The 144,179-nt window shown below is 38.8% G+C and overlaps 1 protein-coding gene and 1 pseudogene across 1 annotated transcript; both read left to right on the top strand.

Moving 5' to 3' along the window:
• The first annotated feature begins 72,030 nt into the window (after positions 1-72,030).
• On the top strand, positions 72,031-107,437 carry LOC148013967 (MADS-box transcription factor 23-like). The gene is made up of 7 exons (XM_087666864.1): positions 72,031-72,758; positions 84,095-84,173; positions 106,229-106,290; positions 106,393-106,492; positions 106,574-106,615; positions 106,807-106,848; positions 107,002-107,437. Exons 1-7 carry the CDS (start codon positions 72,316-72,318, stop codon positions 107,053-107,055), a joined length of 822 nt encoding a protein of 273 aa, XP_087522990.1. The 5' UTR covers positions 72,031-72,315; the 3' UTR covers positions 107,056-107,437.
• A 4,672-nt stretch (positions 107,438-112,109) lies between these two features.
• Positions 112,110-115,250, top strand: LOC148013966 (uncharacterized; annotated as a pseudogene).
• Positions 115,251-144,179: the final 28,929 nt, after the last annotated feature.

Below are 144,179 nucleotides of genomic sequence, written 5' to 3'. Positions count from 1 at the left end.
ATTGTGGAGCACATCTATCGATGCACTCGACTTGAAAATGTCACTAGCGTGACCACATTGCATTTTAGATTTTTTATTGTACACCAAAATGGTTAGATTAGTTATTGCATCTAAAATCTAGATATGATAGCAAATAAACCATGTGGTCATATTTGGACTACATCCCCTCAAGAATTCCCACTCCTTGGTAAAGACCTCTATTGCCTTGCGAGAAGCTTCAATCAAAGCTTCATGCAATCACTGCAAATACATAAACAACGGCATCTCCTCCATGCACTTGAGATATTGAACCACTCACTGATGGTGTGTACTGTGTCAAAATTTTGATTGTGCTCCCTCCCACTCTCTTCTAGCCTACTCGTACCTAGTGAGCCACTTCTCCATGGATGCATTATGCAACATAAAAAAATGATTCACTTTCTCCTCCATGGCACCATCCATCCTTTTTTCTACCCCATTTCCAACCACCACATCTCTGGTTAGTCTATCATTGTTCTTTAGCAACCATAGTATATTGTTGTATGAACCCACCATTGATAGCCACTCCAAAATATACACTAATGCATTTGACACTAGCTAAAACCTTCGGCCTCTAGCCAAGCTCATTGTCAAACAAAGCCCTTCAGGGTTTTCATGAAGTGTTCTAAGAAGAATATCCATCGCGTATGGATGGGTCCCACAATCTCCACTTCATCCACGAGATGTACCACGACATGACTTTATATCGTGAGTATGCTTGTGGTCAGGTGCTTCTCAAAGAGACAGAACATCTCCACTACTCCTTGCCTTATGGATTGAATAGAGGATGTGTTGATCTCCCTTCTGTGAGATCCATTACATTAAACTCGACAACTATAAATCATCAAGCATATTTTTAGAGTCAGACATCCTACGATTGTGATTGGTAGTATGAACTATCAAAAATTTGAAGCATTACAAACATTGAATAGACACTAAATAGAAAATACTGAGGTTACTTGCTATCAAGATCAAGATATTCATGGCATATCTTATACCAATCATCATGACATTTCAACCCTCATAGTTGGTCATCTTTAGAAAAAGAAGACCTAAGGGAAGGCATCATACCCATCAGGTTGCAGATGACTTGATAATTTTATTTACCATGCACTCTTCTTTAATGGATAGGACCCAAGGAGCACGAGATAGTTGGAGGCAACTATCACAACTTGATAATGACCAAATCACCTCTATCTTACCTACCTCCTTCAAATCCATCCGTGCCCTTACAATGTCTCTCTTTCTTGTGATATGGTCCCATAATAAGCTACCCACATTCTTGAAAATATGCATGGGATCCAACAAATGGATGATGTGTAAGTGGGTCCAATATTGCAATTAACATCAGTAAACATTGATATAAGTGTCACTAAGCATCATTATTAGTGTCGTAAAGCGTCACTATTAGTGTCACAAGTAATAGCAACACGTATAGTGATACTTATAGTGATGCAGATAACGAGGGTGCTATTTGCATCATAAATCATAGTTGATATTGCCCCATTCCCTTGTAGTGTAAAATGTTGAGAATTTTTTTAGCAATGTGAACAAATTCTAATTTGATGTGAGCTTGAACCTTGCATTAGTCTCCTTGTCCTTGCATATGCAAGAGTACTGTTTCTTTGTGGGAATATTGGTGAGGTTATTTGATAGATTCACTACCACTTGTAGTAATTTTTATATTATCCTTGCACTACTATTAGACTCAAGTTTCAATAAATCCCTAAATATTTTGTTCTACTCATTTAGTCTTGCTTGCTTATGAACCTCTCTTGCTCAAGTCTCACTACCTTCTCCTCTTCCCTTTTTCTTTTGTTCTTATTTCCTCTCATCTCTCCTTTTCTTCTTATTCTATTTACTTTTACTCCCCTTTCCTTTTTTGGTGGTTAAATGTGACCTTCTCCACACAAACTCTGCTTTCCCTAGATTGTACTTCAAGGGGGTGTTCAGAATTATATATGGCTTCTATCCAAATTCTAGATCAAATAAAGTGCTTGGTGAAACCTATGTGTAATGAGCCTTACGTATGTTAGTTTGTTGCTGACTATACATAGCATGTAGCTAATCATGCATAGGAAGCATCCATATCATCCAATTACTCAAAGTGCATCTATCTTGTATACCCACATAGCTTTACATCTTTCCATATGCGTCTACATCCTTTTCGCCCCTTCACCTCCACACACACCCATATATAGAACCTCGACTCTCAAATGTGCATCGAATGAAGTGTATCTTTCACTATGCAATCATCACCGTGAATCCATCCTTGTCCCACTACATTGTGCTTTCTCCATATGATGAGAACCCAATCTAGCTAAGGTAACAATAGTGCATTCATTCATCTTGTTGTTAACCCACAAATGTGTATCCACTCAAAGACTATGTGGAGTAGTCAACTACATTCACCTCAATAGAAGCAACCTCATTACCATTGAGTGCATCAAGTGATTTAGACATACAATAAAATACAATGAGACACAAGCTACTAAATGGGTGTAGCCATGCACACATGTAAAGTTTGCCACATCTAAAAACAATCACCATAGACTACATAACACATAGAGCATCCATATCTCGTTGATTAGCATTCACTACAACTTGGGTCACCTGCACCCTTAGGAGGCCCTATACTTTTCAAATTTTATGTAAGATTCCATGAGGGAAACATGCATATCAAGCATATTAGACACCTTGCATGTCACCACAGGGGTTCTAAAGATCTTGCAAACCTAATAACAATTAGACATAAGACCAAAGAACTTGCAAAAACAAAGGCCTTCAATCGATTCGTTGGAAGCACCAAGTTGTGAACAAGCTCTCTCTCTCTCTCTCTCTCTCTCTCTCTCTCTCTCTCTCTCTCTCTCTCTCTCTCTCTCTCTCTCTCTTTGCAAAACTTGAAAATAAGGTCTCTCTTTGCCTCCCATGGTCTTAAACCCTTGATGGACTCAACCTTAATCTATTCGATCACTCCGCATGTGATTCCAACACCTCCAAGCACTCCTTTTTCCTATTTTTCTCCCTGTTTGTGCCCTGTTGAGGCTTGTTCAATAGTAGAAACCCTAAATGCTTTTCCTTCAGTTTCTTGGTCCTATCCTACTCTAAATGCAACAAAAATAAAAAACAAAAAACTAAAATTCTTCCTCCTACTTGCCTAATCATCAAAAAACCAAAATACTTGTTATAGAGATTAAAAACCCAAAACCTCCTACCTATCTCAAGCTCCAGTTTGAGGATGAAACCATTATTTTATTGCTCAATTTGATGTATGCAAGTGCTCAAGCTTGAATCCATTGGTCCCAGCAACGGAACCAAAATGTACAGGTGAGCTTATGCTCAACCACCAAAACCCATGGAACACTTATTCTTTCAAACATTTCAAGTCAATACCTATGGCTATCTCTCACCTAGTTGACACACCTTCGATCCTATCGAGGTATATTGAGCTTACCTTGATGCCCAAGTGAGTTGCCTCCTCCCTCAAGCACATCGGTAGCTCCATGATTCGTGATGCGAACTCAAGCAACCTCAAGCCTCCACCTTAAGCTCCATCCTCGATAGCCACATGTAAGAGAAGAGAAGACAAGAGAAGAGAAGAAGAGAGGAGATGATGGAGAGCTTCTTCTCCTTGATCCCTCACTCTCACACACTCTTCCACTCCCTCTCTCAAGCACACACAAGCAAGCAAGAGGGAGAGAAGAAGATGAGTCCATTTTGCCACACACCAAAGAATGAGCTCCTCATTCACTTTTCAACTTTATATACAAAACCCTAAATCCCTTTTCAGGTCATCATCCCCTTATCCCCTTTTTTACATTGCTGGTTGTGACCTAGACCCTTTTTCCCATTGTCCTCCTATCTTCCTAACTTTCTTTCTACTGCCCATCTACCATTACAATTTGCACAAGAGGGAGCCTAGCACTCTTTTTAAAAAAAATTTAGGAGCGCCTTGTATTTAAAAATAAGCTTTTTCCTTTAACTTAAATTTTGAGGCCGCCTTTGCGCTTTTGGTCATTTCCCTTCGTGCTTCTTCCGTTGTGTCTGATTTCCTTCTAGGCCACCTCTTTTAGGTCCCAAATTGCACTTTTTCACTTTTTTCGCTTTCTTCTTGTGCTGAGGTTAACACAAAATAACTTAATGGCTAGCAAGAGCCCCTAAAATTGTGTCATTCATTTTAAAAAGATACTCCAGGAAGGGGATGAACAACTAAAGCTTTTAAGTTTGGTTGTATCCCTAATTGGAATGATGAGAGGAAGCTTATGCAAGTGATGAATGGCCTTCAGAAATCAAGATCTGAGAGATAGAACGAGTTCTTTGTTGAAAAATCCATGAAATAAAGAGGAGATCTTGAAGAAAGGAGAAAGAGAACCCTCACTTTGAAAAGTAACCAAGACTTACTACTCCTTTGACCCTAGTTAGGCATAGTTCTCCAAAATGCTCTTCTAAATATGCAAAAATTTGTCCACGACTTGTTATTTTAGCCATGCTTGACTAAGTCTCTCTAAGGCCTTTGCTAGAGCCTCAAGATTAGTCTTTACTCCAAGCGGAATACATGCAAGTACGTACCATGTGTCTCTTGTACTTGATTTCCAAGATTTAATTGTGAAAAATATAGAAAATATGTTTGAAAATGAGAAAACCTAATGGATCAAAGCATAAGCTCTAATACCACTTGTAAAAAAGAGGGTTGAGAGGTGAGGGAAAGAAGAGGGGAGGAGAGATAATGAGTAATGAGAAAATAGAAAGTCTATTAGAAAGATAGGAAAGAGAATAGAAAAGGCATGGAAGTTGTGAGCAAGGAGGTGAGATGAGATACAATAATTTTATTATTATCAAAAAGATAATTTGTCACTAAAATATATCTTCCCAACTTTTTACAATCATGTTCCTTTCAGGAGGAAAGGACTCAAAACTATATATGGTAGGCATTACTCCTATCCCCATGTATGAATCAAAACTATCATGATGGCATATCAATATTTTGAATGTACAATTTTCATTTTAGAAAGCACTAAACATAGATATCCATTGTTGCAAGGTTATAAGAGTGGTTTAGGTAAAATGCAAAAAATCCCATGTTATGGGAAAATTAAATTTTCCAAGGTCAACATTTGTTATAGTAAGTTTATCTAGTTTTATGAGCCAGGAAGGGATAATATGGTTGAGAAGTATCATTTTTAGTATGCGTATTATTATCTTTTGGTTCTGAGCTTGGCTAGGTAACTAGGCCATACATCTATGCTTTGAATATAATTAGCCTGCTATACTATTACTAGCTAATATTGTTATTTTATGGTGAATATCAATATTAGCAAGGTCATTGATGATAGTATATGATGAGAAGTATATTGGACTTGCAAGACTTGGAAACTCTATCTTTTAGTAATAACTCTCAAGAAAAAGTGGGTGGTGTTTTAAGACACCATTGACTAATAGGAACTCCTTCAAATTAGTCACAACAAGTACTGGTTTAGGGTTACATTGCTAAACTATGCCAAACACACAAAATATCAAATAAAACCTGTAAAAAAAACTTACATAAATTCAAATGAAAACTAGAATATATTTAATGAAATTTGAATGTTATTGACATCATTGTAGTCAAAACTCAATAGTTAACAAAATATAATTTAAGTAAACGTGATATTGAAGGCATTATTACTTACCCTTTATGTGCTCATGAACTAAAGTTTCATGTTTTGTAGGCTTGATTTTTCCTTCTCACATGCAGCCTTTGGTATCTTCACTCTTTTATGCTAAACCTATCCATTTGATTTCCATGCCGAAACAATTGAATCAACAACCTATCTTTATTACTACTTGTAATTATTTGAGATTGCTTAGGGTACTACTTAGTCAAGAGCCTACGCCACAAGAGCACCACCTCTCACCACTCTTTTTTTATCTCAATGCTGGCATAGATAACTTTGTAATGGCTAGGCTAATTATGCATGCTACCCTCCTTTTGCATAGCCCTCTTAGAGAATATGACCCATAGTCGTTTCACTAGCTACAAGCATCCCTTCATATCCACCACCCCTCTTAATGCTTGACTAGGCCTAAAAGGATACATCCAAAGTAGATAAAATCTTAGCAAATCCATTAAGCCTCCAACCCCTCTCTCTCATATCTTTGATGACGAGGATTGAATTTTTGTCTATTTGTTATTTAATTATTTTAAAAAAAGAATAAAAAGAAGAAAAGAATAGAATAGACTAGGAGAAAAAAGACAAAGAAAAGAAAAAAGCATAAGAGATCACGAAAGGAAATCACAAAAAGAGCAACCAAACAATCTCGCTCCATGTAGGCCATAGACACTACACCTAGAGGTCCTCAAGTTAGCAATGTTCAATGGCTTTGGTCAGCCCGCTATGTCCCTAACCCCCTATCCCATTTTGATTTTCCGTATCACGCTTAGGGCCCCTCAAGGGTAGGACTTCCAGACCTATCTCCCTAATCCGTGCATTGCACCTCCAATAATGCACAAACTAGGTCCTCAAGTGTGAGACAACACCTAGGCTTGTGACCCAACTCCAAGTTCCACTAGCACGAGCACAATGCACCAGATGGTAAGGTAGACACACCCCCAAGTAGTGCACATTCTTTTCTTTTCAAGTAAAAACAAAGGTTGCAACCCACCAACTTCAAAGGCCCCATCATCCATGCAATACATTCTTGGTCCCCACCACCTCAACCGGTTAATCGACCTCTCCCCAAAACCAATCCCCATGAGACCCCATCATCATTGACTCACACGATCGTCCTTTTCATTCAAAAAATCTTCATCAACTCAAAGCTGCTAGTGTCATGGAACTTGCAACCATCTAGGAGGGGGTAATGTTACATGATATATCACCATGAAGCCCACACGACGCAAAGGAAAACCAAAAAATCCCCTGTCAAAAAGTGAATGAAAAAGCTTATCTTGCTTTGGCCTCGGCACAGTGGAGGAGACGGAAATCTTTGAACAAATGTGGGGAAGTTCCGACTACTTTGGCAAGGTCCTCTCAAGGATGAGGGAGGTCATATAAAGGATGAAGGATGCCCACTCCAAGATGGAGGTAAGCCCTAAATATTCTAGCAAGGTGCTCTCAAGGATGAGGGAGAACATTTGAAGGCTCTCGCCAGAAAGGTGTAAGGCACAATGTATTTCATTTTATAAGAGGTGCAGGCTTCCTCCTGTGCAAGGGGTAAAGTCTCAAGGAACATAAGTAAAGAGATAAGGCAACTTGAAGGGATCGGGAAAACCAATGTCAAGCTCGTAGCATCGTGACCTCAGAAGTGAGAGGGGGATCTGTCCAACACCATCTTAAATTTCAAAGGACCAATCCACCCACTGTCACCGCATCAAGGAGGGATGATCCCCAACACCATAGTCAATTTCAATGGCCGATCCATCCAACACTATCCCCTGCAAGGGATTGCATTTAAACTCAAAAAATCCATCTTGCTACACCCATCCCACCTTCCAACTGCTACCCATTAGTGCCATGGGACTGACACTAGGCTAGGAGAGGGGGTTAATGTTAAGCTTAGCATAAGAAGAAAGCAAAAAATGTGGAAAAGCGCAAGTTGGTGAAGAATGTAGAAAAGCGCAAGTCAATGGACCTAAAAGAGGTGGCCGAGAAGGAAATTTAACACAACGGAAGAAGTAGGGAGAGAAACAACCAAAAGTGCAAGGGGGGTGACATCAAAAGCTAAGTCAAAGGCAAAAGCACATTTTCAAATGCAATGCACCCCTAAAACTTTTTGTAAAAGAGTGACAAGCTCCCTCCTATGCAAATTGTCAAGGTAGATGGATGGCAGAAAGAAAGGTAGGAAGATAGGAAAACAATGGGAAAAAGGGCCTAGGCCATACCATGTAAAAAAGGGGATAAGGGGATTACTGCCCAAAAAGGGATTTAGGGTTTTTCCATTCTTTGCCACTCTTTCATCCTGCCCATAATCCATAATGATAAGCTTATGACCTCTTTCACTTTTTCCATTTGTTTCAAGATTGTGGCCTAAAGTTAAAGCCATCTTAATACCCAATCGTGAAAAGAAGTCACAAGTCTCATTCACATCCAATTCTCCTATATTTGCAACTACTTTACCAACACAACCATACCTGCAAAAGACTTCTTCTAATAAGAACTTCCAAACTGCTTGAGTAGTCTTTGTACTAAGAGCTCGACTTTCCACTTGATTTGTCAAGTCTTCTCATGCAAGTACAAGATATCTCATATTCCATAAACCTGTAGGCATGATAACCAAATCAACTACCCATTTGCAATGCATAGACAATGGATAGGTCGGTTGCAACCCATCTCTATGCTTTACCATGGATTAAAAGAAAAACCCATAATATTTTCTTTTAATCCTTTTGAATTTAGCTTTAGACCACTTAGCCTTCTTTCTAATGGGGCTGAGATACTGGCCTATTTTTAGCCAATCATCCTCATACAAATATTCCAAAAATGGTGTTCTCACTGAAGCATAACATTGATGTTTATTTCTCTCTACTGCCCTTCTCTTCTCCATGGCTCTAAGTTCATTCTTACTTTTGAAATCCCTGTTACAACAATTGTACACCTATTGTGTTTGTTGTTATGATAGTTGTCATGCATTAATGATAGTTGTACTTGCTATTTTTAGATATATATTTGTAGTAACAGTAGCTACATACTCATTCTCTAGCTGCTGTCATAAAGTGGTTTCAGCACCTATCACATAGTCCTCTTCATCTTCCATTAACTCCTCTTCATCTTCAAACCTTGCTTGTGAAAGCATGTCAGCCACGAGGTTTTTTCTACTTGCAATATGTTGAAAATTAGGGTTAAGTGACTTTATATATGTAATCCACTGTAACATGGCAATATCAGAAGTTGAGCAATTTATATCATGCCCAATAGAGGTAGACAATCAGTCTCTACCACAACATGGGCTCCCATAAAATACTCCCTATCACACTTAAGGGTTGTCACTATATCCCAAAGCTCTCGTTTGACTTGAGAATACCGTCATTGCCATTCATGGAGGACATTTGCTCCAAACCAAATGGCATACCTATTCCCATCAGCATCATCATGACTAGTGCCCAACCAATGCCAATTGGGCTTGTATCCATGACGAGAATAATAGGCTACCCATTCTCATAATTTGCTCTCTTTAGTGTTGGGGCTGAAATCAATAAGCTCTTTAAACTTTGAACTGCCTTCGTATGTTGTTTACCCCACCAAAACTTTTTCCCTTTTCTCAATCTTTACTGGTGAGGGCTTTCTCCCATATGGTCCACACATGTGCCCAACAACTAATACTTCATTTAGTCCAAAAATCAACTTTTTTGACAAAGTCAAATGCACTTCTTCAAGGCAGCTCAAAATCTTGTTACAATCAGCAATATGATGAGCCACAAATCTTCTACATCCATGCTCATTCAACTCTTCATTCTTCTCATAGATATCACATCCGTTGATTGGCACATCATCAAGAAAGGGTAAGGTCAATTGAGGAATATACTCCCTCAAAACTTTATGCATAGCATTCATCATATGCGCCACTGAATTGGTTGCTCCCTATGGAAGCATACTTATCCTAACCAATCCAAGTGGTGTCTTCATGGTGATGATATCCTGGCTTTGCAATGCAAGTTGAAACTGATCATGTCCTGAATATAGATCACCCATATAGTAAATTGCATTGCTTGCAATGCTTCTGCAAATTCATCCACTATTAGGTGTGATCCAACATTCCTTATGGTGACTTTATTAACTGGTTGTAAATCTTATATAAACCTCAAAGCACCATTCTTCTTTGGAACAATAAACCATCGATTCAAATATGGAGTTGAAGAAGACTCCAAAATCAACATTCTGATATTCTCATTCAAAAGCTCGAGCAACTTTGACAAGTATGCCTAAGGCACTGGAATAGGCTCTAAATTCCATGGCACATGAGGTATTGTAAAGATCACCATAGATGCAACTATGGTCGAATCAACACATCCAATTTCATCTGGCTGAAACGAAAAGATTTTCCCATGCCTTGCCAACATCTGAAAGAAACAAGCTCTTTTTGCAAGGAAAATGAAGCTTGTATCACCAATTTTTAGCTCTTCTAAAGATTCAGCTGTAAGTTTATATCCTAGTCCATGTGGATCCCATTTACTAGGCTGCTGAGTCACTTTTTCAGTCAACTCATCACTTTCGGGTGGTAAAGGGAAAGCCACATGCTTAACCTTCTTTGCCATTGTTTTATACTTTGTATCCAACCTTGCTTCAGCCCTCCTTTTCAACCCATAACATTCATGCTCAACAGACTCTTGAATGACTTCATACATCTCTAAAGTGTCAACATAAATAACCTCTTTTTTTTCTCTGTTTTTAGCTTTAATTGTTGTAAAAATTTCAGCCACTATATCAACATCAACCAGCCCTAAAAGAAACCCTGAAATACCTTCATTTGCAGCCACCAAACCATATGTCTTCAGCTCTTTTTTAGCCCATCCTACATACTTCTTTTCAGCTGTGCACATGGCTGAAATATTCTTAAAATTACCAAGACTACATGTTGTCCATTCCTCCAATCCGGACACAACACAGTTTTCCCCTTTCTTGGAGGCATAATTATCTTCCTAAAGGCACTACCATAGCCTCCACTTACAGTAGTGCTTTTTAAAAACCCTTAAACTCTCATGCATTAGGTGGCATGGGATTATCTCGTAGCCTATCTCGATTGCGGAGATGATTCACACAAATAGTGAGAAATGGTATTGCCTTTGTATTGTATTCACTCCAAACTCGAGCATATGAAGAACCATCATCCAAGGCTTTTGTTTCTAGCCTTGATTTTGAAATATAGGGTTGTCCCAAAATCAGTGGATAACTATATGAATCTTGCACAAAAAAATGATATTCATCCCTAATATCTCAAATAGTCCCGGGCACATTCGGACAAGCCGCATAAAGATCCCTTGATGAATTGTTTGTTGCCCACATGTGCCATCCCAGATCTACATCAATCGGCCAACCTCCATTCTCATACAAGCTGCGTGCCATAACATTAATTTCAAAATCATGATCCAAGAGAGCTATGCGAGGCATCTCTCTTTCTCCCACTTTAACAGTTGTCTATATTTTAGCACAATCTTAATGCATTCCTGAATAATGACTGCTTGGAATAAAATGAGCATCTTCTTCTTTATGTACTTATTGATGGGCATCCCCATTATACATAGCCTTCTCTCTATGCTTATTGCTACCCATAAGACCAATTTTAGCATCAATCTTGCTATCTACACTCCCATTTAACCCATTTTCAACATCAACCTTCTCCAAATCAGCTTACTGCATCATCATATTCCGTTTGAAGTTGTTTCTCTATCTTTGTCAACTTGTAGCATCAATGCTTGCAAAACTTTACCATCAATTGTCTTTTTTGCTTCAACATATCAATGATTGCATCATGAAACGCTTTGCGATTCCAAGAACTTTGCCAAGTGTGAATTCCACTCTACTGCCAAGTATGCAATCTTCTAGGACCTTTTTAAGGTTTTTGGAAGACTCAAGATCCAATTATAACTTGTAACCGAGTTGCTTGCCCCTTTTCTTCCCTTCTTGTTTCTTGTCTTGAGATGCATCCTCCATAACATGCTCAGGTATGGCTTTTTCAGCCTCTTTCTGTTGCTACTCCATTCTACTTTGTATTATGCATTTAGATGGGCTTGAAGAGGAAGGACCAGAAATGTCCTCATCTCTTCTTCTATTTTCTTTCACAAAAGCTTCTTGATTATGAACCTCAGCCAAATAAGCATAGGCTAAAAATGAATCCACTAGTGCACTCCATCATATTCTTCCTCGTATAATCTGACTTGCATCAGCCAATTCAAACTTTATTGTTTTGCCCTTTTCCATGCAATCTAATGCGTGTATCCAAATGCAACATTTTTCTTCAGCCATGCCTCCTTTATGAGCTTCATCAATCCTTTCAATTCTCAACCCATATGTGGCTGCATTGATGGCAGCAAATGATTTCCTTGCAGCCACCTCTTCTGCATGCTACCATTCCCAAAATTTATCTCTATTGGAAGACCAATTTCTATTGCATGTATTTTAACATCTTTCCAAAAGACTAAACTTTTTGCTTCTACTTTACGTTAGGCTGTACAATCTCACTTTTCATGCTATAAACTATCACACTAAATGCAACTCCTCTTGTATTGTTCTCTATACAGCCTTTGGACCCTTCTATTCTACCTTGACATCCAATTTTTTGACCTTTGCATAGATTTTTGTCAAATTCAGCCTCAAATCATGCATGCCTTTGATTCATTCATCCACAACATCACCTTTAAGATCTGGACCAATAGGTATAGCCAGTCATAGCCACAAGTGCCTTCGCTGCAATTTTAGCCCCCTTGTGAATGCTGGCAGGTGTGGTGCTTGTACCCTATCCTAGTTACATCCGCTCTCTCCTTACCAACATATGCACTACCTCAGTTACATTAGTCCAATCTTATTTTAGCCCCATTTCAAAAGAGGTAGCTTCTAAATAATTAGTCAGCTTCTCATACAAGAAGGATCTTAATCCTTTTTTAAACAAATAATTTTTTGACTCTCCAATGATTATTGCTCATTGGCATCAAACTACACATATCGACTTTCAAATTCATAGAGCAAAGTTGTAGCAATCAATGCTTTATTGGGCTTTTCAATCCAATCTGTAAATGTCTCTTTAGTTACCAATCCTACATCTTCCAAGAAAAATTTTCTCTCGAAGCTTTCTTAAAAGTTTCCTAATGAGCATCTCTTCTTATGTAACTCATCAATTTGATCATGCAATGCATGCATGGCTAAATGGGAGAAATGTCGACTCCATGCATACTACAATATCCCATGAAACAACATATTTCTTCATACAACCAGATGAAGACCAAAACATTTCGACCCTTAAAATACTTCAATTCATGTCCCACTGCATGCAATGCATTCATAGCTAAGTAATCAAATTATTTATGCTTCCTACCGAGTTTACATCTGTTGTTATAATAACAACTCTTGTTGTTGTTGTTGTTGTTGCAACAAAGCAATCATCTATTGTAAAGCATCACCACTACTTGAACCTGTAGAATCCCCCATCTTTACAACACCTACTACCAACTTTTATATCGGGTTCACCACTGTTAGAGCATTTGGGATTGAAAGTTTACCATGAGGGTAAGAGACAATAGGATGGAGGGAGATTCAGGGAAAGCAATTGATGAAAGAAAAGGGGTTCAAAGAAATAGAAGATGTAGAAGAATACTCATAGAGTTGAAGAAAGTCAATTTATTTCTATATCATCCTGAGAAGATAAATCCCTTGTAGACCAAAAAGATGCATTAAATAGTAGATTTTTCTTTGCTACCCGAATCACCAATCTACTACCTATGTTGGCTATGAAAGGGGGGCAAAATACCAAGACACTTGTTTAGAATTCTCCTTGATCACTCATTCTTCTTCTCCCAGTTTGGAGTGTTGTTTGCTGCCTATAAAGTGAGATCACACATCGTGCGACTTCGCTAATTCTTCTTTTTGCATAAATCCCCCAAAAATGGCTGAAAGCCACGTCTTGTTTTTTTTATGTGTCATCCTATTCTAGAAGTTTTTTACAGCTTTTGGATATTTATAAGAAATAATATCCAAAATATAAAAAATAGGCTAAACTTGTCAAAAATCTAGTATTTTTGAACCATCCATACTAGAGACATTGACGCTAATGACTAATATGGCATTGATCCTCTAGATCAATAAGAAAGCCGAATGAGGATGCACTCTAGGATTTTTCACACTGTGTACATGTAGCGGCACGAGAACGCCTTGAAAGGAGGATGAAGTTGTGCTGATTTTCTTAGAAGACTTGATGTGGACAAAAGGAGAAAACAAGCATTGATGATCAATTACCTGATGCTAACCTCTTTGAAGTACATGTTTATAATCCTCATGCATATTATGATCAACTCGTGAAGTTTCTACACCTAGGTAGTATGTTTGATTTGTTAAGTTTCGATCAGTAGAAAATGCTAGCATTATAGAGTAAGTCTTTTCAAGTTATTTTTGGCTAGCTACATAAGAAGGGGACTTGATTATGTTTTGAGAAGATGTGTCCTAGAGAAGAATAGTGGGCAATTCTTAAAGAAGCTCATGTCAGCCTTTCAAGAGGGAATTTTTCAAGAGAAGTTAGAGGTAAAAAGATTTTGCACACCGAGTTGTGGTGGCCTACAATTCTGAAGGATCCATATCAATTTGCTAAATCACATTTGATTTATGCTAAGAAAGGCTGGTCTCAACCATGGGATTGTATGAAGGCTCGTGCTTCCAATAGAACCCTTTCAAAAATGGGGGATTTACTTTAAACGCATAATCAAACAACTTGCAAGCTATATGCCGAATATGTATGTTCTTGTTTGCATGGATTACTATACTTAGTGGGTGGAAGCAAAAGCCCTGAAGGATAATACTGCCAAAATGTTGCTAGATTTTTGTATTCTAACATAATGAAACACTTTGGATGCTCTATTGAGCTTGTTAGTGATTAGGGTAATCATTTCCTAAACAAAGTAATTGTGGAGCTAACCCATAGGCATATGATTTTGCATAAAAAGTATACTTCCTATCATATGCATAGACCAATGGATAAGTCAAAAGCTCGAATAAGAACTTTCTGTGGATCCTAAAGTAATTTTGAAGGGAATAGAATAGATTGGATCAAAAGCTACATTTTGATTAATGGGTTTTTTCCATAGCATAGAAAATTACTACAAGAATGACCCCGCTTTGCTTAGTATATGGGTTGAAAGAAGTGGTTCCCATGGAATATGTAATACTATCTCTTTGTATTTCTAGAAAGTTTAAAATGGATCCAAAAGATTCTATTCGGTGTAGAATGGAGTAGCTCCGACAACTTGATGAAGATTGAATTATTTCAACCTACATGTCCAAAGTGGTGCAATACAGGAGGTCAACTTGGGTGAATCAACACATTGAAATGAAAAACTTGGAGGAGGGTAATTGTGTCGTGATGTATAATTCCAAGTTGGGAAAACATCCTAGTAAGTTGAAACTACACTATTTTGGCCCTTATGTCATTATAAGGGTGTAGGCTAGGGTATATTTTTGTTGCAATTTTTTGTAGGTAGATACCTAAAGATAGTGGTTGATGGATTCAATTTGAAATAAACATTTCCACCCTCTATCCCATTGCATTGTGTTGCAGCACACAAATGCAAAAATATGCTCTAAATATCTAGGGAGAAATCTTTTGAAGCTCTCTTCCATGATGGTCTATCTTGCCCTTCTTCTCCAATGAAATGAAGGTTATTGTCTTCCTTGCAAAAAGAAGTACTTCCTCCTTTGTAGCATTGCAACCATTTGAGGAATTTAGCAGTAGCTATGGCATCAAACTCTCATGGTAGTAGCAGGTGAAAGGTGCAACCACCATCAGTAATGACTAGGAAAAGGAAGCTATAAGATGGAGAACAAGAAGGATGCTTATGTGACATCTTCTCATTTGTTGACAGGGGAGGAAGAAGAGTCCTAGAGCCAAGGAGGACCACCAATCATCCCATCTCCATCTAGTACACAATCCTTTCAAGATTCCTTAGTATCATCCACCTATCTAATCCCAAGACAAAGTAGTGGCTAAAAGAAATTATTCTTTGGAAATACACCAATTTTCCATGGGTAAAATGTTAGCAAAATATTTATGCAATAGCACTACAAATGGATTATCTCAAGGAATCGAAGGGCTAGTTAGGTAGTTTGGTGGAGTTGACTCCTACCCTCGTCGATGAAATTTTGAAGTTTCAATGTAATGAAAATCCTAGACAATGGAAATGCTCAATAAGAGAGATGTAAGAGGAATTTGGAGAGGCTACAAGGACAATAAAAGTTTATACCCTTAAAAGGAACTGTCACCACATAGGAAGCTTCATCTCAAATTTTTCAAGGAAAGGATTATGTAGCTCATGAAAACACATTCTATTGGTTGTGACACATACAAGATCTTGTGGTATGCTGAGAATAAATGAATCTCTAATTGGGCAAGTGTGGCTTATGAGAAAATTATGTAGGGGGTAACAAGGAAGTTTGAATACAGAAGTTGTTTGGGTATGATTTTAGGGGCTTTATGTAGGGGGTAACAAGGAAGTTTGAATACAGAAGTTGTTTGGGTATGATTTTAGGGGCTTTGTATGATTTTGTAGGAGAAATGTAACCTTAGATTTCACAAACCACCCTTGTAGCAAGAAAATGGCAGAGGAAGTTGTAGCCTTTGTCTATAGAGCAGCCTAAACATGATAGGGATGCTGTGGGAGGTAATCCTTTTATTGAAGACAACAGTCACCTTTAAGGACGAAGTGTTGATGTGGCTATTGATGCATTTGATTCAGCATTGGTGGCAAATTTTGCAATTAAGAAATCTTGAAGCTTGCCAAGATCAACTTGGACATCATGTCTACCATTATACTTAGACCAACACCAACATGTTAAATCAGTATATGGAATTTGGGGACCAGAAGATAAGTGAATCAGTTCTTTTTTTATAGTGTAGAAATTTAAAATGTCAGATATAGATATTTTAGTGATTCTAGGGAAGTTGTAGGAAGTTCACTCTTTCATTAAGTAGCTGACATGTAGGGTATCAGTGGATATGTCGATCGACAGTGAGCTTAAGTATAGTGTTTGATCATGAGTTTCCAAAGGTTTTGAAACTCTCTGCATATTTACAACAAGTAAACATGGATCATGCAAAAGAGAGGGAGTCACTGCAGAAAGCTCAAGACATGCTAGAGAAGTAGTTGGCTCAAACCAAATTAACTATGAAGTTGTTCAAGCAATGGTGGAAAGAGTTGAATTTTGACTCAAAGTAATGTTGAATTGTTGTCTAAATGTCAGATATTGAAAACATAGTTAATGCCACTGCAGTAACTTGAAAGATGCTTTTTTCATAATCTTGATGTGGAGATTGAGGGTTTGGTGATCTCATAGATAACTGATCATAAGAAATTATATATATAAGTTGTGAACACCGCCAAACAAACTTGGAACACTATTGTTGCTCGACTAGGAGTTTTCGATAATCCTTATGAAGTTTTACAAGGATAATTTATTTTTGAAGATGCTAAATATTACTTAAAGTTAATGAGGATCACTACAATCAAATTGGACAAGTACAATGACTTGGTCTTGATAAAGGAGGAACTTCAAAAAGTAGTAGATGCAAGGCTTAATACTTAGCAAAAAGTTGATACTTTATAGAAGCAATTGGTTGAGTTTGAGGCTTTGAATGAGAAATCTTTGGATGTGCCATATTCTAAATCTATGGATTATGGCTTTGATTCAAGAGTTCACAACAAGAAGTAGAGTCCAGAGGTTCACCTTGATAATCCTAAAAGTTTTCAGTTGTTGTAGAGTTCTACATTTCCCATGTAGTAGAAGATGTTTGATGTGGTTGTGGTCTAGGGAGAGTCAAATTTGTAGGATGAGAATGATGTTTTAGAATTTGTTCTTAAATGTAAAAAATGTGATGAAGTACATGGTTTTAATAATTCCAATTTTTCTTTGCACTTTACTACATGGTTTATTTAGTATCTCCAAGATGGCACTATGTAGGCATTTGTACCTTGAGAAACTCATAGAGTTTGTTGATTGTGCAATGTAGGATTAGGACCTAGATACATGAAAAAATGAGGCTAGGGAGGTAGAGGATTTTCATAATCCCTCTACCAGTTGTGCTATGGATACATCTATTCCTACTTTTGCTGAATCAGTAGCGTGTTTCTTTTGCTTCAGTCATGCATTTAATATAGTTTCCCTTACTATCTATGAATCATGCTATTTCAAAAACCATGCAAGAGGGCTTGAAGTACCCCTAGTACTCCATCTAGGCTAGACCCTTAGTATCTTGGTGTGGCTCACTTTAGGGCACAAGGTTTTGATAACAAGGTAAGAGTTATCTTATAAAAAGGAAACCTAAGTATTCAAATTATGTTTCCATAAGGTAACATGTTTATTTATTATTGTAACATCATGTTAGCATATTAACTAATGTAAGTTTTCTTGTCATTTCTCTAGATGATTTAAAATGCCCCAAATTTATAATAAGTTTATTTAAGCTAAGTTCAGAATTTATACAAAATTTCTAGTTTGATTTTTCTTAGGTGTTATCTATTCTAAGTTTGAATACTTCTAGCTAAAATGGACTTCTTATCATTTGATCCTAGATTCAAGAAAATTTCTACTATTTTTTAATTTTAGTTGTCCAAGAAAGAAAAATATTAATCTAGCATTAAAAATTTGTAACTTTTCCTTTTCCAAATGGTAATTGTCTTAATCCAATAATCCTAGATTATTACTTCATTATTTTTATAGACTAAAATATTTCCTAACTTAGGAAGCAACCTTTTAATGATGAAAGAAAGTATTATTTCATTTTCCTTTAATTAACTAAACTTAACAAAAAGAGAACTTGGGATTGTTTGACTAGTGATGGGAAATTATCCATGATTGTAGTTCCATTTGAGGCTCAAACCACTCCCAACTCCAAAGCTTTGCTTCTTTGGGGCCATAATGGATGGAGAGCTCCTTATGTAATATGATGCTCTTAATTTCAATGGTCTTGATGATGCACCATCTAGCTTTGAGTATCTAGGATAGCAATGATAGAGCCTTCATGAGATAGGGTATTTGAAGAGGGACGTTAGGGCCATTTTAACAGATGGTAGGACCTTTTGAGAGTTGTGGGATAATGGGATTTTCAGAGTGTTGGGTTCTAAGATGTTTGAGTCTATCCTTCTTTGCTCTTATTCTCTTATTCTCTATCTCTTCCTCTTCCTTACTCTCTTTATCTTTTGAGAGTTGTGGGATAATGGGATTTTTAGAATGTTGGGTTCTGAGATGTTTGAGTCTATCCTTCTTTGCTCTTATTCTCTTATTCTCTATCTCTTCCTCTTCCTTACTCTCTTTATCTTTTTTCTCTCTTTTTACCTCTTTCTTCTATCTTATTCTCTTCTTTCCCCTATGCCCTCCTTCTCTCCTCTTTTTCTCTATCTCCCTCTTCTCTATTTCCTCCTCCCTCACACACACACACACACACACACACACACACACACACACACACACACACACACACACACACACACACACACACACACACACACACACACACACACTCACACACACACACACACACACACACACACACACACACTCTCTCTCTCTCTCTCTCTCTCTCTCTCTCTCTCTCTCTCTCTCTCTCTCTCTCTCTCTCTCTCTCTCTCTCTCTCTCTCTCTCTCTCTCTCCTTATGTGTGCATGTGATACCCTTTAAAGTCACCCCCTAGCCCTAAGTCACAACATAGGGAGAGGGGTTTCTATTTTACATTACATTCTCTTTTCCTTAGATGAATCAAGATGTTCTCATCTTGAAAGAAACTAGAGATGTTATTTACATAAGGCTTTCTCATCAATCCAATTGGCATATTCTCCACAATAGTCCTTCTATGGAACGGGCATTCTGTAATGGTCCTTCTTATTAGGGTTCTCTTTGTTACATCAAGTATCCTTTCAAGCTGAATCTCAAGGACTCCTTGGCTTGGCATTACATTGTTAATCATCAAGAACATGATCAAGGTTGTACATTTCAATAGGCTAACATGAACTACATTATGAACTTTTGAATGTTTAGGGAGTTGAAACTTGTAAGCATTAAGTCCTAAATACTTGAGGATCTTGTATGGCCCACAATATCTTGGGCTTAGTTTCTTGATTTCTCCTAAATACAAGGAACTCTTCTTAGGGTGGACATGGATAGAGACCATGTCTCCTTCTTTGAATGTCCACTCTTTCCTTCCTAGATCAACATATGCTTTTTGTTGTTGATCCTTGGTTTACTCATCCATTTCTTCCAAGTCCCATGCAATGGAGGGGGATTATTTGAAACTTACATCAATATATCTTATCAATCTTGTAGTGAGTCTTTTAGTGACTTTGCCTTTATCACTATAGCCTTCATGCTTCCATTGCGCTGGTCAAATACCTTCATATGTGTAGGGATTTCCTTGTATTAATTTCCATCATCATTCATGTTGGTTTCTCTATTACCTTTATCTTGCTCTTCACAATTCTCTTTTCTCCTATTTCCTTCCTATTGTTTCTTACATTCTCATGCCATACCTTAATTGGTGCTCTGCATCCATTCTCTATCTAAGGAAAGCATGCTAGGTTATTCTTATTATGAAGTAATCAACCCAACAAACTTAAGCTCAAGAAAACAAGCTTGATACTTACCAAATTCATTTCTCCCTCACTATAGTATGGATAATGTGATTAATGAATTGATGCTTCCCAATCCTCATGTGACCTCCAATGGTTACAATCTCCTATGATTCAAACTACACAATGCCAACCTCCAAATGCTACAAATTGTAATCTCTAATGAAAGAAATAAAATAGGGTAAGCGAAGAAGAAATGACTAGATGAGGAGAGAATATCCCTTTCTCTCACACTTACTCACTCGAGCTCCTTCCATCACACACACACTCTCTCTCACACAAGTTATGGTGGATGAAGAAGTAAAGAAATAGATAGAAAATAAATTCCAAAAGCTATCATTCATAAGATTTGTATTCATCCATTATTTTTCAAACTTTCAATACGTATGGTTTCTAGATGAGTAGCCCTAAAACCGTCTTGCCTCCCGTAACTATTTATAATGCTTAGAGTCTCTAGCCACCCTTCAAACCTTTCTAGCTTTGATCATGTGGTTTTTCAATTATCCTTTGATACATTTGCATGACAAGGAGATGTTGATGCTCAAATTTTAGATAAAATAGCTCCAAAATATTGTGCCATCATTTTTTTATATCTTCTTGTCATGATTGCACTAACTGCCATGATTATTTCTTATTATTTCATTGCTTTCTACTTACCTTTGCTTCATGTTTATTTGCTTAATGTCTTTGTCATCTTCTTTTGTTGACTTTGTTGCTGCTTCAAAGTCCTAGTAGCAATACCTCCTCATTGAATCATGCTAATATTGCCTTCATTTACTATATTAAGGATTGAAGGAGTTCTATTTTTATTTTCTTTTTGGTTGGTAGATGTGATGCCCCACTCCTAAAATGGGATGTGTCTACAACATAATGGTGGGTATGTATGTATGTGCAATTTGGAGGGTATTATAATGCTAGGTTGGAAAACCTACTAGATATACACAAACATGAAGTACCTAATTGATGAGAAGTTAGAGTGCGTGGGGTGGTGTTGAGGTAAATATGTATGCACAATAAGTTAGAATCATGCCCTACACTTTAGGAATTTTGATCTTGAGTAGGGAGGGAGCTAGGATATTAACAAAGGAGGTGGCCTCCAATAGATCACCAACCATCATTAACTTAATAACCTCTAGATGTAGTGGCTAATTTTGGTCTTAGATGCTTTATTGTTTCTTTATCTATCATTTATTTTGTTTTTTGATACAAGGGGGTGGAGAACGCTAGGTTGTTAGGTAATGGAAGATTATATCCTAGGGATTTTAATGAGAAATGATGGCTAAGCATATAATCCTTTTGTAATATCCTTAGACAAAGAGGTGTGCTAAGGCGAAATGGATGAATGCAAGTCATGAACAACTACTCTATCTCATGTCACCTACGAGGGCTAGGTAAAAAGTGAGGAGAATTAGTGCTCAAAGATACAGGTGATTCATACTCCAGCATCTATATTGCCATTGTTATTTAGAAAAAGTGCAAGGATGCAGTTCTTGTAGCAAGTCCTAATCTCACTAAGTAGAAGATTACTAAGCAAAGATCATAGTGTTTATGGTGTTAAGGCTAGGTTGATCAGTGAAGGAATTCGGATGAAGATGATGAAGGAATGTATAACATTAGAAGATTGGAATATATAGGGCGTGGTGTCATTATAAATATCATAAAATTTGGGAAAGTTTTAGTGGCATTTGGAGGGGTTGTAGAATGTCTCTGAATGGTGAGGGTTATGTGCAGTAAGAAGGATTAAATTGTTGGTTGATAGATGTACTATAGTAAGCAATAGGATTGTGCCTAGAAATGTCATTGCATTTAATAAACTTTTAGGAGTATGATTGACAAAAGACTCCACTTTTGGATATTGTGACAACATACATGGTACTTTATAGAGTCGAATTGACTAATGCAACAATTGGTTAGGAGGCCACTCCTTAATATTAATGCGTTGATGTCCTTGAAAGAAAGAACCTTCATGAAGAACTTTGACATCAAAAGGTAAAAAGGAAAGGAAGTGAAGTTGACTATGAATGATTGGTATTCTTCTAATAGAATGGGTTGGTTCTTCATACTACGATGAAGACCCAAGGTGCATATTGCATAGATGAAGATAGGAGAGAAGAGTGGGTAGGGCAACATGAGGTAGATGATTCAAAAGATGTAGAGTTAGTGGTGCCAGTGAGTAGGGGGTATTGGTAATATTCTTTAGGGCATCTTGCAATTTAGCATCAAGGGGAGGGCTTGAGGAGGAGCACATTGGCATTTCTTATTCCATAAGGACATAAGGAGTTGGAACTAGCCAAAGATTAATAATACACTCCATCTATTATTCTGGCTATTAAAATAACATGCTATGGTGAAATTATGACTTAACCATAATGGGACATGGATGGAGCTTTTATTTCTTCAAGATCTTCTCTATACTCTGATGATCTCAGTACCTCTCATCTTGGATCCTTCGCATTCATTCTCTCTCAAGAAATCAAGCTAGAAGCTCTTTTGTCTCAAGCAAGAGAAAACAATATCAACCTAAGGAATAGATACTAGATGCTTAGCAAGTTTCATGGTCCCTGAATTATAATCAAGATGGTGGAATATGTGAATATAGATGATCATGGAACATGGCATCCCATTGACTTAGAATTTTTCTTAGTCCTATTCTATCTTTTGGACTAAAATAGCTTGAAATGAGCACAGTGTAGACTCAAAGGACATCATAAAAAGAGGCATTGAAGGGATGACAATTGTGGCTTCACATGTGTCTTTCTAACTCATGTGTTCATAGGCTAAATGCTAGTCTATTTTCTCTATAAATGCAAATTCTAATGTTGTGAGAATGTGTATCCAATCCTACTCATCCTTGAGAAAGGGAGATATCTAGTTAATGCTTTTATGGTTGTGGGATCCACGGAGTCTCCTTTCAACAAGACTGAGATGGCATCAAGGTCAACAAAGGTTGTTTTCCAAGTTTGCCTCCCAACACATATTGCTTCTTTTTTATTTCCTAGAAAGACTAGACCATTGACCAATCTTCAGTGAGTCGTGCATTGTGCATCCATGGACAATTAAGTGATAATCGTTATATTGAAATGAATTAGCTCTATGGGTGGCTTATCCAATGCTTGGAGGAGATTATGGTTAACTGTACTAACATCAACCCCAATATCCACTATTCCATGATGCATGGTATCCCCAAAGGTTTCCACAAGAAGTATGGCATGTCATTCAACACCCTCCTAGAATGTGTTGATCCCTAGGGCACTCAGGATTGAAAGTACATTATTGTTTGTGTTAATAGAATGGTGTGATGAGGTAGGATTTAAACCCTCTACCCAAACCTTTAATCCTTGCCAAATAGTTGGGCTACATTTTAGCAGAGTTCCGAGTGGAATCTTAACATGTGTTGATGCAAGTGAGGAAATTATTGCACATTGAATATGCTCATAGGAAACTATGATCAACTTGTATCAAGAGATAGACCCTGATCGAAGGGTGGCGGCTCACCTAATGGCTCAGTGGTGCACTGCACTTATCTGATTACCTTGTCTATTCATGGTTGCATATTTTAGATATAGGAGACAAGCTAGAGAGGTTAATCATCTCATTATCCTATGATTCCTTTAGTTCATGTTGGGTGTTTATGCATTTCTTAATTTTTTGAATAGTGGCTAATTGTTGAGCTGGGTTTAGATAAGCATAGTTTGTTGCTAGCTTCTCTTTTTCTCTAGATGGTGCCATAGTGACACTTTTGGCATTAGAGATAGCAATAATAGGTGGTAGTGAGGAGATGCCATTACCTTTTTATTTGAGTTCAATTCATCTTGTCTATTTTTTTGCACTTTTCTTGCCAATCACCAATCCATTGAGGGTTCTTGGTCCCTTATGATTAATTCCTCCAATGCTTGTTTAAGCACAAATGATGGCATGGACAGGAATGGGGATATAGTATTTTCCCTTTATCATCTCCATAGAAGATAAGGTAACCTATAGACCAGGACACACCAACATGGTAGGACATTCAAGGATATCATAGCGTACCTCAAAGAGGAGAGGAGACGAGCATGCGAAGCCTTGCAAGGCATAGTGATCTACAATCAGGAACAACAAGCAAAAAGCTTGCGATAGAACATAGAAATGTGCAAGATTAGCCCTAGCAAGCAAAAATAGGACATGACCTTACGCAGAAAGGGAAAGAATGTTGGAAGGAAATCTCACGTTGAGCGAGCTTCTTACAAAGCGACTACTAGACAACTCGTCATAGTAAAGAGTAGAGTGTTGTTGCAATGGCAACCTAATTGCTTCTAGGTTTAGGAGTCAACTAGGGCTCTAAGAGCCAATCCAGAATTCCTATAGTGGCTAAGTGATTAGACAAGTACCAGCCAAATGATGATCCAGATAGATACGTGAAGCAGTTTGAGCAAGTATACGAGGCCAATGGCCACACCAATCTTACTCTTCACTCATGAGCTTTCAGTCTAGGAGACAAGGGTAGGACCTAGTACACGAGTCTAGATGCTACATTGGGTAGACTGACTTCAACAACCTCAAGAGTCTCTTCATTAAGAGATTCTTTGAGCTTGGGTACTTCCAAAACCTTCTAGTGTGGTTGATGAAAGTCAAGCAGAAGGACAAGGAGGACATAAGAGAGTACGTCATCCACATGCAAAGTCTCTTTAAGAGGATCCCAACTAGTGAGAAACCCACCAAAAGAGGGATCTCGAGAGTCTTCATCAATGGGATAAGAAGTGAGGAACTCTACAAGGCCTTGGTGGCAGGAAATTCAAGCTTGCAGCAAGATGTGCTAGCTAGGGTCTTTGACGAGGTAATTAGAGTGGACGACCAGTTCAAAGAGAGAAGCTCCAAGAGCTCGACGTGAGGAGGAGATAAATGCTAGAAACTCTAAGAAAGTTTCAACATCAAGTAAAAGATTAGGCCCAAGTACTCAAGATATAGGGAAGGGCACAGATGCAAGTCAAGAGTTAGTGGCGATGAAGACACAGCTAGCCAAATTATAAGAAATGATGAGATGACCAACATGCCCTCATGTCCAATGCGTGTATTGTGGTGAAACCACCTACCAGCCAAGTGCCCACACTCGGGGTCTTGACCTTGCACCAACTGCGGTAGGTTTGGTCACAATGTCATGCATTGCAGACTACCAAGGGGATCCCCATACTCACAACCATACGGAAAGCCTTACCTAGCGAATTGGCCGCAAAATTTTTTTGGGAGGGGAGTCCCATTAGCTCTCCCATCACCCAGTGACGCCAAACTTGCCATTCCTAGGATAGAGATAAACCCTATAGGTATACCTAGACCACATGGACCCTACGTAACCATCCACCGAGCAACGCTCTAGTCCACTATTTGGAGGAGCTAAATGATGAAAAGCCTTATGTGCACCCTTACATCTCGTATGTGACAAAGAGGACAATGCAATCCGTATGGTTTTCCTACCTGTACCGCGGTGATGGAATTAGGTAGAGGAAAAGGTAGAGGTTTTTGAGGGCATACCCAAAAACCAATCTCGTATTGGACTTGTGGACACTGAGGACATATCTACTCATGCTGCCCTGAATGGGAGTAGGCTACTAGAATCTTAGATGTCCAGAATGCTGCCCTGAATGGGAGTAGGCTACTAGAATCTTAGATGTCCAGAATGCTGCCCTAAATGGGAGTAGGCTACTAGAATCTTAGATGTCTACAGTGTGGAATCACTCACCTGTTTGAATGCCCTAGATGAAGACCACCTCTAGTGCAACAAGTGAGCTATCTGTACCATTGGAGCACTTTGGAGTTGAGATATTTAACTAAGAGGACACACCCATTGCGTTGCATATCATGACCTGCGCGTAGACAAAGCAGGTTGGCATATCATTGCCAAGGCCCTGCAACTTGAATGCTTCCTCAATCAGAAAAAAAAGCCACAAGTAAAGGACAAAGAGAGTTGGCACTAAGGTCACACTAAAAACCAAGTGTGCCACGACTCTACCTACCAAAAAAAAGGTGACAACACAAAAGCAAAAACATTAGCTCCAAATATGACCGAGAAGGGGAGTGCAAAGGTCAATGAGTACCCCAATGAAAAGCCCAAACCTTAAGCCATCAAAAAGGTCAAAGACTGAGTGAAAGAAGCCCAAGAAAACTTAAGGGATGTTGAGCACATATTGGAAGATGAGACTGATGATCTCTCAAGCGTAAGTACACCAGTCTCCCCCCCACGACCAAAGTTGAAAGACATAGCTGTACTATAAGCAGTGCCGCTTAGACAGACCCTACACACTGTGGGCTAGCAAACTAGTCCTCACCACGCGAGTAACCACCCCGATGCCACTAAGCCTAGGAGATCTACTTAGGTAGCATCCAACACTATAGCAAGAACTAAAGCGGTGTGTTGAAGGACAAATGGAGAAATGGGCAAGTGATCTACATGATCATGACATGGTAACTCAGATACCAAGTTTGACGCTCCAATCATTCTCCAAGTCTTTTCACATCAATAATTTTTGGGATGGCATCAAAAGGCATGTAGACTTACCAGTCCTTGCTTTGAGAGACAGCATGAGAAAGGGAATTGTAGATATAGGAGCAACAGTTAGTGTGTTGAGCCATGCAGTACTTAGGATTGGGGTAACCCGCTTGTTGAGAATGCTCGGTTCAATGTCACCCTAGCCAATGGAATGAAGTGCCACCATGTGGAGTGTTAAAGAATTGGCCCTTGAAGATTGCAGGAATCCAATTTTCTATTGGCCTTATAGTCATGAAGGGGCTGGACTATGGCATCATGTTAGGCCGGCCCTGGATGCGCAATGCACAGGTCATAGAAGACTGGGGAAACGGTTTGATCTTTTTAGGAAATAGAAGAAAGGCAATAAGAGTAGAGATGAATACATGGAAGACCATACCCGTCGACTTGGATGCCATCTCAACCATGCCTAGCATCACATAAATTGAAGATGAAGACGAGGAAGTCGTGGCACTTGCCTACCTATGCTTAGCATGTATTTAATGCACTCATTGATGAGGGAGCTAACTATAACATCCTTATGCACAATAACTAGACTCTCATTGGTCAACCCCAACTGTAGCCTACCAACACTAAGCTCAATCTATTTGGAGGGTGGTCCTACTCACTACTACGAAAATGAAAAATAACAATCTTTATTGAGATTGAAAGCCTACCTGTGATCTGCTATGTGATGCCTAACTCTAAGATCATCAGTAAGGAATCGCTGCTGGGACGCGCATTCAAGAAACAAGTGCAGTACAAGGTCCAATATTACTCGCAGTGCATTTACCTTGCCATTGGCAATGTTAGGATAGTAACACCTTTCAGCAAGGGCAGCTCAACTCCATCACAATCTACCAAGCCACTGATAGAGCAACCCACTACTAAGCATAAGAAGGGAGATTGTGACTTGCCACAACCCACCAAATCTCAATCCCAGCAAACCACCAAAATCAGACTCAAGGCCCAGGAACCACAGCTCAATTGGATGCCTAAGCACAAAGGCCCACCTCCTAGAAGAAGCAGGTACACACATGACCTTGCAACACAAAAGAATCACACATGAGAGCTAGGAGGCCGTAGAGTAGGTGATCCATACAAAGAGGAATGGTCAAAAGTCATGATGGGTCCCAAAAACCTTATTGCAAGCAAAATGCTACTATGAGGATAACACCTGGATTTGGGTACCTAAAACAAGAATGGCCAAGGATCCTACTCCAACGCCGCTCCCAAATTTAATCACATAAAGCCATGTGAGAGTCAAGACACCAATGCCATAAACGGCTCAAGTTGCAAAACCCACAGAGCCTCAACCGGAGAAGTTGGCAAAGACTTAACAAGTCTATAGACCAAAGCCGCACCCTACTACTTACATTGCCTCAGCCCAATCCTACTAGTGCCTCTATGACCTCGCTTGCATCCCCGCTGACTCTAACCAAGCCCATCACACAAGGAGCCCAACCACACTCTCAGGAACAACCAAAGTTGTAGCCATTAGCTACCAAAGTATCTAGTTTGGTCAACCCTTACCCACTAGCAGGTCTTAAGCTATCCTATGATCAATCCTCACTTTGGCTAAATACTTGGCTGAGAATGCGAGAGATGACTGGATCACTTGCATCACAAACTTAGATGCCACTTTCACTCTACTTGCTAAGAGCTATGAACACTTAGACCTAGGTCTACTTGATCCATCCTTAGCATTGGAAGTTTGTGCCATGCCATGCACCTAGGAGGAATACTAATTTGTGATGGTAAAAACTCCCATAATCATAGAGAAATTGATCGGAAATGTCGAGATATCTCCAGACCAACCCCTCAAACAACGGCTGATCACCTCCTACAACAAGAACAGAGTTTTTGCCACAAGCCAAACTCCGCAAGATAGCCAATAATGACTCATCTTTCTTGAGGAAGTGGTATGCTCTCAAACTCCAATGGGAACAAGAAGGCTGTCAAATCATGACTAATGTTGAGCAATGACGTGCCATTAAGACCTTCGAGTATGATCCTACTTACGTAGCTCCTATCTCTTTTAGGGTATTGTCCATTGCTTTCAATCGATCCTTGGAAGAACATGTCATGAGCCACCCTTACCTAGATCGAGTCCTTACTAAGAAAGAGTTACACATTGCTAGCATGATCGACCTTGGTGACTTTCTCACAGATGTTCCCACCTACATCACTCAAGTAGGTATTTGTCCTTTCGACATGGACCGCTATGCTAATCTCGAATATACTCCAAACTTCTATTATTGGCTCATGCTGCAAAAGTAAACCACTGCAAGCCATTGCTAAATACCCTTGACCCTTCAAACCTTAATGCTACGAAGGATTCTAGGGCAAGGTGGAACGAAACATGTGAACATGCAAGGTGATTTAAATGCACCAATGAAACCTCCATCAATGACCACCAAGAGTGGAAGAGAGTGGATAAAAGTTAACTTGTAACTAATGAAAAGTCATAAAATCATTGGAATGAATGGACTCATTGACGAAAAAAAAGCTCTTATTTGTAGTTAAGCATGTTATTATTCCCTAGAAAGCACAATCAATTCCTGCTCACCTTTTTGCAAGAAATTACCTTGAGAACACTAATGGTGAACTATGGCATTATGATAGGTACCCACTATGGTAGGTCAAGACAAAAGCAACAATTCTTGGAGGAGAAGCAAGAAAAATATGGCCTCTTGTTGGAGACGAGGGCTTATAATGAACTCAAATTCACGTGTATCTTGAATCTGAAGACAGTCATGAAGGAACCAACCATTGAATAAATAGTGAAGCAGTGAGGCACTGGTACAGAAAGCACTCGGCTTACCAAGCAAGTGGAAGTGTATGATATATTGGGGATGGACAAAGTGATAGCCCACACAAACTATGGCATCAGCATATCGACATCCCCGACCTTGAGGTACAAATCTAGGCCAAAATGGTGCATGCCCTATTCTCCAGTCAAAGCGGTATAACAGCGGTACAATGCATTGATGAACAAAATCAACGTACTAATGTTGGAGAGCATTGTTGCTTGGTCCTTTGACAAGGTAAACCTTAATGGATTCATGAGAAAGAAAATAGAGATGTCAAAAAAAGCCTTAGCCCTAGATCATAACAGAATCACTAGGGAACGCACAAGACGACGAGGCAATTGCTAAAATTTCGGACTGGTCCCTTTCACACCAAGGATAAGAATAGTCCAATGAAAGGACCATGAGCGAGGACAAAGGAGAGTAAGAAGAACAATCTGGCCAAGGAAGGGCCACAAGGTAAAAGAAATAGACTGTGCAAAAGAAGAATGCCAGAGAAGAGAGGGAGCGGGAGGAGCAAATAGACCTACACAAAGCACAAAATGAGTCTAAACGCTTGAAAGTATGATGAAAGAAAGAAGAAAGGGATGAGGTGAAGAGAATAAAAGAGGAATCCAAAAGAGTTAAAGATGAGAGAAAGAGAAGAGCGATGAGGAAGAGGCGGTGGAGCTCAAGAAGAAGGAGAAAGAAGACATAGCTCTCACTATTTGCCTCTCAATGGAGCAACCTTTAGGGTAAGAAGTGTTGGTGGCCATGAGCCCACCTGACATGAAGGTCCAAGCACTAGCTCCAAGACACCCAAAAAACTACCACCCCTAGAGACTAAGGAAAAGGGAAAGGGTTTGATCCACCCTATCCCAACCTTCCTACTACCTACCACCCCAGTCACTGCACACCACCCCAATCACTACACCCACCCAAGACTCCTCTACCACACTAGATGCTAGCAATCTTGTGGCATGGGTGCAATACTTGGTCAACAAGGAGGCAACTCAAGGTGCGAGTGTACGAACCCTTGCCGTGGAAGGAGCAAGAAGATAGGCACCTGCAGGCATAGAATCAAGAAGGGACCTCAAATTACCAGGGATCAAAGCATCCAAAACTACTAGTCCATCAAGGGTTTAAGATCATGGGAGGCAAAGAGAGACCTTATTTTCAAGTTTTGTAACTAAAGAGAGAGAGAGAGAGAGAGGGGGGGAGAGGGAGAGAGAGAGAGAGAGAGAGAGAGAGAGAGAGAGAGCGCTTGAGAGCTTGTTCACGACTTGGTGCTTCCAACGAATCAATTCACAAGAGTTTATTGCTTAGATCAGGTGTGTAGAAATCTTTCTCAGGATCTAACCTTTGATCATGGCGAATCTTGCTCAGCTGCATGGCCAGAAATCAGTGGCACAAAGTGATTTTTGTGCACGCGGTTTACGTGCCGATGGAATCGGACATGATTCGCAGGCGTCCAATTCCCAGAATTAGACACTTCGGATTCTTGGATGCCTTGGGTTTGTCCAATTCCCAGAATTGGACGGCCTACAATTGAGACAACCAAAATCGAACCACTCAGACTCTGGACTTGGACCGGTACGATTGGTTGATCCGACCAACCAAAATCGAGCACCCCAATAATTGGATCACTACCACACATCCGATCCTAAGGACACTCTAACCTAACCTTGTTCAATTTTTGAAATTAGACATACTCAAATTGGACTAGTCTGACCTCTCTAATTGGACACACCCTGTCCGATTCCCAAAATCGCACATTTTAGAATTAGACACAAAAATTAGACCATACAGAATCACATGGACGTTTGATTCTTGAAACCAGGTACACTGTAGAATTGGACTCTGCAAAATTGAACCAGATTTTAACACATCAAAATTGAAAAAATTAGTGGGTCTAGAATGATAGAGAAACCAACCCGTAAGAGGGGAATTCACTAGAGGCCTTACATGAAAATGAAACCCTAGAAATCACAACCAAACAGCCAGGCATAGTGTTGACACTCATATTTGCATATTCAACATACTTGAAGCCATAGGCTAACCAACAAACCTCACTGAACCCTAAGCAAGTTGAATGGCATAGCATAGACCCGAGAGACGAGAGGAAATGGCCAGGAACCAAGTTTACAGCCCCATTAGGCCGAGAATTGAGATGAGAGTGTGAGAGTTGCAATTGCCACTTTGTATTTGCACCTACTGTGTTTTCCAACACTTGAAGTGTACTTAAGAAAAGCTAAAAGCTTGATTTTTCATGGTGCACAAAAGAGAGCATGCACACACACACCAAGTAAGTTTAATTTAGGATTGTTTGTAAATAATAAGAAAGTCACTCAGACCTAACAATCAGAACAAACCCACTAGTAGGAGAAGATCCTAAAATGTAGTCAGGTGATTGAGAACCCCAAATATAGGAGCAAATGAGACCTAAGAGTCAGCAGACGTTGCAAAGATCGATACCATTAGAGGAGTGGATCTACCTAACTTGATCAATCTCATTGCCAACCTAGTGGAGCACAAGACCGTAAACATGATACAGTCATCACTAACCACATATATGAAAAAAAGCTTGACCTAGGCGGTTTCCCGACAGAAATCCACTAGATAGTCACCAATTATGACCTATAGACCCGGACATACCACCATGGTAGGACATCCAAGGATATCATAGCGTACCTCAAAGAGGAGAGGAGACGAGCACCCGAATCCTTGCAAGGCAAAGTGACCTACAATCAGGAACAACAAGCAAAAAGCTTGCAATAGAACATAGAAATGTGCAACATTAGCCCTAGCAAGCAAAAATAGGACATGACCTTACACAAAAAGGGAAAGAACGCTGGAAGGCAATCTCACGTTGAGCGAGCTTCTTACAAAGCGACTACTAGACAACTCGTCATAGTAAAGAGTAGAGTGTTGTTGCAATGGCAACCTAATTGCTTGTAGGTTTAGGAGTCAACTAGGGATCTAAGAGCCAATCCAGAATTCCTATAGTGGCTAAGCGATTAGACAAGTACCAGCCAAACGATGATCTAGATAGATTCGTGAAGCGGCTTGAGCAAGTCTAAGAGGCCAATGGCCACACCAATCTTACTCTTCACTCGTGAGCTTTCAGTGTAGGAGACAAGGGTAGGACATGGTACATGAGTCTAGATGCTACATTGGGTAGACTGACTTCAACAACCTCAAGAGTCTCTTCATTAAGAGATTCTTTGAGCTTGGGTACTTCCAAAACCTTCTAGTGTGGTTGATGAAAGTCAAGCAGAAGGACAAGGAGGACATAAGAGAGTACATCATCCACATGCAAAGTCTCTTTAAGAGGATCCCAACTGGTGAGAAACCCACCAAAAGAGGGATCTCGAGAGTCTTCATCAATGGGATAAGAAGTGAGGAACTCTACAAGGCCTTGGTGGCAGGAAATTCAAGCTTGCAGCAAGATGTGCTAGCTAGGGTCTCTGACGAGGTAATTAGAGTGGACGACCAGTTCAAAGAGAGAAGCTCCAAGAGCTCGACGTGAGGAGGAGATAAATGCTAGAAACTCTAAGAGAGTTTCAACATCAAGTAAAAGATTAGGCCCAAGTACTCAAGATATAGGGAAGGGCACAGTTGCAAGTTAAGAGTTAGTGGCAATGAAGACACAACTATCCAAATTATAAGAAATGATGAGATGACCAACATGCCCTCATGTCCAATGGGTGTATTGTGGTGAAACCACCTACCAGCCAAGTGCCCACACTCGGGGTCTTGACCTTGCACCAACTGCGGTAGGTTTGGTCACAATGTCATGAATTGTAGACTATCGAGGAGATCCCCATACTCACAACCATATGGAAAGCCTTACCTAGTGAATTGGCTGCAAAACTTTTTAGGGAGGGGAGCCCCATTAGCTCTCCCGTCACCCAATGATGCCTAACTAGCCATAGCTAGGATAGAGATAAACCCTATATGTAAACCTAGACCACCTGGACCCTATGTAAACCATCCATTGAGCGACACTCCAATCCACTATTGGGAGGAGCTGAATGATGAAGAGCCTTATGTGTGCCCTTACATCTCGTATGTGACAAAGAGGGCAATGAAATCCTTATGGTTTACCGAACTATACTGCGATGATGGCATTAGGTAGAGGAAAAGGTAGAGGCTTTTGAGGGCATACCCAAAAACCAATCTCGTATTGGACTTGTGGACAATGAGGACATATCTCCTCATGCTGCCTCGAATGGGAGTAGGCTACTTGAATCTTAGATGTCCAAAGTGTGGAATCACTCACCTATTTGAATGCCCTAGATGAAGACCAACCTCTAGTGCAACAAATGAGCTATTTGTACCATTGGGGCTCTTTGGAGTTGCGACATTTAACTAAGAGGACACACCCATTCTGTTGCATATCATGACCCGCACATAGACAAAGCAGGTCGGCATATCATTGCCAAGGCCCAGCAACTTGGATGTTGCCTCAATTGGAAAAAAAAGCCATAGGTGAAGGAAAAAGAGAGTTGGCACTAAGGTCACGCTAAAAACCAAGGGTGCCACGACGGTACCTACCAAAAAAAAGGTGACAGACACAAAATCAAAAACGTTAGCTCCAAATATGACCGAGAAGGGGAGTGCAAAGGTCCATGAGTACCCCAATGCAAAGCCCAAACTTGAAGCCATCAAAAAGGTCAAAGAGTGGGTGAAAGAAGGCCAAGAACACATAAGGGATGTTGAGCCCATATTGGAAGATGAGATTGATGATATCTCAAGCATAAGTACACCAGTCTCCCCCCCACGACCAAAGTCGAGAGACACAACTGTACTACAAGCAGTATCACTTAAACAAAGCCTACACACTATGGGCCAGCAAACTAGCCAAGGCCATTGGCCAAGAAACGTAGAGTTATAAGGGAGGAAAGTAGTCAACGACCTTCTCACCACGCTAGTAACCACCTTGATGCCACTAAGCCTAGGAGATCTACTTAGGCAGCATCCAACACTATAGCAAGAAATAAAGCGGTGTGCTGAAGGACAAATGGAGAAATGGGCAAGTGATCTACATTATCATAACACGATAACTCAGATACCAAGTTTGACACTCCAATCATTGTCCAAGTCTTTTCAGGTCAATACTTTTTGGGATGGCATCAGAAGGCATGTATACTTACCAGTCCTAGCTTTGGGAGACAGCATGAGAAAGGGAATTGTAGATACGGGAGCAGGAGTTAGTGTGCTGAGCCATGCAGTACTCCAAGATTGGGGTAACCCGCTTGTTGAGAATGCTCGGTTCAATGTCACCCTAGCCAATGGAATGAAGTGCCACCATTTGGAGTGTTAAAGAATTGGCCCTTGAAGATTGCAAGAATCCAATTTTCTATTGACCTTATAGTCATGAAGGGAGTGGACTATGGCATCATGTTAGGCCAGACCTAGTTGCGATGCATAGGTCATAGAAGACTTGGGCAACAATTTCATCTTATTACAAAATAGAAGAAAGGCAATAAGAGTAGAGATGAATACATGGAAGACCATACCTGTTGACTTGGATGCCATCTCCACCATGCTAAAGGGGGATGTGCAAAAGAAGAAATCTTATGGGCCATTGACCAAGTGTATTCCATATCTCGAGGATGAAACAGATTGGATGGGCGTGCTCATGTGCTTGCCACAGCAGATCTTCCATTATCGCATAGTGAGGAGTATGAGTAAGATACTAAGAAAACTGATAAGCCTAGAGATGCACCCTCTGTGCCAGTCTGCATGATGGTGAAAAGCTCGCATAGACAACCCAACCCTTTGAAGGTATGAGTGGCCACCATCACAAAAATTGAAGATGAAGACGAGGAAGTCATGGCACCTGCCTGCCTATGCTTACCATGTATTTGATGCACTCATTGACAAGGGAGCTTACTGTAACATCCTAATGCACAATCACTAGACTCTCATTGTTCAACCCCAACTCTAGCCTACAACCACTAAGCTCAATCTATTTGGAGGATGGTCCTACTCACTACTACAAAAATGAAAAATAACAATCTTTAGCCTACCTGTGATCTGCTATGTGATGCCTAACTCTAAGATCATTGGTAAGGAATCACTGCTGGGATGCGCATTCAAGAAACAAGTGCACTACAAGATCGAATATGACTCATAGTGCATTTACCTTGCCATTAGCAATGTTAGGATAGTAACACCTTTTAGCAAGGGTAGCTCAACTCCATCACAACCTATCAAGCCACCGATAGAGCAGCCCACTACTCAGCCTAAGAAGGGAGATTGTGACTTGTCACAACCCACAATCCCAACAAACCACAAAAATCGGACTCAAGGCCCAGGAACCACAACTCAATTGGATGCCTACGCACAAAGGCCAACCTCCTAGAAGAAGCAAGTACACACACGACCTCGCAACACAAAAGAATCACACATGAGAGCTAGGAGGCCATAGAGTAGGCGATACATGCAAAGAGGAATGGTCAAAAGTCACGATGGGTCCCAAAAACCTTATTGCAAGCAAAATGCTACTATGAGGATAACACCTGGATTTGGGTACCTAAAACAAGAATGGCCAAGGATCCTACTCCAACGCCGCTCCCAATCTTAATCACATAAAGCCACGTGAGAGACAAGACATCAATGCCACAAACGGCTCAAGCTGCAAAACCCACAGAGCCTCAACTAAAGAAGTTGGCAAAGACTAAACAAGTCTATAGACCAAAGCCGCACCCTACTACTTACATTGCCTCAGCCCAATCCTACTAGTGCTGCTATGACCTCGCTAGCATCCCCGCTAACTCTAACCAAGCCCATCACATAAGGAGCCTAACCACACTCTTGGAAAAAACCAAAGTTGTAGCCATTAGCTGCCAAATTATCTAGTTTGGTTAACCCTTACCCACTAGCAGGTCTTAAGCTATCCTATGATCAATCCTCACTTTGGCTAAATACCTGACTGAGAATGCAAGAGATGACTAGATCACCTGCATCATGAACTTAGATGCCACTTTCACTCTACTTGCTAAGAGCTATGAACGCTTAGACCTAGGTCTACTTGATCCATCCTTAGCATTGGAAGTCTGTGCCATGCCATGCACCTGGGAGGAATACAAATTTGTGATGGTAAAAACTTCCAAAATCATAGAGAAATTGATCAGAAATGTCGAGATATCTCCAAACCAACCCCTCAAACAACGGCTGATCACCTCCTACAACAAGAGCAGAGTTTTTGCCACAAGCTGAACTCCACAAGATAGTCGATAATGACTCATCTTTCTTGAGGAAGTGGTATATGCTCTCAAACTCCAATGGGAACAAGAAGGTTGTCAAATCATGACTAATGCTGAGCAGTGACGTGCCATTAAGACCTCCGAGTATGATGCCACTTACGTAGCTCCTATCTCTTTTAGGGTATTGTCCATTGCTTACAATCGATCATTGGAAGAACATGTCATGAGCCACCCTTACCTAGATCGAGTCCTTATTAAGAAAGAGTTACACATTGCTAGCATGATCGACCTCGGTGACTTTCTCACGGATGTTCCCACCTACATCACTCAAGTAGGTATTTGTCCTTTCGACATGGACTGCTATGCTAATCTCGAATATACTCCAAACTTCTATGATTGGCTCATGCTGCAAAAGTAAACCACTGCAAGCCATTCCTGAATACCCTTGACCCTTCAAACCTTAATGCTATGAAGGATTCTAGGGCAAGGCGGAACCAAACATATGAACATGCAAGGTGATTTAAATGCACGAATGAAACCTCCATCAATGACCACCAAGAGTGGAAGAGAGTGGATAAAAGTTAACTTGTAACTAATGAAAAGTCATAAAATCATTGGAATGAATGGACTCATCAACGAAAAAAATTCTCTTATTTGTAGTTAAGCATGTTATTATTCCCTAGAAAGCACAATCAATTCCTGCTCACCTTTTTGCAAGAAATTACCTTGAGAACACTAATGGTGAACTCTAGCATTATGACAGGTACCCACTATGGTAGGTCAAGACAAAAGCAACAAACATCCATTCTTGTAGGAGAAGCAAGAAAAATATGGCCTCTTGTTGGAGACGAGGGCCTATAATGAACTCAAATTCACGTATATCTTGAATCTAGAAGACAGTCATGAAGGAACCAACCATCCAGCAACTAGTGAAGCAGTTTAGGCACTGGTACAGAAAGCACTCGGCTTACCAAACAAGTGGAAGTGTATGATATGTTGGGGATGGGCAAAGTGATAGTCCACACAAACTATGGCATCAGCATAGTCGACATCCCCGACCTTGAGGTACAAATATAGGCCAAAATGGTGCATGCCCTATTCTCCAGTCAGTGGTATAATAGCGGTATAATGCATTGATGAATAGAATCAATGTACTAATGCTAGAGAGCATTATTGCTTGGTCCTTTGACAAGTTAAACCTTAATGGATTCATGAGGAAGACAATAGAGATGTCGAAAAAAGCCTTAGCCACACTGGATCATAACAGAATCACTAGGGAACGCACAAGACGACGAGGCAATTGCTAAAATGTCGGACAGGTCCCTTTCACACCAGGGATAAGAGTAGTCCAATGAAAAGACCATGAGTGAGGACGAAGGAGAGTAAGAAGAACAATTTGGCCAAGGAAGGGCCACAAGGTCAAAGAAAGAGACTTTGCACAAGAAGAATGCCAAAGAAGAGAGGGAGTGGAAGGAGCAAATAGACCTACACAAAGCACAAAGTGAGTCCAAAAGCTTGAAAGTACGATGAAAGAAAGAAGAAAGGGAAGAGATGAAGAGAATAAAAGAGGAATCCAAAAAAGTTAAGGATGAGAGAAATAGAAGAGCGATGAGGAAGAGGCGGTGGAGCTCAGGAAGAAGCAGAAAGAAGACATAGCTCTCGCTATCTGCCTCTCAATGGAGCAACCTTCAGGGTAAGAAGTGTTGGTGGCCATGAGCCCACTCGACACGAAGGTTCAAGCACCAGCTCCAAGGCACCCAAAACCCTACCACCCCTAGAGACTAAGGGAAAGGGAAAGAGTTTGATCCACCCTATCCTAACCTTCCTACTACCTACCACCCCAATCACTACACACCACCCCAATCACTGCACCCACCCATGTCTCCTCTACCACACTAGATGCTAGCAATCTTGTGGCATGGGTGCAATACTTGGTCAACAAGGAGGCAACTCAAGGTGCGAGTGTAGCAACCCTTGTTGTGGCACGAGCAAGAAGATAGGCACCTGCAGACACAGAATCGATGGGAGCTCAAATTACCAAGGATTGAAGCATCCAAAACCACTGGTCCCCCTATACTGCCCTTGTCCACAACGTACGATGCCTATGTGCAGGAACTCCTGTCATAGCTAGAACATGTGAAAGAAGAAATAAAGATGGCCATAGCTGAGTCTCTCAATTGGAAAGAACCCATCAAGTGGCCCTCTATCAAAGAGAGAACAAGGAGTTAGAAGAGAAGCTCCAAGCCAAGGAAGGAGAAGATGAGAGATGGCAAGCAAAACTGGGGGTGGAAGAACATAGCCTTATGAGCCTACAACAAATTTTTGATGATCTGGTGGTGTCATAGAAGGAGCTACAAAAATAAAATGAAAAAATATGAGATGCCACAAAGTAGCTAGCAGTAGTCAAAGAAGAAATAAGCTGAGGGCACCTAAAGCATATAGAAATTTTAGAACAAAGGCTAGCCTCGGAGCTTGAAGAACAACATCACTTGGAAAGGGAAATCAAAGAATAGGAGAGATAGCTAAGGGCGTTAGCCCATAGGCACAACAAAAGCCTCAAAGATATGAGGAAAAACGAAGATGACTTGGTGAGCAACAGAGAAGAAAGAGTGAGATGCCTAGTAGCGAGCCATTGGCCCTTGCAAGAGAAAATAGAGTGTTAGCGAAGAGCATGGTAGAGGCCACTCAGATAATATTAGAAGCCCAACAATGTGCCTTCCTCAACATTGTAATGGATGTAATAGAGTCAAAGGAGAAGGAGGCCATTGAGTCCCTTAAGGAAAAGCTAGAAATTACCCGTAGAGCAATAAGATATGGGTTGTGCACTCAATCATAGGCAAAAGGGACTAGCCTAAGCCACAAAAAGCAAAGGGATTACTTGCTAAAGACACGGTTGATGGTCCAAGAGATGGACCTACTAAGCTTCAAGGAGAAATAACCATAAGGGCCAAGGAGTGAAGCTAACAGGCAAAGGCCACTTCTAGAAGCTAGGCTAGAGTTTGAAGAGGAGCTAGGACCGCAACCTCCCTCTCCACAACTAGAGATGCAGCAAGAAGTGGACCCCACTATTCAGCAAAAAGCAAAACTCAAGAGGAAAAGGGTGAGGATGTTGGAGCAGGCAAAGAGAAGATTAAGATCGCAACCATCAATGGCCACTCAAGCACCCATTCTACGACAAGAAGATTGCTTCCCAGTGGATTGGAATGTGGAACTCATAGTGTGGGAGCAAAAAGAAAATAGTCACAACCATGACATTTTTGAAGCATGCATTTACTATCACAGAAACATTGTCCATCCCAATCTTTGATCCATCATAGATTGCATTTGAACAAGCTAAGCATAAGGAACCAAAACCAACTTCTACATTATCCAATAGCAAATAAACGTTGTCTCCACCTTGTAAGATATAATCTATAAAACACAAATAAATGTCTTAAACTATGCTAGAATGAAACTATTAGAGATCTTCTAGATAACCAAACATAGAATATCAAAATACAACGAATTGAGCATATGGAAAATCTCCATCTCAATGAGAGTTTGCTAAGCTCAAGGACACTTAATATCTTGAGCTCAACCACATGACCAATTTGAAAATTAATAACTGATTTATTTTGGTTTGAAAGCCTTGCCACATCATGAAGTAAATCTCCTTTAGCTGCTGATGATTGGCCATATGGCACACCTATTTCAGGCTATCTCATTATGGGATATATCTCATAAAGGGGAGATATAAGCTTGACCACATGGCCAATCTTTGCCCCAAAGAGAGCTTGAGAGAGTTATACTTTATTGAGGAGAGGATTGATACAAATTGGACCACACACTTAAGCTCTTTTTTATAGTTATCTGAAAATTATTGCCAAAAGGAGATGGTTGAGTCAAGCTAGCATACATGCTCAAGGTCTAATTCAAATGCATTTGAAAGAGACAAATGAGATATCATGAATGTTTATTGCCAAGGTTCTCCCTCATAAAGAGAGTGTTGAGTCATATCAAAGAAATATCAAATAGATAGTGTTGCTACAAGCTAGAGCACATACTGAAGCACTATCTCATTGATATTATTTGTGCGACAAGGGTTATAAACGGTGTAAGGTGGATGTGAGTCATAATAAGCATGTATATAAGAAGATGACCATATCAATGAGAGAGGCGATACTATTTTTCCATGCCCTCAAAGATAGATGGAAAACAATATTGTCAAGCTCTTCCTTGTAGGTAGAGGGTTGATATAAGCTCAAACATGTGCTCAAGTTGTATCCCATTATCTTGCCAAGTTTCCTCCCTATATGTCTTAAGGACACCTCAAAGTCATATGAAACATAGAAGGCTGCTATGGACTTGATCACATGCTCGAGCTCTCTCTCAAATGCATCTAAAAGAGAAGGAAGTCAATACACAAAAAAAGGCAGTGTTGATACCAGCTTGAGCATGTGCTCAAGCTCATTTAGAGCAGGGAAACTATGGTATTGCCCTTACAGATGGAGGGAAACCGTATTACCAAGCTCCTTCGCAATGAAGAGTGGATCCAAGATTGAGAGCATGTTGCCTTATACCCATCTCAATGAGATAAGAGATACTATTTTTCCATGCCCTCAAAGACAGAGGGAAAACAATATTATAAAGCTCTTTCTGTTAGATAGAGGGTTGATACAAAGCACATGCTCAAGATATGTCCCATTATCTAGCCAAGTTTTCTTCCTCTATGTCTCAAAGACATTCATAAAGTCATATGAAACATAGAAGGCTCCTATAGTCTTGGTCACATGCTCAAGCTTCCTCTCAAATACATCTAAAAGATAAAGGAAGTCAATATAAAAAAGAGAGTGTTGATATCAACTTGAGCACGTGCTCAAGTTCAACAAGAAAGGGAAAACTATCTTTTTTCCCATAGAGATGGAGGGAAAAAATATTACCAAGCTCCTCCTCGGTGAAAAGTGGATACAAGCTTGAGAGCATGTTGTCCCATAGCCATCTCAATGAGAGAAGAGGTACTATTTTTCCATGAACTCAAAGGTAGAGGGGAAACAATACTGTCAAGTTCTTCCCAGTAGATGGAGGGTTGATGCAAGATTGAGCACGTGCTCAAGTCATGTCCCATTATCTTGCCAAGTTCCCTTCTTGTATGTCTCGAAGACATCTTAAAATAATATGAAGCATATAAGGATACTATAGGCTTTATCACATGCTCAACCTCCCTCTCAAATACACCTAAAAGAGAAATGAAGTCAATACTAAAAAAATAGTGTTGATACTAGCTTAAGCAATCTAAATCAGAGAGGATAAATTATTTTTCCATACCCTCAAAGAAAAATTGAAAACCCTATTAGCATGCTCCTTCCCCATAAGGGAAGGGTTGATATGAGCTCAAGCACATGCTCAAGCTCTATCCTGGAGCCCTAAGAGGAACACCAAGGAAAAAGGGATTCTATTGCAAGAAAATCTATCTTGTAACATCAACAAGCTTTTATTTCATTCTTTTGATGATCAAAAGAAAGAAAATAGCAATTCTTTACGCATCATCATAGTAGATATCTCCCATGGATTTGATAGAATCAATCATAATCTTCAATGTCTTCATAGAATCCATCAATAGAACAAGGAACATAAAAAAATACACCATTTTTAAATGGAAATAAATCACATAGTATTCATCTTCAATGTCTTCATAGTTTTCTCTCTCAATCTCTCATATACAGGTACACTGTTTTGATAGAATTGGCTCTCTCTCTCTCTCTCTCTCTCTCTCAATAGTACATCATCTCCTCACTACAATACTCTCATAATAACTCTCAATAATCCTTCTTAGGTCGTGGATGCACCTCCCAAGAAGTATGTCTGATATGAAGAGTCACCAGAGCCACTACAGTGTCTTTTCACAACTCACTACTGTCACTATCACTCAGTCTTCTCTTCAATCTTGAATAGCTGCTTCTTCCATTTGTTTTAGCTCTTTTGAACTTAGATTCATCCTTTTCAAAAGTTAAAAAACTTTCCCAAAGTCACACATACATTCTAGAGAACACTTACAGAAGATCTACAGAACATTACAATACAGTACCAGAGCAGCTATACAGAATAGTTACAGAGCAGAGACAGAGCAGGGACAAAGGCTCTATCGAAGGTCTAGAGAAGGTCATCAGAACCTCATAACTCATACTCAAACCATTTCAAACTATCAAAAACTATTCAATAAGCTTCCAAAAGATTTCAATCTTCATCAATTATCAATCTATGCTTCACACAGAAGAGAATCAAAACAAAAGAGAAGCTATATAGAAGGTATACAGAACCAATCAGAACCTCAACAGAACCTATCAAAACATCACAGAGCTTCATATCTCTACTAAAAATCATCATGATCTTCCAAAACATAATCAATATCATCCAAAACACTCTCAAACACTTCTATTATCAACCATACATCACTCTTAATCCATCAAAAATCAATCATTCAGACCTCAAAAACAACAAAAATTAGTCAAAAAATTAGTCTTTTTTCAACATATCCCCACACTTAGAAAGGAAGTATCCTCGCAACCTAAGGAAAATAAGAATACAAGTTCACTAAAGAGCTCAATTTTATCTTCTATAGGATCTTCAATAATCTCTTCTAACCACGACTCCAACTTATCACCTATATTTTTTTTAAAAACTACTAAAGGAAAACTTCGTTATTCTTTAATTGATTTTATAATCATTGAAAAAGTCATAATAAATTTGTAAAGGATATAAGAGGTTGTTCTTCAGCTTTCCACCATAGGCTTTCCATCCACCATCAATGGTTTGAAAAGAGCTCTCGAACAAATTATTCTCAATCAACACGATCTCATCACATACAATTATTACAACACACACAAACACTAACACAAGCATCTGAATGACACCTCAAAAAAGAGATATATATATATCATTAAGAATCATCCAAAATACATTGCAAATGTATCAATGAAGGTGATCCCTTTTAAAGGCTTGGTGGTTCCAAAAACGATCCATGGAGAAGGACTCATCACAAATGTCTTTGGAGGATTTTGAAATAACTGCAGACAGCACATCCTTTCTAGCAAGACAAGGTATCTGCTAGGTAGACATAGGGCATGAAAATATAGGACATCCAACTGTTGGGAATCAATGTTCACATTGATTTTCATACAAAGCTTTGGAATGGCCTTTTGATCATTATGGGAATGCCTATGCATGTATGCTAGATACCAAGCAAAATGAGCTGTAAATCTCACTGAAGGATCTAGAGATTGTGAATATTGGTGAGCAAAATGAAGGTAATTCTGGTATTCTTGATTGGCAGTAGTCCAATCCCCTGGAATTATTGGCCTATTTATCTATGGTTGCGTAAGAGAATTAGTCGAGCTCCATCCTCTTCTTCTTAGAATCTGCTGATCAAATCCATTGTATTCACTAACCAACTGAGGGGGTTGAGAAATACAAGTGGTAGGAGGTGGAAGTGGAATAAGTAAAAGTGGATGAAGAGATGGATAGGAAAAATCATAAAAGGAGGAATAAGATAAAGAAGGAGTGGCTAAAAATTTAAGTGAATCAGTTAGGAAATGTGTAAACAAGAAAAGTAGAAGGTATATGGATAGATGGTGAAGGGCATGGTGGAGAAGGGGAAAATACTCGATCTTCAATGAAAGAACAATAGGTAAATATGGGAATTTGAGGAAAACGTTGAGGTTGGAAAAGAAGCGGTAAGATTGCTCCTGAATTGGTTTGATAAAGGGAAAGATAAGTATCATAGCGATTAGCCATTTGTTGATAGTATAATAGGCTAGGAATAGAGAGACCTAAAACAGATCTTCTCCGATCGGCATCAAAAAAGGATGAATCAAATGGATGGTTTGTGGAAAGATAAGTTAGGAGATCCACCCTCAGTTGGTTAGTGCTCTATACATAAGTAGAAGCTGTATTCTGACGTTGATTCATGACCACATAATCAATCATTGAGTGCCATGAATTGTCAGGGCAAGTAGTCACTTTTGAAGAATAACACTGGAATATGTCATCTATCCTCAACTCCAAATAGTTGACATACAAGACAGCTTGCAAAACCACATCCCCTACATACTAGGCCAAATCTACATCATCTGAAATCAACAGATCACCTCGTAGATACATGTAAGACCGCAACGTGGTATCCGTCATCACAAAATCTTCAACCAGTTTTGTCAGCAAATAAGCAGACCAAGCCCCACTCCAACCATCCTTTGGAAGAGGAAGATCCATCGTTGAAAGCTTCATATAAAAGGCCAACTTGTGCAACTGATAGTGGACAAAGAAAGAATGGTCCAGAGGAACATATTCCTGAAAGTGCTCAAATGTAGACCATAACAAATCCATCTTGGACTGCAATGTGGCCTGTCTCTGGAGAACTGCCAAGTCCTGCTTAGAGATAGAAGGAATCATAGGAACATTGAGGCTTGGAGGAACGGACTGTGACTGTGTCAGTTGGTCTTACAATTGCTTAATCTGGGAAGCTTGTGATTCCACTGTGTTATGAGTAGTTTGTAAGGCTGACAATTTTGCATCCAAAAGAATCTGAAACTCTTGAGTGTCTTTGGACATCCTCTCTTTCTCCTCTGAGACTTTAGTGACCTCCGACTGAGCTTCTATTAATTGAATCTTCAAAGAAGATATTTCTTCTCTCTGGGTCTCAATCATTTGGGTTTGCTGCTCCATCTGCTTAAACAGATCTACAAGAGTATCGTTAGCAGAGGCTAACTCTGAGGTTGTCTTATGCAACTGGTCTTTACATTGCATCAGTTCTTCATAGAAAGAAGCATACAGCTGTTGAGCACAAGGTGTCAACACTGAAAGTTCAATTGAACTCTGGATGTCATTACAAAGGAATGGAATAGCATCTCTTGACACTAAACTGTTCACTGAAGGGACTGATATCTCCAAAGAACCCTCTCTATGTGCCCTGAACAAATTGTTACATGTGAGATAAGCAAGGAGGTCACTACCACATGTAGTAGGTACTGTGATTGAAGGATTCATTGAGGGAGTTTTATCTGCCACACGCTTCAAGCGCTTCCGCTGAATGACCAGTGGAGGGGGAGAATCAAGATCCTCTATGTCAATAGGTTCTGACTCTTCTGAAGGTAGAGAGGGGGGTTCTGGATCATATGGAAGAGGTGGTAGCACACCCTTCTTAAGACCTGAGTATGTCAAGAAAGCATATAGGTAGGAACCATAGGAGACATTTGTGACATTCCCTCTGGTTACTTTGACAAAATGTTGGTCCATCTTTGTAAGCAGGCAAGTACTCCAATCAATGGCCACCCCTTTTAACACCATCATGGAAGCTGTGAAGAGTTCCTTGGACAAGTAATGAGATGGTGTTTTGGCAGGCATAAACTTGTCTTGGAGAAACTGGAAGACTAACTTTCAAAGAGGATCAGTGATCATGGAAAAAGAACTCCTGAAGTGTTTATCGCTTTCTTGACATCTAGAATCTCCTTGGTCTGCTTCTGTAACAGCTTGAAAATCTCATCGTTGGAGAATAATTGTCTAGCTATAACAAAGGGCTCTCCTTTGTAGGAAGAGACAAAGCCTTCTTTAACCCTCGGGGTGTCAACACCATGGAAGCACCATGAACCAGGCCCGACTTCTTGCTGTATGATGCAAGGAATTCATCACACAGGGATGGATCATCTACAATCAATGGGAATGAAGCAACCACAAAAGTCGCAAGTCCTGCTTTCGCTATAGGCTCAAAAGCCAATAGGGAAGAATAATTCCTACTGATCAACGGTACATACTGGATAGGAGGAGGAGCATGAGACGCCATTTAAATGGAAAACACACACACCACAACACAGAAAATCACAAAGAATGCTTGCAAAACAACCAAAGGGCTATAAAAAATAAATCAATCAAAATAAGAACACACACATATAAAGATGTAACTAACCCATTTACCACCCCAAAAAACCCACATCCTAGAAAAAATTCGGCATGACCTCTACACATATGCGACTCAAAACTTCATGCGATGCAACAAGAAGGCACCCAAAACTCCATATCAGGCAAGAAAGAAAGAAAACTACAAACCGTACTCGTAATCATAGCACATAAACAAACCATAATACCATAAAAATGTAAATCAAGACCTGACCATAACCTTGACCAACAATTTCAACTTAGAGGACTTTACGGGCCCATCCTAGGAAGTGTGTTTATTTTTAGAGAAAATGAAAAAAAGCGCGGTGAGAAAAAATTGTTTTAATGAAGGGTTCATTTTAAGAAATTATTAACAATATGTGACATTTTATTAGGTAATTAACCTTAATAAGAAAACGATAATTCCTTCTTAAAATTTTAATTACAATTTATTAGGGTGAAGCGGTGCTTTAATGAAACTTGAACTACGATTCCCAGACTAGGATCTCTAAATGCAAATTCATTAATTAAAAATTAATGGTGATGTTGAGCGTTTTTTTGCCAGCGCATGTTTTTTTGTGACGGCTAGTTCATTTTTATTAAAAATTAAGGTGCCTCTTAAGCGCACGTAGCGCGTGCAAAGTGAACGGCTGGTTGATTTTTAATCATTAGAAACTATGTGTTTAGCACGAATGCGTGTGAAAAAGTGGGTGAATATAGTTTATTTTAGCAATTAATTGTGGTTAAGAGGTAATGAAAATGAATAAAGCTCAAAAAATAAATACCTAGTAGGAGTGTGTATGCAATAGACTAAAGGCGTACGGAGTAGTCCCAAATGTAAGGAATCTAGTTTTTAAAAAAAAACACCACTGACTAGAAAAAATAAAGCACCTTAGTGTTTTTGTTTGATTTTTATTTTATTTTTATTTTTACAATATTTTTTTACTTTTATTTATTTGTGATTTTTTTTTGTTTCATTTTTGAATTTTGTGTGTGTTTGTATTTTGTATATATATTGATTTGTTTTAGTTTTTTTTTTCACTTTATAAAAATAATTAAAACGGGATATATGACACATGAATATATTGTGAAGTGTAAAGGTGGAATTTCAGCAATCTAGCAAGTTTCAACAATGTGTTTGAACTTATTCATAATTTTCCAACTGATTTTTGGAATTTAAAATGAATTTTTATGAAGTGAATGATCAAAATTAGGATTTTTGTCTTTAAATAATATTTTGGCCATTTATGGAAGCATTTTCTAATTGATAAATTAGTGAAAAAAGGGGCAAGGGGGTTTGTGGAAATTTTTTGGATTTATTTCTGAATTTTTACTAATTTTTAATGAATTTTGCTCATTTTACATGTATTTTTTAAGAAATTTTCAATTTTTTAATTTTTTGTATTTTTTTCTTAAATTTTCTCTTTAAAAAATATTCCAATGGATTTCAGCAATGTTTGAAAATTTTTAGAATTTTTTTGGTGATTTTTTTAAATTTTAAATAAATTTTAATAATTTTTTCAGAGTTTTTATGTGTTTTATGTTTATTTTTATGGATTTTGCGGGTTTGGAAATAAAATGCAGTACCCGGACTGCGTATGAACAGCGTGAATGGCTAATGAATTTTAATGAATTTCTATAGTTTTCTGTGTTTTATGTTTATTGTTATGTATTTTTATGGATTTTGCGGGTTTGAAAATAAAAGGCGATACCGGGGCTGCATGTGAACATTGAAGGATGACTGCGTGTGAACGGCTGACTGCAATACTCCACCGCACGGACAAACTAGAAGTGCGTCCTTGTGCGTGACCGTCCGCTAGCACACCCGTACACAGTGGGAAAACAACAGAGGAGAAAGAGCAGGAACGGGGGACTAATTGAGTAGGTTAAGTTAAGTAAGTTAGCTTAGTCTGAGAAAGTTAAGTAAGTTAGTTGAGTGTGATCAATCACGTCCCGCGCGCATATGTAGTGCGGGAGTAAAAAAATTTGCAATAACGAGATCAAACGGGGCAAGGACGGCAATGCACGAGCCACGGACGCCACGGCGGCATCCTGAGGTGCGTAAAACCAAAAATAGGTGTTTTCACGCGCGACACGAGAAACACGGTCACACGGTAAAAATGAATAAAAATTAATAAAATCCAAATTGTTCGTCCGATCAAAAAACTGTAAAAATGAAAAATGTATCAGAAGATGAGGGGAAAATGATGGAAACATGCAACACCAGTTCCGAGGCAAAATCAGGGTGTTCACATGGGAAAAACACAAAAAAAGCCCAAAAAACACAAACATGTATTAATATCGGAAAATCCGCACATCGGAACAAAGTGTGAAAAGAAGAAAATGTGTGCAACAAAATGTGTCCAACAAACCTATCACGGCAAAACACAGTTCCGAGCAAGAAAGGCGCGTTCACATGGGAGAAATCTTAAAAAACGATGTCAAAAATGAACGCGAAAATTAATACGAGAAGAACCGTGCGCCGGAATAGAGGACATCAAAAAGGAAAAATGTTCAAAAGAAAGAATTCGCAGGGCTGGCGCATCAAAACGCAGTTGAAAGGGAATTAGGAGGGGTTCACGTGGAAAAAAACACGGAAAACACACCCAAAAACACTCAAAACATTTAATAACTAAAAATTCGGCAGTCAAAAGAGGAGGGAGAAAAAAGGAAAAAGTGGGGAAAAGGCTAGGAAGACACGACTGTCAAATCAAACTGGAATTCTGATACAAATAGGGCATGTTCACATGGAAAAATGTAAAAAATAGACATGAAAAGGACCAAAAATCCACAAAAATCAATAATGGATCAACAGTACATTGGAAGGACATGAAATAAGAAAGAAAAATGTTATGGGGAAAGGGTAAGATAGGGCTGGCACATCAGATCAGGGTTCCAAAGCAAGAAAGACGCACTTGCATGGAAAACCGTCCAATTTACAAGAATTGCTGCAAAAATTAATAACTTTAAAATCGTTTGTCGAAACAGGGGTTGGTAAAAAGAAAAAATTGACAATTCAAAGGGACAAACAGGGCGGTAAGGTTGGATTGGGATTCCGGTGAACGTAGGGTATATTCACATGGAAAAATCACAAAACAAAGAATAAAGGAAAACGATCAAAGAACAACTCCAGGGACAGGGTGAAATAGAACGGAGGAGTGGGGAAGGGACCCCATCAGGGTAAAATGAATTCATGGCATAGATGCATGATCATAACAGGGTATATGCATGGGGGTATACAACCTAGACGCGCAAGGACGCATCCCCACACTTAGAACCTTAGTAGAAAGGGTAAATCGAACAACAGGGACCTAGTACCACACATCAGACCAACTACGAATGTCCCCACACTTAAGACATGACCGTTACTGAAAAACAGAAGGTGCAGCATTAGAAAAATTTGGCCCATATTGCCGAGGAGGAATGTTGACTATCGAGGTTGCGTCTTGTATTGTTATCGGCTGTAGGAGGTAACAAGGTGTCTTCATAGCACACGTCCTTTGTGGTAGGGACCATGCGGCAACACCTAGGGAGATAGGTGGTTGAAGGAATTGCAGAAAATTCGTCAATGATGAAGGATATTGCACTCAACTCACGATCACTTAAATGGAATGAAAGAACAATTACTCCCCTCATTACTAATATCACTTGAGGAAATACTGAGGAAAAACCCAGATCCCACACCCTGTTTCGGAATCGACAAGGGAGTGGTGCAGAGAGAGTATGCCAGGGTGCACAATTGATGGTGCAGCTGTGCGTCCAACCCCTCTGGCATAGGTGCAAGGAGAAAGGCCAAGGAGCCTTGTAGTGCTATGTACAGAACACAGTGACGTGTCCTCTGCTGATGGCGGAAATCCATCCCGTGGGTGCATAGGGAAACGGGAATGTACTTGACTCCAATTGTCGCAACATCCCTTAATCCTTACCTCTCTATAATTGATTGATGAAACATCACTCATACTCAGCCCACCCTCCGTCTCATGCTCTGTTGAAAGACACAAAGGGCAGCCCATTCCTAAAACTCATTGATGTAATCCTTGCTATCACTTGTGTAGAGGTTGTATGCCTTGTGCCCAATTGATGGTGCAACAGTGCATCCCGCCCTATGCCGTCATACAGTGTAAGAAGGAAGGCGAGGGAGCCTTATGGTGCAGTGCACATGAACAAATCGTGCTTTGTGCATTGAGAGGCATTCACACATCTCACCTCGCATTTGATTTAAAGGGAAAGATTGGTCACTCACCCCACTCTCTGTCTCACTCTCTGATAGATACAGAGGGCAGCCCATGCTTACGTCCCCATCCTGTTAGGATGAAAGCTTGCATCACTCAAGGGGTTGGTGATAAAGATCATGTCGACTATTGTTGTTATCAAGATCTTAAAGACAAGGTGTACCTAGGGAGGCAGCCTACAAATCTTGTACTTCAATGACTTGTGAGAATAGTCGTTTATTAAGTAGGGCAGACGGACTGATATTGCGGAGACAGCGTACCAAGGGATGTGGCTTCAGATTGCATACTCGAAAGATTCTGCTAGTGATGAGTTAGCTATCTTGAACTGCAAGGTGTTGCCACCTTTTCCACACTCAGCTTCTTGCCCAAGGGTGTTTCCACCTTTTCTTGGAACGAGGCCTATTATGATAAGGAATTTCTTCCTTTTCTCCCATAGCAGTTTGGTTTTTTTTTCTCTCTCTTTTTGCTTTTTTTTTCTTTTTTTTTTTCATTTAAGAAAGAAAATGGTAGAAATACCATATGTTAGGACCAACCTCGCCATCATTGTTGGATCAGACGAGAAGAGAACAAGGTCGGGCTGAGATATTTCTGTGAGGGATTAATAGAACAAGACCGCCTCATGAGGATAATCATAAGGGCTATCAGAAGCATGACGAGAAGGACAGTGCGACGCTAAAAAGGGAAAGGGTAGATCAATTGTGATTGTCAAGATCCCCAGGGAGGAAAGTACATCTTCTAGCGATAGCCATTGATGAGGAAAGGATCATCAGAGGCATCAATGGTTTGCACCTAAATAGAGCCGTTAGGATTGACAACAAGTACCTTGTATGGGCCCATCCATCATTGTTGAAGCTTGCCTGGAAACTTGCAAAATCTCGAATCATAGGCTAGGACAAGATCACCTTCTTTGAACTCCTTGTGCTTAATGAAACTGTCATGATAGGCCTTGCGTCACGCTTGAGTGGTTTCCATGCGCTATAGGGCCATCCGCCATATCTCATCCAAGCATTCCAAGTGTAGGAGATGGCGTTGCAGTGACTCATTATCTCCCAATCGTTCTTTAACTGCCACTCGCAAAGAGAGCAATTCCAACTCAACAGGGATTACAACTTCTGTACCATACACTAGCTGGAAAGGGGTCTGTCCTGTAGCTGCCTTATGAGAGGTTTTGTATGCCCAAGGGCCTTTGTAAGATGATCATCCCAGCCACAACAATGTGCGGCAATCGTTCTTGTTAGAATTGAGTAGAGAATGCGATTGGTGACTTTAACTTGGCCATTGGCTTTGGGGTAATAGGGAGTGGATTTGTGATGTCGGATCTTATACAGTTCTGTCAGCTCCTCCATGATTTTGTTAAGGAAATGAGTACCTCAGTCACTCACCAGCTCAAGGGGACTGCCAAAACGGGTGATAATATTCTCGTACATGAACAGGGCTACGCTGTTTCCATCATCTTGTTTCAGAGCTATAGCTTCACACCACTTTGTGACATAATCTATACACACTAAGATGTATCTATTCTGCTTCCGTTTGATAGATGGATCAATGGGATCCACAAAATCGATCCCCCACTTCTCAAACGGATTTAGGGGAAGAATGGGTTGCAGTGGCATGGCACTTGTTTTGGTGGGTTTCCCCATTCGCCGACAAGCATCACATCTCTTGCAATAGTCGTATGCATCCTTGTGGAGGGTCGACCACAGTATCCCGCCAACAGGAGAGCCTTCCTGGCTGTCGCTTCTCTTGCGAAGTGTCCACCACATGGTTTGTCATGGCATGCTTTCAATACTATCCCAATTTCATCCCATGCAACACATCTTCGCAGCACTTCATCTTTGGCTCTTTTGTACAATGCACCGCCTAGCAAAGTGTAGGGGATTGATTCTAACAGAAGCTTCTTCTTCTCACGGCTTGAGATGCCAGGAGGATACTGTTGAGTTGCTAGGAGGTTGGCTATGTCTCCATACCAGGGAGTAACTATTTCAACTAGAAACAAGGAAGCATCAGGAAGGTCTGGATCATCCTGTTCCTCGTCTTCTGTTTGAGGGATCCGTGGCAGATGATTGGCTAGGACATGAGAACAGCCAGGCTTAGTGACCACTTCAAAATCGAACTCTTGGAGTAACCATCTCATCAGTCGTCCTTTAACATCTGCTTTGTTCATCAGGAAGAACATGACTTCATGATCCACATAGAAATTGAAATGCATTGACAATAGATAGTGTCGAAACTTCTCCAGTGCAAACACCATTGCCAAGCACTCAAGCTCTCTCATTGTGTAGTTCCGTTCCCTATCAGTGACCTTTCGGCTTGCATAATATATCGGTTGATCTAATTTAGAGGGGCCATTTTGACATATGACAACACCTAGCCCTTCAATTGATGCATTTGTGTGCACATGGAACTCGTTTGTCCAATCAGGAGGTTGTAAGATAGGTGCTTGGATAAGGCACTATTTTAGGGTATTAAATGCCTCTTCACAGTCATCAATTCAAAGGGAATCCACATCTTTCCTTAGGAGCTTGTGCAGAGGGGTTGCCGTGGTTGCAAAATATGCAATAAATCTTTTGTAGTAGCCCACATGGCCAAGAAATCCTCTCAATTGCTTGAGGTTTGTTGGTGCTGTTAAGGCGGCAATCTTTGCCAGGTCTGTTGCAATCCCTTGCGCTTAGACAATATGGCCCAAAAGAACTCCTGATGAGACGCCAAAGACACATTTGTCGAGGTTGAGAGAAATCCCATACTCTCGACATATGTCAAAACATTGCTCTAGGTGTCCCCAATGCTAACGAATTAAGCTATATACACCTCAATGAAATCATGCAAATGATTCTGGAAGGCAGCCATCATTACTTGTTGGAAGGTGACAGGAGCATTATAGAGCCCAAATGGCATCACTCTATAGGCATAGGTCCCCAATTCTGTGGTAAAGGTTGTTTTGGATTGGTCCTCTTCTACGATTTGGACTTGGTTATATCTACTGAATCCATCCAAGAGGGAATAGAACTCATGGCCTACCGCTGTGTCCAACAGTTGATCCGTAAAAGGGAGAGGGAAATGATCCTTCTTCGTCTTCGAATTCAGCTTCCGAAAAGTCAACACATATTCAAAGTTTCCCGTTCTTCTTGGGTACTACCACAATGGGTGAAACCCATTCACTGTTAGCCACAGGATAAATGAACTCTGCTTCAAGAAGTTTCAATAATTTAGCCTTCACCAAAGCAGAGTAATTAGGATTCATTCGCCTTTGTCTTTGCCTTATAGGTTTGGCATCAGACTCTAGGTCAATGTGATGCTGGCATACTGTGGGATCAATCCCCTTTAGGTCTTTGTACGACCAAGCAAACACATCTAAGTTCTCCTTGAGTAGGTCTCGTAGGACCACTAGTTCTTCTTCTGGAAGATTGAGGCTTACTTTTAAGTGACGTTCAGTACCGTCAATATCCAAGAACATTACTTGCCTTTCACCTTCCACTTCATGGATGAATGTCCCACAGATTAATTTTGGATAGAGGTCCGACTCTTTCAAGAGAGTAGTATCCTCATCTAATGTTCCTCTAGAACTAGTGTCCTCCTTCTGAACAAATGACTCATTTGTCTACTGAGGTTGCTGGAAGGGTATCAGAGCTTTGTTTGCTTCTGTGTGAGTGGTAATTTATTCTGGACTTAGGGATTCATCTTTAGAGGATACGTCCAGGAATGTCACATAGTACGGACCTTCTAGAGACCGTGGCTCTGAGGGCTTTGGCTTTTGTTGACAAGGAGCATCATCATCATCTTTTCTCTGGATTGAACAGTCAGGGCAACAAGAGCCACTAGAGAACTTAATTTTTATACTTTTAATCCATTGCTTATACAAATTCTGCATACTTTGTGGTCCATTACCCAACCCAAATGGAACCATGGTCATTCCGTACAGCACCTTGAGATCTTCGGCCTTTGAGGTCTCTGTAGGGACATTAGCAAGATCATCCGCTATCAGAGGAAATTCTTTATCTATACTTTCATAACCTACTTCATTTTCTTACTCATCATTTTCATCCTCTTTCTCTAGAGGCTTTGTCTCTGCTTCTGTAGAGGCATTGTAGGAGAAGAACAGATCTTCTGCCTCTGCATCTACTTTTGCTTCTATCACATCTTCTGAATCTGCTTCTGCCTTTGGCTCTGCTCTGGTTCTGTGCCTATTACTATCTTTGTGACTGTCTCTGTATCTTCTTTGTCTCTATTTTGCCTATGCTCAGCCTCTATATCTATTACTGCTCTGTATCTGTTTTGCCTCTATTTTGTCTCTGCCACTTTCATGTAGCAGGGAGAACAGTACATCCATGCTTCTATTTCAGTGTCAGAGGTAATTTTAGAAATTAATTCTAGTTGAGGCAGGAGTTATTCTCCCGTGGACAAGGATTTTGCTTACCTTGCTAGTTGGCTTACAGTTTTCATAGTTAGGGACTGTGCGTCTGTTTTCTTAGGAAAGATTTGCTTAACAATCTCTTCATCTCCTGATGTACCATCTATTACATTGTTGGAGGAGTCAATTATGACTTCAATGGATGTGGATCCATTGCCTTTTTGTGATCAATACAACTTTAACACCACTTTGTTGGGTCCTCCACCTAGGGTCAGGGTTCCTTCAAACCAGTCCGTCCTGGCTCTCTACCTAGGGTCAGGGTTCCTTTGAACCAGTCCGTCCTGGCTCTCGCTAGGGTCAAGGTTCCTTTGTTGGGTCCTCTACCTAGGGTCAGGGTTCCTTTGAACCAATTCGTCCTGGCTCTCGCTTCAAAAAGCCAAGGTCTTCCCAACAACAGAGGGTATAAGGTCCCATAAGAATTTGGTTCAACCACCAAATATGTCAGCTAATAATCTCTTCCTACAAGGGTTGTTTTTATGTATGGGAGGATGTCCAATGGTTTTATTTTGCTTTGGTTTCCCAATCTGATAAGGCACTGTGTAGGTTGAATTCCTTGCAACCCTAAGTCCTTCATTGCCACATTTGTCACTATGTTTACTAATGAGCCTCCATCAATCAATGCATCTGAGATGAAGCATCCTTCAATCCATACACTAATCTCTGGGGTTCCAGGATCTAGGAAGGCATAAGCCACATCTACTTCCTTTACACACTCCGAGGCCTTATTGGTCTTGGTTGCTATTGAAGGAGCGATCCTTAGTCCACGTCTTCTTGTCAAGATGATTTTGAATTTCTTTCGATAACAGGGAGACATCATCAGTAACTTTCGAAATGTTAGGTTTGGTTTAAAAGTGTCTAGGTCTTTGACCAAGTCATAATCTTTGATAGGATCCTCAGGCTTCTCCAACCTGCTAAGGAATGGGGCTACACCCATTTTCATCTTTCCTTTTTCTTCTAGTAATTGCAGCATCGGCACTTTCTCTATTTCTGGAAGTGCTTCTGTATCATCTATCTCCAAGACCTCTAGTCTTGTCTTTGGGACTCTCTTTGTAACTCTCTGTGGCACTAGAGTGCTCTATACTGCATTGTTCTGTTTTGTACTGCTCTGTCCCTCTGTTGGCAAGTTGAACTTCACAGTCTTGGTAGGAGAGTTATTTTCGTTCTGAATAACTAGTTCCTTCTTCTTGGTGCGTGTGACAGCAAGCAACTTCCAACTCTACCAAATTGAAGGCAGGCTCTTGTACCTTCTGTTGACTATCAATGCCATTGGCCTTTACACAGGCTCGGCTTGGGCAGTCCTTTGCAGTGTGGCTTTCTCCTTTGCATCCACTACATAAGGGCTTGTAATCCATAGATCGTCTAGGGTTTGGACAATTTGGGGAGATATGTCCCTTTTCTCCACACCTATAACATTCCACCTTTGATCTCTGACCACTGCCAGACTGTCCACCTCTGTAACTTTGAGAGGGAAACCTCCTTGGACCAGAATTAGGACCAAATTCCCTAGACTTTGGTCCAATATCATGTGTTGTCATTTTGGATTCCAGCAAGTTAAATCTTGCATTTTCATCCTTCTGTCTTCGTTCATGCATCTCTTTCAGAGAGCAAATATCCTTGGTATGGTTCTTTTGCAAACAATAGGAACAGAAGGCTCCTAGAATGGTTGGTTTTCGAGTACATTCAGTGGCTAAATGTCCCGTTTGATGACACTTTTTGCACCATGTATTAGAGCGCATCACATCTCTTCCAACTCCCATAGGAGTGGATATATTGGCGGTATTCACCTTCAACATCTGTAGCTGCTCTGTAATCACATCCAGAAGCTCTTTCTTGATTCTTGGAACTGAGTTGGATAAGTAGTCCTTCAAATTTTCACCTCCTGAAGTGCTTGTAGTAGGATTTTGGGAAGCTTTTGTAATTACTGCATACATTGGTTCGGTCAATCCAGAAGGTCCTTTGTTCTGGTTCTGATTCAAAGCTCCTGTTGAGACTTGGGGTTGTTGATTCCTATTGGTAGGATTCCATTGTTGTTGAGTCGCCATTGGAGGAACTGTTTGAGGCCACTATTGCTGTGGTTGAACCATCATTTGAGGCGCTGTCGTCTGTGGTGACCACAGTGGATTAGGTGCATTATACTGTGGCACTGTTTGCATCTGGGGATAGGGATAGGGAACTATCCCTGGGACTGCATTTGGTGGGTATACCATTCATAGCATGGGAGGAGGTAGAACTCCTCTTCTTGGAGTCATTGATAGCCTTGCTTCAACTTCGTCATACAATCTTACACCTTCTGCTCTGCAGCTTGCAGATTGACTGGTCTTCTCAATTCCATGAACTTGCAAACTTCTGGTTGTAGGTCCCTGAGAAACACTCCTTTTTGGATGCCTTCATCCAAATGATGGTTAGTCCATCTCTTCAGGATGGATTCCATTCGCTAGACATAAGCTTCTACTCTTTCTCCAGAGCACTGACTTAGGTTTATGAACTCCTCTCACATCCGCTCTTCAAAACCTTCACGCCTGAATTTAGTGAGGAAGGCCAACTTCAAGTTGTCCCATGTGCCAAAAGTTCCTATTGCTTGTCTCTCATACCACTGAAACATCGCGCCCTTGAAAGTGGCGGAGAATATTGCTAACCAATGCTCAGGGGTTCTGGCATTGTTAACTACACATGCTACCATAAATTCTACTACATGAAGATCAGGGTCTTCATTGTATTCTCCCTTAAAAACTGGCAATGGGACTACATTTGCTAGCCTGTCATCAATATTTCCATGACAAATGTGACTAGGAAGGGGACCTTGAGTCGCCATGGGGACTTTTGTAAAGAGTGCTTTTAGGGCGTCAAAGGAGGCTTCTGATGCGAGCTCGTTCTTAGCTTTGATTTTTTCCTTCTCCCTTCTCATGTACCTTTGGACTCGTTCTAACACTTGTCTCTTGATAACGTCATTCATCAGGGGGTTGGCTCCAACCAGTTGGTCTGTACTCAACAAGATAGTATCAGAGAGGGGCTTCAATCTATCGGGGATTCTCTGGCCAACATCTCTTCTACTTCCTTCCTTTCAACATCTCTGAATTCAGCTTTCAAACCACTAGAGAGGGGGAGATATTCCATTTTGAAAGTATCAAAACTCATTCTTCTTAGGATCGTTGTTGTGTCATTATAATAATGCCAGCTTCTGAGGGTTTCAACAATATATGTTGTGAAAAGCACTCTATCTACCAACTTCCAGTGGGTTGCTAATTGGACAAACAGAAGATTGTCAGTGCACCAAGCATTCCACGTATCCTACTGTTCAGCATCCACGAACAAATTCCAACTTTTTTCCTTCTTGTTTTCGTGAATCTCCACAGACCATGACTCCTGAAGCTTCTTCACAATCTCCCACTTGATGATGTCTGGAAACTTCTCAATGAATGTCAAATCTTCCATGGATGGTCATTCTCTCTGTTTCTTCTCTTCACTTTGTTCCCAAACAGTTTGCCACCAAGATGAAAGTTTTTGCTGCTTCAACAGGAAGAGGAAACAGCCCACCACATAGAGCATGCATCATGATGGTGATATGTTTCCGCCATTGTGGGATGAACTTCTTGTGGAAAGTGGATTTGATAATGAAAATCTCTAACTCTTCAGTGGAGGAAGAAACTTTGCAAACATCCATTGAATTCTTCTTTTCTTGGCAATGCCATTTCCTTCATTTACAGCCTCTTCTAATGCTTGTTGATGGCAAGCTTCCCCGGTGGCTGCACACCAAAAACATGGAGCCCCAAGAGAAAAACCAAGGAAAAAGGGATTCTACTGCAAGAAAATCTATCTTCTAACCTCAACAAGCTTTTATTTCAATCTTTTGATCATCAAAACAAAGAAAACAACAATTCTTCATGCAGCATCATAGTAGATATCTCTCACGGATTTGATAGAATCAACCATAATCTTCAACACCTTCATAGAATCCATCAATAGAACAAAGAACATAAAGGAATACACCATTTTTGAATGGAAATCAATCACATAGTATTCATCTTCAATGTCTTCATAGTTTTCTCTCTCAATTTCTCATATACAGTTACACTGTTTCGATAGAATTGACTATCTCTGGCTCTCTCTCTCTCTCTCTCTCTCTCTCTCTCTCTCTCTCTCTCTCTCTCTCTCTCTCTCTCTCTCTCTCTCTCTCTCTCTCTCTCTCTCTCTCTCTCAATAGTACATCATCTCCTCACTACAATACTCTCATAATAACTCTCAATAATCATTCTTAGTTCGTGGATGCACCTCCCAGGAGGTATGTCTGATATGAAGAGTCACCAGAACCACTACAATGTCTTTTCACAGCTCACTACTGTCACTGTCACTCAGTCTTCTCTTCAGTCTTCAACAACTGCTTTTTCCATTTGTTTTAGCTCTTTTGAACTTAGATTCATCCTCAGTATAGTACAGTACCAGAGCAGCTACAGAACAGTTAAAGGCTCTACAAAAGGTCTACAGAAGGTCATCAAAATCTCATAACTCATACTCAAACCATTCCAAACTATCAAAAACTATTCAATAAGCTTGCAAAAGATTTCAATCTTCATCAATCATCAATCTATGCTTCATACAAAAGAAAATCAGAACAAAACAGAAGCTATACAAAAGGTATACAGAACCAATCAGAACCTCAACAGAACCTATCAAAACATCACAGAGCTTCATATCTCTACTAAAAATCATCATGATCTTTCAAAACATAATCAATATCATCCAAAAAACTCTCAAACACTTCCATTATCAACCATACATCACTCTAAATCCATCAAAAATCAATCATTCAGACCTCAAAAACAACAAAAATCAGTCAAAATTTCAGTCTTTTTCCACTCTCAGCAAATCTTCATCAATCATCAATCCATGCTTCATACAGAAGAAAATCAAAACAAAATAGAATTTACAGAAGGTATACAAAACCAATCAGAATCTCAACAGAACCTATTAGAACATCACATAGCTTCATATCTCTAGTAAGAATCATCATGATCTTTCAAAACATAATCAATATAATCCAAAACACTCTCAAACACTTCCATTATCAATCATACATCACTCTAGATCCATCAAAAATCAATCATTCAGACCTCAAAAACAACAAAAATCAGTCAAAGATTCGGTATTTTTCCACTCTCAACATATCCCAAAGGCAACTTTTTGTCACATAATAAAGAGAGGGTTGATACTAGCTCAAGGTCTATATAGGCGTGAGCTTGAGCACATGCTCAAGCTGTGTCCCATTATCTTGCCAAGTTTCCCTTCCTCGTGTCTCAAAGACACCTTGAAATCATATGAAACACAAAAGGCTACTATAAGCTTCATCATGTGCTCAAGCTCCCTCTCAAATACATCTAAAATAAAAAGTAAGTCTATACTAAAATAATGGTGTTGATACTAGCTTGAGCACATGCTCAAGCTTAATGAGAGAGGGGAAACTACCGAGTTTTCCTTATAGACGAAGGGGAAACTACTTTTCCATGCCCTCAAAGGAAGAGGGGGGAACCTTCTTAACAAGATCCTTCCCCCCATAAAGAAAGGGTTGATATGAGCCTGGAGCATATGCTCAAGTTCTGTTCCAAAGACAAGTCAAGTCAAATAGTAAAGAGAGAATTGATACTAGCAAGTTCTATTGTCTCACTTTCTTTCCAAGCTCCTTGCCCTCCCACTTAAATAGAGGATTGATACAAGCTTGATCAAACTGTAGAATCTCACTATATTGCCAAGTTCCTTGCCCTCCCACTTAAATAGAGGGTTGATAAAAGTGAGCACACTCAAGCCTTTTTTGAGAGGCACCTCAAACTTGTTTAAAAGTGAGAGAGGATTAATATAAGTATGACCATGTGCTCAATCTCAAATATAGAGGGAAAACAATATTACCAAGCTCCTTCTCCTAATAGAGAGAGGGTGAATACAAGCTTGAGCATGTGCTCAACCTCTATTCTAAAGAGATCTCAAAGCCACATGAAATTGGAGAGGATCTATATAGATGCGAGCACATGGTCAAGTTGTGTCCCATTATCTTGCCAAGTATCCCTCCCTTATGTCTAGAAGACACCTGAAAGTCATGTGAAACACAAATGGCTACTATAGGCCTAATCATCTACTCAAGCTCCTCTCAAATACATCTAAAAGAGAAAGGAAGTAAACACAAAAAAGACAATGTTGATACCACCTTGAGCACAGGTTCAAGCTTTGCCCCAAAGAGAACTCAAAGCCACAGGTTCAAGCTTTGCCCCAAAGAGAACTCAAAGCCACAGGTTCAAGCTTTGCCCCAAAGAGAACTCAAAGCCACAGGTTCAAGCTTTGCCCCAAAGAGAACTCAAAGCCACAGGTTCAAGCTTTGCCCCAAAGAGAACTCAAAGCCACATAAAAATGGAGCGGGCCTATATATGCTTGGGCACATGCTCAAGCTCTGTCCCATTATCTTGCCAAGTTTCCCTTCCTTGCATCTCAAAAACACCTCAAAGTCATATGAAACACAAAAGGCTACTATAGGCTTGATCATATGCTCATGCTTCCTCTCAAATACAGCTAGAATAGAAAGGAATTCAATATAAAAAAGATAGTGTTGGTACCATCTTGAGCACGTGCTCAAGCTCAACCACATGCTCAAGCCTATATCAACCCTCTCTTCATAGGGGACATCTCTTTTAGAATACAGCTTGAGCATGTGGTTTATTACCCTCCACCGAGAGGTTTGTGAGACACAATGAAAATAGCAATGTATAAGTTATCCCCCTCCACCGAGATGTTTATAAAACACGTATTAAGAAACTTGCATCAATACTTTCACTTGGGTGCAAGGAGCTTAGCAAGAAACCGAGAAAACAAATATTGAACACATTCTCAAGCTTCTATCAACCATCTCCTTTATCATGTTTCTTTGAGACCTCTTTGGGAAGGAACTTGAGCATGTGCTAAAGCTCATATGAACTCTATCTTTATGGGAGAAGAGGTTGTCAAGATAATCTCCCCCTCTCCCTTTGAAGGCATGGAAAAATAGTTTCTCTTGCATCATTGAGATGGTCGTCTTCTTACAAACATGTTCCTTATGACTCTCATCCACTTTATTTTTCTAATCCTTGTCACGTGAATAATATCGATTATGAATCATCTCTTTCCTTTTGTGGGAGGTGCTTCATAAGATACGTTCCTAGTTTCTCCTTTCTAGTTTGGATGTACTCAAGGGAGAGCTTGAGCTTGTGATTAAGCCCATGTCAACCTTCTTTGTTTGATATGATTACGAGGTGTAAGCGAGATAGAGAGGAGGGGAACTTTGCAAGATAGTGGGAGAGAGCTTGAGCACATTGTCAAGCATGTATAGACCCTCTCCATTTTTATGTCATCTTGAGATCTCCTTGGGGTAGAGCATGGGCACATTCTCAAGCTTGTATCAACCCTCAATTTATGAATGAGGAGTTTTATAATGTTGTTCCCCTCTATTTATAAGTGTAGCATGGTAGTTTCCAAACCATGTCTATTCGATATGACTCTTTGATATGTCTTTGTGTCCTGGCTTGTGCACATCCTCAAGCTTGGTAAAACCCCTCTCCTTACGGGGAAAGAGCTTCTCACAAGCATTTTCACCCCTCCCCTTGAGGACGGGGAGAAAATTTATCTCCTCTCATTGAGAGGGCTACCCTTATTGATATGAATTTCTAATATGCCTTTGAAAAAGAGGTTGATCAAGCTTGTATCTGCTCTATATTTATAGAGGAGGGTGGTAGTTACTCCTCTTTAACTGAGATATCTTTTTTGTATGAATTCGAACATGTCTTTGAGAGAGAGCTTCAGTACATGATCAAGTTTGTACCAATCCTTTATTTTTGGTAGGCGCTTTGCAAGATAGGTGCATAGTTTCTCTTGTCTCCTTCACATGTATTTGAGTGAGAGATTAAGCATGGGATCGAGCCTATAGCAACCCTCTTTATTTTATGTGGGTTGTCTGATGTGTTTTTTTAGGTAGAGTGGAGGGCAATCTGTAAACACGGTGAGACAGAGCTTGATGATGTATCTTTTAGGTAGAGGGGAGGACAATAGTAAAGATGGTGGGGTAGAGCTTGACCATATGCTTAAGCCTATATAGACCTTCTACATTTTGTTGACTTTGAGATCTCTTTGAGATAAAGCTTGAGCATGTGCTCAAGCATGCATCAACATTCTTTCTATGGGGGAGGAGCTTGGTAGCATTCTTTCCCCTCTTTGTTTGATGTGAGCTTGATATGCCTTTTAGATAGAGAGGAGGGCAACTTGTAAACATGGTGGGCTAGAGATTGGTGATGCATATTTTAGGTAGGTAGGGGGAGGGAAACATTTAAAGATCGCTTGACCTTGTTCTCAAGCCTATATAGACCTTCTCCATTTTTTGACTTTGAAATCTCTTTGAGAACAACATTCTCTCTATGGGGGAGGAGCTTGGTAACATTATTCCCCTCTAATTATGAGTGCAGCATCATAGTTTCACCTCTCTCATTAAGGCGTTTATGAGATAGAGCCTAAGCGCTTACTCAAGCTTGAACAATATGTTTTTTAGATGGATTTTTGAAATATCTTTGAGACATAGCTTGAGCATGTGCTAAAGCTTGTATCGACCCTTTCTTACTAGGGGAGATCCTCATAAGATAGGTTAGTGGTGTCTCCTTTCCACTCCTATCCCCTTTAGATGCATTTAGGGAGAGAGCTTGAGCATGTGATCTAGCCTATAATGATCTTCTTTGTTTGCCATGACTGCAAGGTGTCTTTAAGACACATGGAAACTAGGAATTTTGATATAACACTTTGATATGTCTTTGGGTTGTAGCTTGTGCATCTTATTAAGCTTGTAAAAACCCTCTCCTTAGGGGGGACGAACCTCTCAAGAGTGTTTACCCTCTCCCTTGGTGGGCATGGAAAAAGATTCTCCTCTCTCATTGAGACAACTATTAGACTCTGCGCCTCAAGCTTGTATCCAAACCCTATCTATATGATATAACCTTTTCATATGCCTTTGGAAAAGAGCTTAATAATATGCTCAAGCTTGTGTGTACCTTGTATGTAAGGGGCAGGGCTTGTATCTTTTAACTGGAGCATTGTAGTTTCTCCTCTCTCATTGAGATGACTTTTGTATATGAATTTCTCTCATGGGGGGAGGAGCTTCTCAAGAGTGTTTACCTTGTCAGAGAGGTAGATGGGAAACAATATTACCAAGCTCCTCCTTGGCGAAGAGTGTGGACACAAGTTTGAGCATGTGCTCAAGCTTTGTCCTAAAGAGACCTCAAAGTCACATAAAAGAGACCCCAAACTCCCATTATCTCACCAAGCTACCATCTCTTGTGTGCTTTAGACACCTTAAAGTCATATCACACAAAGAAGATCTACATCATATAACTTCCCTTTTTATCTTTTCAATTGCCATAGGCAAAGTTTGGTCTAACGCTTACATAATTGACATTATTTGTGCAATAAGTATTAGAAAAGTCAAGTGGATGTGAGTCATAAAGGAATGTTATCTATGACTGCAGCATTGTAGTTTCTCCTCTCTCATTGAGATGTTCTAGGGAGGAGCTTCATAGGAGATACTCAATCTCGTAACAACCCTTCCTTTCCAAGGGAGGAGATTCACAAGATAGGTTCTTGGTATCTCGTTTACCCTAATTTCTCTTTTATATGCATTTGAGAGAGAGAGAGCGAGAGAGAGAGAGAGAGAGAGAGAGAGAGAGAGAGAGAGAGAGAGAGAGAGAGAGAGAGAGAGAGAGAGAGAGAGAGAGAGAGAGAGAGAGAGAGAGCCTATGATCAAGCCTACAATGACCTTTGATATGACTTCTGATGTGACTTTGATATAGAGGGGAGGGACATTTGGCAAGATGGTTAGAGCATGTGCTCAAGACTATAACCAACCTATTTGAGAGAGATAGCTTGAGCTTATGCTCAAGCCTATCATGACCTATATAGATGCTCTTTACTTTTATGTGACCTTGGGGTCCTCTTTGAATAGAGCTTATGAAGCATAAGCTTAAGCCTCTATGAACCATATCTTTATGGGGGAGGAGTTTGATGATATTCTTCACCTTCTATCTCTCCGAGTGCAACATGATAGTTTCCCCTCTCTTATTGATGTGTCCCTGAGATAGAGCTTGAGCGCATGCTCAAGCTTGTGTCAACACATTCTTTTTCTATGAATGCCTTAAATATCTTTGGACATAGTTTGAGCATGTGATCAAGCTTATATCGAATCTTTCTTTCCAAGGGAGGAGCTTCACATGATAGGTTCCTAGTATCTCCTTTCCCTTCAAGTTAGGCTTGAGTACCCATACGTGGGAAGGGCTCATTTGTACAATGTGCCAGTTGCATAATATGAGCTAGGCTAGGATCCACAACCCAAGGCATCAGGAGAAGCATAGAAGGTGGGGTTTGTCTTATATGAATATACTTATTTGAATTGTGAGGGTTTAGTGTCATGTCCCTAACATTATGCTCTACTTTAGTTTGTGTTCGCATAATTGAAACTAGTTGAAATATTATTGCATATAGGGACAACCCAACATGTTGTTGTATTAAGCTTATCTTTTTGAATTTATCTTGCTTTTATTTGAGTTTTACTTCATTAAGGTATTATAATGCATGTCGTATGTGAAATTATATTTTTGGAGTATCATAATCCACATTGTATATGTTTGTTTTTTCAATGTGTCCAAATAGATTGCTTCTAAAATGACCAGTGAAAGAAAGGCCTCAGTTGCAAAAGAGCCACCTACAATGAACTTTGCATCCTTGGATGTAAGGAGTTGGTACATTGACATATTCAGCCCTTCTAGTGTATTTCTCAACAAGCCTCACTTATTCATATTGGATCATGTGGATGATGAGCTGAGATGGGATGATATTGAACAACTAAAGAAAATTGCTTTTGGGAGGGTTAGAACTGAAGAGGAGTTGTCTTGCCTTGATGTGGGTGTTGGCAAATTCATTAGTTCCCCATTATATTTTATATGAGGTTGAAAAAATGCAGTGAGATGTTGAAGATACAATGTTTACTAGGGGATGGGAACTCACACGTGACAGTGAAATATCAACCATTGATGAGCTAATCAAAGCATTTGACGGTGTGAAAAAGAAAACCTCATGAAAGAAATAGGTTATAGCAATCGTCAAAAGAGGGACAAGTAGAACTTGTATCAATCAATCCAAGTGATCCACTAGATTCAATAAAGAAACAAGAGCCGTAATTGATACCAAAAGTTGACAAGAGATAGGTTGCAAAGCTCAAAAAGAAGTCAAGGGCCCCAAGATTGAATGCATATGCAAAATACTTTCCATTTGGATTAGATAGACAATACTCTATCCCTATAGTCAAATGTAGGGAAGTTCCACTGCATTACATTTGTAGGCCACCAAAGGAGCATGTCTATGTAAATTATCTACTAAGAAAGTTTCAATTAGAGTCCATTACAACTTCCTTTTTTGCATATTTGATGCCCATAAATAAGAATAATCATGGAGAGATTGTTCTAAGGCCAAGGGAATTGGTGAAAGAGGAGGAGTTAGACAATTATTACTACTACATCCTGGGTGGCCAACACTCAATTTACGTAGCAAGAATACTTGTTAAAATGAATTTGCATGAAAATGAGAGCCTTAAGCAACACTATGTTAGGCGAATTGCACGTATTGTTGTGGGTGCCCCTCCAGAGGTATTGGTGGCCATATCCATCTTGTCTAATGAAGAAATGCATGAGCACCTTGAGAAACAACCTTATAAGAGTACCTTAGAGCACTTGAGATCCAAGTGGATAACCTATGGAAGACCTTCAAAACCTACAACAAGTGTAACCAAGTGCACCGAAAGTTGCCAACAATGGGATGTGAGTATCTCTAATGAACTATTCTCTCAATAAGTTTGATTGATCTATAGTTTCTTGTTTATGTAGCTTTTATGAGAAACAAATTGATCCTTGTACTTGTGTCAATGAAAAATTTTGTTAGTATTGCTGAAATGAGTGTTGGCCAAGGCTTTGAGCAAAGGTTTTCCCACGTGGTTATGTTTGAAGAAAATATCTATAAGACATGGCTCAAGATCTTGGATAATGCAATAGAGGGGAAACTAGCTAGGCAAAAACTAATGGTAAGTACCTTTCGTTGTCTTGTTTGATTAACACACAAAGATATAAGAATGTTACATAGAGAGATTATGCAAAAAAAGATATTACTTGGAAAGGGTACAAAGGACACATATAAGATTGATTTAGTTGATAGGGTACAACAGATCAAGCAGGATCGGGTTGTGCAGGTGGAACTACATCCCATATTCAACACATTTGCTAAGGAAAAATGTAGTAGCTGGGAAAGATTGTGTGGAAAATTCATGATTGTACAAAATACATATAGTCAATTGCAAGAAATGTGCACTAACTAGATCAAATCAAAGATCCAAGTTGGAAGAACACATGTCAAGTTTCCTTCAAATGCTAAAGCATATGTAAAGTGGTTAGTAAACCAAGTAGAGGCAATCCAATAGCTAGAAGGAAACCTCGAATGGAAAATATATATGGCAAGTATTGAGAAGGAGGGTGATTTTTTCCTAGCCAAATGCTTTGCCTCAAGAAGTCTCTGTCTTTAGGCATGTGTATAATTGACCAAAGTGAGGGACGTTCTTCTAAAATGTCATGGGATTTCCAAATGTCTTTCAAGTTATTTGAGGCACTCATGCACATTGTAGAGCAAACCGTTATTCTTAGCTTTATGAAAATGGAGGGCTTTGTGGTGATGCAACGAGCCTTGAAACATGGATCTTGGAAGCATAAGATCCTCTTGTTTTATTTGTAGTTATATCATTTGGATTCTTAAAATTACATTTAATGCTATATTATTAGGACCATGGTATTGTCTTCCTACTTTCAAGGATCTTGTAGTATGCTTGTCTTATTATCCCTTCACGTGTTATGCTACATTCATTGGTGTTTGGATTTTATATAGCCTTGAACAACAATCCAAACTGAGAGGATAGGAGACTTGGACAGCATGGATCAAGCCCTTAGAGGGCTAAGTCCTTATATTTTGTTTCTTTGCATGCACTAGTATGAGCTTCAATATTATTTTCCTACAATTTTGGAAATAAGCATTAGGATATATGTCAAAAAATGCATAACAATACTTGTTAGTGTACTTGTGGCTATATGGCAACAATTATTTTAAATTGAATTACAATGATGACTATTTCGACGTACATTTTTATTTTTCCATATTGATTATATGCTTGACATAGTAAGACATTTTTTGCTTGTATTTTTATGAGAGATATTAAGAGTATATGTTTCATCTATTGTAGTGCTAGGAAATGGAGTAGCTTCATGATGGTGGGGATCCTAGGCAAAGAGAAGCATATAGAAAGTCCAATCTATGTTTGTGGACTGATGAAGCACCACTTAAATTTTTTAGCAAAGAATTCTAGGATGAATTGTGATACTAGTGAGAGTACACATGAAAGAAGGAAACCTCTGAAACACCTTAATATGTCAAGATGAATGTAACATCCCTACCAACTAATAGTCCACTTCTTTTTAATGCTCTTTATTTCCTAGACCCTGAGCTCTTATTCTATAGAAAAATTGCAAGCAACGCCATTTTTAAAGAATATTTCACTATTTTCAACCAACTAATCATGTTCCAATAATCAAGGTTCTTTTGAAATCGCCACAAATGGCTACAGCTTGGATTTGAACATAAAGTTTATCAATCAATTCTAAACCATAAAATCTAAGTAAGTAATATGTGATTTTAGGATTTGTTTTAAACTAATTTTGTATTTTGTATAATACTAGCAATACCACAAATATATTATAGTCATTTTGAAGTCATATCCTTAAGTCCTTATCAATATTTTTTGACAAATTTTATGAAAAACTTTAATTATTAAGTGGTACCGGCCAATTCGATATGAATACATTAAAAGTTGTAAGGTGGAGTTCAAGACCTTTGCATGTGCTTTTACTCAAAAATATTGTCTATTTTGAATGGGCATACATTTTTCATACATCATTAACTAATTCCCTTATATTACTACATGTTACTTTAAGAGAAGAATAAGATAGAGATATGAAATGATTTAATATGCATAGATAGTGATGGATGAAAAGGGAAATATAGATGATTGTTGATGGTGGCAGATAAGGATAGGCATAATAGAGACAAATAATGATATAAAAGAGTCTATCTTGGGTGTAAATAGCTTCTACTATCATTTGCATGGTCCACCATTTTGAAGTATAGTTCACCTCTACACTTTTTGGAGAGTGTACAAGAAAGTTGCATATTCTCCTTCATTAAAATTTCATAAACATGAGCTACATAGTTTTGTGATATTTATTACAAAACCATATATGTTGTGTTGCATGAACATTCAATTGCAACAAAAACTTTCACACAATCATTTGATGTGCAAAGTACTTTTATCATGGCTTGGCATTGAATACACAAAGGCCTATAGTGAATTTGTGAGTGAGGCTTCCAAATAGAGTTTAATCTTGGTCTTGAAATACCTAGATGGGGCTCCATACAAGATTTGCAGGTTTGAAAAAAAAATTCCATTAATACACATGTAAGGTTAAAATGGGGGAAAGGGAACAAAACGTCCCCACTGTTTGCTTTTGGGTTAGGTTCATTGAGCTAGTGAGCACTTGCTATTGCAACTAAGTAGAAGAAGGATATTAACTATCTATTATTAATAGACACACGCACACACGCACACACACACACATTAAGGGAGAGGGAGAGAGAGAGAGATACCCATGTACATCTGTTAGAAGAAGGAGGCATTGCTTGGACCTTTTAGCCTAGATTTTGACAATACCATTCTTTCTCCATTGATTCAAATTTTTGTAGCTATTATTGCTCCTTCCTCACCCGCCCAAAATAGTATTAGCAAGAGGGAGTTTCACATTAATAGTATTGTGCAACCATTTCCTCTCATGTAGCACTTTGCAAGACAAAGCAAGAAACTTGTATTTTGGAATGTGAAAACCATTTGCTTCATCTTCACTGAGTTTCATCCATTGGAAATCCGTTATGTCAACCTTACCTCTTCTACCAACCCATGTATTACAAGTTTTTGCTTCCATGAGCATAAGCCTCTAGCATTTGGCCATGAGACCATATTCATTGCACCAAAAGCTGCAATAATTTAGTAGTAGATGTCTTCAAAGAGGTCTTCTTCTCCCTTGGCCAAACCTCTGATGGTACCCAAACCCTTAGGCCACGTACAATCCATAAAGAGCTTTGATTTGCATATGCACGATCCAACCTAGCAACATGCTAGTACACATCCTTCTATTGATTAGGCCATGTGAAGCATTTTTTAGTGTAGTCAACTACAAGTGGCACAAGTCAATGAGGTTGTGTTTGAGGAACAAAGCATTCCGAGCATGTCTCTCTCTCATGTTAACCATGGTCACAATATGTTACCTACTCCCTCCATGTATTGTCATATTGAAGTCTTTGATGAGGACCATAGGTGCAACCCTCATGTTCTCTTCAATCCTTTTCTAGTTCTCCACGCTTGCATTCGACATGTGGGGGGCATAGACAGAGGCAAACTGAATGGTCTTACTCCCCAGTTGAATGTAGGCTATGAGATAGTTTCCATTGGTGTCCTTGTGGAGATACTTCAGCTTCAAATTGTCTCGAATTAGGATGATTGTACCACCTTTCCCATGCCTACATGCCAAAAAGAAGCATTTGTAGCCTTGGGATTCACCTTCTAACTACTCCCCTTCTTGAATCTTCATCTCTTCCAAGGCCATGGCATCATGTATTCCTCTTCGGAGCATACCCATGCACTCCTTTTTCGTAGCTTCACAAAATGCACCTCGAATGTTCCATGAAATAAGTGAGAGTTTATGGGGTGCTCATAGTAGAGATATTTGCCATCCTCCATATCTTCATCACTATGCACGACAATGTAGACATTCTAATTGTCAACAAGAGATGTCCTAGCCATTTTCTTAAGGGAGATAATTTTCTTACCTTGAGTCCGATATTGAATTTTGCAATTGGTTGGTTGATTGAATATTCCCTTTTCTCACCTTCCATTCATCCTCTGCCACTCATTAGCAGCCCTCCACATCGAGCATGCAGAATTATACAAGGTGAAAGGGTCTTGTAAATCGATTTTTAGCATAAGCAATGGCTGAAAGCTCTTGCAAAATATGGGTTGAAGATGGATTTCAGTATGGGCCCTGCCACAGGCCCATACTTTTTGGTAAATTCGATCGGAACTGCCGGTTTTAGTCGTGCCATCCATGTTAATAAAGATTACACTCTAAAATTTTGGACAAACCTTATTGTGTCAATAGCTTGCACGTGGGAATGGTAGCAGAGTGTGTTAGGTTTAGTCTAGCAGAGGACGATATCGATTCCAGTTGAGGTGTGTTCCATCAGATCAGACCAATTCCCCTTTTGGGGGTGCTTTTATCCACTATAAATGGGGTTACCGGAACCATAATGATAAGTATCCTCAGCTCTAAATTATGTGCTCGTATACAACAAGTGTTACTCAAGGCCAAAAGGCATGTGATCACGTCCTCTTGTAAGTTACTTCCGTATTTTAAAAATGCTCTTCCTGTGAAAATCAAGTACGCGGGTACATCTTCCACAAACTCTGCAGCCTCTCTCTCTCTCTCTCTCTCTCTCTCTCTCTCTGTCTATCTTCCCCTTCTCCTTTCTCTCTCAAAAGGCCCGTCTCATTGATTCAAAATCTAATACCCTTTCATTAGCTGAATTCTCGAAGATCTCTGGGAATCGTCCAAGACCGATAAACTTCGCCTGCATGCAGGTTATAGGTACTCCAACTGATTAGGTTAACAATAACACAGAAAACATGAGATCTCTAGCCTCCTTCGTTTGTTAAGCGGCCAGCAGCTGAAGTTTCATCATTTCATGAATGGTCTCGACGGTCTCGACGTCAACTGAGCCATGGATGAGAATACTCATGCAGCAGCAGCGGGCAAACCTGTTTCTCGGAGGATCCTTGGGCCAGGGTCTGGTCTCTCGATTGACGATTATGCCGGTCTCATAAACGTCATACCTAAGAGCACTAATACTCATCAGGAGCTTAACCTCATCGAGATGGTAAAGGAATCAGAGGTTACACAAGAAACCCGTGGCGAAGACGTGCAGAAAGATGCTCGTATTACCAGTAGAAAGGCGGCCGATGATAGACATGTGCCGGTACTCACACACCGTGGGAAGATCCAGATCCGGCGCATCCAGAACCCTTGCAGCCGCCAGGTCACCTTCTGCAAGCGCAAGAAGGGCCTCCTCAAGAAGGCGCACGAACTCTCCGTCCTCTGCGACGCAGACGTGGCGGCCGTAGTATTCTCTCCCACCGGCAAGGTCTACGAGTTCTGCAGCACCAGGTACGTCATGCAGCTGCCTCCATGAATTACTAGCTTGTCAATATATACAAGTGAATATGACACTGATTGTCGTTCTCAAATGCATTGTACAAACCTTAGCTAAAGTTATTGCTTTGCGATTCGCAAGACTTGGCATTGTACTCAAGTTTCCTGATATCTAGTCGAGTGAAGCTTAACCCTAGTGGGAGCCAACACAACGGCTGTTTTCGAATTGAAAGTCTTTGTTGCATTATAGTGCTGTAGCAGGTCCTAAGTTGTCTTTGTTGCACTCTAAGTCCTACATTAGGCCCTAAGTTGTTCCCTAAACCTCTAGGTCGATTACGTTGGTTGTTTTCCAACTCAAAGTCTTTGATGCACTAGAAGCCCTACATCGGTCTCAGAGTTGTCGTTGACAAACCTCCAAAAACTAGACTATGGCCCAATCATCATTCTCAACTCTATATGTAGCATAATATCTTCCTGAACATATATACATTTGACTAACATGAGATCAAAAGGTGACTTGCTTACCTAGCATAAGTCCATGTTTACCATATTACAAACTATCTCATGGCATATATTACAAATGCTTCTTATGAAGAAGCAACATCTCAAACATTAGGAGTAAAACATGACCATAGATGTGATTGATCTATTTCTTGCTCTTAACAACCTATGGCTCTCCTAGCAAAGAATATGGAAAAGTTGAGATGTAGCATTATTGCAAATATAGAGAAATATTTGATTGCAAAAGTTTTAATAGTTTGGGAACAGTCAACTAGTTTGGTTACGTGCATCTTATGCAAGGTGCTATTGCATCTTATTTCTTATATTGATGATATTATGCTATACATCTTGACCATCAAGAGCAAAAATGTTATTCAGATCTTCAAATATTATTTAAGTTTGGATGGAATGGCATCAAATGATTATGATCTATAATGTAAAAGTAGTATCACTATATGCTATTGATGAAAAGGTTAACCCTTGCTATGAAAAGACAATATGAGGTCCACTTAATTACAACTATTTCTTATAAAACAAGGAGAGTAGATTCCCTTACTATGTAACATTTGTATCTCACGAGGTCATTAAGAAAATTGGTTAAATTAGAAACCAAAAAATCTCACAAGATTACCCAAGTTAAGCAAAACCTCTGCTTTTTTCTCAAGTGACTTACAATAATCCCCCTCACATGTTCTTTTTGTTATGTTAAACCATAGGAGAGTATAGGTAGAGTTACAACCTCAAAATTAAGGAAATCAATGTTGGTTTGTAGATTGATCGAGTTTTGTCATAAATTTTTATAGTAGGATTCAAAAACAATATATTTCTTACGTACTTGAAAAAGGATACACTATATGATAGTGTAGGAGAGAAGAATGTACAAAGTTGATGAAAAGAGAATGAGTTTCAAAGAAATATTTGCATACACTTCTTAATATGCATATTTCTAAAAGGAGTGTGGAGGATTACACAAGTAATAGGTTGTGTGTTGCAATTCATGTGGTTAAGTTCATGTGGAAGATAAATTATAGTGATCCAAGTTGCACGCCTACTAACTCCTCAGAGATTTACTAGGGATTATGAGACCTTTGGTAAAGTCGCTTCATCTTTCCTTTGCTATATACAGGGATCCATGGAACCTTGGCTTGTCAAGTTGAATTATTATAAGAATGTTTGCATCTTATTTGTGTCTTGAGAGCTTCAATAGTTATAACTAGGTGTGGCCTTACAGATTTGGACTTATGTGGGAGTGGACATAAAGTCCCTTCATATTGGGTCCAATATGCCTCTTTAGTAGAGCTTTTATGGAATTTAACTCACTACAATTGATATTGCATGAACTTGACTCTTAGTCAATTAATTCTTAGGGGGATCCTTTTAACTTATTCATGGGGCAAGGCACCTATTTAGGCCACACTAGGGAAAGAATTCATCTACTTAGCCAACTAATCATTATTGCTAAGGATATTGCTCATGTGATCTTGCTTTGTAAATGTTTTGTTGTTTGAGAATATTCATGGAGTGAGTTCTATAATTTCTTAGTATTTCCCAAAGCTTGTGGAAATTTGAGGGACTCCAAGAGTCCTTTGCATTATTCTTTGTTACTTTCTCTCTAATTTCATGCCCTTCGAGTACTTCTATTGTTATACTACAGAACATTCATCCTCAACTACCATAGCCAAATGATTTTCTTCAAATTGCACCCATGTTTGGAAATTATTTGGGTAGAATAATCCTTTTTAAAGATTTCTTCATCTTGAACTTGAGCCAATTTTGAAAAAAGTAGGTAGCTATAACCAAGAACTTGCTTTCTGAGATCCCGATTTGCCTACTTAAATATTGTAGAATTAGAGTATATCTAGGATCTAGGATGGAAATCCTAAGGATACTAGTCCTTATAGAGGCCATTCGACTTACAATCATAACCATGTTGGGCACACCGTGATTTTAGAAGCATGTAGATTAATATGGGAATCCATGACCTTTATGCACATCTACAGAGTGAGGAGGATTATATGTACGCTCAAAGTCATGTAGAGCATATAATTTGCATTTGGATAGAGATGCAAATGATGCACTTGATTATGGTCATGAAGAGGGCATAAGGGAGTGAGAGGGATATGTTCTTATAGGAGACTATACTAAGGCTCAAGCTCTTAAGCGTTATGATGTAGAGGAATCTATGTAGCATCATGAGATTGAGAAGTCGCAATTTGCAGAGTTAGAGGAGAGTCATAAGTGTGTAGGTATAGCATGAAATATGAGGGACCTAAGGGATATACCCTTCAAGGATTATTACTCCTACTCTTAATATTGTGCCCATTTTATGAAGAGAATAAGAAACTAACATGGAGCACTAGATAATGGATGTCATGAGAAGAGTGAACTACAAGGGAGATGGAGAATATATGCAGGGGAAAGCTTGCACACACTAGATAGAAGACAACCTATGACAACATTCTCATCTTCAAGATTGCATAGAATATGAATAAGGTCAAGGTGCATCAAGTGTATATAGATGATCATGATACAAGTGATGCAGAAGTATGATATCAAAATGAGTTTTTTAGGAAACTTACAATGAATATGACACACTTGCTTGAGTTGTAGGTATATATATGTAAGAGAGAGAGAGAGAGAGAGAGAGAGAGAGAGAGAGAGAGAGAGAGAGAGAGAGAGAGAGAGAGAGTGTGTGTGTGTGTGTGTGTGTGTGTGTGTGTGAAACAAGATCATTCCATCTTGTAACACACATCCTCTCAATTATACATTGATGCTATTCTTTTCTTTTAGAAAGATGGCAAACTCTCATTTGCAGTGTATGGAATACATGCCAATGAGTTTAGTACTACAATAGAGCAAATGACGGGAACAACTGGAACTTATAGTAGCTTCATAGTGATTTGATCTCTTGGGTCTCATAGTATGGTCTTCATAACCACATGCTTATATTATTATCAAACTTCAAAACTTGGTCTCCAACTTTATATAATCATCATTTCTCCTTTGATGGTGGAGATAGATATATGGTAATTGTTAACTCTTCCAGAGGCATCACAAACTCCCATGGACAACACATTGTTGGCTTGATTTTTAAGTGATTTCACATTTTTCCATTCATATAATGACTCTTTTAAAATGAGATGATAGTAGACCTGTTAAAATTTGATTATGAATACTATTTTGCTTATACACTTTAAGAAGAAGACCAAAATAGTTTCCATGATCATTAGCGAATCTTATATTTGGAATTTTACCACCCAATTCAAGAAAGTAATAGTTATTAGAGAAGTCAATGAAGTTTTGAACTCGGGCCACTAACCCTTTTTCTCATCAATGATTTTACAAAGAAATATGTATGGTCTATTCTTTGTCTTTGTGAACTATAGTCTTGGACTTAAAAAATAAGCAAAAGGAATGTGCAATTCAATAATACATGATAGTTTGGATTGTTGATAATGATGGTTAGAACTATCCAAGGACATCTAGAATATTCTTTCAAGGATTCCATTGTACTATGAAATGAAGGTGTTGATGCCTTTTGGCCCATAACTATTTTAATAGTTAAATGAAAGTTAAGCTTTAGGGTGTGATCATTTAGAGTACCAGTTGAAATCTTTCTATAAATATTCTTGTAAGACTTCATTTGAATCATATTAAGAAGATTTCAAATCCTTTTAGACCATTAGACCACTTATTGTTTAAAACAATGATAAATAGAACATTTTAGCCATTAAAAACTGAATTTACATTTTGACAATGATATGTGAATTCAAACCCTGAGGAGAAGTATAATTAATATTGATAAATAATATGTCAAGAATTCATGAACTTTATGTATTTATCAATTTCCAAAACATAAATGGGGTGGATTTTTTTAGTATAAAAGTTTCATTGCTTAATCCTTGTAGTTTCCAATATATTGGCGTATCTATCTAATTAGGTGAATTGTGACTATTTAGATTCTAATATATTAGTTGACCTAACTAAGGTGAATTATGAGATGTTAATATCTAAATTCGTTTTGTAAGAACATGATTTTGCTGTGCCATTATTCTTTCAATCTATGATGTCTAAGACACCCCAATCAAGATCCTCATTATATAAGTATGCAAAGATTATTTGAACTAGTTGAAAATAGAATCTTTAATTAGCTAAAGCATAATATAAATTTATGATGAATCTAGTTTTGTTGAAAGTTCACATTTAGGGTTTTAAAATATAATAACATATGTTAGATTATAAATTTCACGGTTTTTGATTCATGAGAAGGTAATTCCACTACGTTTGAAAGTTGAAAGTTATGAAATACAATTCCAAATATTTTCGGAAATGTTTTTCTTAGGAGAAATATTTGGAACCAAATCCAAAACTTCTAAATTTTGCTATCTATCCTTCTTAAACAATAGAATAGATTTAGTAAATGAAAGAAGAGAAACCATAAGAGAATATTATATTTTCTTCATATGTACAATGTTTGCAAGATATTATAAACATTGACCCAAGCTAGAAATGTAATTTATTGATGGTTGAAAAAATCATAATATTTGTGAAAAGACCATAAAATCTTACATTTAGAAACTATTAAAAATAAAAAATAATACTATAACAATTGCATGTTTGTATTGTCTTTTCTTTCAATTGCATCATTTGTGTCACTAACACTAAGTCCATTCATTTACTTAATGAGTTTGATGATACACCCTCCCACACCTTATCCATCATATTCATTTATTTAGATGTAGAACACGGTTTTTGAGGTACTCCACTTTTCTTATAATGCAGTGACTCTCCTTGGTTTTGTTATCATCATCCTTTTGCAAATTATGAGCTTTCCCTTCTAATATTGCAATAGTTTACTTTGTAAGGTTTGTAGTATTTGTAAGGGAAAATTTATATACTATTGTTTTTTTTTTCAACAACTTGACTTTGCTCACTTTCTTTCCATCCCAATATTTTCTAATAATTTTAATATGGCTTAATTAATTTTGAACGTCAAACTAACTTCATGTACTATATCAAATTGCCATGGCAACAAGATAGAAATTGAAATAGTAAGATATCTCTCATTGAAACCTATAGTTCACGAGAGTTGAACTTAGTAGAATGTGTGAACTCTGGTCAATTGAGTGGTTAATTGAGTATCCTAGTATAGGAGAGTGAGCCTTAGTAGAATGGGGGAGCTCGGGTCCTAATTAGTAGAGAAGATGTTGAAAAGTCACCTACTAGTAGCAATCTAATGCTCGTCTAAGAAGAATTTGCAACAAACTAAGATGACAGTAGCTAACATTACACTTGGTTCATGGCGAGTGATAGTCTTTCAAACTTCCATTGTCTCCTACTAGTAGCAATATAACACCCATCTAAGAAGAATTTGCAACAAACTAAGATGACAGTAGCTAACATTACACTTGGTTTATGGAGAGTGGTAGTCTTTCAAACTTTCATAGTCTCAAATAGCTATACTTCACCATACTATTTTCCCCTAATTACTAGTATATTAGTTTTGACCTTTTAGGAAAACAATCACAATCAATCAAATCCAAGGCTATCAATAATATATAAATCACCCCACTAATTGGGTCCTCTGATACATTAGATAGGCTCTTCAAAACCTCCATCATCCCATTTTCACCCACTCATATGATAACCCTTAGTTATCTGATTGTTTTTATGTCGCATTTAACATATATATTTTTACTCATGAAACATTCATAGATAAGGGATTTTTGAAATAGACATTGAAAATATGTAATATGAAGGTTTTACTTATAATGAATCCCTTGAACCTTGAGTACATAATAATCAACTTATTAGCCTTAGGGAGGGGGTGTTTCATTATACAATATGTGAATATCTCACTTAAACACTACAACAAAAAGGCTCCATAGACGCGCTTGTAGACACAATATTTGAATTGTGTTTAAAAATGTCGGGCGCGTTTATTACCGCGTCTACTAGCGCGTCTACAATTTCGCGTCTACAAGCGAGCTTATAGTGAAAACTACACGTGCATATAGACGCGCATATACACCCGAAGATAGACGCACTTATTGATGCGCATATAGATGCACATATACATGCGCACATACATGCGCACATACACGCGCATATACATGCGCACATGGATGTGATTATAGACGCGAAAAATAGTGTATGAAAAAAAAACCTCAAAGGAGATGTGGTTGTTTAATGCGATCACGTCTACATGCGCGTCTACTCTGTGGATCTGACGCACTCTTACACGCGCCAGGTCCACAAAACTCAAAAAAACCTAGGAGGTTTTATGGATCTTCAACACTTGCGCATCTACGAGAGCGTCTACTCTGTATATCAGACAAGCTTGTAGACGCAAATTAGCAGTGAAGCACAAAATAAAACTAGGAAAAGCAAGCAACAACTAACATACCCAAAGCTAAGAAGAAACCAAAATACAACTCAGAGTAAACATAGAGAGAGAGAGAGAGAGAGAGAGAGAGAGAGAGAGAGAGAGAGAGAGAGAGAGAGAGAAGAGGACTCACCTTGAATATTTGTTGTGATGGGCAGCAGCACAACTACAAACTCCTTCTTCTCCTCCATCTCCTTGCTCTTTGGCTATTCTCCTCGTCACAACAAACATACCAAAAGCTAAGAAGGTAGCAAAATACAATTCAAAGCAAAGATAGAGAGAGAAAGAGAGAGAGGGAGGGAGGGAGGGATGGAGGGAGAGGGAGAGAGAGAGAGAGAGTGAGTGAGTGAGTGAGAGAGACAAGGACTCACCTTGAATCGATGTTGTGATGGGTGGCGACAGGGCTACAAACTCCTTCTCCTCCCTCTCCTTTCTCTTTGCCTCTTGCTTCCTCCTCTCTTTACCCTTTCTTCTTTGCCTCTTCCTTTCTCCTCTCTTTGTTTCGTGCGGCTGTCAAAAAAACCCAAAAGAAATACAAGATGGGACTACTTTGAAAAGAACGACACACCAGCAATATTTTTTAAAATTTTAGTGCACGTCTATGCGTGCGTCTATAAGCGCATGTATATAGAGCACGAATTGCTTATAGACACGCTTATATAGGCACAGTTAAACGCACCTATAGATGCGTATATAGATGCGTATATACACGCGCTTATAGATGCACATATACATGCGCACATAGATGTGATTTCACCTGCAAATTAGACTCAAATATAGACGCGCAATTGCATCTATATTTTTTAATTTTTTTTAAAATTTTAGTGCATGTCTGTGCGCGTGTCTATAACTGCTGCTTGTTGTAGTGTACACGTCTATATTCGCGTCTATTTGCGAGGATAGAGAGACGTAAAATTCATGTCTATTTACATGCTCTTTTACACGCACATACAGACGCGATGATAGACGCGCCCGACTTTGCGCGTCTATGCCTTGTTTTTATTGTAGTGAAAATTTATTCTTACAGGTTTAAAAATCCCTTCTATTGAATCAACATGATATACTTATATCATTACAAGTGAGTCCGTTGAGTTACCAATGCAACCGCAACCATGATGGAGGGAATTAATGTAGAGGATAATCACATAAAATTTTAGCATAAGTTAAGCAAACTATCTAGAGTTATCATGCATCTTTCTATCATATGAAACCATCGACTCCTAAGAAATATTTTCTCTCTTAACATTTGCTCATGAATACAATTAATGAAAACTTATGCTATGATAATTTGATTCTGGATAGAGCAATGTTTATTGTCTCTCTACTTGGGTTTCTATCAACATTGTTACTCAAATCTAGGAAAATAGGGTGAGGGTGGTGGCATGCACAATGCTGGTATTGGAATATTTTTTGGACCTTGAGATTACTAATGGATAATGCAATGTGCATTATTGGTGTGGCTAGAGATTAGACTTCTTACTTGGGTTGAGTTTTGGCTAGGGAAAATAGATGACAAGTTTGATGATATAAGATACGATAACATCTCAATTTATCCATCTTAGGAGTCCTCATAAGATTCTTCTCTACCTCTTGTATCTTGCTCACTCTAAACTCACCTATAATAAAGTTATAACAATGATGCCCTTTCTGCTCTAAAGAATATCCTATAAAAATACACTTTTCAGCCTTTGGATTAAGCTTCTTTTGTAGCTCATCTGACACATGATTATATGCAATACAATCAAACACTTTTAACTGTGACACATTGGCCTTCTTGCCTGTAAAGGCATTCTTAAGGAGTCATCCCATGAGTTGTAGCTGTGGGACTTCTATTCATAATATAGACAATAGTATGACCAACTTCAAACCAAAAATGATTTGGCAAATTCTTTTCAGGTATCAATGCTTGTGCAGCTTTTGCAATAAGCCTATGTTTTCTTTCTATGACCCCATTTTGTTGTCGGATATACTTGCAAGTAAACTATCTCTTTATCCAATGAGACCTTAAAAGGTGAGGGAGCTCAATAGAGAGGTACTCTTCCTCCATCTAACTGCAAGCACTTCACTTTCAAGCCTAGTTCTATTTCAATAGTAGCCTTGAAAGTTTTGAAGTGCTCAAACACATCATTCTTTTTCTTCATGAAAGACACTCATAGATTTCTTGAATAATTATTAGTAAATATGACAAAATATTTACTGCCACCAAGATATATGTTCTGTGTAGGCCCCCAAATATATGTATGCACAACATCAAGTATATTTTTGCTCACATCTCTATCATGCAAAAAAGGTTGTCTGGCTTGCTTACCAAACTAATATTCTTCACACACTTTATGAAATTTTGCAACTCCAAAAGTAGCCAACCTTGTAATCAACCTTTTGGACTTCATTAATTTTAGTCTTCACAAATTTGTATGTTTCATATGTTTGTGCTATATTTCAATATCTACAACCATTCCTTTACCTTTAGCATACATAGCATTGTTCATAGCAATAATTACAATATCTAAAGTAAACATTTAGCCAACTCTACTTTCTTTTACAACCAAATTACACTTATCATTAAAATATTCTACAAAATAGTATTTTATATTATATCAAACCTATAACCCTTACTCTACTATTCGACTAACAAACACTAAATTCTTTGTGATGGATGACATATGTAATACATTTGATTCTAGAATCTTTTTCTAACAATCATGCAAGGATAAGTAATCAATTGGAAACACATGGAGGAGAATTATTGATATGTGGTATCCATTAGGTAAGATTCAAATATAAGTTCTCCAAAATTGTTCTTCATTATGTACATGCATTGGTACTTGAGCATCAATACTCAACCAAGGGTATTTGCAAGGCCATAGGAACAATACTCTTTTATATTACATACAAGTATAGGATCAAAATTCTAGGTTCAAGAACACATAGAATGCACAATAAAGATACTTGATTTTCCTCTAGGAAGAATGAGTACTAACTTTTTAGTTCTTAATCTAGGAGACATAACAAATAAGGAATAAAAATAATTCTACGTAATCCCATCTAAGGGAATGACAATTGAGGTGGTTGATATCATGGAAGGGAGGAAAATTAAAGGAATGACATCAAGTATAAAGAGAGGACTATCTGTTTTGTTGCAACTTAGAGTTAAAAAAGAGAACTCAAAATTTATCTTCATGATATCCATCTTGTATAAAACGGCTTTGCATGAAATAAAAGCTTTGTTATGTTCATGATTTCTATAAGGCTTTAGAGCATTGCATAATCTTGAAGCATTTTAGTTTGTATATTGAGTGCTCACAGACAGAGTTGTAAGAGTTCATAAATGCTTTTTAGGATTTTTATGTGGTGTTTTTCTTGGTGGATGATCATTATGAGAGATTGTATCAACAATGTCTTAGAAAATCATTGTGAGAGATTGTATCATCAATGTACTATCCTCATAACTTTTTATCATATGAGCCATACTTTAGGACCTTCATTTTCTTAAATAATTCTGACAATTTGACACCTTGATGTCACTATAAAAGTTGTAGATATTGGGGAAAGGTATTTGAATTCTATGAATGCATAATGACAGTATACACATAAATTGACAACTCCTAGAGAGATATCATAGTAGCCCTTACTAAGCTCTTGAGATTAAATAGATATTCTTTGAGCTCTTGTCCCCATCACCATTGGAATTTCTTGCAATAGTAAGATATATTTATTGTGTTAAATCTCAAATGTTGAAAGGATATGTTGTTGCAATGCAAAGTGTTGTGGTGTTCATTCACTATCTCAATGTTTTTTGTGATAGTGCACACTAGTATCAAAATAGATCCTTATTGGTCAAGTGCCATTGTTTTTGTACTATCCAATAGCTACCAATGGTTTGTATACTAGAAGGATAATAACTATCAAAAATTGTAATCTATATCAAATCATTGCTAACAAAATTGATGAATGCATTAGCTTTGCATAAATACTATGTCTTACTATATATGTTAATGAGATTTTCTTCCTTTGGTATACTATAACTTTGCAATAATCATTTATTTTCACGAGATCACCTTTGCAATGACATATTTATCTCGAACTATTATATGTACAAAGAATAGTCATAAAGGCTTACCGGTGCTTTTATTTGTGTTCCAAATTCACTTTAGGACTACCATTCGATTTCAAAACTATGACTTAACAAGGGAAAATTTTAATCCTTCTACCTATTTGGTATTTTCTCATTCTTAGTCTCCCTTTTTTGGGTGACTTTTCACTCATAGTTGACATAGTTTTTCCTAAATGATAAACAATCATTGCCAAGACATGGAAAAGACCTACCTTCTTTTATATTTTAAGTACATCATAGTATAGACTTACTATATTTTTATGTTTTCCCACACGAGAGAGAGAGAGAGAGAGAGAGAGAGAGAGAGAGAGAGAGAGAGAGGAAACTAATGAGAATGTATACTTTCCCTAGGATGGAAAAAATATTATTGAGATACAAAGGAAGCCATGGTGAAAAGATTGATCAAGTTGATTTATCAAGCTCAATTGAGGTAAACATCAAAACTTCTAAAAAGTTTGATCAAGCTGGTTTGTCGAACTCAATGAAGACGAGCATCTATAAATAGGAGATTCTTAAAACTAGCATAAATAATATTGGTTATATAAATCAATAATTTAAGAAACTAGACAAATCTTTCTATGGAAAGTACATGCATGTGCATGCCTCTTTTCACGTGCACTAAAAGTAATAAATTCAAAACTTAAAAATCTATATTTCAAAATTTTATTTCTTTAAAAATGACAAAAAGAATTTGCTAGAGAGAGAGAGAGAGAGATGCTTAATGCCCCGTCCTCAAAAGGTGCACCAATGATCCATGGTGCTTAAATTTGTAAGGCTCATGTTGCAAGGTGTAGCTACATTTGAGCTTAAACCAAATGGTTGGGTCCTCACTTGGATGTCAGATAAGCTCTATGCACTTGGATGCCAAAAGTGTAACCTTTCTATATCTAGCTTTTGGATTAGATAGATTAGTTAAGCTATTATGAACTTGGGCCACACTGGAATTCAATGTTAGCAAATGAATGAAATGAGAGTAGCTTGAATCTTGAAGATGTGCTTATAAGAGAGCAATGCGAGATCTTTGTGGCTAGGTGTAGTAGCTAAGTGTTGCAAGGTGAGACTTCAATAGTCATAAGTAACATTGGTTTACACTCGAACCTTGGTAGTAGGGGGCATTCCTAATTTGAAATCTTGATCAACAGATCATCTATGGTACTATGAATTCCATTGGTATTTGTGGTTCTTATATTCATTTGACTTCTCATGGAATAAGAAAATATGAAACACTATAAATCCAATAAAGTATAATTAAAAATACTTCAACTTTTTACTCATCAAGTTGCAAGGTGTGGGAGTTATCAACGACTCCTATTTTGGGGTTTGGGGCCAAGCATATAGTTCACCCATAAGTGAGCATTGAGAGGAGGTGTTAGGTATGCTCAATACCCCACCCTCATAAGGTGCCACCAACAATGATCCATGATACTCAAAGGTGTAAGGCCTCCATTATAAGGAGAAGCCATGTATGAGCATGTATATTAGTTGGACCTTGACTTGTATGTTAGATGAGGTATATATGCGAAGATGAAAAAATTATAAACTTTGTGGGTCTATCCTTTGGGTTAGGTAGAGTAGTTGAGTTGATAGATACTTGAGGCACACTTAAATTAAGTTGTGGGAAACAATTATAAAGGGCTCTAGTGGGTGGAAAAGGTTTATAGTATGATAAAGAGAACCTTACTTGGAATATTTCTTAGTTGACTAGTGAACATTCATAAGGTAGTAGGTCGATTTTGCCAATCTAATTTCCTTCAAGATCTATAAAAAGGAGACCTCCTTACAACCATCGTCATCTATCTTTTTCCTAGTTAAAGTCTTTCTAGCTAGCCTTAAACTCATAATGATCATTTGTCTAGATCGCCATCTAAGCTTGAAAATGAGAATGCATCGATGGAGAGAGCCATCTTGTATCACTTTATTTGGAATTAAAATTTTTGTTTTGTTTTTCGCTCTTGTGCTCTCTATTTCTTTCTCACTTTTTATATACTATGCCATCTAACTTTTTATATGTTCTTAAATCCTTAAGGCTTTAATATTGAAGAGAATACCTTATGTTGACTCAAAGTCCCTAAAAGAAATCTCATTAATAAGATATATTCAAAGGGAAATGAAATTCACAAAAAGGTATACAAATAGCCATAATTGCGGCCTTTTTGCTACAAGAGTAGTGTTAAATTCCATGGGCATAGACAAACCTATAAAAACCTAGATTGTATCAAGTCTAGGTCTTGAAGATCCTTATACCAAGTATTAGTTCTTTCTATTTTAACATTATGTATTTCTAGGTTGTACATCTCAAAATTCTTATATGAAAGCAACTTAAGAGGAAGTACTAGTTGTACCTATTTGAATATTACCTATAACCATGTGATCAATCTCAAGTACTTGTACAAAAGCACTAGTTGAACCGCATCTTTTAGCATTATCTATTTGAGAAAATCCATGGACTTAGATTCCCACTTAAGTTGCAAAATGTTTAAGGGTTTGAAATATGAATGACTATAGAAATTATGCAAACATATAAATGTGAAAGTCATTTTGATAGCAAGAACATGAGGTCGCAAGGCCCAAAACATTTGATAACTCATGTTTAGCAAGATAGTGAATCACTTTTTGAATGAGGAAATATAAGAGAAATGTCAAATATGTATCCATATCAAGAACTTTGAGTCTAATAAGGACTAATAGAGACTTTATTCAAATTTTAATTGAACTTTAGATGGTCCAAAGTACGAAGCCACCAAATTTTCAATCACTTATTATAAGATTTATTCTCATGCAAAGGATTTACATTGATATCAAGAAAATTCAAACATCCTTTTGTAATTAGTCACAAGCATGAGTCTTCTTCTAAGAAGGTTCTCACACTAGAGCTTTAGCACATGAATAACTGCTAAAAGATCTATAGCATAGGTGACATAATTTTCCTCATAGAGTTTGAGCTTGTGAGACTATACTACTAGGTGACCTTCTTGGATAAGAATATACCCAAGTGCTATAATGTTGCCATTATGATGACCTCAAAATCTTTTGAGAAGTCAAGCATCTTGAGAATGGAGGTGGTAGTGAGACATTCCTTTAGTTTGTCAAAGCTTTCTTGCTCTCTATCATCCATATGATCTTTGCTTGCTTCTTGAGCATCTCGATTTGAGATGCAACTCATCAAGAAATAATCCTTAATGAAGATCATGTATCACCTTTTGAGGCCTAGAAATGCTCAAATCTCTTTAACGTTCTAGGCTTGAGGACAAATCTTGGATGTCTTTAACCTTCACATGATTGATTAATATGCCTTCCTTGAGGTAAATAAAGCACAAGTACTCAATTGTGCTTTAAAGAATGTAAATTTAGCCTTCTTGGAATAGAGCTTATTTCTGTGGTGAGTCCTTAAGACAATTTGAATATCACCTAGGCAATCTTCTTTCTTGGAAGTAATGAGGATATCATCAAAGAAACTAAAACAAAATTATTATGGTATGACATGAGAACATATGGGATCAACAAATTCATAAGGTTCATGAGTCAACCCAAAGGATATTATATTGAAATTTTAATAACCATACCTAGTGTTGAAAGATCCTTTTGGGATATCCTCTTCTTTGATCCAAATGTTGTAAAACCTAGTTCTTAAATGGACCTTTTCTAGCACTTTGTAGCGTATTTAGTAGCTTGTTGATCTAGATGATGGGATACTTATTCGTGCTATTCACCTAATTCAATCTCTTGTAATCGACGCAAAACGTAAGGGATGCATTCTATTTCCTTGGAAAAGGATAGGATCATTCTAGTGTAAGTTGATAGTTAGTATGAATCCCGGTTCCAATAATTGCTTCAATTGCTTGTTTAGCTGAATGTCTTGAGGGAGATATATCTTATATAGTTTTTGCAATAATCCGCATTGCTGCAAGTGCAAGCTTAATCTCATGGTCTACTTCTCATTGACAAGATATCTCCATTGATTCGTCGGGGAAAATATCTACACACTAACTAAGCCATGGAGGTATTCTTTCAAGTTTTTTCTTGCCTTGACTAGCTAGATTATAGATTTGTTTGGCTTTGTTTGTAATTGTTGCTAGATAGTATGAATCACTATTCTAATAGTTGCTTTACTTGCTTCTTCAGCTCAATTATCTTAGGAATATATATATTATACTTTCTTTTTGCAATTGGTTCTACTCCAAGTGTAAGTATAATCTCATGATCTACTTTTCACTTAGAAGATAGTTATGTTACTTTCTTAGGGAGGATATCTGCATATTCACTTAGCCATGAAGGCTTTCTTCCAGGATAGGTTTAGTTGGCTTTGTTGAGATATAGAGAGAGAATATATATATATATATATATATATATATATATATATATATATATATATATATATATATATATATATAGAGAGAGAGAGAGAGAGAGAGAGAGAGAGAGAGAGAGAGAAGAGACACACCATGTATACTTCTAAAGACTATTTTATATTGATCATAATCTACGTATATATAGGTGAGGCCTAGTCTAGTAGGGTGAGCTATATTTAGCTTCAACACTCCCCACTCAAACAAAGGTTTCTAGAAATTCTTGAGGAGCATAAGGGAAAAACCTGAGCTCCTATATACAAATGTACAAACATGATCAAGAAGGATTATTGTGTGCACGTAAAGTGAATCCGTGCATGTGAAGTAAAACTGAATATATATGTACGAAGATGACCAAGAGGTCTACGGTGTATATGCATGTGTGATGTATATGGTGTCTACAAGGAGTATGCACAAGGGCACTACAATGTCATAGTAGCTTAATTCCCAAAGCTTAAAGTTGAGACAACTCCAAGTTCTGAGCATAACAGAGTGAAGCATATATCAAATATATTGATAATTCACTACAATATGTTTAGACTTGTTATGTTGAATAAAGTCCTTAGCAAGACTAGTAGCACTTTTGTTATCACATTGAAGTGGGGTGTTGGAGAGAGGAGGATGGCTAATACCTAATAGAGCTTCTCAAAGCCATACCAACTCTCGACATGCCTAAAGATGTAGCTACATATTAAACCTCTATAGTGGAAACAACAACACAACATTGTGTCTTGCTAGTCTAAGAAATAATAAAACCATTGATAAAGAAATAATTTTGACTTGTAAAATGTATAGATAAGTGAGAGCTTACCGAATCTGTATCTATATAACCCAAAAGTTGAAGTGAATGTAGAGAATCAGAGTTTTGTTGGCATCGATAAACCAACTCAAAATGTTTAGTGTCTTTCAACAAATACTTCAAAACTTGTTTTGTTAAAGTCCAATATTTAAGGAATGGGAAAACAAGATGTTATCTAAGAATATTTATAGCAAAAAAAAGGATGTTAGGGTAAGAATTAAAGCTAAAAATTTAAAGACGTCCAACAAAAGTAGCATAACTATGATGTGATGCTAATTATCCATCCTTCTACAAAAGTAAGAGTTTTTGGTAGAGCTCACAAGACAAGTAGTAGCAACATATGTAGATCAACGCAAACCAAACTTCTGAATAATATCTTCAAAAAAATTTCTTTGATGTAGTAATAAAACACCCTTTTCTTGATAGCATTAAGTTAGAATACCAAGACATGAGTGTATGTCTCCAAGATCCACCATGTCAAAAGCAAAAAATCTTATTTACTTATTGAAGGAAGTTGATATTGTTTTAAAATTTTGTTTTATTCTTATAAACCCACTTGCATTTAATAGTAGTACATCGAGGTGATAACTCAATTTTAGAACCCATGTATCTGTAGAGAGAAGAGATTCATACTCAGCTTCCATAGCCTCTTACCATTGTTCCTTTTGTGGGGATGACATGGCATCACTATAAGAGATAGGGTCTTCACAAATATTGAGAGCATTCTTAAGAATATCAACATCATAAACATGATAGGTAACATGGTCATTATCAATTGGAAGATCAACATAAAAATCAATGCTAGGGTTATCATAATCAATAATAGGTGCATGTTATGAATCTTGATTTGAAGAGTCAATATTATCATGTGAAGGAATAAAAAAGGGAAAGCAGTGAGTAATGACTTTCTATCATCAATGTCCTCCATTGACCATGTCCTCCTAGTATCCTCCTAAGACCATGTGCTTTCCATGAGTAGCTTATTGAAAATAGCATCACAACTTATGATAACCTTCTTAGAGGATGGATCATAAAACCTATATTCTTAAGAAAATTTTGAATATCCAATGAAAATAACTTTCAAACCAAGAGAATCAAATTTTCTGTGAGTCTCTTTGGGTACATGAATATAAGCTTTACATCCAAAGAATTGAAAATATGAGATAAAAGGAGTTTCACATATCCAAGTAGTAATTCGTATTTTACTTGAAGGAGCAGTCATAGGAGGATGATTTTGCATAAATATTGCTGTTAAGACTACTTCAGCCTGGAAACATTGAGATAAGCTAGAATAATTGAGCATACAATGCATGGCATTAAGATAGTCATGTTTTGATATTTAGTAATACCATTTTATTTAGGAGATTAGGGAAAAATTGCTAGAATATTAGAATGTACTCATATGAACATGTACTCAAATAATATCTAGGAAGACAATATCTAGATATTTAGGAAAACTAGATCAGATGGATCTAGAACATGTGGATAAGAGAACCTACCATACCCACACCTTTATTATATATATATGTGTACTCTCACCTATTCCAATGCAAGTGTGTAAGAAAGTGTGCAATACAAGTGTGTGGTTCATTCTCCATCTCATTATCTCATTGTCTCTCTCTCTTTCTCTCACCATCACTTTTATTACATGGTATTAGAGCACATCAAGCTCCTGAGGGCCAAGGTTAGTAGTTTCCATCTTTTGTCTACTCTTAATCCTTAGATTAATTTCTTACTCGCAATCCCAAATCAATTTCTTTATGTGTAGATTAGTAGAATTTAAGTCTATGTCAAGGTAAACTAACCTTATCCACATGCACCTTATCCTCATTATCTTGAACTCATCTTATCATGTCCACCTACTTTTTGCCTATTATTATCATCTTCATGACCTACTCTTTTCTTCTTCATTATCACCTCTTCTTAAGAGAGAGAAAGATATTTGTCCTCTTTATCATTATTTTCATCATTATCCCATCTTATCTCCTCTCTCCACCCACCTACCCCTTTGGTCCTTTGCCATATTAAGATCTAAACCCCTTCTCTCTCACCCTCATTTGTGGCCCACCCATCCATTACCCATTAAAGTGATATACCACATACAATCCCTTTAATTCTCACCCAACCTTATCCTCAAGGAATATTTTTTCTAGCCACACATATATTCTATTCTTTCTCAAACCTTATCCTCAAGGAATATTTTTTCTACCCTCTTCTCCTTGAGACATTGAGCTATCCATGCCATATATACTTCACTCATTTCCAATCTAGCTCAAGCCTTTACATTACCTCCCATTTTTCTCCACTTTTATTGATCCTTATCCACAAATCTTATCTCTAATATTATCCTCACTTACATAAACTACCTTATTACTTTGTGCCAACATGCATATGCTTCGAATAGTTTCCTAGCTCCTTGCCCTTGCCACATGCTTATTCTCACCTCTTTTGTTAAACTTTGAATGTTCTTCCTTATCAAAAGTCATTGTCATAAGATATTTCTATCACATCATGCAAGATATATGTTCCATCCTTCTAGCCTCATTAAGTCCATTATTCACTCTCTCTTGTCAACTAGTGGAATGCATAAAAAATTCTTTGATGGAAAATCCCAAATCTCTACCCCATGAAGGCCCCTCACATCCATCTCTCTATAATGAATCTTCCATTTTGTGCTCTCATTCTCTCAACTCATCCATCCTAGCATGTTCTAGGTCTCCCAGTCACTCTCAATACTACAATGTTTGTCATCCCTATCAAGCTCTCTTCTTACATCCTGAAATAGAGGACTCTACCTCAATACGAACAACAATTAAAGAAGGGGATGCCCTTTGTACCTTACATCTTGAGGCCCAAGAAGGCATTGCCCGTACCTCTCTATTGAATTGTATTCTTCAACACATTTGGATGGTACTTTAGTGGCAAGAAGATGGAAAAACCTCATCACTCTGTTAGTTAACAATGTGAATATGCCTACTATTTCTCATCAACTCTTATTGGATATTTCTACCAACCTTCAAGGTCACTCCCTTATCAAGTACATTGCTTTTACTTCTCTTACATCTCTATGTTCTATCCTATTTCCTTACATTTTTCACTCAGCATCTAGTCTTTATCTAAACTCTACTTCAATCTCAAGATCACAACCTACTCCTTATCTCACACTCTCTCTATTGGCTCAATATCCTCATATTCTCATGGTTACACACAGACACTCCATTTCAACTATGTGCCACAATATTTTGGTCAAATGCAATCACACAAATTCTTGGATTCCTCCTACACATTTGAAATTCTCACAATCTTTCCACATTCACATCAAAATTCTATCTCCTTGAGTTTCTCATTTTACATCGCTATTTCTCAATGTGCAAATTTGAATCTCTATACATGATGTTATCCTACCATCACATTTCATCCATGCTATATTTGTTTGTGTCCCATCAATCCCACTCTATCAAATCATCATTTCTTTCTATCCTATCCCATCATACCTTCCTCTTGCAATCATCTTGATCTAATTGTATACCCAAATCTCAATCATTATTTTATGTTGCATGGGAACAACCTCATCAACAATCACAAGTACTCTCTCTTCCAATTTTCTCTTAGTATCATCACGAAATGGTCTATCTCTTGCCTTACCCAAATCATCATCTAGAAATTGTATCTTTCTCAAATTGGCCAACTATTTTGGCCTTCCAAAGGAGGGGAAAAGAATGGATAAAGTACAAAGAAATACTTGTGCACATTTGCACAAACTACTTTGTATGGATAAAAGAGCACACTGACACAAAGTATGCTATTGTTGAAGATATGATACTAAACTCTTGGAGACCTCTCAAAGACAATATTCTTGAAATTGCCCATCAATCACTTACTATTTTACACTTTTGTATTCATAAATAACCTTCCCAAAGATCATATCACAAGCACCTTATCAATCTCTATCTTAGTCTGGTACCTAGTGACATTGGGATCATATTTCCATCTACAAATATTCTATCACTATTATTTTACTCCACAACTATTAACCTCCAATTGAAATACATCATTTATCTATATGATGAGTCCAAAGTCTATCATGAAGCAACCTATGGTGATCGGCTGTTCTGCCCAAAGATCTTCATCATCAACTTACATCCCTTAAATCATTGCAAGAAAAGATTGATGTATATCTTCTGCAAACAATAAGGACAATATCTCATGCTATTCATCATTGTAATCTTACTTCTCTTGTAGCCAAAATGATTGGCAGAAAGTCCTTGTACTACAAAAGAAAATCTCTCTTTTTTTTAAGGAGAAAAAAATGTTAGAAGATATTGTTAACCTTTTCTAGAGAGGGGGAATGTTAAAATATTAGAATGTACTCATATGAACATGCACTTACAGAATATCTAGGAAGACAATATCTAGATATTTAGGAGAACTAGATAACATGGATCTAGAACGTGTGGATAAGAGAACCTACCATATCCACACCTTTATTGTATATAAATGTGTATTCTCACCTATTCCAATTCAAGTGTGTAAGCAAGTGTGCAATACAAGCGTGTGGTTCATTCTCCATCTCATTGTCTCTCTCTCTTTCTCTCACCATCACTTTCACTACAACAATATATTCATGAGATCAATACCTTCATTATTACAAGAATCGTCAAAATAATTTGAAATCTATTCTCCACAAGCTTCATCAAAATTGATCCCATCTTTGTTAGGTAATATGGTAACAATATTATCATAAGCACAATCCTTTATAGTGTCAAGAAGCTATCTTAGCAGTTGCTTTTATGGAATGGCATCAGCAATAGCAGCAAGCTAACTAATAATGTTTTTGAATGGATCGATATATATTGGCATAGAAGTTTTAATGTTGTATTATAATTTAGTGAGTTGAGTATGAAGATAAAGTGCTTTTGTAATAGATTTCTTTTCAAAAATTGCTATCAAATACTCCCATATAGCTTCTGAGGTTGAAAGATTACATACATCAAGTGTAAGAGATTCTTGAAGATTACATCAAGCATAAGAGATTCTTGAAGAGTAGAAAGAATATGCCAACCAGTTGCTTTGTAACCCACTCATTATAAATAGTTTACTATTCTTCAAAGATTGGTCTTTTAGTGATGATAATAATATCATCAGGCTAATTAACTGGTTGAGAGAGACATTCATAGTTACCAAGAATAATATCATGCAAGTCATCGCCCTTAAGAATTAGCAATATCTTTACTTTCCATCCCAAGAATCCTTGTCCTTGAAAGTGAGAGACAAAACATTATTGGAAAGGAAATCGGTTGACGATTATAGAATTTGACAGATCTGGCTAAGAGAATACGTACAATATGAGATCACGGAATTTGCATACAATATATGAAATGACAATGAAAGTGCCGCACAAAAATTCATACGTAGAAGTTATGCTTTAAAGAAAGATTTTTAGTTGAAAAATCATATTCCAAAATAAAGTGACCGAAGATAGATGAAACATGGGCAAGAATAAAGCAGCCCAAAATAGACGAAACATGTATGAGAATAAATCAGCCCAACAAAGACGAGAAATATGAACAACGATCAGAACATTATCACTTTACTTTTGGGCCAAGAATAGATGATGATCTGGCTAATTATCACTTTACTTTTTGGCCAAGAATAGATGATGATCTAGCTAATTTTGGTGAGAACTAAAAAGTGAGTATTCAAGACAAAACCTGTGTCTAGAAATTTACAAGAAAAACTATTGTCTTCTTTGTTTTTCTATTTCAAGTCCAGTTTACTTGAACTAATATAGATTTTGATATAGAACTCCAAATTGAGCACATATTTGCTAGGAAGAAAGCTTTTAGGATGTCCAAATACAAACCTTAAGAGTTTCCCAAATAGAAACTTTTAAGGTGCAATTCAACATAACTGTAATCTAAATGATAATCAAGTGAACGTTTTCTATACTTGAAATTCATAATATAAGATGATCATAACATACACAATACATCAAATTTAAGCATGAAAAGAACATGAATCAAGAATTGAAGAGATACTACATATGTATACTTTTTAATTATTTTCTTCAAGGAATTGGTTGTAGTCGATCATGATAGCTTGGATACCATGTTGTGATGTAGAGAGAGAAAATATATAGAGACATGAGAGAGAGAAAAGAGACACTATGTTCATGTTGAGAGAGAGAATATATGTAGAGAGAGAGAGAGAGAGAGAGAGAGAGAGAGAGAAGAGACACATCATGTACACTCCTAAAGACTATTTCATATTGATCACAATCTACATATATATAGGTTAGACCTATTCTAGATAGGGTGAGCTATATATAGCTCCAACAAGCTTTCGTTGCAATTGTTGTTAGTTGCCTCTTTATCTCAATTGTTTTAGGGATAGACATCTTATAAGGTCTTCTTTGTTCTTTTCCAAGTGTAATTTTAAGCTCGTGGTTTGCTTCTCACTTGGGGGATAACTCTATTAATTTTAAGTGTAATTTTAAGCTCGTGGTCTACTTCTCACTTGGGGGATAACTCTATCAATTTCTCAAGAAAGATATCTACATACTCACACAGCCATGAAGGATTCCTTTTAGGATTTTACTTGCTTTGACTAGTTAGATTATATATGTACCTAGCTTTCTCTACAAATTTTGCTAGTTAGTATGAAATCCTAGTCCCATAGTAGCTTCAATTGCTTCGTAAGCTCAATGCTATTAGGGATAGTCATCTTGTACAATATTTTTGCAATTGGCTCTTCTTCAAGCATAATCTTAATCTCATGGTCTACTTCTCAGTAAGGAGATAGCTTTGCTGATTCCCCAATGAATATATTTTCATACTTACTCAGTCAAATAATGAAGGCTCTGTTAAAGGATTTTGCTTGCTTGGACTAGCTGGATATAGGCTTTGTAACAAACCTTTTATATGTCAATTCTTACAAAGACATATTGGCTCAATTATTCCAAATTAATTTGATGCTCACATACTTTAAAATATGATTTGTAGTATTTAAGTATTTGAAAATATGATTAAATGTTTATCTTTCTATTTAAGAGTAGTCAATGGCTAAAACACCCTATAATTATACTTGGGTCGTCATTGATGAGATATATAAGAGAAATTAAAAGCTTAGTCAAGCAGTCGGATTGATTAAAAAGCTCGGATGACTAAGATCTTTATACTCACATAATCACATTGACTAGAAGCCCATATAATGAGTGGTTTCAAAAAGTGAAACCAAATGCTCACAAACAAAGAAATAAACCATGAATCAATGAGCCTATATAGTGAAGCTCTCCCGAAGCTAAATTTGGTGACATCTATTTCAAATTCTTAATCATTTGACAGATTTTTAGAGTAGAATATTTGTAAGCTTCTCTCTCTAGAAAATGGACATGTGGTATCTAAAATAGGATGTGTGTCATTTTGAAGGGACTATTGTCCCTACACTTGTCCAATACTTGTTATTTGTAGCCTCTACTTTCCATCTTTGAGCACCAAAGCCCCACAATTGTACATTGGAGATCTCTCTTTTTATTTGAAATAAGCTCTCATGCTGAAATATCACCCATATGCTTTGTACTCTCCTATCTCTCTCTCATCTAAAAAGCGATTTCTACTTAGCTTTTTGATATAATCTAAGTAGTAATGAAAAAAATCAGCTTGCTGCTTGGAGTATGCAGAGGTCAAGATTTCCAATCCCTAATTTTAAAATTGCAGCAAATTGGCTCTTTTTATATGGTTTAGGCACTTGGTTCTTGTGGTTTTGTTCAATAAATTCTTGTAAAGAGAGAGGTCCACTTTCCCTCTCCACATGGTGTTGACTCTTCTCTCTCTCCTAATCTACATGGTGATAATTGATTGACTTGATTAAGTTCAAAGTAATTTCATTCTCAGATTCTTCTTAGTGCTTACATTGGTATCAGAGGAAGAACTTCTTCTTTGCAAGAACTTTTATGGGTGACAATCTTTGGGCCCAACTTTCTCACCATGTCAAGAGACAAAGAGGAGAATTTTGGTGAATAATTAAAAGGCTCTCAACACTCTGTATCTATATGCTTCTCTTATTATGAGAAGATATAAAGATACAAGGAGCTAGAAGCCAATCTAAAAATTCAAGCTTTGATGGAGAGAAGGGCTAAAGCATAGGTTTAAGCGAATGTATTTGAAGATTTCCTTAGTGAGAAGGCTCTTGAGACAAATGGTATTACAGCTACGAAGGCCTATCTCAGTATAGCATGTATTAATTTTATTGATGCAATTAGGTTTACAAAAGGTAACATATCACCTATAATTCGAGGATCCATCCAAGGGGTGACTTCAAAGTCTCATCATACACAAGCTGCTTCCTCTTGTCCTAAGAATCTCTTCATAGAGAAGGGCAATGAGAAAGTCAACGAATTGGTTGTTTTCATGGTAGCTAAATCTGCAGAGATGATTTTAGCTAATGAAAATGATGCTAAAAGAGACTTCTTGCCTAGAGAGAAGAGCATCAAGTTTAACATTTTCTATTGTAAGAGAGACTCTCAAAAAGTTGTCTTTTACTAGACTATTTGATGCTTCTTTTGGCGGAGAATATTATACAAAAAAATTAAAATATAGGATTGTTAAAATCCCTCTGAAGGATGCCACTATGAATTGGTGGCTCAAAGTTGTTCAAGAGAATAAGGAGCCTAAGTCTTGAAAAGAGTTCAAGGAGATGTTCAACAAGAAGTTTCTACCTTCATCCTTTGAAGCCAATGTGCAACAAGAATGGGATAAGCTAAAGCAAAGTCATGGAGACAATGTTGAAACACATATCAATAGTTTGCAATTGTTTCTATTAAATTTACATCTCTTAGTGAAGTTTCTTCCAATATGGATATGAGAAATCTTGTCCACAGATTATATCCGATAATATGGTGAGTTGTCAAGATGAAAAAGCTTGATACTTTGCAAGTTGCCCAAGATGCAACCTTAAAAGTTAAAGGATTGCATATTCCATGGTTGTTCGGTAAAGCCTCAAAAGAGAAACTAAAAAGCAAGAAGACCAAGATGTTTGACCAAAAGAAGTGAGATAAATAAGAACCAAAGCATAAGGATGGAAGTACATTACCTTTGTTGCCATTCAAAAAGAAGTTAATATATTCCTTTTCTCTCCCTGTCTCTCTATCTTTATCTATCACCCTCTCTATTTCTCTCCCCATCTCTCTCTCTCTCTCTTTCCATACAAAAGAAGGACGATGTTTCTCTTGTGGAGAAAAAGGCATGGCTTGATAATGTCCTAATAAGATCATGCCCAAAACTCACCCCAAGCAAATGATATACCTAAGGAGTCCTTGGAACAGGATGAAACTTTATCATAGGAATGAAAGCCTTTCGAGGCTTGGGATAATATTGCTAATCAACCTATTCTCATTCATTTTTATACATGGGCTATATATAATTATATCCATCATCTGATTTTCAAAGCTCTACATCTACCAAAAGAGAGATTTGTAACACCAAAAATGTTAGGTGTTGCTTTTCAAGGAATGGAGTATGAAGTTACTCCCATTCTTAGGAAACTAAGAATTGAGATAGGAGATTGTATAGATCATGAGAGTTTTGCCATGGAAAATCTTAGTCATTGTGATGTTGTATTAGGAATACCTTGGCATAGAAGAATAGATCTAACCATTGATTGGAATCAAAATAAGTCTAGATTCTCTTTCAAGGGTAAAAATGTATATTTTGATATGGAAATGGAAGGAAACTCTGTTTCTATCTTATTTCATATAAAAATTTGTAAAGTAATGAAAAGTCTATTTTCTCATACTTGATTTTTGTTAAATATTCTAACAAAGTCTAGAATTGAAGAATCCATCTCAAATATGAACGAGGACTAAATGAGTTTCTGGAATGTGAACAGCCTCCACTACAGTGGGGCATGCAGTTCTAGGAAATTGATTGTTTGGCTGGATTTGCAGCGTGCTTGCAAGACAAATTGACATCTTACTTCCTCAGAGCTCACTCCCTTCTAGACCCATCAGGTGGGGAAGGTACTTCTAGGCAGCTCACACACCTATTGGGAGTACTCCATCAGTGCCCATGATAGGAGTAGAGGTGTATGCACCTATATTGGCCCAAGCCTCACCACTTGTGTATGAGACCACGGGACGATTGTGACAGGAGGGTCCTATGGATCAGATTGGATATAGGGAACTTGTGCCCTGGAGTCCTCAATGTTTATGCTCCTACTAAGGTTAGGGCATGCACCACATTGTGGGTGGAGATTGCACTAGGAATTTTAGAGGTGGACTCTTGAATTGTTGGAGGAGTTTTCAACAGCCTTGAGGCCTTAGAGGACTAGCAAGCAGAGGCAAAGATTACCAGGGTATGGTAGGGGAGGAGAAAGAGGCATGGAAGTCTTCCTCCTCAAAGTAGGAGGACGTGATGCTTGGTGGGACCCACCTTTCTGCAGGAGAGGGAGAGGTCGTTGGACTTCTCTTGGGGATACAGATGGCTAAACGGAGCTCTTTTAGAGTGGCTAGACTGATTCTTTGCCAGAGAGTGGGGGTTCTCTCGCGAAGGATAGGTAGGGCAGTTGGTTGGTACTAGTTTGTCTTTGATCACTGCCCAGTTCTCCTCACCCTTGATGCTTCAGTTTCAGCCCATGACACGCGATCTTGTGAGATCCCAGACGATCTATAGTAGGGAGGAGGCAGATTGAGCAACTCTGGACTAGGGTGTGGATTAGGTTGGACCGAATCGAGAGGAGGTTATAGAGGCCTTAACTAAGTCGAGCATGATCTACCAGATGGAAACCCTGCGGGCGAGACAGTAGAGTTGGGAGAGGAGGAGAGAGCACTTCGACAAGACCTAGCAACCACTCAAAGACTACTCCAAGAGGCACTAGGGGATCCAACTGTCCACACGTAGGAGGTGCGCACACGGGCAGCCCTTGCCAGCATTAAGGACAGACGTTCTCCTTCCGTACATCAACAACTTTTTGGGTGCATAAGGGGGACACAATGTGCATGGAGTTTTTGCAGGTGCCTTATCTGCCTCCCACCTCAGGAGATCAAATTCGCAGCCTTCGTGATTAGTACAGGAGAATTTGCTCTAGCCCAGATGAGGTGTTGGAGATTTCCCATTGACTTCTACAGGCAGCTTTTTCAATCAGAGGGAGTCTTGGAGGGAGTCTCATCCAAAGTACAATGATGTAGATAGTAGGTCTAGGATTGCATTTCCTCCCTTGTCATAGAGGAGACGGGATGCTTCCTCCTAGACTTCTTCACATAGAAGAAGCTAGTTGAGGCCTTCAATGCACAGGATGGGCAGAAATGCTCGGGAGAGGATGGTGTTTCTAATGCTTTCTTCACTAGATATTGGGAGGTGGTGAAGGACCCCCTACTACTAGCCTTTTAGGAGATTTTTTGCTTAGGACGGATGCCAAAGAGTGTATTGCCAGGTCTTGTTAGTTCCTTTCCCAAGGGAGAGATCAGTTAGATCTGTCCTAGTGGAGACCAATCACCTTGTTGTCAGTGGCCTATAAGGTCATGGCAAAGATGATTAGGAGTTGACTCCCCCCTGTGCTTATAGACATCATTCACGACACCCATACATGTTTTGTGTAGGATACGAGCATCCTAGACAATGTCTTCACTTTTTTCAAGGTGATCGAGTGGGCTCAACAAAGTTGTTAGGGATTGGCAGTACTCCTCTTGGAATTTGAGAAGGCCTATGATAGGGTTGACTGGGACTTCTTAGAGGGAATCATGGTGAGGATGGGCTTCCGCCAAGCATGGATCTCTTGGGTTTCGACACTTTACAAATTGGCCACTAGCAAGGTTCTCATTGGTGGTATGAGGGGGGAGGAGTTTCGGCTAGAGAGATCTCTTTGGCAAGGCTGTGCTCTTGCCCCATATCTATTCCTACTCTTTATGGAGGCAATGTCCTATTTCCTTTGCTCACGAGTAAGTGGGTTACGTGGCTTTTTATTTTTAGTGAGGGAGGAGACTGAGTTGCTAGACTTAGAGTATGCACATGATACCACTCTTTATGTAGAGGATGATGAGCTGATGTCGGAGAGAGGGAGACCAATTGTGGAGGTATTTTGCACTACAACTAGAGCGAAAATAAATTTTTGAAAGTCAATTGGTTTTCTTAGAGATCCATACTCCAACACGGAGTGGGATGTCCACCTGGGGTTTAGATGGGTGAGCAAGGGACAGACCATCTGATATATAGGGTTCCAAGTGGGCCTAGACATCACTCTTGCCCAACAATTTCTTCTACTTCTTGACTCTATTAGGCGGAAGCTAACCTACTGGAGCATTGTGCGCCTTTTTTTAATGGGCTTGGTACCCAAATCTGAGAGTCATTGGAGCTTGGGGAGGTGTGGGTGGCTAGATTCCCACCGACAAGTATCCCCTTATAGGTGGTAGGTAGAGTGGGTGGTGTCCCATGTGGGAGTTTCTTCAACGTGCAGAATGGGGGGGGTTTGGTTCTTGAAGAGGGTAGAAGGATGAGGAAATGGATGTCCTTTCTTGGAGGAGGATTTGTGTGGTTGACGGACCGGGGAAGACCTGCAGACTGGACCTTTTGTGCCCTTGGAGGAGTTTCAGGAGCGGTGCCTTTGGATATGGGACAAAAGACCAGTTGATGAGTTGGAGTGGGTTCCTAGAGAGTGGCTACGGCCGGCCACTGCAGTCATCAAGAAGCCTTTGAGGTTCTTAGAGTACAGAGTCAGGAGTGGTAGACATGTATTGATGTAGGAGGACTTGGATTGGGCACCTTCACGCATCAAATACTGGGTGGGGCATAGCATCACATATGCGTTCCATCATTGGACCTTTGAGTGCTTCTTGTGGGACAATTGGAGGCTGAGGAGGGTGTCATATTTCCTTTGGCTTTTGGCACATGGGGGTTTGGATGTGTTGGGAGTTGGTTGGCTTAGATGCAGTAGGATGGAGGTTGTAAGCACTGCCCATAGTAGCTCTTGGAAACTCCAAAGCACTGCCTTTGATCATGCGTGGTGCAATAGCTCATGTGGAGTGGAGCTTGTTGTATTCTCCGATGAGTGGCACCTAGCCTTGGTTGCATCTCATGGGCGGCTTTTTGCTGGTAGGCAGTTAGCCCATGGCCGTCACCTTTTGTATGAGGTCGAGATGCATGAGACAATCTTTCTCATGGAGGCTGGGTCTTGTGTAGTGGTCAACTTGGAGGCTTTACCAAGCCACCAAATATTGGATCCCACAGTAGAGCGCTTAGAGGTATGGGAGATCATAGGGAGTCTTATAGGATGGCACATTTGGAAGGCACACTGTCAAGTGGTCTTTGGAGGGGAGTGCCTTTCAGTATATGCGACTTTGGTAGAATTGTGGATCTCTATCATCCACTCCCTCTGGGGCCACTAGGACCAAGTGCATGGTGAGTCTCGTGCTGGCTAGGAGCTCCGTTTTCACTTTCTGCTCACTTGGGGCTGCCATGACCTATTCTTCACGATGCAAGAGGGTAGCCCTAGATGGCGATACATCACCCCTCCATGGCTTCTTGCCCACATCCCCCCCAAACTGCCTTGAGAGGCTTGTATACATCATGGACTTGTGATTTGCATAAGCTCCAGCTAGTGTGTTGAGCATGAACACTTCGTTGTAATTAGCCTTCTGAGTAATATAATTAGCCACATTTTACTTGAAAAAAAAGGTTTCCAAAAAATGTTACTCTTGAAATTTGTCATTAGCAGATAGGCATTGTCTCAAATTTTACAACAAGGGCATGGTGTTTTAATCACTCTACTTATTGAAATTTTTACTTAGTGGTTTCAATAAATTATCTCTACTAGGCTTACTATAATCCCATGATAAGGTGCACTCAATGATTATTCTAGTTCACTTGTCCAAATTGGTTTGTAATGTTATGAGGTCATAAAATTTCCTGACTCTTGGTGATTAAATTATTAACATGGTTTATTAAAATTTGATTTTTTCCTTTGAACTAATATAATTATAACATTGAGTCACATTTGTTATGAACGTGCCTTCCCAAGCTATCAAAGAGGATCATGGTTTGGTGCTTTTAGGGGCATGACTCACATAGTTCAAAATTCTCACTAATAGTGGATGTGTAAGAGTTGGGAGAAAAAAAGTCTTATGGGGAAAACCATATGACTTGCAATGGGGAAACTTTTCATCCACTATCTTTCTTTATAGTTAACTACTTGAGAATATGGCTCTAACTACTCAAAAGTGCTAGTTTTATCTTGAAGCTTGAGATTTTGACATTACATTTTTTACCAAAATGATATATTTACATGTCAAATCATTTCTTATTGACGAGTAACTATTTCTTCTAGGAGCCATTCTCAGGGCATGTAAGGAAAAAGGCCTTAAACATAGTGGTTTAACTAAGAAGGTTGCAAAGAGTCACATACTCAAGAGACACAAATTAAGGTGCAATCAAGATGTCTTGATTCATGTATAGCTCATGGAAACTCTATTACATCGAAAACTTTTGACCAGTATGTAAGCATGAACACTAACTTGGGACCATTGTCCAAAGTACTTTGAAACTATAGTTGAGTAAATGTCCTAATAGATGTTAACACTCTATTGTACATAGATCATATCCAATACTAAGTATCTCAAAATATATGCCCAATCCAAAGAAACATGACAAAAAGGAGAGGCCGTTGATCTTTGAGCGTAAGACCAAGAGTTAGCATACACTTATTCTAATGAAAGTGTATATGGGCCTCCATTTTTCACTTCAACCCTATTTTTTATTATTTTGAATAGAATTAAATAACCCACTAAATCAACTCCAAATCCCATAAAAAAGGATCTCCTGAATAGCTGAAGCCTTTACCTATTGTAGAGAGATAGATGCTTCAAGCTAGGACCCTAGATTGAATGAAAGAGGCTCTATAAACCTCTATGTACAGCAATATCCTGCTATATACCTCGTCAAGACCTTGAATATTCTAGTCAAAGAAGCCATAAAACTCCCCTTTGATGACTCAAATCCCTTTCTTCAATGTTATACTGTAACTAGTCCTGTTCTTGCTAGTTCAAGCTTGGAGAGCCTTGTAGAGAATGAACTAAATTAAATTCAGTAATCATATTGTGTTTAGAATAGCATATATCTCCTTAAAATTAGTCCCGAAACTCTCCTTGAAAGTGTATAAACAACACTTGATGAGGTCAAGAAGATTCAATCATTTCTTCTTCAGGGTTTCATGGATGCACGTTACCCTCTTTTGCTTCAATTCTTCCCTTTTCGAAGCAGCATGAGTAGCCCACATCACACATAAACTTCCTTCATCAAGCCTTCATACCAGGCCGAAGAGCAAGCACTCCATATATCCTTGATAAGAGCTCTTCTTTCCACAAGATCTTCTAATTGAAAGCTCCCCCTCTCAAGCAATAAACTTGTTCTCTATGTCATGTAATAACTCAGCTTGTCCATGCTGAAAATATGGCACAAAATCCCTTCCTTTTGCTGCTTTACATTTTTCATCCACAAAGGTCTTCCCATACTTCCACTCACTCAAGGACTTTAGTCCCTATTTTGAACCCCTTGAGCAATCTCTAAACCTTGTGACAACCTAGATATGACTTGTAGATAGTGCCACCTACAATCATGTTATAACGCATGTATAAACTCTGAAATACCTTGTAGTATCTATAACCAAAATGAGCCCTAATATCATGTTTATGTATAGTAACCTATATCTTGCTAATAAAAGCCAAAAGAACCTAGGAACAATATGTAATCCGTCAAATCTAGTTAGCTTTGTTTGAACTTTCCTTGCATGATGAAATCTTCAAGTCTTCAGTTTCTCCGCTGGCACCTCTCTCTGCAAGGATGGTGGTGGGAGTGGTACTGGCCTCTCTCTCTCTCTCTCTCTCTCTCTCTCTCTCTCTCTCTTACTTTGAGCTTTCTATCTCTCTCTATTTTTCTCTCTCGCTTTCGCTCCTTTATATAAACCTGTAAAATGCCACGCTCAGGTTTCGATGTTTTTTTTCCCTAGAACATCGTTGTTACTACCATCACTATACGCGTTGTTATTTGTACTAGAGCTATTAGCCTCCTTGCTATATGCATCATTATTAGCAATGTAAATAGTGATGCTAATAGTGATACAACCTAATTGCATTGAAAACAAACATTGCTATGGTAATACCATCTAATCATGTGAGAAATGATAGTTGCTATGCTTGTGTTTCCTTGTAGTGAAGAAAATATTCAATGAAAGCGATGCCACTTATGAAGGACTTGGCATCATGTTACTACCTTAGAACAATGCAACTATAACTTTGGAAAATCAACATTCATTGTAGCTCTCTATATAGCTCACCCTATCTTGACCTTGATCTCATTTATACATATATATAACGAACATGATTGAGCTTACACATACTAAGGGCAATGGTCTCGGTCCACACAACTCTTGCTTACTTGTTGTATGCCTCCCCGCTCTCCAACATGTACTCCTCCTAGTACCTGTTTGTATGCTTTTCACCTACCCATGCCTATCATGTGTTTGGGAAAGGGGGGGGGGGGGGAAATGCATGTGTATGTGTGTGCATGTGTGTATGGGTGGATTGAGTAGGAGTTGATCTCATTTATACATATATATAACGAACATGATTGAACTTACACATACTAAGGGCAATTGTCTCGGTCCACACAACTCTTGCTTACTTGTTGTATGCCTCCCCACTCTCCAACATGTACTCCTCCTAGTACTATTTGTATGCTTTTCACCTACCCATGCCTATCATGTGTTTGGGGGGGGGGGGGATGCATGTGTATGTGTGTGCATGTGTGTATGGGTGGATTGAGTAGGAGTTGATAAGTGGCATCCGCAAAGGTTTTGTAGGGGCTACAAGAGGTTAGCACTTGGCACCCCCACAAAAACTTTGCATCTATAAAATGTACTATAGATATAGATTATGGATGCAAAGCGTTCAACTTTATCCAAATTATGGCATTGTAGAGCCTTAGAAGCTATGTTAATGTCCCCTAGTAAAACCAATCTTAAGATTAAATTTGTTGATGTAGGCCTTGTCAAAGCTATCCAAAATCTAGAATGATCAGCATGATTTTCACTACCATCAAAGGCCTTACAAATCTACCTTAAGGTCCTCTGGTAATACCAAACTTGGAGTTGGATGTGTTAATAGGATGCTTGCAGGCACCCATATGGGTATGTAATTTGTATCTACATATTTGGTACAACATGTCCAAGAAGTCAAGTATGTAATTTGTATCTACATATTTGGTACAACATGTCCAAGAAGTCAAGTATATTATAAATGAGTATTATAGAGCTCTACAATCCATTTTACTTTTGAGCTATGCCTTCTCATTCCTCCAGTATTGGAAAGAAGCCGCTGCAAGATGTGAGAATGAGTTAAAACCCATGCAGGATGCTGTCAGGTATGGAAAAAACTTAAATTTTTAGGTTGTAGGTCTTCTTACGGAGTACACATTTAATCGCACCAACAAGAATAGTGCTTTGTTGCGATTTCAATGCTGCAGGCACTTGATGGGGGAAGATCTTGAAAGGTTGCAGTTACAAGAGATACAGGCACTAGAAAGCGAACTGGCAAAGGCCATAGACCATCTGAGATCAAGAAAGGTAAACACCACAACGGGTTAATGCTGTTTGCTTCAACAACCTCATACTAAGAAAAGTATATCTGGATTATATGTTGGGCAGATCAAAGTCTTGATGGAACAAATAAAGGAGCTTAAGGAGCAGGTGTGCGGAAATGTAGACTTGTTTTCAACAGACTCTTTGCATTTGTACAGAAAAACGTTTTTCCTGCTGTCATTTCCCCCATGTATAGACAATGGGCATGTAGACAAATGGACGAGTTGTGCACCTGCACTTAGACGTAGATTATAGACAGATTGTGGAGTGCAGTGACGTAACTTGTGACCATGTTTCAGGACCAATCGCTGGTACGAGAGAACGACATGCTCAAAGCTAAGGTAACGAATTGATTAGCTGGAATAGTCTGGATGTCCTTACTATGAGCATGTTATACGTCTGTCTGAGGATTGTCATATTGGACGTCTTTCTGAGGATTGTGATCGTTTTATAGGTCTCTCTGAGAGTTTGCGTATGTTTGTTGGTGAATGCAGCTGTTGGCGTTACAGGACAAGCAAAGCCCATCTTTGACGTTAAGCATCTACTAGAGAGAGAGAGAGAGAGAGAGAGAGAGAGAGGTCATAATCCTTAGGTCTCTCTGATCTGCCCATGTAACTGTGGCGTGTTACATGACGCAACATACCAATTTTCCCAAAGCTATGAAACTTCCTTGGATCCTGAGTTAAACTCACTGCCTACAGCAAGTCAGGGTGAATGACAATCTTCCTCAGGCTTATACGGACTCTATGGTTTGTCTTTAACATCTAACACTACTCGATGCGGGAGACCAATCATCCTTAAACTATGCCTGTAGTTCGACGTGCAGTTTCAAAGTCACTGCATGAAACCGTGTTTGCCCGCTGAAAAGTCCAAAGCACTCAAAAGCGTAAACACCTTTGACCTCCTTTACTTGTTAAATATTCCTGCTTCCGTAATCTCATCTCCTAATTAGCAAAGAGAAGTGTCCCAAGCCTGTGGCACAAGGGGAGGAACCCCAAAGCTCAAGCTCTCTCTCTCTCTCTCTCTCTCTCTCTCTCTCTCTCTCTCTCTTTGCAGGTGCACACCAAAAGGTAGTCAAAGAGGTAAGAAGGAAAACAAAAACTGTAGTTCTTAACAATTGGGGATATTAGGGAAAAGGATGATTGGTATAGGGAAGATTGGGCCTTTCTTAAGCCTAGCATTACCACAGACCATCATTGTCCTCTGTAAGTTATTGAGTATTACATTTGTATTGTCAATATATTACAAGGGGTTAGGAATACTGATATAAGATAGGTTGGGCCATTGACCTAGTACTAATATGAACCATCATTGCCATAGCTAGGATATTATGTTATTATTATGATTTTATTACAAGTTTACATGAATAGATCTATAAGAGAATTGCTAGGGAAAAAGGATAGGCAGGCTTTTAATAATGAGCTTATTAAGACTTATAATATTAGTACAATAGTGAACACAAATTAAATAATTATATTTAACCTACTCGTTCTAGAATAAAACACCTTTTTATTTTTTGATTTTAATATGAAATCATATTGTACTCAATTAGCATAGAAAACAAGTTATTCAAAATTAAAACACTACCAAGTAGGGTAAGACAAATAAATTATCATAGTGGATAGAGGACTTACCAAATAGGGCTAGTTGACTATGAATAGAGCTTCAAATCATCATCATCCAAGTACAAAAGGTGATATTGCTCCTATGGCTTTATAACTTCTTCCTTGAATATGTTCGAAGTAGCTAGTTGAAACTCAGTTAATAAAGAAACACATTGACATTATTGTAAAATAGGTAAAATTGAAATAACTTGTTTGATAACCATCAATATATCCATAGTACTTTTGTCTTTCTGTAAAGTCTCTATGTCATTGTTAGTCTATACACAAGATTGTGTATATGTGTCCAAGCTTCCATCTTGGAACCTAATTCACTTGTGTAACAGTCAGTCATGTCAGTGTCTTCATGAACTCACTCTCTTTTCCAACCTCAATAGCTTCCGCCTCAAGCCATGTTCTAGATTCATGTTTTTACATGGCATCAGAGCCATGGTGAGTATGGCATATATAAGTTTAGATCAGTAACCTCCCCTTCCAACCTCTCTCCAACTCTGCTCAGCTCAAGTTCCCAACCAATGAGTTCATTTCCTTACTCTATCTTCACCAACCTTCCATGACAGCCATAGCCAGGCAGTACCAACCTTGCTTGGAGTCCTTACATCTCCATAGCCAATCCATATCAGCTCACGATTTCTTTTGGCGACTTGTTTCTCTCCTCAAGGTATTGGTTCTTGGCACCTCAGAGTGCATTATTGGCCATTATATGCTTCAGCATTGTTGAAATTTTGTCACGCTATCCAAAACTACACTCGTGTTGATTGTACGCTCTGATCTCTCTCCATGCAATGCGATGTTGATTGCCATCATTGACCATTGATGGCCCATGAAGTAAGCTTCATTTTTTTTATAAAAAAATTTAGAAATGATGCACTACAACTCTTGCAATCTATGAAAAACCTGGTTGTCCTACAAATCCTAATTGTGATTGCTATAACCAAGAACTCAAAGCTTTATCTTTCCATTATTTTCTCTCTTGATACTCAAACCAAGCCTTGGTCACTCTAATCCACTGACTCTTCGACAATTCGCTTCAAAGGGGTCGGGTTTCACACCTGGTAGACTTGCATCTAGCTCATCCTAATGAAGAAGTCTTTGGACCATGACCAGTGCCAAAGAAAAAAAGCCTCGTGATGCAGACCTTGCAATCACTTGGCAAAAGAATGATGATAAGGCTCATGCCATTATCAAATTGGTGCTAGATGACAATTATATCCACCATGTGGATAACTGTGATACTTCACATATGATACATGGAAGAGACTTGACACTTTATTTGGTGCAAAGTCTAAGTCATCAAAGTGTGGTCTATTGATTGAATTTTTTCGGTTTGAAATGAAGTCCAACACATCACTTGCCACACATTTAAATTACATGGAAGGACTTCTAACTTAGCTTTGCCGGAAACAACATTAAAATGGAAGAAGATGTTTGTATTGGTGTTCTGCTCAAAAGTTTGTATCTTGAATATAATAATGTGTCAACAACTCTAATCAATATGCCAAACTTGAGCTTATTGATATCCAGGCATCATTGCTAGAGGAGGAAAAGAAGTTAAAAACTAAGGAAGAACCAAGCACCTCTAGAGGTGAATAAGCATTATATATTGGTAATAGATATAAAGGCAAGAAGGACCAGCATTTCTGTGACTTTTGCAAAAGGACCAAACACACTGAGAAGTTCTGCCACGCCAGAAAGAGGTCCCAAAAGGCCTATCTAGTTGCTGTTAAAGAAGAAGAAAAACATGGAGCAAAAGAAGAAGAAAAAGAAGAAGAAGAAGAAAACCGCAAATCTCATTAGTCCTTCTATTCGGATAGACTCTTTTAGCCTTGTATTGTCCAGTCCTAATGCTTCGGACATAAACTTATAAACTCCTCATGTAGCCTTGTACTACAGCCTTTGTACACTTTGTGAGAACCTTGTTATAGCCTTTGGATATCCACCATGTTTGTGGTACCCACACTTAGCCTCTTTTTTGCGATAGCTTGTGGTGTTTTTCCATGTCTATGGTGTGCTCACACTTTGCAGGTGTTTCTTTCACTAAAGCCTTTATACGATATGTACTTCTGGTTGTGATTGAGGAGGGGTGTTGAGATGTTTGCAATCACACCTACTTCAATCTCTTTGGAAGGAGTAGTGAGGGCTCAGGACTAGAATCCCATAAGCACAGTAAGAGAAGTGATACCATCCAGTTTCCTATAAAGCATTGTCCTCGCTATCTTTTTTAATTTAATGTCCTAGTACTTTTGTCTTTCAGTAAAGTCTCTGTGTCATTGTCAGTCTATACACAAGGTTGTGTTTATGAGTCCAAGCTCCCATCTTGGAGCCTAATTCACTTGTGTAACAGTGAGTCATGTCAGTGTCTTCATGAACTTTCGAAGTAATTTAACTTTCGAAATAAAAAAGTCCATGTTCATACATGAGTTGAATGATAAAATATAAACTAAAATTATCATATCGTTCATGATATAAATATTGTATAATATTAATAGCAATTTGTAAAATAGCTGGAGTATTATAATAACCTTAAGCAATGGGATATTTTTTTGCTTTACATTAAATTGCTACTAGAAAATAAAAAACTACTTATGCAAGACTTGATAGGGACTAGCAAAAAATCAAATTAAAGAAAGGGTTTTCAATATAGGGTTTATTGGCTATGAATAATATCAAATATAGCTATCAAAACACTATATGAGAGAATTTAGGAATTCTCATATAATTTGGAAATTTTCAATGTACTTAATATTTGGCCACGCGATTAAATCTTGTTCCCTTCTTTGAAAGTGGAGTCTACCCTAATTACTATATAGATTGTCTTTCCAAGTCCCACTTTGAAGCATGGATTAAGATTAAATCTTTAGCCCTTATTTAAAAGTGGCACTTGGAAGATTTCCAAATTCTCTAATACGGTGTTTCAACCATCATTGTCAATTTATAAAATAGTTGGATTATTATAATTGTCTAAAGTAATGGTATATTTTTTTGCTTTACATCGAATTGCTACTAGAAAATAAGAATTAAGCTATATGAGACTTGATGGGACTAAAAATAAATCAAATTAGAAAAATGACTTTATATATTTACAAGTATAATGTCATATAATAATAAATACTAGAGCTAGAATTGCATGACTTAGCATAAAGTTAATGGGGCTTAAGATAATATAGACTATAGTTAGACAAGTTAAAAAAGAAAATGATAGCCATCATTACAATATCATTATCTCTACTTATGTGTAAAAAGTGTCCTAGTCTTTAAATATTAAAATAAGTTTTAAGTAATAGCTTTGAAAAATGACAATAGGATAGGGAAAGTGAGATGCATGAAAAGAGAAAAATATAAGAAAAAAAGGAGAATTGAAGGTATGTACCATATGAAAGAGTTATTGAAGTATTTCTTTAAAATACTCAAAGGCATATGTGTCCAAGCTCAGCGCCTTCTTTTATTTTCAAAGATCTTGGCACCAAGTGAGTGATAAGTTTGAATTTTTTGTAGGTGTCCTTATATTTTCTTTGTTAGCATGCTAACTTTCTTGAATAAATGGTACAATTTCCTTAAGTGTGAGGAGACTTTCATGCTCAACTCCAAATTTTTTAAATGTGATATGGTCCACATCTAAATCCATCAAAGCTTAATGTTAAAATTATTGTAGATAAATATTTTCAAAGAGGATTATTTTCAAAAAAGAAATTTCTTAAGAAAAAAGTAGATCACTTTTATTCGGTAAATGTGGAAGCATTTACAAATAGTGGTTCTTGTATAAGGCTAAAACTTCACATCCCAAAGTTATGTTCACCTTACATGATTCTAAGAGAAGGTTCATATGGAGAAAATAAAATGTTTAACATGTACCCATCAAGATGCACTACAAGGGTACACACATATAGCGACGCTAAGTAGCGACATTTTTCTTTTGGCATCGGTATTAGCATCGCTATCTGCGTCGCTAAAAACATCGCTATTAGCGTCGCTATTTAGTGATGCAAATAGCAACGTTTTTAGCGACGACTTACTGCGGTAACATTTCGCCGAAACCCGAACGTTTCTTTCAAATGAGCACGCGAAGGCAGAGAGAAAGAGAAAGGAAGGTGAGCAAGAGAGGAAGGTGAGCAAGGAAGCAAGTCGTGAGCTGCACGTGAGGAGAGGAGCGTCGCCCGCACGAAGAGGTCGTTGAATAAGAAGAAAGCACGACGGTATGTCCTATTTTGGTTTCTTTACAATCTTTGTTTTGCTTTGCAATGTAGGTTAGAAAGTGTTTGTTTCTCTTTGATCTTTGTGTTGCTTTGTGTTGCTTTGCAATGTAGGTTAGGAAGTGTTGAAAGAGAGAGAAATGGAAGCGAGTGTTTTCAAATTTTTTCTTGTGTTGGTTTTTATTCTTTGCAATGTAGGTACGAAAATGTATGTGTGTGAGCATAGTTTAGAGCCGAACTCAAAGAGATAGGTATGAAAATTTAAAAAAAAAGACCTAAAATATATATAGTGGAGTGATCCTCATATACAATATAGAATTGTTATTAAATTATCATTCCATTACATCGCAGTCAAGATGTCTAGCACTCACGACCAAAATGGTGGTGATTGTGAGGCTTGGCTCAATCAATGTGTCCCCTGTCCATGCACACAATGCAAATTGGCCATTCGTCAGAAACGTCGTTTGTCCATAGAGCATGTGCAACCGCGGTATGGAGAGTTTCGAGTTGAGATAATCGACCAAGCAGTCTTGAATTATGAGATTGCGGTAAGTTCTTTTTTATTACGTACTATATGACATGTGATTGATTTAAGTATAACAGTTTGGGGTTATCATAGAAGTTAGCTCCTTAACGTTCTTTACAGGTTCAGGGCCATGTCAATACATTGTAGTCCGCAGATCTCTTGCATCCAGTAAGACGGGTTCGTCCGCGCTCTATACAAATGCCATCCAAGATAACTAACTGTCTCATAGAAGGTGATAACTCTCAACCCCCTTCTATGGGTGAGAATGCTGGAGACATGGACGATCCTCCTGCTTTTTTGGAGCTCCAGTTAGAGAACATGATCGAATCATTGTTTCAACGGACTCGGCATCCCAAGATCCTTTAATTGTGGAGGCTGCCATTCCATTGTATGATGGGAGTCCGGTATCTCGTTTGAAGACACTTCTTGCATTGTTGAGCATACAAACAAAGTATGGATAGAGCGATGCGAGTGTGACAGAGCTATTCACGTATATTATGATGTGTATGATTCTTTATTGAAAGCCATTAAATTGTGCTATGTAGTACTCTAATAACATCTTCATTGCAATTTGTAGAACGTTGAAATCTTACATTTTGGCTACCCAAAACACGATGCCCGAGTCTCGTGATGATGCAAGACAAGTACTGCGAAAGATAGGCATGGATTATAATTGCATTCATGCTTGCCCCAATGATTGTGTTCTCTTTCGGGGGAGAGTTTGAATTGTTGGCCACATGTTCGAAGTGTGGTGTGGATAGGTATCGAAATGACTTGCAAGAACAGATTGTTACGCAGAAGGTTTTGAGGCACTTTCCGCTGATACCGCGTGTTCGTCACATTTTTCGGACCAAGAGTTTTGCAAATTTGACTACATGGCATGTGGAAAATCGATCCACTGATGGTGTACATCGTACACCAGTTGACTCAAAAGCATGGTGTCACATTGACGAGACTTTCCTTGACTTTGCAAAGGAGGCGAGGAATCTACGATTTGGTCTTGCCATGGATGGGGTAAATCCTTTTGGTTTACGTTCCACCTCCTATAGTGTATGGCCCGTGGTCCTTGTTAACTGCAATATACCACCATGGCTTTCCACCAAGAAAGGACACCTTTTGCTTAGCTTGCTTGTGCCTGGACAATACAAAGTCAAGAATATGGATGACTACCTTTCTCCACTGATCGATGAGCTAAAGGAGCTTTGGGAGGGAACTATAGTGGAGGACATGAGCAAACATATTGGTAGGCGATCCGCAACTATAAGGGCAATTCTTATGTGGACTATGCATGACTTTCCAGGTTATGGATAATGCTCTGGTAAAGCGTGTTTTCTTATTTTGCTAGTTTTCTTTGAGCGATGGTGTTATGACATGCCTCATTTTACATGTGTGTTCTGCAGGGCTAGTCACGTCATGTTACCATGCATGTCCTCTGTGTGTACCAAGGTTGGATTCTCGTATGTCAAAATCTATGAAGAAGATAGTATTTGAGGGACATCGGGATTTTTGCCAGAGGGTCATGTCATGAGAAGGATTTCTTGGTTGCTCTCCTATGAGAATGAACGCACTGAGCTGGTTTCATCGCAGGATGGTGCACTAAGACTCGCTTCCCATTGGAATGCGATGCTTCTCAAATTTCTATGAGCTGACTTATTGTAAAAAACTAAAAATTAACCACCTTTTAGATTCCATGCACATTTTTAAGAATGTGGGTAGCTTGGTATGGGACCACCTCACTGGACAGCGAGACACACTAGGAGCGAGGATGGATTTGAAAGCAGTGGGAAAGATGGAACCATATTGGCCTGTAAGTGGCGTCGACGGTTGAGTGCAATTGCCACGTGCTCCTTGGGTTTTGTCTGGCAATGAAGTGCGACGAGTAAAGGAAAACATGAAGTCCTTTCCCACGCTGACTGGCCTAATGCATTCTCTTAAGACAGCATTCACAAAGGATGACCAACTGACAGGACTCAAATCCCATGATTGGCATAAGATGTGTCAGGTATGTACGGTATGAGGCTGCGTATGGCATGATTCTGCATATTACATTTCAGAATCTCCGTTTGTTTATACATAATATTAATTACATGGTTTTCACAGTTCTATTGCCGATGGCAATCGTCGGGTCTCTGACATTAGAGGTACGGACATCCATTTACAAATTGTCCAAGTTGGTTCAGTTTGTCTCCTTAAAAGAGATTCACACATCATCGATTGAATCTGCGAAATGCATGGTAGTAGATACTACTTGTCTTTTGGAGAAGTATCTTCCCACTAGCATGCTCACGATACAAACCCATATTCTAGTGCATATTGTAGATGAATTGCAGGTTGCAGGTCCAGTCCATAGTCGATGGATGTTTTTCCTTGAACGGTTCATGAAAACCTTAAAGGGATTTGTGTGACAACGGGCTCGTCCTGAGGCTAGCATGGCTGAAGGTTGGTTAGTGTCGAAGGCCTTGGTGTACATTTCTGAGTGGTTGTCCACTGTGGACCGGGACAAATGCTTGATATGGTCACTTAAGGAGGATGATCGTCTGAATGGAGATGTCCTAGTGGAAAACGGAATAGAGAAGAAGATTGATGCATCCATGGAGTCCAAGGTGAACCGATTTTGTATGCTACATAGCGCTATGATAGAGAAGTGGCTGCAATGGTATGAGGATGCTCGAGCTGAGTGAGAGTCTACAAGATCTGACTTTCGACGGAGTACGTGGCAACGGCCCATTTGATATCCGAAGGGCTTAGAGGAGATGCCTCTACTCATGTCCACTAGATGGCTACATGAGGCCCTAACCAAAGCATCTCAAGATGGAGAAACAGTTACTCAAGAAGAGTGGGACTTCTCACGTGGATGCAATCCCAAGAAATTACAATCTATACTGCAAATCACAACTAATATACTTGTTCTTCTTCCAGTATAAGGTCCATAGTGCAGCATGGTCACGTGGACGACATTTGAGAGTACAGCACATCGACAAGTTACGCTCGACAATGGAATGTGGAGTGATGGCAATGTTTGAGCAGGAAAGCCGACGACATGCCACAGATCCAAACCATGTAGTTGCAGAGATGGAGTATTTCGGATGTTTACAGAGTATCCTTGCAGTTGACTATTGAAGTTTCTCCGTGACCATATTTGATGTGCAATGGTTCAAAGTTACTCTCGAAGGAGCAGGTGCAACTATTCGGTGAGGGCCAAGTGGCTTTGTTGAGATTGACTCAACGAAGAAGTGGACCGATTTGAGTGATACATTTGTTTTGCCAAATCACTGTGAGCAGGTAAGAGTCCCTAATACTTGACGCGTTTTAGAAATCTCAAAGTGGACTTTTATACTAATCATAATATGGATCAGGTCGTCTTTTTTCCTAATTCGCAACAACCTCAATGGTGGTATGTCATTCCCATGACATCTAGGAGTATCCCCGTGTTTGCTAGAAGCCCTGTACCGATCGTAGAAGAGACACCTTTAATAACGGCAATGACAAAAGGCATACAAGAAACTAGGATGAACCGCCTGGAGGACCAAGATATCTCACCTACGGAGATAGAGGAGATAGAGGATGGGTTTTTTGAAAATGAAGCAGAGTCCTCATTTTGTGGAGAATTTTGTATAGATCTCTCGGTGTATACTAAGCTATGTCAAGATGAGATTGTGGAACCCTAAAAAAAAGTGACTCAATCAAAACGTTCCTCCCACTACAGCAATGCCACTTTTTGTAAATCAGTTAGACAGTTTGTATGTTTTTGGAGTATGGTGTTTTGTATTATCTATTTTTTAAAAAAAATTAAAATGAAGTCTTGCAAATTAAGTCTTAGTTTTATTATGTCTTGCAATTAATTATCCAATTGACTTATTTTTCCTTGTATGTGTATGTTTAAGATTTGGGCACGGATGGCAGGATGAGTCGGGATTTTACAGATGACGATATTGACACGAAGCTAGCGCGTTTCTCACTGGAGCAGCTAGCACGGGTCAAAGATAGAGCCGATGCATAGCTTTCCCGTTCCACCTCAGCACAATCATGCTTCGGTCTCCAGTAGACGCAGTCGCAGGTCTCGCTTTGCTTCAGAGTCACATAGTCGAGGAGGAGATAGCTCCTGTTCTGGGGATATAGATGCAGTCTCTCCCATTGGCACTGCCACCAAGGAGTCGACACCATCTTTCATTGGCGGTGGCGGGCAGATGTCTATTGCTCCCACTCCTTCACGTACCCCATCGATGACTCCCAGGGCCGACAAGAAGTACACGAAACCCACTCCTGCAGGTACGTATTTTCGCATCCTTTTTCAAAGTAGCACTTATCAATTTTGCAAGTTGTGTTTGATACATTTGTATTAATGTCATGAAAGTACCCGTTTGCAAAATCTTGCAGGTTACTCGTATCTCATAGGTAAGGCCTCTGGCCATTTATACATGAATGATGATGGAAAAGCTGTCATCTCTAGGATGCATGAGTTGTGCTAACAAGTATTTTGGCACAACATTACAAACAAGTGGAAGGAGATCCCAGATGCCAGCAAGGAGTACATAATTGATACATTGTATCGAGAGTTCCCTCAGCCCTGTAGCAATGATAGATTTTTGAGAGGGTGGATGATGACGTGTATGCGTGACTATCAGTCACATAGGCGATCTGATGCGCGGGAAGCAGTCAAGCATGGCAAATCGAAGCCGGAGTGGGTGGATACAGAGAACTGGAGTAATCTCCAGGATGAGGCGACATCCACTCCAGATAAGTGGAAGCAGCAGAAGGACGCAGCAAAGGTGTGCTTGGACGCAGGATCGGTGCATCACCTTGGTAGCGACGGCTACGGAACATTCCTGGCAGATTTCGTAAGTATTAATAGGGTAGAGTACTCTAATTTAATGACATCCATGTTGATGTATGTATTTCAAACATGAATCTCAAGTTTTTTTTTTCAATGTTTGTGTGCCACAGGAAGGTTTTACGAATCGCGACCCGACTGCATTAGAGGTGACATACGGGGAGAAGTATGGCTTGAGTGCACTGATCGAGAAGCTCTATGCTTACGGAGGATCGGTAAGTAGTAATAAATATCATTCCTAATTTGAGAAATCTATCATTATATGTCACTTTGTATTTGGTACTCACAATTATATATGTATTTGCTGTTGCAGACTCCCTTCGATATGCCACTACAGTGAGAGGAGTTGTCTAATGCAGATGAGTCATAGAGAGTAGATTAGGCTACATAGGATTACTCCCCATCTTGTATTATGTAAGGTCTTATGGCCTCTATCCTTCATATGTAATAGCAAAGTTTATATGATTTGGACTTCTATGTTGTAGCATGACTCCATATTTGCTTTGTTGCAATAGCACTTCTCAATTTAACTTCTGTTATTTTCTTTATCAATGCAGTGCACATTTGTGTTAATTAATGTCATGAAAGTACTTGTTTGCAAAGTCTTGTCATTATTTGGGATCAATTGTCTAACTTTTTTGACAGCAGGAATTGTCTCTTAGCCCTGTGTGGCTCTAAATGTGGCAGGGCTTCATCTGCAGCTCTGCCACAAAAAAATTTTATTCTCTGCAACCGTCGGTATCAGCGTCGGAAAATAATTATGCAATCGTCTATATTAGCGTCGGAAATTCCTCTGTAACCGTCGCTATTTTCGTCGCTAAATTTTTCGGTATTAGCGTCGCTATTACCGACGAAATTAGCGAGGAAAATAGCAACGATTTTGTAGTGACGCTAATACCGAAGCTAATAGCAACGATGGGGATATTTTTTATATATAAAGAAAACGTCGTTATAAGTTTTAAGTAGCAGCTTTGAAAAATGATAATAGGATAGGGAAAGTGAGATGCATGAAAAGAGAAAAATGTAAGAAAAAAAGGAGAATTGAAGGTATGTATCATATGAAACAGTTATTGAAGTATTTCTTTAAAATACTCAAAGGCATATGTGTCCAAGCTCAGTATCACCTCCTTTTATTTTCAAAGATCTTGGTACCAAGTGAATGATAAGTTTGAATTTTTTGTAGGTGTCCTCATATTTTATTTGTTAGCATGCTAACTTTCTTGTATAAATGGTACAATTTCCTTAAGTGTGAGGAGACTTTCATGCTCAACTCCAAGTTTTTAAATGTGATATGGCCCACATCTAAATCCATCAAAGCCTAATGTTAAAATTATTGTAGATAAATATCTTCAAAGAGGACTATTTCTTTAAAAAAAAATCTTAAGAAAAAAGTAGATCACTTTTATTCGGTAAATGTGGAAGCATTTACAAATAGTGGTTCTTGTATAAGACTAAAACTTCACATCCCAAAGTTATGTTCACCTTACATGATTCTAAGAGAAGGTTCATATGGAGAAAATAAAATGTTATAACATGTACCTATCAAGATGTGCATGAGCTGAGAAGTGGAATAAGAGAAACTATAAAGAAGAGAGAAGTTTCTAATTTGGGAAAGTAAAAATTATATTATTAGGTATTTAAAAACCTTAATGGCCATTAAGAATAAATTCATCGAGGTTGTTGGGAGAAATGGAAGATTATACAAAAAGGGGGTATCCCAAGACATACAAGTAAGAGGATGGTCCTAGGAAAAGGGACTTATTATCTATTCCTAAAATTCAGTTGGAAGCTAATCTTAAATCATGAACTAGACATATGCTACAATAATAGTATAGTACACAAGATGTTTCTTACATTATTGAATTGAAATGAATTATTTATTAGGAGTGTTACTATCGTTCCCAAGAATACTAAGCTAAGTAGCCATACACCAATGGAATTGCAATAATATTTAGAAAATTATATATGCATGTGTTCTTTTAAAGCATGCACAGTGTTACTTTGGTATTAGGCCATATCATATCATATGTTAGATCGAACTTGATATAAACAAGGTTGAAATTTTAAAAATTGTCATGTAAATTATTGAGCTTAAAGTTTATATTTGATATTGTACTTATAGTTGTTAGAAAATTTCAATCATAAATTAGTTTTCAAAGCCCAAGTTTGAGAATAGAGTAACAACCATGGTTTCTTGTATTAGGAAAAAAATGTACTTAGAGAATACTATCCTTGTAGAAAATTAAAACCAATAGGTAGATATCATAAAAATCATGAAGCTCAAAGTTTGATATCTAATAAGGAAAATAAAAGTTTAGTAGAGTAAATTTTGTCTTATATAGATTCAAAATATACACAATCGAAGAGGGAAAAAGGGTTTAGAGCTGTTAGTTACCCTAATAAGTGACGGCCTCCTTGACAAATGGTGGCTGTTCATGCAAGCAATCATTGTGGCGAAGAGACATGTTGATGAAGGTGGTGTAGGAGAGAAGCCAAGCAAGAAAGCTTCACGGAATGACAAAGCCATGGATATGGATTGTCTGGCTATTTTTACTAAGCATCCTAAGCTTGATATATGCAAAGACTTGGAGAAACAAATGTATCAAAATATCCAAAACTTCACTACTAGGTACTGCACGGTGGTTAAAGAGAAGGGGGACCAAGGTTTTACAAGCTCTAATTACTCTCTCACTCTAGAGAGTTAGGAAGAGATATGCCAACTTCACATCCTATGGTCTATTCTTCTACTGCATGGGGAAGGTACCATGAGAGAGAAAGTTTGTAAGATGGTTCATGCAAACATACCATGGGAGGGTAATGTTGCAGCAAAACAAATTTGTGGGGAACGGATTTTGCTTTGCACTAGTTAATACACAATAGGAGCATGAATGGATTATCACTTCCACAATTGAATTCAGAGTAAACTACATCTATGCACTACCATGGACATCCTATTTTAACCCAGATGACTCTCTCCTATAGAAGGCCCCTATATGGGCTCCTACCTTGGATTGCCAAAATTTCTTGATAAAGATATCAACACATCAGCATTGAGGTGAGAACTATATGTGCTAGAAACAACTAATGAGGTCATCAAAGTAGATAAGAAGTAGCAGCTTGCATATTGTGGGGGACAAGCAAAAAGAAGTCTTGGACTTCTTGGAGAGGTTTGATCCGCATGGCATTAAGGCATGTGTTGAGGTCAAGTTCAACAAATTTCCTAATGCATACTAAGTATGCCACCAAATTGGACATTTTGCAAGACATTGCAAACAAAGAAAACCTCCAAAAGGTGACCCTAATGGGAAAATGGGAAGCCAAAGGAGGAGGGATTCTCTAAGGCGATAGAGGAATAAGAGCATGATAAGAAAGGCGAGGGGAAAGAGGTGCCACAGAAGGAGATTAAGTACACACAAGCTTAAAAATAGACCCTTGATAAAAAGAGGCAAAAGATTGACAAGGAAAAGGAGCCTCTCAAGGAGAAGCCCAAATTTCTAGGGTTGGGTGACAAGGAGATAAGCAATGGCTTAGCAAGACAAAAAATGTAAGAAACATATCACTTAAGAAGCAAGCATGAAAGCCCGTGGTGGATAGAAATTTCTATGTCCCTTTGGGAGAGGACAACAAGGAATTTAAGGATGTTTACTCTGATACATTTTATGGCCACCAATTCAGGTAAGCTAAATATAATTGCATGGAACATCTGGGGACTTTTCTCAGATAGAAGGAATACTGCATGTAGACATATGCTAAGGAGAAAAAAGCCCGACATCCTAGCACTAAGACCTAAGGATGTAAAGGGATTGAAGATGTTTGAATACGAGATCTTGATAATAGAATGGGAAAGAGGCAAAGAGGGCACATTAATGTTACTAAAGTAAGGAATACAATGACAAATCCTAAGGAAAGAGGCAAATGATACAATGATTTGTTGGAGCTATATATAACTCACCCTATCTAAACTAGGTCTCACCTATGTATACGTAGATTGTGATCAATATGATATAATCTTTGGGAGTGTATATGGTGTGTCTCTTCTCTCTCTCTCCCTCTCGCATCTCTACATATCTTCTCTCTCTATGTCTCACTATGGTATCACAGCTATCATGATCAACTACAACCATTTCCTAAGACAATCAAGAAGTATATCTATATTGTATCTTTTATATCTTGATTTATGTTCTTTTTTGCTTAAATTGGAAGTATTGTAAATGTTATGAGCATCTTATGTTATGAGTTTTAAGTATAGAAAAAGTTCACTCGATCATCATTAATCATCATTTAGATTATAGATATGTTGAATTGTAGGCATGCCTTGCTTGGACACCCTAAAATTTTCTATTTCAAAACTCTTAAGAAAATGCCTTTCTCAAGAGAACCAATTTTATTGATGTGCTAGGACTCACAAGCTTTCTTCTTGGAAAATCCTTCTCAATTCGGAGTTATGGCCAGTTCAAGTAAATGATACTTTTAACAAGAAAACAAATAGGATAATAGCTTTTCATGCAAACTTCTACGACATAGGTTTTTTCACAATGACTCATTCTTGGATTTCTGCATTTTTTTCAAAATTAGCCAGATCATGACCTATTCTTGGTCAAAAAGTAAAGCGATAACATTTTGAGAGTTGTTCATTTGGGCTAATTTTTTCTCTCATGTTTTGTCTATTTTTTGTCACTTTATTCTTTCCTACATTTCATCTAGCTTGGGTTTCTTTCTTGGAGTATGCTTTTTGAACTAAATGTCTTTCTTTACAGCATAGCTTTTGTGTACGACTTGTTGTGCTACACTTTTGTTATCATTTCGTATATGGTGTGAAAATTCTATGATCTCATATTAAACATATTCTCTCAACCATCTATGTGAAATTCTATAATCATCAACGAATTTCCTTCTAGACAACATTCCATCCCTCACTTTCAAGGACAAGGATTCCTTGGGTGGAAAGTAAAGATGTTGCTCATTCTTGAAGGCGATGACTTGAATGATATCATTCTTGGTAATTATGAATGTCCACCTCAACCAATTTATCAAGCTCATGATAATACCCTTGTAACTAAAGGACCTATCTTTGAAGAATAGCAAACTGTTTATAATGAGTTGGTCAGACACAACAAAGCAACTTGTTGATATATTTGATGTATGTAATCTTTCAACCTCACAAGCTATATGGAAGTATTTGATAGAAAAATTTAAGAAGAAATCAATTGCATAAATAATTTATCTTCATAGTCAACTCATTAAGTTACAATACAACATCACAACTTCTATGACAACACATATCGACTCATTCAAGAACATTATCAACTTGCTTGTTGTTGGTGGTGATACCATTCCATGAAAGAAAATGGTAACATAGCTTCTTGACACTACAGAAAGGATCCTGCTTATGATAATATTGTTACCATATTATCTAACAAAGATGGGATCAATTTTTATCAAGCTTGTATATCTTTGATTGAATATTCACAATGACATGAATCATGACATACAAATCAAGAAATAGGTATGATCTCACAAGAGGACATATAGTCAGAAAAATTGACCAAGCTTTACTTCCTTGAAGGCATCCCTTTCCATGCTATACATATAGAAGTCGTCATGTGCTAACTTCTCTCATCTCAAGTTTTCTAATAGAAATTGTTCTTATTGCAATAGAAATGATCACACTACAAATGATTGCTAGGAAAAACAATATGATGAAGAACATGGTATTACAAATAAACAACCATGTTTATCCAGAGATTATTCTCATTGTGACTACTACAAAAAGAGTGATCATCCAACCCATCTATGTTTCAAGAGACGTTTTGTTTCAAATCGTAGTAGAGCATATGCTGCTACACATGACAATACTACTAAAGAAGCAAATTGTGTGAGTTATTCTATCTGTCCAAAAATAATACTTCATTTTCGTGATGGGTCTCCTTTTACATGTGATTCTCGTGCTATAGGAAACACGACATATCATTTCAATGGTTATATAATTATCATTCTACTCTTGTTAAGAAATTGGTTTATCTTGCTGATGACACAACTTGCCAAGTCACACTACAAGGATTTAAACGTATAGCAATGGCGCGTAGCGACGCATGTAACGGCGTCGCTAGTGACGTAAATAGCGACGCCCCACAGGGAAAAAAAGAGGCCGAAACCCGAGCGTGGGTTCATTTCGTGCATTTTCATTAAACATTTCGAGAGGGAGAGCGAGAGAGAGAGCGACTGTCTTGCATAGGGTGAGAGAGGGAGAGGAAGAAGGCTTGCCGCCGCCACCGTCGCGGCCACCATTCGCAAAGGAGAGGAGGAGCCTTCATCGCGAAGAGGAGCCGCCAAACCCTCGCCATATCTCATCGGTGAGTCCATTTTCTCCTTCTTTTGCTTGTTTAGGGTTTAATTCTCTCCTTCTTTTGCTTGTTTAGGAGAGGAAATGAGAGAGAAAGAGATGGAGAGGGAGAGGGAGGGAGAGAAAGAGAAAGAAAAAGAGAAAGAGAGGGAGAGGGAGGGGGAGGAAATGAGAGAGGGAGAGGGAGAGGGAGAGGGATGGGGAGGAAATGAGAGAGGGAGAGGGAGGAAGAGTGCATTCTCTCTCTCCCTCTACCTTTTGCTTTTATAATTTGTGTATATATATTGAGAGAGGGAGAGGAAATGAGAGAGAAAGAGAGGGAGAGGGAGAGGGAGGGGGAGGGAGGGAGAGGGAGGAAATGGAAGAGGGAGGGGGATGAAATGAGAGAACGAGAGAGAGGGAGAGGGAGGGAGAGAGAAAGAGAGAGGGAGAGGGAGAGAAAGAGAAAGAGAAAGAGAAAGAGAGGGAGAGGAAGAGGGGAGGAAATGAGAGAGGGAGAGAAAGAGAAAGAGAGGGAGAGGGAGAGGGATGGGGAGGAAATGAGAGAGGGAGAGGGAGGGAGAGAGCATTCTCTCTCTTCCTCTCCCTTTTGCTTTTATAATTTGTGTATATATATTGAGAGAGGGAGAGGAAATGAGAGAGAAAGAGAGGGGGAGGGAGGGAGAGGAAGGGAGATGGAGAGGGAGGGGGAGGAAATGGAAGAGGGAGGGGGATGAAATGAGAGAACGAGAGAGAGGGAGAGTGTATTCTCTCTCTTATTTATTTGTTTGTTATATAATTTGTATATAATGAGAGAGGGAGAAGAAATGAGGGAGAGGGAGAGGGAGAAAGAGAGTGAAATTAAAGAGAGTGAGAGGGAGGGGGAGGAAATGAGAGAGAGAAAGAGAGGAAGAGAGAGAGGGAATGAGAGAGGGAGAGAGGGAATGAGAGAGGAAGAGTGTATTCTCTCTCTTTTTTATTTATTTTTTGTATAATTTGTATAGAGAGGGAGAGGGAGGGGAAGAGGAAATGAGAGAGGGAGGGGGAGGAAGAGAGAGAAAATGAGAGAGGGAGAGGGAGAGGGAGAGGGAATGAGAGAGGGAGAGGGAGAGGGGGGAGAGACGAAAACATAATAGGGAAATGAGAGAGAAAGAGGGAGGGAGAAGAAATTAGAGAAGGAGAGGAAGAGAGCAAAAGGAAATGAGAGAGGGAGAGGAGAGAGAAAAAAGAATGAGAGGAGAGAGAAAAATAGATAAGATGTTAAACATAATAGGCAAATAGAGAAAGAGAGGGTGTGTGTGAGGGTGAGGGCGAGGGAGGGAGAGGAAATAAGAGAGGGAGAGGAAGAGATAAAAGGAAATGAGAGAGAAAGGAGAGAGAAAAATAGAGAAAGATCATTAAACCTAATGGAAAAATAGAGAAAAAGAGAGTCAGGGTGTGGGAGGGAGAGGAAATGAGAGAGGGAGAGAAAGAAAGAAAGGGAAATGAGACAGGGAGAGGAGAGAGAAAAAATGAGAGAGGGAGAGGAGAGAGAAAAAGAGAAAAATTTACTAAAAATAATAGAGAAAAAGAAAAAGAGAGGGTCAAGGTTAGGAAGGGACAGGAAATGAGAGAGGGAGAGAAACAGAGAAAGGTAAATGAGAGAGGGAGAGGAGAGACAAAAAAATGAGAGAGAGGAGAGAGAAAAAGAGAGAAAAATCATTAAACCTAATAGGGAAAGAGAGATAGAAAGAGAGGGTGAGGGCGAGAGAGGGAGAGGAAGAGAGAAAACGAAATAAGAGAGGGAGAGAAGCGAGAAAAAAATGAAAGAGAGGAGAGAGAAAAAGAGAGAAAAATCATTAAACCTAATAGGGAAAGAGAGAAAGAGAGGGTGAGGGCGAGGGAGGGAGAGGAAATGAGAGAGGGAGAGGAGAGAGAAAAAGGAAATGAGAGAGGGAGAGGAGAGAGAAAAAGGAATGGAGAGGACAAGGGAGGGAGAGGAATGAGAGGGAGAGGAGAGAGAAAAGGAAATGAGAGAGAGAGGAGAGAGAAAACAATCATTAAACCTAATAGAAAAAGAGAGAAAGAGAGGGTGAGGGCGAGGGAGGGAGAGGAAATGAGAGAGGGAGAGGTAGAGAGAAAACGAAATGAGAGAGGGAGAGGAGAGAGAAAAAAATAAGAGAGAGAGAGAGAGAGGAGAGAGAAAAAGATAGAAAAACCATTAAACCTAATACGGAAAGAGAGAAAGAGAGGGTGAGGGCGAGGGAGGGAGAGGAAATGAGAAAGGGAGAGGAGAGAGAAAAAGGGAATGAGAGAGAGAGGAGAGAGAAAAGAAAATGAGAGAGAGAGAGGAGAAAGAAAAAGAGAAATATCATTAAACAGAATAGGGAAAGAGAGAAAGAGAGGGTGAGAGCGAGGAAGAGAGAGGAAATGAGAGAGGGAGAGGAAGAGAGAAAACGAAATATTATGTGCTAGGTATTGAGTACTAGGTACTAAATACTAGTGTTTTATGATACTATATGATAGATCATAGAAAAAGAGAGAGATGGAAGGAGAGGATAACAATCTAAGAAAAGAAAAGAATGATAATAAAAATAAATTGTTTGTTGTAACGTAGAAAAAATGAAAAACGAAGAAGGTCCTGTTGTTCAAGATCGCGAGGCACATCTTAATCAGTGTGTCCCATGTCCTTGCTCTCAATGCAAGCTGGCAATTAGACGAAAACGCCGATTTTCTATAGAATACGTACGACGATTTGGCGAGTTTCAATCTGAGATCATTGATCAGGCGATTGCGGATTTTCAGCAAATTGTAATTTGAAGTTAATATCAATCATGCATTGTACTCGCAAGCTAATTAAATACAATATCCAATAAGATTGGGTCTCACTGGCAAATTTTCTATCCAGGGAGGTGATGTCTTGTCCCAAGGGGGAGTGCACCCTTTGTGGCCAATTAGAAGAGTACATGGGTGTACGATGGATGGAGTGCAGGAGCCAATCCACCACTCGCAAGGCGAGTCTATACCATCAATGCCAGAGGAGACATGCAACCTTCCAGACCTACCTACAATCTTGGAGCCTGAGATGGAGGCAATGATCGATGCATTGATTCCCATGGATGTCGAGACTTCTGATCCGCTTAGAGAGGAGGCATTCATACCATTATATGATGGATGTCGAGTATCTCGGCTGAAGACACTGCTTGCACTCTTAAGTGTGCAAGCAAAATATGGGTGGAGCGATACGAGTGTGACCGAGTTGTTCAGGTACCTTATACATACGCTTCATTGATTTTTTTCTCGGCACTATTATTACAAACATTTGTACTTTTTCAAGGTGTTTCATGATTTTTTTCAAGTTATTGAAATATCATATATTATCACCTGCAAATACCATGCCTGAGTCTCGTGATGATGCACGACATGTTTTACGAAAGCTTGGCATGGACTACAATAACATCCATGGATGTGTCAACGATTGCATACTGTTTCGAGGAGAATACGAGACTATGGAGACATGTCCAAAGTGTGGTGCTCACAAATATCGATAGGACTTGCAAGGGCAAACCATCCCTCAAAAAGTTCTCAGACACTTTCCGCTTATCCCCCGCATAAACCACATGTTTTGTACGTCCGGCATGGCGAGCTTGACAACGTGGCATGCGCAGAATAGGTCCATGGATGGCGTTCAACGAATATCAGTGGATTCGTGTGCATGGAGCCACATTGACTTTACCTTCCCAGGCCGAGAGCCAAGGAATCTTCGGTTCCGTCTTGCAATGGATGATGTGAACCCATTCAGTCTGCGCTCAACTTCTTACAGTGTGTGGCCTATAGTCCTTGTCAACTATAATATCCCTCCATGGCTTTCTACAAAGAAAGGACATCTCATCCTTAGCTTGCTTATCCCCAGCCGCTACAAAGTCAAAAATATGGATGTGTATCTTTGTCCATTAGTCGATGAGCTTAAGATTTTGTGGGAGGAGGGGGTCACTGTGCAAGATATGAGCAGGCGCGATGGTCGGCGGTCAGCCAATATTCAAGCCATTCTCATGTGGACGATGCATGACTTTCCGAGATTCGGAGAGTGCTCAGGTGAGCAGGCCTCCCTTCTCGCTGGTAATATCTATATTTTATCTCGTTCAAGCAAGTATTCACTAGGTCGTGGTGTTGGAACATGTCTGGTTACCTCAGGTTATCATGCATATCCATTGTGCGGGCCACAGTTAGATTCCCGAAGGTCACGAACCATGAAGAAGATGGTATATCAAGGATACGCTACTTTCTTGCCAGAGGATCATAAACTCAGGAAATGTTTCCTTTGATGACCTCCAACACATATGAATACCGCAAGTTGGTACGAGCTGAAAATGGTCCACGCGGAATCACATCCAAATGGAATGCAACGGTTCTCAATTTTCTATGAGTTGCCATATTGGACCCACTTACAGGTCAACCACTTGTTGGATCCCATGCATATTTTCAAGAATGTGGGCAGCTTGTTATGGGACCACATCACAAGAAAAAGAGACACTATAGGGGCACGAATGGATTTGAAGGAGGTAGGTAAGATGGAGGCGCTTTGGCCGTAGTCGAGTGCTGATGGTCGCATGCAGTTTCCTCACGCTCCTTGGGTTTTGTCCACTAAAGAAGAGCGCATTGTGAAGCAAGTAATCAAGTCTATCCGCACTCCGACGCGTATGATGCATTCTCTCACGTCCGCATTTTCTACAGACGACTAATTATCAGGGCTAAAATCCCATGATTTGCATAAGATATGTCAGGTTTATACTACGAATGGATTGTAATTAGCGTGGGCATTTTGCTATTTGGAATGTAGCCATTCTTCATAATGCTTTCTCATTTGTGGCAGTTTGTACTATCGATGGCGATCGTAGGACATCTTACTCTAGAAATACGCGGGGCCATTTACAGGTTGTCGAATTTGGTCTAATGGATCTCATAGAAGGAGATTAAGACGTCCTCTATTGAATCCGCGAGGTGGGGAGCAGTGGAGACGGTCTTTCTCTTTGAGAAATACATGCCCACCAGCATGCTCACGATACAAATCTACCTTCTTGTGCATCTTGTGGATGAAGTGGAGATTGTTGGACCTGTCCATACGCAATGGATTTTCTTCTTAGAGCACTTCATGAAAACCCTAAATGGCTTTGTGTGACAACGAGCTCGGCCAGAAGGTAGCATGGCCGAAGGTTGGTTGGTGTCTGAGGTGCTAGTGCATATTTCACAATGGCTACCAACAATGGAATCAGACAATGGAATCAGACAATGAAATGCTATGGTCGCTGAAGGACGATGATAGACTGAGTGAGATGTGGTGGTTGGAAATGGGGTAGAAAAAAGAATGGATGCCTCAATGGAAGAGAATGTGAATCGCTTTTCTATGTTGCACCATGCCTCTATGGAGACGTGGCTCGCCAAGTATCAGATCGCTAGGCGAGATAGAGAGGAAGTGCGAGCTGAATTTCGACGTAGTACGTGTCATTGACCAATTCGATATCCCAAAGGCATGGAGGAGATGCCGCAGTTTATGTCAACGCGACGATGGTTGCATGGAGCTTTGACCACAGGGTCTCGCGAAGGGACAGAGGTCTCAATGGAGGAGTGGGAATTCTCGAGGGGATGTAGTCCAAAGGTGATGAGGAGTTTAGAGTCTGTCGTATCTAAATTTTATATGCGACATCTAATTTGAGTGTTTCAATGTACAGTACAAAATATATAGTGCAGCATGGTTGCGGGGATGGCATTTTTGCGTGGAGCGTATTGACAAAATGCACTCCACAATGGATTGTGGTATCATAGCAAGGTTCGAGCAAGAGAGCCCACGACGAGCAACGGATCCAAACATGGTTGTGGATAAGATGGAGTATTTTGGAAACTTGCAAAGTATTGTTAAGGTGAATTACCGTAGCTTCTCCATGATACTATTCGATGTGTAGTGGTTCAAAGTGGTACTTGGAGGAGTTGGAGCAACAATTCGACGAGGTCCATCTGGATTTCTGGAAATAGATTCTGAAAAAAATGGACGGATTTGCGCAACACCTTTGTGTTGCCGGCCCATTGTGAACAGGTGCATGGACTCATTTGCTTTTTGCTAATTGTATTACGACATGATTTATGTCACAATGGTTTGAACTCTCTTGTACGTGTTTGTGAACATGTAATTTTCTATCCAAACCCCGGACAACCTCGATGGTGGTATGTTATACCTTCAACTCCCTGAAGTGCGAGAGTATATGATCAAAGCGATGTTTCGAGCATAGATTAATATAATATACAAATAGAGGGCTCGATATTGCAAGGGGTGGAGGCCGTCGAAAGCTTGGAGCCAGCATCGGCTAACAATGATGAAATTATAGGAGTCCAAGAATTCTTTGAGAACGAGGTGGACTCATTCTTTTGTGGTGACATGTCTATCGACCTTCCAGTATATGCGGAGTTGTGTCAGGAGATTAACATGGGACCATAAGATACTTCATACTTGGAGCATCCACTTACTCAATTCATTGACCAATCGCTTATAAGGGTAAATAAGATATGCATTTTAAGTGAGATTTTTTTTAAATGATTTATATTACTATGTTTTATATGATTTCAATTGATTATTATAACATCATTTTTTATCTGTGCAGGTGACATTTTCAGGATGAGTTGAGAGATGAGCGATGAGGAGTTACAGGACATCTTCGCACTCATGTCTTCAGACCAGATCGCAAGATTCAAAGAGATGACAGACCAGGAGCTGTCTCGGTCTTTGTCAGGGTGCTCTACTAGATCTGCTTCAGTGCGATCGGATGCTTGGCTTCGAGAAGACGAGCTCGACGCTCATGACTTGGGATAAAGGGAGGGAGTGCATCGAGATCAGGAGAATGCTGCAGAGATACAGAGGCAGTGAGCCCCTAGTTGACACGGGATACAGGCGTGACTCCTTGCTCTCGTGGCCCTTTCAGGGAGTGTGGCTCAAGCTCAGGTGGATGTTGTGGAGACATGGACGCGGTGTCTCCGTCTTATCGTTTAGCTGGACTTGCATCACCTCACGGATTTTTCACATCTCTGGGGATGTCTACTCCAGTTACTCCAGCTTCAGCTGTCAGCAGGTGGCACCCTTGTGGGTGCCACTCTGAGAGCTATTACCCCGATCGGTACACCAGATACATAAGGGTCTCCTGGATATGCCCAGGAGCGTGGACGCAAATGGGAGAGGACCGGCAGACTCCAGGGGGTTATGGATATCTAGTCAATAGTAGGTCAGGAGCCATCATCATGAATGATGAGGGAAAGAGGGTGATGGCTCGCATGAGAGAGTTGTGCCAACAAGTTTTTCGGCACAATGTCTTGGATCATTCGAAGAACATACCGGAGGGGAGCAAGGACTACATAGTATCATCCTTGCACGAGGAGTTTCTGGTGCCAGCCTTAGTAGATAGATTCTCTACGGGCTAGATGATGGATTGCATGCATGCATACATGTCACATAGACGATCCAATGCACGCAAGGCAATCAAGAGTGGGGTTGCAAAGCCCGAGTGGTTAGATGCAGACAATTGGTGCTGACTGAGGGAGGAGGCTACAAATTCTCCAGGACATTGGAGTCAGCAGTGCGAGGCGGCGAGGGTACGACTCGAGGCCGGAGTAGTCCATCATCTTGGGAGTGGCGGCCACAAGACATATTTGGAGGACTTTGTAAGTTTTTCTTTTGTTTTGCTTGTTTATTTTTTTGAAATATTCTTTGTACTGACAATCATGTTTCTAATAGTTAGCATTTTATTTTCTTTGCAGCACTCCATTACAAATCGCGATCCGACTGGCCTTGAGACTTGATATGTAGAGAGGCACGGTCTCACTGCATTGATCGACCGATTGTATAGACGCGGCGGCCCTGTAAGTCACTCATCTTTCTTGTCCGTAGTTACCATGAGATATTTGAATGCATTATTGTATGGTGGACTGATGTGTTGTTTCTTTTTTTGCAGAGTCCGTTCGATGCTCCTTTGCGGCAAGACGAGCTTTCGGGGGACGAGGATTTGTAGCTCGCCCTTGGATCCTTGGAGCTCACACACCTTTATTTTTGAGCCGCTTGATCTATGTAGACATTTTCTATGTATTAGTGATATCCTGTTATGATTGTACCAATCACTTATTATGCAATCATATATTTATTTCATGTATCAATTTTATGATTTCAGTATACATTGTTTTTGTTTGCAAGCGCATTGTACACAGTAGTGCAGAAACTATTTTGTATGGCTCTTATAAAGCACACAGTGCTATATGTGGTAGGACAGCTTACTCCCCTGCCACAAAATTTTTTTCCCTGTTACCGTTGCTATTAGAATCGCAAATTTTACTACTCGCGTCGTTATTGGCGTCATTATATACATCGTTAATACCGATGCTGATACCGACGCCAATAGCGACGGTAATACCGACTGTTCTATGGCATCGCCAATAATGACGCTTTTTGCGACGACGGGGGAAATTTTGTTATTTGCATTTTTGTCACTTTAAACGTTGGTATAAGGCCTATATCTTGTAGTGTCAAAGGTATATGTGATCTATATCTCGATACTCTTTTTTCAACAAGAATTCTGCGTGGATTTTTATATGTCCCAAATCTACAAAGGAATCTTCTTTCAGTTGTTGCAAGACTTGTGGATCTTTGTCTCTTTGTCAATTCTTTACTTAATTTTTCTATGCTTATTGATCTTTATCATCAGTGTGACCTTGTTCAAGGTATGGAATTCAAAGCTTGTCCTCATATGGGTATTTGTGAATATTGTACACTTGGAAAGCATTTTCACAAATCCTTTTTTTATTTCCACCACAATTCATTCCAAAGATTTGCTTGATCTATTTCACACTGATACTTGGGAACCTTTTCCTCCATTGAAATTTCAATATCGATATTCCATGATTTTCTCAAGGTACACCACTTTTTTTCTCATGTGACACAAATCAAAAGCTTTATTTTCCTTTAAGCAATATCAAAAAGTTGTAGAACTTTATACTGGTCATCATCACATCAAAGAAACTTTGTATTGATAATGGTGGAGAATACATTTCAAATGATTTTGATGATTATTGTAATACTCAGGGTCTTCATCATGAATATATGGTTCTCTACTCTCAATAGAATGGTATTGGTAAACATAAAAATAGGACTATCCTCAATGCCATGTGATGTATGCTCATTGATTCTAGCTTATCTCAATGTTTTTGGCTTGAAGTAGTCTTAACAACAATATTTGTGTAAAATCATCTTCCTATAATTGCTTCTTCTAGTAAAATACCAATTACTACTTGGAAATGTGAAAGTCCTTGTGTTTCACATTTTTGAACTTTTGGATGTATTGCTTATATTCATGTACCTAAAGAGACTCGCAAAAAAATTGATCCTCTTGGCTTGAAAGCTATTTTCATTGGATGTTCAATTTTTTTAAAGATATACAAGTTTTATAATCCATCTTCCAAGAACCTAATCATATGTCGAGCAACTTATGGGTAGCACATGGTCTCAGGAGGATGTTGGGTGGACGTGGTCACTAGAGGACATTGATGATAAAAATTCATTACTCACTTCTTTTCCTTTTCTATATGATGATGAATTTCCTTCACGAGATAACATTGACTCTTCAAATAAAGATTCACAACATGTACCTATTATTGCTGATGATGACCTTGACGTTGATCTTTATGTTGATCTTCCGATTCATAATGAGAGCATGGTACTTGTCTTGTTTATGATGTTGATATTTTTAAGAATGTTCTCCATATTTGTGTAGACCCTATCTCTTATAGTGATGCCATGTCATCTCCACAAAAGAAACAATGGCAGGAGGCCATGGAAGCTAAGTATGAATCTCTTATGTCCAAAGGTACATGGGTTCTAACTAAGTTACCACAGCTAGACATATTGTTGTTAAATGCAAGTGGGTTTATAAGAGTAAAACCAAAGTAAATGAAACATTTGGCAAATTCAAAGCAAGGCTAGTTTCCAAAGGTTTCTCACAAATTTCAAGAGTGGATTCTCAAGAAACTTTTTTACCTATTGTCCCTATTACTAGTATTCGGGTCTTGTTAGTTTTTATTGTTGAGTTTAATTTGGAGGCTCACCAAATGGATGTGAGAACTGCTTTTCTTACTGGTGATTTAAAGAAAGAGATATATATGGAGCAACTAGAGGGATTTGTAGTCAAACATAAAGAAAAGCTTGCTTGCAAACTTCATCGTATGGTTTCAAACAATCTTCACAAGCTTGGTATTAAAAGATTGATCTCTTCCTTACAAAACAAGGTTTTATCTCTTGTTCTTCATATCCTAACTTATATGTCAAGTGCTAAAATGATAGTTTTGTTATTCTCGCTCCATATGTGGATGATACCATACTTGTTTCTAACAATCTCAACTTTATTCAACAAGTGAAGAAAGTTTTATCTTCTGTGTTTGACATGGTGGATGTTGGAGACGTACACTCATATCTTGGTATTCAAATTCATTGCTATCAAGAAAAGGGTGTTTTACTACTACTTCAAACAAAGTTCATTAACGATATCATTTAGAAATTTGGTTTGGGTTTTGCACATCCTGTTAATACTCCTTGTCTTGTGAGCTCTACCAAAAACTCACTTTCTATAGAATGATGGACAATTAGCATTACATCAATCTTATGCTAATCTTGTTGGACGTCTTCAATTTGTTGGCTTAAATTCTCATCTTGTTTCTCTTTTTGCTGCAAATTTTCTTGGACAACATCTTAGTTCTCCACGCCTTAATCATTCGACTATCGCTTGAAAGGGACTAAAGATTTTGGGTTGGTTTATCGACACCAACAACAAAAATTTGATTCTTTGCATTCACTTCAAATTTTCGTTATACAAATGTAGATTGGGCAAGCTCTCACTTATCTGTGCGTTCTACAAGTGGAAATTGTTTCTTTATCAATGGTTGTCTTGTTTCTTGGACTGGTAAGAAACAATGTTGTGTTGTTGTTTCCACTATAGAGGCTGAATATGTAGCTGCATCTTTAGTGTCTCAAGAGTAGATATTGCTTTGACAAGTTCTATTACATATTGGCCATCCTCCTCTCTCCAGCATACCACTTTGATGTGATTACCAAAGTGCTATTAGTCTTGCTAAAGACTATGTTCAATATAACAAGTCTAAAAATATTGCAGTGCATTATCATTATGTTTGATATGAAGTAAAGAAATGCGAGATCATGATTAAAAATTATCCAAGTGATTAGATGCCTACACATATACTCACCAAAGGACTCAATGAAGCTAATTCACTCTACTGCACTCAAAGCTTGGAGTTGTCTCAACTTCAATCTTTGGGAATTAATCTACCATGATACGGTAGTCCCATTGTACATACTCCTTGAAGGCACCATACACTTCACATATGCACATACATCTCAGACCTCTTTGTTATCTTTGTACATACATATTCACTTTGACTTCATATGTACGGACTCACTTTACATGCACACAATAATCCTTCTTGATCATGTTTGTACATTTGTATATAGGAGCTTGGGTTTTTCCCTTATGCTCCCTAAGGGTTTTTTCATCCGCACCTAGAAACCTTTGTTTGAGTGGGGGTGTTAGAGTTATATATAGCTCACCCTATCTAGAGTAGGTCTCACCTATATATATGTAGATTGTGATCAATTTGATGTAGTCTTTGGGAGTATATACTCTCTCTCTCTCTCTCTCTCTCATGTCTCTACATATCTTCTCTCTCTACATCTCAACATGATCGGTATTAAGATAAATGAAATGGAGCGCATAATCCATGTTTGGTCAATATATGCCCCAAATGTGTCAACGAGCAATCGAGCAAAGCTCTAGAAAAGACTACCCATGGAGGTAAGTCAAGAAGCAACAATCATGATAAGGGACTTGAATATGGCAAGTACATGGTTAGACAACTCACACATCAGGGGGACAATGATCATAGCGGAAAGAGAGAACTAGGAGAACGGCTAACACAACATTGTGATCTAGAAGATGTCACCCACATGTGTGGAAAAGAAGAGGCTATAGCATTCACATGGCACAATAGACACAAGGACAGGTGTGGAAGAAGATTGGATCATGCCTATGCTAATTAGGGGTGAGGCTGCATTCTATCTCAGCCAAATTTTCCGCTGTTGATTGACCCCATCGACTCTAGCCACTACCCATGTTAGATATGCCTTAAAATGGTTAGTTCACAGAGGTCGAGCAATGGTGCACACCGATTTATGTTCAATAATATATTCCTTAAAGAATTGAATTTCTCTCAGAGGCTAAAAGAGAACTGATATAAAACACTACTAGCATAGAAGACCCATTTGGGAAAATAAGGGGAGGTATGGCAATAATTAGAGAGGCTACTAAGCAGCATGGTCATGCTAGAGCTAAAACTAGGAGAAGGAATTTCAATGTGACTATCAAATGTCAAACATGCATGCTAGTTGTTCTTGCTTGGTACCCTCATGATAAGCATATAGTCTACATATTGCAAGGATTTGAGGATCTTATTAAGATGGGTGAGGAGGAGAGGAGAATCACTATTGTACATATGCAACTTAAAGGGGAGTACTACGTCGATAGGGATGCTCCATCATGGAGCTTTTTCAAGACACTATAGCTTAAACAAAAGAGGGAGACCATTGCAGTGATTGAGGATGTAGATGAAAGGATTCACAATGATGATGTACCTAGCAAGCATTGTAGGATTGGCACTGGTCCATGAAGCAAACTATGGGTTGAAATTGAGAGAATTTATGGAACCAGTGGGGATAGGGCAATAGATGGGGAAATTTCAACCAAGCAGGCAAGACCATTCTCAAAGGAGGAACTACTATATATTGTGAAGAAGATGAATAAAGGGAGGTGATTTCCAAGCCTTGATGGCCTACAGTAGAGGTATATGAGGCATTATGAGATGCATGTGGCAAATATGTAACCAAATTTGCAAACACATGCATGTATAGAGGGACTATCCCTAGCTTTGCAAATCAAGGAAAGATCAAATTGTTGCCCAAGGGGTATAACAAGAATCAAGCCATCACAATGGAGATTTTTGAACATAGTAATGTCATCTATAAAATTACGTCAAAAGGAATGCCTTTGAGGATTAATTTTATCCTAAAAAAAGTTATCCATAAATCCCAATATGGGTTTTTCTTTGGGAGGAAGGTATAAGATACCATACTAAACTTCATGGTAGCTATAGAGCATACAATGGAGTCAGGAGGAGGCTTCATCCTTGTAAATATGGAACTTGATAAGGCCTATGATGGTTTGAGATGGGACATTTTATTGGCTATCATGGAAAAAATTGGATTTGAAAGACCAATCTCTAAGATGGTGGGCACAATATCCACAAATAGGACTGCTAAGATCGGCGGTCTCAATGGATATACGTCACATTCTTTCAAGTTATAGAGATCACTGAGATTGGCTTTTCCCCTTGTCCCACTTATCTTCACAATAGCAATTAACCCTCTGCTTAAGCCTATGCAATATAGAGTAGAAAGAGGCCTTATAAAGGGACTACCCCTCCCTAATGGGCATAAATATGCCTAGAACCATTTGCATATGATAATTCAAATATAGTGCAAGTTGAGGAGCAAAATCTCTAGCAATTGCTAGAGGTCTATGAAGAGTATTTGCAAATCTCAAGTGCTATGATCAATAAACCAAAAATAGAGATATTATTTTTGAGGCTAAGGGACTACTGGAACTAGCTGTAGAGGTTTGTGTTCAAGATGATCAAGGTGGGTGAGGTACTCAAATACCTAGGAGCCCCTATTGGTCTAGTTGTGACCACCAAACAAAAGATGGATTGGCTTCTCCAATAAATTGAGTAGAAGATATTGAAATACTCCAAGATGGCATTGTTATTTGTAGGGAGAATAATGGTGATGGATTAGATATTTTACCCAGCAATCATATTTTTGGCCGTAATCATGCCCTTTATGAAGACACTTGTGGATAGATTCGAGAAGATACTCAAATCATTCCTATGGCCTTTTGGTAATGCTAAGAAGTGGCATTCCATTCCATGGGATATGATTGTTGGCAATACTTACAATGGAGGCTTGGGCCTTGAAAAAGTTGAAGAGAATGTGAAGAGATTTTCCTTGAGTTTGTTATACAGGATAGAAAGTGATAAGCCATGTGTAATTATGGAAAGGCTGTACTAAAGAAGGGCACCTTGATGGGAGGCAAGTGGGACATATTGAGTCGGGATAACAAGCTATTGGCATACTCCACTAAGGTGATAAAGAGATTGAAATGGAGGGATGACAATCCAAGGAAGGGTGATGGAGCATTAATACAATTCATATGGACATTTACTTGGGCCTATGCCAATGACACCATACCAATCAGGCAGGAAATGCAGAGTGCAAAATGAGTAGTGAAAAAGGGCATTGTCAGATGGTTGGACATGTTGAATGAGGCCAAGGGTGAGTTAACACCCAAGAGGCTACTACAGAGAAGTAGGCACTAAGGGAGAGGAGGATGATAGAAGTGACCTGAGAGAAAAAAGGGAGGATTGGCCACTGTTGGATATAGTGATATATTTCTTATAGGCTAAAGGCATGATCTTATGGAGAAATAAGAGACAAAAAATTGTCTCAATTTCAAGTTGTGAGGTGGAATATAAAGACATTGGTGATGCAACAAAAGAGGAAATTTGGCTAATAAATATTCTAAAATAATTATGTTTAAATGTAAAATGGCAATGATCAAATATGATCAATCAGTGTGGTACTGATTGATACTTCAAGTAAGCCAAAGCAATTTGAGAGGCTGAAGCACTTATATATTGAAGTTCATTTCATACAACAAGAAGTGGAGAAGGGAAGAATCAAGCTACTTTATGTTTTGATTGAAGAAAATGCTATTAATTCACTTACAAAAAACACTACTAAAAGGGTAGTTAGATAGGTGCAATTTTTTGGATGATCTTGAAGACATATAAAACTAAAATTTGTTTTATGGGGGTTGCCAAAGTAAAATTAAAAAAATAAAAAATAGCATTTACAAATTAACAAAACAACAATGGTTATAATTGAACCATCATGCCTTTCAAGAAAGGAAATGGATGTATGTAGTGACATCACTGTTCACAAATTATTAATTGTCTTCTCTCTTAGTTCTCTGTATTTTGTTATCTTTGTATTTATCAGAAGGTATTAACAACTATTGCTCTCACTATTTATGTTATCTTTGTATTTATCATTGAATAATAAAAAGGAAAGAGGGAAACTATAAAGTCAGGTATGTAGTACATTTGTGAGGCTATATTGCCTATAGAGATCATCCAAGATTTTCCTTTCCTCTAAGATCATTGTGTCGCATTGAAAGAAAAATTTGAACTGTTTGTGGATTTGAAATAAATATCCAACATAGGTTGACTCTTGGATATGTGCCCCAGATCTTATAGAAGGTTAACTGCAGTAGCTCTTTACCAAGGAGCTTGATTATTGTTTTCATGTGGTTTTTTGTCGAATGTCGGTCTAAAGAAGAAGTTTACTTATACACCTAAAGATATGTCGGTCTACTGTGGGTGACAGGCTAGGCGACTAACCTAGAAGACATGGTCAATGTTTTCACATTTTTTAAATTTATTATGTAACTTCTCTCCTCGTTCTCTAGTGGGTGTTCACGTGCACAAGCACAAAATGCACATTTGTGTGAATTTACATCTGGAAAAGTGTGTGAATTTACAACTTCTCTCGTCATTCTCTAGTGGGTGTTCACGTGCACAAGCACAGAATGCACATTTGTGTGAATCTACATCTGAAAAAGTGGGGTCCTAGATTTTTTACCGAACACCCATAATAGTGATTTTTGACCCACTTGGGAGGATGTATTGAAGCAATTGAGACATATTCATTGCAAAAATTTTGGGGTTTTTTGCATTATTGATGCACTTTGAGTCGATTTGAGCTTTGACATTGAAATTTATAGTAGATTCCCTGTCGAGTGGGAGAAATTTTACCTTGGAATGTTTCAAATGTTGTGAAAGGGCAACTTCTCTTAATGCTCATTATGCAGTGAAGCAATGGTATACACAACACTTGGGTTATTGCACTTGGGCATTAGGGTGATGTATTACTGAAGTGGGAGTTGTGATTTATGCAAATGTATTAGATTTGGTTCATGTATATGTTGTAGTTAGCTCTCGGGTCTAAAATTGCAGCAAAACATGTGCCTCTTGAACACTCTTGGAAGTACAATGGTGTGTACTTGTTGTTACATTTAGTAACCTTGCCATTGTGGCTGAAATTATTCAGCACTTTATTGCAATTTTTTATTGCTGAAGATGGTTGGGTACTCATCTACATCTAAGACAAAGAATCTCTTTGAGATTCCTAAATTCGATGGCAACGTCAACTTTGATCTTTGGAAATATCATATGTAGGGTATACTCTTTTTGAAGGATTGTGAGATGATGCTTTGGTAGAACATAAGCGTGTTACTTTATGAGATTATGATTAGGCTAAAATGAGTTAAAAGGCCATTACTTACATTAAAATGGCTGTCACAGATGATATCTTGGTTGAGATCAAGGGACTTGCTACTGCCTATGCAGTTTGGGAGAAACTCAAGGCTACATATGAGAATACAACTCCTATCAATCACGTACATCGCATGTGAAAGTTGTCAACTTGAAGCTTGATGATTCTAAGGCTTCCTTAGAGCATTTGAATCCTTTCATTGGTATTTTGAGTAAGTTATTATAGGATATTGGCTTTCCAACTTTTGATCCTCAATTGAGGGCTATCTTCTTGCTCACGACTTTACCTGATGCATGGGAAGCATTGGTTATGTCATTGAGCAATAACCCCAACTTGACATTTGATGGTGTGCATGGTTCTATTCTCAATGAAGAGATGATATGCAAGGCAAGTGAGAAAATTAGTGGATCAACTTACAATGTAAGAGGAACATTTGTAAAAGGGTCAAATGCTGTAAATAAGAACAAAAATTGCCACAAAAGCAAGGAAAAAGAGCAAGATTCACTTGTTATCAGTGTGATTCCAAAAGGCATAAAAATTTTGATTGCTAGTACTTTAAAAAAGAATGAAAATGATGGAAACTCTACCCCTTAAGAAACAAAAAATGCAAATGTGGTATCTAATGTTGTTAGTGAGGAGATAGAAGAAGATAAAGATGCTGATTCATTGGTTGCATCTTCTAATCCACATGTTATGACAGTGAAGGACATGTATATCACTAAAAGGGACGTGATAGATGCTTTATTGTTAGCTCATGATGGCTTGTCACAATCTTGGATTGTTGATAGCAGTGCTTCGTTTCATGTAACTCCATCTTTGTAGTGTTTTTCTTCTTACAAGTAGAAGGTAAGCTTGGGAAAGTCTATCTAGGCAACAACCATGCATGTGATATTGAAGGAATGGGCACTATACACCTAGCTCTTGAAAATGGTCAGGAATTGATCCTTCATGATGTTAGGTATGTACCTAGAATTAAGAAGAGTTTGCTTTCTATTGGGTAGCTAGATAGTAGGGGTTACTTTACTATTTTTTGAGGTGGAATGTGGAAGATACAAAAAGGGTCTATGCTAGTCACCAGAGGTGGTAAAAAGGGAACTCTATATAATCTCTACTATAAGGCACTTTCTAGAAAGTCTGTTGCAGTTGCTGAAGTGCAATCACACATGAAGTTATGGCACAAGAAACTTGGACACATGGGTGAAAAGGATTTACAGGCACTTTCTTCACTTGGAAGAACCTGAACATGTAGTTCACTAGCCAAATAATGAGAAAATTGACATTCCCTTGGATGTGGATATATTACTTGATAATACATATCATTGGGCAAGTTGGTCTACTTGTCCCAGGAGACCTATACAAAGTTTTGATCCCTATTTGGATTGTATTTTTCTCACAGACGAAGGTGAGCCTCTTACATATAAAGAGACATTATCATGTGAGTTAAAGAAAAAGTGAGAGCTAGTTTCGGGAACATACAACACATTTGAAATCTTTTTTATATCACCATTTGCAGCAACAAATGAAATAGTACATGTGCCTGTAGCAGGGCATTTTGCATCATTTCCAACCGTCACAATGATGGATTCTTTTAGAGGCTGCATAGAACTTTATAGATCTTTCTTATTGGTCATGTGACGGGAGGCACCACTATCCAAACACCATGAGTCAGTGGTAGATTATTCTTGCGCTAAGGAGCAAACCTCTTCAATGATTACCATGAATAACTCCAACTCTGCTTCAGCTATATTGGCTATATCTTTCCCTTTACTTTTAAGGGTACCATTCTTTTCATCTGCCTTCTTAACACGACAATCTACAATTGCATGTCCTTTCTTCTTGCAGTAGAAGCACTCTCCTTGAAACTTCTTCTTACCACCCTTCTTCTTTTTGTCAACATTATTTTTGGTGGAGGAACCACCTTTGCCTTTTGCATTGGCAGATAATGTAGCATATCCATTGTTGCTTCCTTCTCGGGCTTTCAGCCTCAACTCCTCCTCCAGCAATAATGCACAAAACTCCTCAAAACTCAAAGCTTGAGGTCTCACCTGAGTATTAAGGGCAATTACTAGTCCACCAAACTTTTGTGGACAAATTCGAAGACAACTCCTTGCTAGCTCCTCACTAGTCTTTTGTATCCCAGCACCAGCCATATGCTCACGTAGATTCTTAATCCGAGTGATGAATGCTTCAGCTTTGTCTCCTTCAGCAAACTTCTCCGCTGTTAGTTGATTCTCCAAGTTTTGAATCCTTGTTTGGTTTCACGTTTCATACTGACTCCTCAGTACATTCCAAGCCTTTGATGCTTTGGTTGTATGCTGAATCAAAGTCAAAACATTGTTAGAGCATCTTGTAACTAAGGCACACAATGCATTTGCATTCCTTCATTTCCAAGCTTGTAGAAGATTTGCATTCGGAGGAATCATCACACTAGGATTTGATGGGTCGAGGGTAGGCTGTGGTTCTACATCAGTCCCCAACACAGTCTCCAAAAGCTCATACGAATCAAGGATAGTTGTAATTTTGAACTTCCATCAGGTATAGTTTGTACCATCTAACTTTCCTTCGCTGAAGGTTGATGGATGAATCCTCTGTGTTTGAATAGCTGGTACAGTAGCACCACCTTCTGCACCGCTTCCTGATTCGCCAGAACCCCTTCCAAAAGATGGCATTATTCCTCTTTGCTATTGAAGCCTTTGCCACTTGCACACTCTTTGATCCCTAGAGCTCCATGGGCTCTGATACCATGTAAAAATTACATGGCATAGCGAACAGAATCTGAGAAAGAGCTAGAGATAGAGAGTATATAATAGATAAGAGGAGAATTAGAAAATTTCTTTAGCTTCAAACAACTGATACAAAGATGGCTCTATCTACCCGTGTGCTTCCACAATGAAGCTTAGATGGCGATCTAGATAGAAGATAGGTGAAGAGCTTAAGGCTAGTTGGAACAACTTTGACTGGGTGAAAGATAGATGATCGATGGCTATGAAGGGGTTTAGCTTTTATAGCCTGTGAAGGCAGCTAGGTCAACATGACCGACCTACCATATGAACCTCCACTTGTCGGCCAGAGAATATTCCAAGGAATATTCACTTTACCGTCGAGCCAGAGGCATTGCCCCCGGACCCTTTCCAAGGGGGCCAATGGCCTCCCTAGGACCCCCTAGCCAAGGGCCACTTCCATGGCCCCGGGACCCCAAGATAGGATCCCCTTTTAACTCCCTTACCCCGCAACTCAATGCAATGTGCATCGAGTTGCTACTAGCTTAACTACTCAGTTTAACCCAAAGATTAGACCCACAATGGTCACATTTTTGCCATCCGGTCACATAGACTTCATCTGATATACAAGTCAAGACTCAACTAATGTCTGGGCTCACATTTGGCTTCTCCTCATAATGGGGGCCTTATAACTTTGAGCACCATGGATCATTGGAGGCACCTTATGAGGGTGGGGCATTGAGCATATCTAACAAGAGAAACAATGAGATAGGGAGAGAAACAAAGAGAGAGGCAACAAAGAAAGAGAAAAAGAAGAAGAAAGAGAGGGGAGAGAGAAAGAGAGATGGAGAGTGAAGGAATAGGTATAAAAAAAGAGTGAGGTAAAGAGAGTGAAAAGAAAAGAGAGAGGAAGGGTGGAAAAGAGACAAAAAGAAGGAG

Source organism: Lygodium microphyllum, chromosome 25, assembly GCF_053477565.2.
Source record: "Lygodium microphyllum isolate KBCC chromosome 25, Lygodium_microphyllum_v1.1.10, whole genome shotgun sequence".
Taxonomy (NCBI): domain Eukaryota; kingdom Viridiplantae; phylum Streptophyta; class Polypodiopsida; order Schizaeales; family Lygodiaceae; genus Lygodium; species Lygodium microphyllum.
Note: the sequence above shows the minus strand (reverse complement) of the source record. Positions and strands in the feature narration are given on the sequence as shown.

Excerpts from the sequence above, each read along its gene's own strand:
- LOC148013967 (XM_087666864.1), top strand. The coding sequence starts at position 72,316 with ATGGATGAGAATACTCATGCAGCAGCAGCGGGCAAACCTGTTTCTCGG. Across the intron at positions 106,291-106,392 it reads CCCATGCAGGATGCTGTCAG|GCACTTGATGGGGGAAGATC; the intron begins GTATGGAAAAAA and ends TCAATGCTGCAG. Across the intron at positions 106,849-107,001 it reads ACGACATGCTCAAAGCTAAG|CTGTTGGCGTTACAGGACAA; the intron begins GTAACGAATTGA and ends TGGTGAATGCAG.